At 33.9% G+C, this 120674-nt stretch overlaps 8 protein-coding genes and 1 pseudogene across 18 annotated transcripts in view; 7 read left to right on the top strand and 2 right to left on the bottom strand.

The window, feature by feature from the left end:
• LOC148627839 (uncharacterized) overlaps positions 1-1267 on the top strand; it is a 2029-nt gene extending 762 nt beyond the window's left edge. Inside the window, exon 1 of the mRNA XM_088580141.1 lies at positions 1-1267. This exon is cut by the window's left edge and continues 762 nt beyond it. Within this exon, the coding sequence (XP_088436267.1) occupies positions 1-727 (727 nt within the window). The 3' untranslated portion in view covers positions 728-1267.
• A 14724-nt stretch (positions 1268-15991) lies between these two features.
• Positions 15992-30987, top strand: LOC148627838 (acylglycerol kinase, mitochondrial-like). 2 transcript variants are annotated; one of them, XM_088579951.1, is made up of 15 exons: positions 16007-16221; positions 16963-17025; positions 17904-17943; positions 19459-19541; positions 19737-19812; positions 21823-21921; positions 22294-22326; positions 22911-23005; positions 23483-23552; positions 23963-24042; positions 24457-24671; positions 27841-27953; positions 28690-28757; positions 29441-29537; positions 30087-30240. In XM_088579951.1, the coding sequence occupies exons 1-15, from the start codon at positions 16112-16114 to the stop codon at positions 30201-30203; spliced, it is 1359 nt and encodes a 452-aa protein (XP_088436077.1). In that variant the 5' UTR covers positions 16007-16111; the 3' UTR covers positions 30204-30240. The 2 variants fall into 2 exon arrangements, with proteins under 2 accessions (XP_088436086.1, XP_088436077.1); XM_088579960.1 differs by lacking the exon at positions 16963-17025 and having other exon boundaries at positions 15992-16221; positions 30087-30987.
• Positions 30988-36476: 5489 nt separating this feature from the next.
• LOC148627837 (uncharacterized) lies at positions 36477-49508 on the bottom strand. Of its 3 annotated transcripts, none has more exons than XM_088579910.1 (8): positions 49183-49508; positions 43928-44203; positions 42994-43095; positions 42527-42684; positions 41503-42258; positions 39744-41129; positions 37986-39365; positions 36477-37666 (listed from the first exon to the last, which is right to left on the bottom strand). In XM_088579910.1, the coding sequence occupies exons 2-8, from the start codon at positions 44166-44168 to the stop codon at positions 36542-36544; spliced, it is 5148 nt and encodes a 1715-aa protein (XP_088436036.1). In that variant the 5' UTR covers positions 44169-44203; positions 49183-49508; the 3' UTR covers positions 36477-36541. The 3 variants fall into 3 exon arrangements, with proteins under 3 accessions (XP_088436036.1, XP_088436054.1, XP_088436043.1); XM_088579928.1 differs by lacking the exon at positions 49183-49508 and adding an exon at positions 49002-49019; XM_088579917.1 differs by lacking the exon at positions 49183-49508 and adding an exon at positions 47344-47404.
• A 2534-nt stretch (positions 49509-52042) lies between these two features.
• LOC148627836 (translocon-associated protein subunit delta-like) lies at positions 52043-57909 on the bottom strand. The gene is made up of 6 exons (XM_088579940.1): positions 57818-57909; positions 57182-57300; positions 55781-55855; positions 53673-53762; positions 53108-53173; positions 52043-52195 (listed from the first exon to the last, which is right to left on the bottom strand). Exons 1-6 carry the CDS (start codon positions 57879-57881, stop codon positions 52088-52090), a joined length of 522 nt encoding a protein of 173 aa, XP_088436066.1. The 5' UTR covers positions 57882-57909; the 3' UTR covers positions 52043-52087.
• A 2067-nt stretch (positions 57910-59976) lies between these two features.
• Positions 59977-74617, top strand: LOC148627835 (uncharacterized). Of its 4 annotated transcripts, none has more exons than XM_088579875.1 (2): positions 59977-60833; positions 72453-74617. In XM_088579875.1, the coding sequence occupies exons 1-2, from the start codon at positions 60734-60736 to the stop codon at positions 74546-74548; spliced, it is 2196 nt and encodes a 731-aa protein (XP_088436001.1). In that variant the 5' UTR covers positions 59977-60733; the 3' UTR covers positions 74549-74617. The 4 variants fall into 4 exon arrangements, with proteins under 4 accessions (XP_088436001.1, XP_088436013.1, XP_088435993.1 ...); XM_088579887.1 differs by lacking the exon at positions 59977-60833 and adding an exon at positions 65345-65520; XM_088579867.1 differs by lacking the exon at positions 59977-60833 and adding an exon at positions 69519-70911.
• Positions 74618-78343: 3726 nt separating this feature from the next.
• On the top strand, positions 78344-83266 carry LOC148627834 (neuromedin-U receptor 2-like). 4 transcript variants are annotated; one of them, XM_088579840.1, is made up of 5 exons: positions 78344-78446; positions 78903-78955; positions 79337-79875; positions 80939-81000; positions 81480-83266. In XM_088579840.1, exon 5 carries the CDS (start codon positions 81481-81483, stop codon positions 82525-82527), a length of 1047 nt encoding a protein of 348 aa, XP_088435966.1. In that variant the 5' UTR covers positions 78344-78446; positions 78903-78955; positions 79337-79875; positions 80939-81000; position 81480; the 3' UTR covers positions 82528-83266. The 4 variants fall into 4 exon arrangements, 2 of the variants coding, with proteins under 2 accessions (XP_088435966.1, XP_088435980.1); XR_015921634.1 differs by lacking the exons at positions 78344-78446; positions 78903-78955; positions 79337-79875 and having other exon boundaries at positions 80356-81000; positions 81480-82747; positions 83057-83266; XR_015921633.1 differs by lacking the exons at positions 78344-78446; positions 78903-78955; positions 79337-79875 and having other exon boundaries at positions 80356-81000; positions 81480-82747; positions 82981-83266.
• A 3598-nt stretch (positions 83267-86864) lies between these two features.
• LOC148627833 (uncharacterized) lies at positions 86865-91680 on the top strand (annotated as a pseudogene).
• Positions 91681-94135: 2455 nt separating this feature from the next.
• Positions 94136-98163, top strand: LOC148627832 (neuromedin-U receptor 1-like). 2 transcript variants are annotated; one of them, XM_088579825.1, is made up of 3 exons: positions 94136-94312; positions 94852-95049; positions 97908-98163. In XM_088579825.1, the coding sequence occupies exons 2-3, from the start codon at positions 94853-94855 to the stop codon at positions 97927-97929; spliced, it is 219 nt and encodes a 72-aa protein (XP_088435951.1). In that variant the 5' UTR covers positions 94136-94312; position 94852; the 3' UTR covers positions 97930-98163. The 2 variants fall into 2 exon arrangements, with proteins under 2 accessions (XP_088435951.1, XP_088435945.1); XM_088579819.1 differs by lacking the exon at positions 97908-98163 and having other exon boundaries at positions 94137-94312; positions 94852-97790.
• An 18450-nt stretch (positions 98164-116613) lies between these two features.
• On the top strand, positions 116614-118979 carry LOC148627831 (neuropeptide receptor npr-1-like). Its single transcript, XM_088579741.1, has 2 exons — positions 116614-116680; positions 117603-118979. Coding segments are annotated over exons 1-2 (1125 nt in total). The 5' UTR covers positions 116614-116678; the 3' UTR covers positions 118726-118979.
• Positions 118980-120674: the final 1695 nt, after the last annotated feature.

The following is a 120674-nucleotide window of genomic DNA, read 5'->3' as shown; positions in this document are numbered from 1 at the left end:
TTTAGAAAAGACAATTTCTGAGATGCCATCGATAACATGTGGGGATCAAGTGAGTTTTAATAACTTCCATATAAGGCAGGAGGAAATTCGTGATTTTGAGCATAACGCTAAGGCACATAGCTTAGCATCAGATGATGTTTTCGGCAGCCCAGAAATTTCCTCGAGTGAAAAGGACTTTGTTGTGTTGGGAGTTGGACTACAAAATCTTATGCATAACTATGCTGCTAAGAGCCCTGTTGCTGGTAGCCCCGGAACTGTACAAGAATATCAAATAGAGCTACCATTGAAATCACCTAGCATTACCCATATCAATAAATCACTCATAAATAGGACCCAGTTAACATTAGCATCGAATTCACTATTAACACAAACTAGCTTGCTAAATTCTGTGAAAATGAGGAATATCAAAAATACAACACCTAGAATTAATGTTGGTAAGGAAAAGGCCGAAGAGAAAATTTATCATTGCACGTATGCGGGTTGCAACAAAGTTTATAGCAAGAGTTCGCACCTGAAAGCACATTTACGGCGGCACACTGGTGAAAAACCATTCGAATGCACATGGCCTGGGTGTGGCTGGAGGTTTTCTCGCTCAGATGAGCTTGCACGACACAAACGATCTCATTCAGGAATAAAGCCATACCAGTGCAAAATATGTGAAAAGAAGTTTTCTAGATCCGACCACCTCTCAAAGCATCTGAAAGTTCATCGCAAGCGCGCAAATTAGTTCAGTTAGTTGATGGCCATGGATTGTGCAATAATTATTATTCTTCTGAACATGTAATTGTTTCGTGTTAATGCATTTTTGTGGCAAAGCCGAATGATTATGGAAATGAGTAGTTAGTGTGAACTGCCTAGGGCATTACGTTAGTTGCATATTTACCGCCTTTCTAACATATTCGCGTATTGTGCATAGGCAGCAGAAAGACAAAGTCAATACAACATGAGAAGGACTTCTGTAAGTGACATTCGACTTAAGCATAATTTTGTAACAGGATTGTATGGGCATATTTTAACGGGCCCTGTCTAAAAGCATTCTCGTAATATCTAAGTGACCTTTAAAATATCATATCAAATCTCGTATCTGTCATTGCAGGACGATGGACCACTACGAGGTCAAGGGTCAAACTGTCTCTTCGTAAAGAATTCCAAGATTATATTTTTATACTCAGTGCAAACTGGTGCTTTTACCAAATTTTTTTACACTTGTTTAGTTTTTATAGACAATTTGATGTGAATTTATGAAACAGTAAAATATTGTTAATGACGAGTCGTATTAATTTACATGTATATGCCTGGCAACATAAAACAGAAGTAACGACTATTAGTGTATTACAATGAATTCACATTAGCTTTGTCTCTGTCACTGGCTACATTTTTTCAAGCTTCTGTCACGAGATTTTATTACCTTTAAATGCACGTTTTTATATGCGTTACGGTCGCTGACAAGATAATTTATTAACAGGAAAGCCTATAGTAAAAATATTGTTAACCTTGTAACACGAATAATAGTTATTTACTCTTCTAAAACGGGGGTTTTCAGGTGTAAATTGTTGGTAATATTTATTGCATTGCCTACGCATGACACCTGTTAGAGTACATTATTTTGGCTTAATTAGAGCTGTTGTGTTTGGTTTAACTTAAATTCTCATGTAGTTCGGCATTGACGGCTTCTTTGACTCACTTCTTCCAAACGCTTGATATTGCACCGCTATCTTTGCGCACACATAGTGTTAAATTTTTTTAATATCCAACATGGCAGTACAGAGTAGCTATATTTAGAACAGAACATGGTAGAACAGAATTTTACTTGGTTCACTCCAATATATGAAAATTACCAATGCAATACGTAAGACAAAGTTCTTAAATATGGCATTCTAAACTAAGCATACACAAACATATATATGGTTTATAAGTGAATTTCGTTTAATATTGCTGGAATTTTTAACTTTTGTCAGTTTTTTTCTTTTTCTTTTTTCTTTTTTTTTTTGCTGAAGTTTCAACGCACTGTCTTTTCCCTCATTTTAATAGTTGTTACATGTCGTTTTACAGCATTGTGAAGTTTATAAGTGCCAGAGTTGACAAATTAACGTTTTTTACTTAAAAGTAGACATGCCATTTGTATTTAGTTAATCCATATACCAATTCAACATAATGTGATATGGATGAAGCTGATCATAAAAGGCGACCGTAACCTTCGAATGTAAACAACCGCCAGCTAAACGAGGCAAAATTGTTAAACAAAAATCCATATGCATACTCCAAATACTAACGCCGTATGAGATAACTGTTCATTTGCATTTATATAGACTATTACATAAAACTTTGAGATGCAATTTTACTTCAAAGTATATAGATAGAGCAAAAAAAAAAAACCTATAAGTAGTAGAGTACATTTGCACCAGGATATAAGTTGATGCCAACATAACATCTGTATTAATTTTCCATACCTTTCACTTCAAATCATTTCAATTTCAGTATAGTTAAGGGTTTTGTTATATAATCCAAGTATATGATATCTGAAATATTACCTTCTATTTTCTTCGGTCTATACAATGTGTTTTTCGGACTATATGGTTTGTTTCTCGAGTGTTTGTCTCCCGCGTCGTCTCTGACTGCTTTTTTCTGTGTTTTAAGGTCATCAACCGAATTTAATATACGAGTGTGGTTAATAATATTGATAGTAGACTGTAGCGTAAAATGTTTATGTTCTAGACTATGACCGGGGACAAATTCAAGTACCACACAACATTTACTAGTAGTATATACACGTTACTCATTTATTGGGTTAACCAATATACTAAGTGCAACTTCTCAATTAACGCTTTTGGTAGTTGAAACAAGAGACTGTCGTATGGTTGCGAGATGTCTACGTACACGCCGTACCAAGACAAAAACTATACACATTTTAAACACTTATTATGTTAAGATTTCCGCCAATTAACAGGTCTTCAAAACCTACTACTTGTACTCTTATTTCTGGATAAAATCTCCTACAAGTACTTCCCTTATCTGAACAAGGAGAATTCACCCACAATTATATTGTAAGATGACCATCCGGTCAAGCGATATTTATATCATCAGCTCTATTAAGTCAAAGTTTCTTTGAACATGCACTGTGTCTAGTCATGGCAACGGTTGCCATTGACAGCCTTAAATTTTGATAACCAATAATTATGTTCAAGATAATCTTAGTTTTTTTACAATGTCGCTCACTACTAATTGTTTTTGTATTGGTTTTTCGCTCACTGTTAGTTGTTTTTATCGTGGTTGCTCGCTCACTTTTTGTTGTTTTTGCATTGGTTGTTCACTTATTCTTTGTTGTTTCTATCTTGGTTGCTCGCTCACTATTAGTTTTTTTGTATTGGTTGTTCGCTCACTATTAGTTTTTTGTATTGGTTTTTCGCTCACTATTTGTTGTTTTTATCTTGGTTGCTCGCTCACTATTATTTTTTTGTCTTGGTTGCTCGCTCACTTTTAGTTGTTTTTATCTTTGTTGTTTGCTCACTATTTGTTGTTTTTGTATTGGTTGCTCGTTCATTTTAATTTGGTTTTTTTTGTCTTTGTTGTCACTCACTTTTAGTTGCTTTTTTCCTTGGTTACTGGTTCACTTTTAGTTGTTTTCTTTCTGAGTTTGCGTTACTTCGTCCATGTGTCTTGGGTTATGACTTTTGCATTGACTGTAGTGAGCCTGAGATTAACTTGGCAGAAATGTATTTAAAAGGAGTATGATAAATGAATTATCTGTTTATCAAAATTTAGTGGAAAATCAACGAGTCGACGAGGGAAAAAAGTGAAAAAATATACCAGATAACCAACTGTGCTTATTTTCGGATAATAATTTGTGTCAATTATTCCACTAAATGGAAATAACTTTTTGCGGAGTAATTATAATACAATTTCTTATTTAACCATTTGAATCCTCCATAAAGGACTTACATGTCATTGTAGATTATACACAAGCAATACTAGGAATGATTGACAAGTTGCATTACATATTTTCAGTTTTCGACTAAACCAGGAAGATTTGAAAAGGCAACAATAAAAGTAAAATCTTATATCACTCTTATATCTTAATTGTTTGATCTATTCCGGATTAACCCACTGTCTAATATAGGAAGTAGATGATGGTATTCGTCAAGGGGTGGCTTCACAAAACTTAAATCAGATTTTTTCGATAATATGACTTTTATCGAGTCTGGCTGAAGTTCTACAAATTTTGAACGATCGTCCTACTGAACCACACGAGGCTCTAGTTACTTTTGTTAATTTGTATGTTTATTTTGGGTATGTTATGTTCTTTCTTGTGTTTGTCTGTTTTCCATGTCTGGTCTTTGTCCCTGGATTACATTCTCTTGATTTCCGCTAGAATCTTGGTTCCCTTGATTACTCTCTAGACCAATGTAGACCCTGTTGGTGGTTCTGCACCTGAGTGATAGTTACTTTTTAACGATCATATTTCGCAAATTTTAAAGGATTTTTGATTACCAAAACCTTTTTATTGCAATATTAAAAGTTAAATATTTTACAACAGCCATGTTATAATATCGTCTACTATAATAAAAGCAACGTGAGAAGGGATCTGAAAGGAAGGATATTGAAGTGATAGTAGTCTTACCATGTGTGTCAGTGTCCTTGGGTGACCTACAACGAGAGCTAACGGGTATTATAATTGACCAAATAATAAGTATAATCATGAGATTGTAAAGTATCATGAGATCAAAAGGATTTGTGCCTCTCAGCTGTATGGTCGACGGAAAGGCCACTTCAATTGAGTACAATAATTTTCTCAGATTTTCTATTATTAGTAAGTAGAAACGTATGTATTTTTGTCTATTTTCCCGGTTTTCTGAAAACAAAGTTAAATAAAGGAAATCAGACATTAGAAAATGTGCAAATATCTTAATTTTATCCGGAACTGGCAGCAGGGTCTCAGGATTGGCAGGGTTCGAACATAATTTTATAGATAGACTTCCGTTTGAATTTGACGATGAACAGTCGATCAATCCTAATATTTTATTATTAAAGTAAATAGTTCGACAGTAAATTACTTTACAATTTTTGAAAATAAGTAATGTATCTATCGTCCTAACGTATGCATCAAGCAGCTGTGCATAAGACTACAAACAAATTAAATTTGCATTTATTAGATAATTATGTAAAAAAATGGATTGAAGTAATAATACCCTACCACCTCAACCATCCGGCCCGCCTCTTTTTTCCTTAAAAAAAAAGTCAATAAAAACTAAATCGGTATGGTATTGCTTATTAGCAGCTTACCGAAAATAAACAATGTTGGGTATTTGAAAAAAAAAAAATAAATAAATAAAAACACACAATTCATCCAATAATACTGCTGAGTTATAGTTCATAATTCTCAGTTTTGGTACTAAAACATGTAGGTAAAAATCATGTGAAAAAAAAGCTTTAATGTTTACATTCAACAAGAACAGAATTCGCGAATTAATAATATTCTATCTATTTTGACTGTATGAATAAAATGCGGCCAAATATAAAAAAAAATGGCCAAGTTGAATTTTCATGACTTTTTTTGTCATAAAATATTTTTCTGAAGATCATCAATAATGAATACGATAAGACAGATAAGCTTAATGTCACTAACATATACTTATTTCAGTGACGTTTAAAATAAAATGTCCCAGTTATGTTGCAATTTGTCCTTGTTTTTTTTATCATAATTCTCATTACACATACGTTAGTGATGTTTTTTGATACATTATAATGATAAGCATAGTTAATAATTGATGAATTAATAATTTCTTTACCATTATTTTACAATTAAAAAAACAAAGTAATGTATCTATCGTCCTAACGTGGGCATCAAACAGCTGTGGATAAGACTACAAAAAAATTAAATTTGCATTTCTTGGATAATTATGTAAGAAAATGGACAGAAGCAATCATTAGCCGAGCAGTAAATAAATCGACAATAAATAACTTTACAATTTTTGAAGAAAAAAAAAGTAATGTATCTATCGTCCTAACATATGCATCAAGCAGCTGTGCATAAGACTACAAAAAAATGAAATTTGCATTTCTTGGATACTTATGTAAGAAAATGGACAGAGGTAATAATACCCTACTACCTCAACCATCCGGCCCACCCCTTTTTTTTTCTTAAAAAAGTAAATAAAAACTAAGTCGGTATGGTATTACTTATTAGCAGCGTACCGAAAGTAAACAATGTTTGGTATTTGAAAAAAAAAAAAAAAAAAAACACACACACACACACACAATGCAGCCAATAATGCTGCACAGTTCTGGTTCATAATTCTCAGTTTTGGTACTATAACATGTAGGTAAAAATTATGAGAATAAAAAAAGCTTTAATTACAAAATAAGATTTTCTCTTTTGCGTTCAAGATCATACGTACATGCACTTCAATTCAAAGGAGACTTAGTTTTAACATAGTACTTAAATATACTACAATAGGGTATGAAATACGCATATTTTTTCTTGTTTTTAAACACAGCTATCATGTACAGCCGGAGTGGGTACGACTGTCCTTTAATGATTAGCTTTCCACTGATGATTTATTCTGTTGTTAACCAGTGGTCAAAGTTTAATAAACGATGACGTATGCTTTTATTCTTTGGAAACTTCAAAAAGATAAACGATAAAAAACGGGATGGGATTTGAATGTTTACATTCAACAAGAACAGAATTCGCGAATTAATAATATTCTATCTATTTTGACTGTATGAATAAAATGCGGCCAAATATAAAAAAAAAAACTGGCCAAGTTGAATTTTCATGACTTTTTTTGTCATAAAATATTTTTCTGAAGATCATCAATAATGAATACGATAAGACAGATAAGCTTAATGTCACTAACATATACTTATTTCAGTGACGTTTAAAATAAAATGTCCCAGTTATGTTGCAATTTGTCCTTGTTTTTTTTATCATAATTCTCATTACACAGACGTGAGTGATGTTTTTTGATACATTATAATGATAAGCATAGTTAATAATTGATGAATTGATAATTTCTTTACCAGACTTACATATCAAATTGAATACTTAAATGAATCAAAGGACAGGGCTACAGGGTTATGATTTTAGGTGGGAACAATGCAGTGTTACGTTGTAGTCTTTACGTGTCTTTATGGTGAAAAATATATTACAACTTCATAATTTAAATCGATTTCAGTTATGAATGAATTCGTTTTCTGAAATATACTTCGCTTTTCGTTGAAGTATTAATAAACCATTACACTGCAAAACTCAAAGTGATTTGCAATACAGATGGTAATAGACCATCCATGTAGCAATGATAAACATATTTGTTTGTATTGTCATTTTTCCCAGAAAAAAAAACTCTAAGTGACCTTGCGGCGTATTTGAGTTGAAATATACCAGAAATAATGAACCGTAATGGAAGCGGGATGCCGATATAAGTTGAAAAAAGTCAAGGAAATAATGAACCAAAACAAAAGGTGGAGGTTTAGCGCGCTAACCTACCTTTCATTTTGAAATGCTTGTATCAAGTCAAAACCATTGCGATGGTTTCCAACTTTCCGGTTTTTGCCCTGATATTGCCATTTGTTATCCGGACTTTCCTTTTGACTTCCGCCTAGATTTTATCAGTTCGGCAATTATTGCACTTACAGTCCTAATAATGACTGTCGGGTACGGCTTTCAGAGGACCATGAACTGTAACCGCATAATCACCCCACAGTCGGAATTTATAAATAATAATCTCGTAGTAAGATGTTACAGAAAAAAAAAAACAACGTCACGGCATGAATTGAAAGAAACGGACCTACTTGATAAACCATTCAAAACAGAATTGAACAAATTAGGTTTTTTTTTTCAAATGAAGCGTGATTGCATAAAATGCTATCGTTTTAAAGAAACTGAGCCGACTACATACAAACATGTAAAAATCGTAGGCTCGCTCCCTAAACACTAACTGTCTCGCTTCCAAGTACAATATACTGTGTGATTACTGTAATCTTCTCAGACAATCGAGTTTAAGATTTAATCGTTAGGGAATATTTCTTACCCAAGGGTGTCGGTGATTTGGCAATGTTGCATGTGAAAAACGAGTGTTTGGTTCTTTTTCTCACTTCAGTTAGTTTGGAATTGTAACAGCTGATCGTGACGTACAAGTCCAGTAATTAACTGTAATTTACCTGTAATGTAGAGAAAAAAAAATATCGGCGCAAGTGGAAAAAAATGGCGTAAGTGACAGATAAAAAATGGAGTAATTGAAAGAGAAAATCGGCGCAAAGTTGACTGTCGATTATGCGTAATGCTTTCCAGTAAAACACGACCCGGATGCTGGAAAAGGTATATATACAAAATTGTTTATTATCAAAACACACACTGTTCACGTTGACGTACTCCCAAACAGTTAGAGTGGGGAAACGCTCTCGGACCCACGTGGGGTCTGGGAGTAGGCCAGAACGTCAACAGAGCAGCCCAACCGCTAGTAGGACATACTCTGACTGAGTTCTTCGGCCGGGTATCCCGAATGCTGGGCTTCGCTACCTCCCATTACTAACAGACATTTACTAACAGAATCCCCGTAAGGGGCGGTCGTGCGAGATCCGTAAGGATAGTCAAGACCGTAAAAATCATCATTATCAAAACACGACAATTTCAAAGATGCGGACTTTACCGGAATTAATAAATGTCACTCAGACCACAAGTCATGACAATTCACTACAAATAGATAGAGATAAGATAAACAACTTCCTACACAAGAAGAAAGGTCCAGCCAAACGACCCACATTGATAAAGTTAACAAACCATCTGATATACGCAAAGGTCAAATTACATGTAGATCAAATAATGAATAAATATGCTGATAATATAATTTTAAATATCTATTCTAGGTGGATTAGTGGACGTGTTGTGAATTTTGATTATATTTTCGTTCTTATACGTGCAATTTAGTGTATGGCACCGACGATGGTAATTAAGAATTTGACGTTAAGTTAACGTTTTGGCATAATAAGAAGATCCATGCGGCGAATATTCACCCTTATTATTTCATATCATATCTCCTTGACTCCACCGTGACCCAGCTCAACCACCTTGCAATTATAACTAATCCAGTGGAAATACGTGTAGTAGGGATACACTAGACTCGAGGTAGCATGCTTATCCCGAAGGTCGAGGGTTTGATCCCCGGCTGAGTCTAGTAAAAGATTTTAAAAATTTGTAGTCACTGCTTCTGTAAAACCAAGATTGAACCTACCATTTCGTTTGAAATGCCTGTTCAAGTCAGGACCACTGCGGTACCAGCTGCTCCGGTGTTGTAATATCGGTAATTTTGTTGTTACCCTCATTTTCCTTTAGTCATATAGACTTGGAGACTTTAGACGACATGCATTCACAATAATTCAGCTCAGCATGTCGGGCTAGTATAAAGCAGTCCGGATCTGTCTGATTTTGTACGAACGTTCTCTTCCTGAAATGCATGAAATACCCGTCAAATCATCAATCAAAGAAGCAGGGGTTCTAAAATTGTCCTCTACAGGTCACGTGATTCGTTGTATCTATTTCTCCTTTGTAGTTTCCTGTTAAGTTGTTCCTGGTCATACCACTATTTGTTTAAACTATTCTTTAATGAATTTAAGTTCTCCGGTAGAGTTTCACGATTTCAGTCATGTCATTATTCTCAAAATCTTGGTGTCATCTGCAAATAGATAAGTGCCTGATTCTACATACTCTTGATGAATCATTTTTGTACAAAAAATACAAATCTCATGCTGTACGCGTACTCTCACCAGCAGTATTACAACCAAATACATAGGAAGGTATAAATCTAAAAACAAATTGTATAAAATAAATACTCAACAACAACAAAAATGAAGCAGGAAGCCAAATCCAGCTCCGAGAAGTTCTACCGCAAATAATACAAGTTGAGGAGTTTTGAATTCCGTGATGCAGCAAATTTCGGTAAAGGAATAACGAATAGCAGAAATTGTGGTATACCTGATATCACATTCACATCTGTCCGTTTTGAAGCTTCTCCATTAATCATGATTATCTGTTTAACAAGTTAGGTGTTTTCCCATTTATTTCATAACTTACATTTTTTTACAAATAGGTATATCAGCTACAAGTATCCGTGTCGCACCCCTAAAAGTCATAGAGAAACTTTGATTCCCACTGACATTGGTGGAACGAGAAGTCGGCTAAGTACAGATGTATTTTAAACTTAACGGAGTTAGCAAACGGAACTATTTTCTTGTGGCGATATAAGAGATAATCGCAGGCATTAAACTACAAAAAGTAAACTATACTCGAATATAGGATTTTTTTTTAATAACTACTTTAAATATCCTCGAAGTAAATACACATCATATACTTAACCAGAAACATAAATGTCTCTTTCGTTACTAAACACTGGTGCCGACTAGACTATCAGCCCCTGATTCGGTAAAACATTGTTTATTTCTGAGGTGGTATGAAAAAAAAATACAAAAACAAAAATAAAAACAAAACTATGCTTCCCTTAAAAAAAATCACTAATTCTCACTCACTGCTCTCGGTCATTCACAATAAACTAAAACAATATTTTATTTAATTGTGCAACTATTTTTTAGTCAGAATAAAGTAGCATTAAAACCTATGGTTTTTCGATTGTTTATACTTCTATTCCCCATACTCAGTGAAAATCCCCACTCAAAAACACTATACATCGTTGTTATTCTTAAAAAGACGGCACAACTAGATACAAATATTTAGTTCTTGGTAAATATTCCTCATACTTTGTTTAAAAAAACAATTCCAAATCAACTTCCAAATATACCGAAGAAGTTGTTTTCAAAATGCTGGAATTTTTTATCGACAACATATTTGTCCAGTGTGGTGGAAGGTCTGCATTCCAATGGGAACAAATTGTACTCCTCTACTTGTTGACCTATTCCCTCACTCTTATGAGGCTGAATTTATAGTTGATCTGATCCAAAATTAGGAACATCGTTTAGGCAGATCCTTTAATCTCAATTTCCGCTATATAGATGACGGATTACCGTTAAACAAACCTAATCTACCCCAAAGAACTTGAGATAAAGGATACTACAGACACTGTGAAGTCAGCCTCATATATTGACCTACACTTAAAGATCGATGGTAAAGGAAAAATATTGACCAAACTATACGAGAAAAGAGATTACTTTTCATTTCGTATTGTCAACTTTCATTTCATCTGTGGCAACTTCCCTTCAGCACCTGTATATGGAGTTTTCATATCACACCTCACACGTTATGCCAGAGCTTGCCGTTACTACGTAGACTTTCTGTATCGCGCTAGACTTCTCAAGTTACAATTAGGCTGGAACTGGGTTATGTTGCTGCACGATGTGTACTCAAAATAAATCATTAGGATATCGCCCACCTCGGAGAGGTGGCATTACCACCGGGGGTCTGTGGCCGATTACCATTTTCTGACACTTATATTGCTGTTAGAAAAAATACATTTCATGAGACTCGTTTGAATTTTGACTGATATATGAGTATATTAAGGCTCTTACTGAACTAAATGTTGTCTTGTCGAGATGTACAATTTCAATAACCTTGACCACCTTTACCACCAGGCTCCGATGAGCTTTTTAAATTTTTCATAGATCCCTCTTTTCACCTATGGATAGCCTATAGCTGCGAACAACCAGGGCGAAAAATATTAATCCACGGCAAGAAACGTAACGTGTCTTTAATGAACGGCGGCTCTGCCAAGGAAAGCCTCATGACAAAGGATAACATTGCACGCATGCCTAGCGAAATACATGTACTAGTACATGCATTCCAGACTATATTAGCGACATGGAAGAAGACTATAGTAGAAAAAAAAGACTAACAGGGGAGTCTGACAATCCTGACTCAGGACAGGCGTAAAAAGGTAAATGCAACAGGCAGACGGACATACGCCAGCGAAACCGAGAACGTGACTCGAAGATCCTACGAAACAAACATACATCTTTCATGTAATAAATATCTTTATCTCATACCTACAAGATTGAAGTCATCACTACAGAAGTTTGATGGTCGTCACCATGAACTTAAAACCGTTCGATTTGTCGCTATTTTTGGGGAAATAGTCACAACAGAAAATAAGAGTGTTAAAATGAATATTATGAAACACAATGAAAACATATTGCACGTAAAAACCATAGGGTTATAAACTCGTGTATCCTAACGGTTTATCTCTCTGCGTCATGGAAACTGATTTGTTCAACGTGTCATAGTTTTACTTTCCTCTTTCGTCTGCCCCGGACTTGCCTTTTTATGAGGAACTCGGCGAGTGCTTCTAGGAAAGCAGAGGACGTTTACCCTACCAGTGCACCTGGTCCATGCTCCCAGTTTTTAGTGGAGTCCGGGTTGCTCATTTATTTTTGTTACTTTGTATGTATTATAGTGTTTGTCTGTTTTACATGTCTAGTCTATGTCCCTGGATTACATTCTTTCGATTTCCGCTAGAATCTTGGTTCCCTTGATAATTCTTTTACTTCTGTATTGGACAATGATCCATTTGTTACATTTCTCCGTCTCATGAAATTATGAATTAATGGAATGGTGTTAACAATACATTTCATTTTTATTAGGTCGATCCATATATAGTAGGTTAATTATAATGGTGAACTGTTCAACACTTTTCTGTCATTACACTGTACTTTTCACCGTCACTCAGACTCATATATGTTTGGATAATGTAGAGAAAAACCTTCTTTTTTCTTTTTTTTGCCATTTTGAACTTTGTGCAATATGTAACTTAAGGAAAGTAAATCAAGAAACGTACGCGGATTGAAAGCCGTAATTCCGGTTTTGGTACTCCAGCAATGCTAGAGGTAGTCTGGCAAGCTATTTTCTGACTTGGTGCCATCTTTGGGGTATGGAGGAACGGAATTCCAACCTTTTACATTGTAGGAGTAGGTTTTTGGATGAAATTACATATGAAAATATTACAGGAATGGAAATACTTGGCATAGAAGAAAAGCTATCATTATGTCAAAGAAAGAACAACCCAACCTAGATGGATTAGTATTTAAAACCAAAAGGTACCACCTTTGACTGGTATTCTTCAACATACGACATTCTTTTTATTTTTTGGTGCATGATATTTTTTTATCTGTACGCAGGTGCGTTTTTGCGTATAGGGAGCTACTCCCCTGACCACAGAAATTTTTGGTCGTCATCATGAACTCTTTGCAGTGTATCCGTCTGCACTCTGGAAACTGATTTGTTCAACGTGCATATCATAGTTCCCCTTTCCTCTTTCGTCTTCACTGTACTTGACTTTTTATGAGCAACTCGGCGGGTGTTTCTAGAAAACCAGAGGACGCTTACCATGCCGGTACACCTGGTCCATGCTCCCAGTTTTAGTGGAGTCTGAGTAGCTCATTTACTTATGTAACTTTGTATGTGTTATTTTACATTATTTTATGTTCTTTGGTGTGTGTTTAGCCTGTCTGGTCTTCGTTCTTGGACTACATTTTTTTCATTTCCGTAAGAATGTTGGTTCCCTCGATTACTTTTTTACTGGGCAGCTTTGCATTTATCTCGATCGATGAAGAACTAAACAAGCCATAACAAGGCTATTATTTAATTTTTTATCCCAAGTTTAACACAGGTGTACGGGAAAAAAATCATGCGATTTTCGATGTGCATTTGACAGTTAATTCTTCATTTGGTCATTTGTCTGTTTTATTCGACTGAGAATACAGCTATATTTAAACACAAGAAAGTACACCGAGGAAAAAAAATCATAGAGGGATGGGCAACCCATGATACCAAGATGGCGGATCCACTAAGTAGGTATAGAATTGCGAGGTAAAAGTGTGAATTTTCTTAACTCCATACATATATCAGGTTCATTTTGGTAATGGAAATTAATATTTGCCTACAAATTTTGACTATTTATTTTTTATAGCTGTACAATGAAGCATATTACCGAAATCAACAGTTGAAAATTTGGTTATAATGGAGAGTAACGCAGAGTTCCAACGACAAATTTTGTCGGAAAAGAAATTTAGGAATAACATTGAATATCTTCGTATAATTTCACTTTTGTGGCAATATCTATGGCTTCTTAACTGTATAGATATGTGTTGCTACTTAATTTGGTCGTTTTAAAACCATCAGTAAAGATCAATGTATTTTGTGTTTGTTTACAAATCCCCCCTTTTGTTTGTGTGGCAATTAATGCCTTCAGCTCTGACAGTTGTCTGTCTTAATGGTCGTGAATGAATTACTTTGAACAGTTAATGTAAAAATCATAATGTTGTAGTATATTATTTACATTTATATGGACAATATATATTTTTTATTTTCAGTAAAGTATTTTAATTGTCAAATCATGTAGTACTACTGATAATTTTGCATATCAAAATGTTGCATAATACCATTTGATATGTTCACATTGAATTTAAAGGTTTTGTTAATAAATCCAGTTAGACGACCATGCAGGATTACTACACCATAAATAACTGTGAAACTGATTATATCTGTTGGACTTTTTCCCTTGATGTATACTGATTCATTCTGACCTGTCTGAACGTAGATATGTATGATAGAATCATTTGATACTCTTTATTGATTAAACTAATTTTCTGTGTTTCAGGTCTTATGTGAAGGAAGATAAACTTTGGAATTAATTCGCCATACCGAGGACATATTTGTGATAAAGTTTTATATCTGAATAAATATAGAAGTTAAATATATATTTATGAATGAATTTTAGCCTGGTCACATGACAAGTATTAATTGACAGACCCTGTGATATAAATCTTGGTGTTATCATGAGACTTATTTTAAAGCAAACATAAAAAAATCTTTTTAAAAACTACAATACTTTATTTTAAAAGGAAAATAATCAAGTCGACTTAATGTTTTATTTTAAAAATCTCCAGTTGTTAAAGTACATTTAGGAAAACCACTGACACTAATCGAAGTCCATACATACAATTTCATGAGACAATAACACGTTCATGTTATGCAATGCCTTAGAAAGTGTAATTTACTCCTGAGTTCGGGCACCTAATAAAACTTATGTATATACTATGTATATGCATGTATATGCATCATTTAACCCGTGTACTCTTCATTTTTTTTTCATGTTGACTTTAGTTTCTATTTGATTGTTTAAGGTATTGGCATTATATCTTTATGAGGAAATAAAGACACAAATGAATAACAAACGAAAAGAGCCTGTTTATACTACATAAACTGAAAGAAAAACAAAATGTGCTCACAAAAAAATTGAAAAGTCTAGTAGTCTTCAAGATGTACACCTAAAACTGTTATCATATCCTTCACAACTTCTCAATAAAGATGTCATTGATTTTTACCCATATTGGTCCCGTTTAAGCCGAAATACCTCAATCATGGACTCCGTGCATTTCAGAGGTTGGATATAGTTTATTCCGAGACTACATATTACTTACTATTAGGAATATAAAGTCCATGTCTCATTGGGATAAATATGCAACTGAGTTCCAAAATTAGTGTAAAAGTTGCATGATCAAATTATTACTTAAAAAAAAACGATGCTGAATTAATTGGATGTTTATATGAACAAAATGAATGAAATGTATTGTGATGCAGGGGCGTTTCAGAACCCCTGCATCCAAAACAATTCCTTTCATTTAGTTTACGTATCTAATCACCCAATTTTTAATTCAATGCCAGACTGTAACAACTGAAAGAACATGTCCACTTTGCGAAGTATATACAAAAAATCAAATATTTGAACGACCAGGCATGAAAAATAGGAATATTGACAACTATCTTTTAGAAACATTTGTCAAACGTATTGATTAAAATAAAATCCTTATTCATGTAAAGAAGCATGAAATGTATATTTATAACCAGTCTATGTCACAGGCTATTAGAACGGCGAATTTTTTTGTCTATGCTACCCGTCAGATAATAATGATAAAGTACTTTAGTCAGTCGAGTAAAAAGGTCCGTTTCAGAAATGGTACAACTAAATACCCAAAAAATCTTCCACACCTTTTGTAATGGGTTTCTCTCCCCTATACTATAATACCCCTGAATCATAGCCATAGACATATGCATTCATGTGGTCACAAATTGATAAAATGTAGCAGAAACTTATATGGCTAAGAACATTTAATGGCATTCATTGTAAAGTCAGCAACTACCATTCGCAACAATTGGAAAAAGTCAGTTGCGGCTGTAGTTGCGGCATATTATGGTGGACAATTCGCCCAAAGAAAATACAAGTGAGTTGACGCTTTTATAAATAATTATGTGATTTCTAAAGCTCGTTTTATATTTTGCAAACCTTTCTAAAAATACTTATTTATCCATAAATATGGTTTAAGGTTTTAATCTGTGTTTTAAAGAATGTAGAGTCAGCGCAAGGCAAATACATGTGTATCTGTTGCTTGCATGTCGTGATTATACTGCTGTACCCTCTTTCTGGTGTATACCTAGTTCCGTTGTATTATTAATATCCCTTTTTGTATGGAACTGATTGCACGTGCTTGGGTCAGAGGTTGTCGATACTGAACCTGGCCTGTTTCATGAAAACAACAAGAAAGATCAGATTGCCGGTATTCCAGGTAATTTTCAAGTTTTAAGCTCAACATAGGGTATTTCCAACTTTCCCGAAACCCCTGTATGCCATATTACTTAATCCCTTTTAGAAATGTAGAAAATAGGCATGAAACCAATCAATCGATATTGATTTATCGTCTGCTATTTACAAAGCTTCCCGAACAACAATCATGTGACCAAAATACGTCATATGTCATACGAATTAACTATGGAAAGCTAGATTGACAATAAATGAACATTTTCTGAGGATTTGACAGATTAAAATATCAAGCATATTTTCCCTTATCTTAAAAACATTCTGCTTAGAAAAATTCAATGGAATTAATAGTTAAGCAGTATTTAACACTAGAAAATTTTCATCATTAACAAATTTAAGCTAATTTGAGATATTTTTTTACTTACAGATATATAAAAAAAGGAAGAAAAAACAGTATCACCTTGATGCTTAGAAATCTGCCTTCAATGCAGTATGGAATGGATATTTTTTGTTTTAGTTTTTTTTTTTGAGATTTATTAAAGTTGTTCAAATGTATAAATGATTAAATTTTTGAAGTAAGAATTATCAAATGAAAAATAAGTCAAACAAAAATGGTATATGAAATACTTATATAAGAATATTTAGATATTTATCAATTGAAAATTAGCAAGTTTCAATAATCTAATGATTGAGATCACCTAGTATATCAGTTTCAAGTAATCTAAAATATTCTAAATGATTTCAATTCTAATCAATTTCAATCAAATGATTATTTGAATAGGAATTGAAATAAGATAAACATTATTTTGAAATAATTTGATTTAAATAATGAAGTGTTTGAATTCTCACATATGAATATTTCTCTTTAAATAGACTGAAAAAAATATTCGATAGTTATTTTTGTCCAGTACTATATTTTTTTTCAATAAATCCAATACTAGCGTATTTCTATTTATTTAGTGGAAATGTATTTTATCCCATATGGCTCCCCATACTTGATTAATCTCTGAACCGGAAATGCACAGTTTTGGGGTACGACAACAATAATGGCGGATGATTGACATTCGACAGTCACTGGTGTAATAATTAAATAAAGACATGCACATAACATAATTTACAGAAGTGGAAAGTAGAATGTCTGAATTTTATTTTTATGAATAATATTAGAGTCGTCTGGTCAAATCTGTAACTCGATCGGAAGAATATTATTTTGACCAACGGAATGGGGGTACCCCAGTATATGTAATTGTACATATTATTGGTTTATGTGATGATGGCATGTATACATGTATGTTTATGATAACTTAAAAAAATTTGATTAAAAAATATATCTGTCAAAGTTTTTTTTTAAATTGTTTTATCTTTCAGTGATGATTTATTAAGAAAAGAATTCTGCAAAGAGGCTCAGGTAAGTTTATATGAAGTCTATGAGTCTATGATACTTTTAAATTAGTGATGCAGCGTTCACACTTCAGGGTGATTCGGGCGAATTAGTTGCCCTGGGGTGGCTCACTTTGCCCTCAGACGACACCAAAAACAAAGTGAAGTCGCTCTTTCATTTTCAAACATTGCCCTTGATCGGGACTGTACTTCATCTTTAAGTGGTGTTTTTACCAGAGTTATCTCTCTTCAATAACATTTCAAACAAAAATGGCGCCTGTTTGAGAAAAAATTTTTTTAAAAATCTTCGAAATCTATCGAATATTAGGTTACAAGAAAGTATTTTAATCAGCTTAACGTTTCAAACGTTTAAGGCAGGATATGGAATGAACATTCTTCACTCCAGCTTACAATAATTCATGTTCTATTGATTATATTAGGTTGCAAAACATGCAAATTTGATCTGCGGTTTGTTGGGACTTGGATTAAATTCATCTCAATTGATAATTCGGTAGAAAACCCAAAGCATTTCTTTTGATCTTCATGTTTCATGACTGAACAGTAAAATCTCCATAAAGTTCATACTGACTGCTACAATTTATGTGTGTCAATAAAGTTCCAGTCCTGATTTGTCAGTAATAAATAATTTTCTAACATGATTATTGATATTCTTGATCAACTTACATCAAGAGACTGGATATTTTGAACAAGAAATCATTATGGATTAAGTGGGACCAGGGAAAAAATTTCAACAGAATGTCACTGTTTTCTATTTCTATTCCAGAGCTGCTAAAAAGACAAAATCAATAGGACAATGCATTACATGAAGCCTTGCTTTACTCAATCATATATTAATTTTACTGTAATAAATTTGATAAAGGGTAAAGGTACAGAAATTCAATTTCATTAATATATACGATACAATCAATCTTTCAGTCAGCAGGCTGATTTTATTTTGTCCAAAGTATTTAGTTACTTACATATGTAGCTTAAAGAAAAAGTAACATTTATCTCAATAAAAGAAAATAAACATATAAAATGCCTGCTTATATTGTGTCATGTAAGTAACATACATATATTACACATATTTAAAAAAAAAAGCGTTTGTGAATGATGCGCGTACATGTTCACTTTTCCCTGACCACTCCCCACTTCTCCCTAGTCTCTCTCTGAAAGAGCAGTCACTTCTCCCTGTTTTTCTCAAGTAGCTTGAGCCCTGGTGATGGGTAGGGATACTATCATAATGATAGCACTTAAGAGATTTGATATTAACTCAACATTCAATATATACCACATTTTTTTTTCAAAAATACTTTGTTGATCCATGCAAAATTATCTTGGCATTTAAAGCAAAAACACAAAAAACAAAAACAAACAAAAAAGTACATACTTAGCTACAGCATTTATTGTCTTATATACTATTTCAAGTTACATGTATTTTTTCTATTGATTTTTGTGTTGTTTTAAGTCATATTGCAATGCACATCTACAGGTACCAGACTACCAGTTAGTTTAATACTATGTTATTTTTGTTTAATTTTAGAAATATGGGAAAGTGAAAGTTGGAGGAGTCACAGATAAGCCTAGAAGGGTGATAGTTTTTCTGAATCCAGCTTCGTCTTCTGGGTAATAAGATGTTAATTTTACAGTAAGATGACATTTTTGTTGCTAAAACCTTAAAGACATAATGAAAGAAAATGTCTAACTGAAGTATGAAATATTTTTCAAAAGATTCATCAAGACTGCGTATGCATGTAACTTATATTTTTTGGGAGGGAAAACTTATATAAATTTTATCATTTCTTTTTTATTATTTTGCAGGGGTGCCGTAAAAACTTTTAACAAGAATGCTGCACCAGTTTTACATTTAGCTGGTCTAGAGGTGAACGTTGTCAAGGTAAAAAAAACAAAAACTGTCTCTTACAATGCAATCTAAAACAAGAGATTTGGTTGATAGAATAAAAGTAGCAGCAAAAGTTTTAGAGTTTTCATAATTCAGGAATATCATGTGAAAAGGACAGGAAATGACAAAAAATGTTTCTCCACACTCAGTTAACTTGAATTAACTTCAGAATCTAGGATGTTTCCCCAAAGCAAACTTATCTAAAAATCATACAATATTGACAAAAATCACTGTTTGCCTTTGCTTTTTTGACTCCCAATTGCTTTTTACCTCACCTGGACAAAGGCCATGTGAGCTATTGCCATCACTTGGCGTCTGACATCGTCAACGTTTGTCGTCCTTGTTAACATTTTTTCAAAACTCTTTTCCTCTTACACTACTTGACCAATTGGAACCAAACTTGGTATGAATGTGCCTAGGGGTATCCTGCATATAGCTGAAGTGGGGATTTTTGATCTGTCAAAAAAACATGGCAGCCGTTACAAAAAAATATATCAGAGGGGTCAGACAGTAGTTTTTCACATATATCTCCAAAACGTTGGGTTAAGCCAAATTTTTATATGGGTAAAAGTATTCAACATGATGAGATCAATCTGCGGTCAAATTTTCATTTTAATCTGTTAAGCCATGATGGAGTTATTGCCCTTTTCTGACATTTTTTTGCTATTTTTAATGTTATTTCTTTCAAAATTCTTTTTCTCTGAAACTACTCGATCAATTGGAATTAAACTTGGTATGAATGTTCCTTGGGTATCATGCATAGAACTGAAGTGGGGATTTTTAATCTGTCGAAAATCATGGCAGCTGTTACTAAAATAGAACATAGGGGTCAGGTGGTAATTTTTTGGATATATCTCCAAAACTGTTAGGTTTAGCCAAACACTTTCCATTGCTGAAATGATTTTTATGATAAGTCCTATCAAAGGCTTCTTGGGTCAAAATTGTTGGACAACTCCTTGTTAAATTTATTTCCCTTGAAAGAAAAACTTAACAAGGTGAGCGATTCAGGCTCCTGGAAGCTTGTAGTTTTTTTTGCAGTTATCAGCTAATATCTTGAAAACTATGATGGATTAAAAGAAACTTTCGATTGTTGAAATGATCCTTATGATAAGTCCTACCAAAGACTTCTTGAATTAAAATTGTTGGACAACTTCTTGTTCAATGAATTGCCTTTGAAAGGCAAAATTGAACCAGGTGAGGGATTCAGGCTCCTGGGAGCCTCTTGTTTTCCTATTGTTAATGTTATTTCTTCAAAAATCTTCTCCTCTTAAATTACTTGACCAATTGAAACTAAACTTGGTATGAATGTTCCTTGGGATATCCTGCAAAGAACTAATGTGGGGATTTATGATCTGTCAAGAAATATGGCTGCCATTTCTAAAAATAGAACATAGGGGTCAGACAGTAGTTTTTTGCTTATTATATCTCCAAAACCATTAGTGATAGCCGTATTCTTTCAATTGCTGAAATAATCCTTATTATAAGGCCTGCAAAGGTGTCCAGGGATCAAAGTTGTCAGACAACATATTGTAAGAGTTATTGCCCTTGAAAAATGACTTTTTTTGCAGTTTTCAGCCAATATCTTGAAAGCTATAACAGATAGAAAGAAACTTACAATTGCTGAAATGATCCTTATGATAAGTCCTACCAAGTCTTATGAGTCCAAATTTTTTTTTGGACAACTTGTTAAATTTATTGCCTTTGAAAGACAAAATTTAACCAAGTGAGTGATTCATGCTTCTGGGAGCCTCTTGTTTTTTCTCTTCCCAAACTGGACAGGCACACTTTTGAAAAAGTGTAACAAAATCACTGACACTGTTACAAATGTACATGCATTTTAAACAGGAAATGTCTTCTAAATGGATTGTTAAAAAGTTACTGTGATTTGAACTTTGTTAACCGCACTTGATTGAAGTTGGAATTATTATTTTACTCAAGAAATAAATTGTTTATTTTATGCTGACAAGGCACAAATTTCTTCTGATTCTTATTATGATTTTTTAGACTGAATATGAAGGACAAGTTAAGAAATTTTTATCAGCAATTGAACTTGGGGAAACTGATGCCATAGTGGTTGCAGGGGGTGATGGCACACTTTTAGAGGTAAATTATGGAAGAAGATTTGAGACATTATTTGTCATTGCAAAAACCTTACATGTGTGACAGGAGAGCATGATTGGCCTCACAAAATCATACCTTCCACAATGAGGATCAAACCGTAGAGCCAGGCCAGTGACTGATAACCCATTTAGTTTAATCCTTAAACCAAGTCAATAAATTGGCTATTGAAATCTACTACTTGCTATGATAAGGTAACCCACCTTGCCACACATGTATACTCTTGTTTTTAGGATAAATGGTATTCAAACATTTAACAAGTCAAAAAATTTTTATATCATTTAGTAAAAGCATGTTTTACCCGGAATGAAAGTTTAATATTTTCAAATACTGATGATGATATCATTTCCTTTCCAGGCAGTAACTGGTTTCATGAGGAAAGATGATAAGGTATCTTGTACTTCCTTATATTATCTATTACCTTTAAGAATAATAAAACCTCCTGAGGGTTGTTGCATGTTAGTGCAAGGTAATTTTGCTTTTCCTTTCTTATCACTTAATTAAAATTGATTTTTTTTTACGTATATTACAGGATAATGACAAAAATCCCTATTAATAATATTCATTTAATACATTGTCAATGTATTCTAGAATAGTTTCGTAATGAAAAAAATTGTAAAATTAAATTGTTATACAGGTATTACATCGAAATAACCATTTTCTTTTTGTTTTGCATCTGTTTTGATATGTCTGTCTTCTAAAGGATAATTATAGTACAATGTTGGATGTCTGTCTGTCTGCATGCTCATTTCATGCTTATTAAAGAAAATGCTTTTAGGACTCTCATATTTTTGTACTATACTGGTTATCATTATAGGAAGCTCTTTTTCGTTTTTTATAACAATTCGATTTTTTATTTCAGAATTACGGGACTTGAAACACTGAAAAAGATGAGGGATAGGTGTATCAAGTTCTGTAGCACAGCTGTTTATTCTCTTTCGTTGATAGTTTATTCTTACTGGTATTGTTTTTAGTCTTTCAGACAGAAGATTCCAATAGGTGTGATACCACTTGGTTCTGTGAATAGGTTTGCCAAGCTTATCTTTGGGACAGATAAGGATGAGGTCAGGTATGTATATGTACATGTATCCTATTTTGTCCACCTTGCCAAAGTTGCATGCCAAATACCAGGTCTTGTGGTTATGTGACTGAGTTAAATTAGCAATAATTTTGTCAAAACTCCCATTGTATAATTTTTAGAACTATAGATACAAGACTATTCTCAAAATCTCAAAAATTAAAAACACCTTTGGCAAAACTTACAAAATTGTGGTAATTAAAACATGTACATGCAATAATTCCTGAATTTACAGTATTTTCCTTGGCAAACATATAAATGGTTCATTATACATAGTTGTTAGGATTGTATTAGTATTAAATGATACATCTATAAATTCAGAATACACTACCAGGTTTTGAAAATACTCAAGTATATTGTAGTGAAAACAGGCTCTGTTAATCCTGATACTTAAAATCATATATTGCAGGTGGATTCATGTATTAGCTATACACCTTGAATGACTGATTCTCTTTTCTTGCTTTTCAGACTGTTATTGGAATCAGCAATGGCAGTAGTTAAAGGATTCACAAAGAAAATGGATGTTTTAGGGATTCAGGTAAATGCATATACTTAGGTATGTCCTAGCTAAACACAAAATTAAAAATGTTGAAAATTGTACACCCATTTGGTTAACTTTTGATGCATATTTCTTAATTTTCTTTTCAAGAACATTTTAAGCAAAAAATAGCTGCCAGTTTTAGTATTCAAACAAAACACAATGTTCATATCATATTGTCCCATGATGTGATATTGCAAAATATATAGCCATTCAAGAAGTAGATAAAACGACCAAATCATGGAGAATCTTTATTAACTTTAAACTGATAGTGGTTTACCATTGCAAATAGAAAATAAGTATTCATGATAATACAGCACAGCAAAATACTAGTGTCTTTAAGGGTAGATAATTTAAAAAAATGTGTACTCTAGCTAGTTAATGAATTAATAATGATTTTTTGACAACAGAGTGAAGATGGAAGGACGTCATTTGCTCTGTCTGGTCTACAGACTGGTGTTTATAGAGATGCTGAAGCTAGAAAATCAAAGTCAGTTGTTAAAAAAATGCCAGAATATTTGACTTTTAAGATTTTTTTCTTTTACTGACTATTTATCAACAGTTGTAGTTGTGCTATGAATTGAATATGTTTTTTCAATACCTACAGAACTTAACTACAGACTTTTTCATTTTTTGAATCATTAGTAATACTGTAATCATCATCTTTGTGTTAGTATATTTAAAAGCAAAGCTAAATCATTTCCCTCTTGTGCAAATTCTATAAAAATGCCTAATTTTCAGTAATATTCCATTTTGAAAAACAATTTTTGTTATCATTAGCTGATTTTCACAAAAAATTTAAATATGTAAGTGAAAAATATCAATGAGTCCCATAACCCACATTTCATCTCAACATTACTGCAGCAGTTTGTTTAATTGATTTTATGATACATGTTAATTACAGGTACTGGTATTTTGGGCCATTGAAATCAAGATGGACTCACATTAGAACTGCTATGAAAGAATGGCCCCCTACTTTCAAAGCTAAGATAAGTTATGTCTTAGCAACTGAGGAGAACACCAGACCAGTATTGAATACTAAGGTGGTAGAAAAACAACAGGAAGTTAAATCTAAAAGCTGGTTTAGTTTTCTATATAAAACCAAACCTATTGTATATGGTAAGTAAGATGAATTAAGGTATTTCATGGAGAATACTGGATGTATTATCGAGTGAATTTTATGGAGGGTTCATTTGGTTTTTTTTCCAGTTAATTTTGGACTTTATATTAGATGGGGATGGTTATGGCATTAATATGGAGTACGCATTGCCTATTAGTGAGCACAGTATTTCTATTTGACCAGTTTAAGATTCACTGTAAATGGAAAATAGTTGAAGGAACATGTACGAGCAGTACTTCGCAGATAATGTTGACTATTCATATTTATTTTTAATAAAATTTTCATAGAAATATATGAATTATTATCAAAATATAAAAATACATACAACTGTTTTGAAATGCATATGCAGTTGTAAATTTACCAAAAATTCGGGCATTTTATTATTGTTTGTCTTCTTTTGAATTGAGTTTTGGACGAAAGTAAAAGGGACAACATTGATTTCTATGTGATGTTCTCATAATAAAAATGTTTTCTGTACTTCCAATTCATTTTTGCTGTTTAAATTAGATTTTTAGACATTCAAGAAATTGTTTTAGTTTTTAAAAGATTTTGAGGACACTTATTGTTATTTTACATTCCCTCTATGACATATCTCTTCTGGACAATGAATTTTTGTTCTCATCATTCTGCATGCATATTGCTGTAGAGCTCTCTGCTCTGGCTACAGCTTTTTGCGGCTTGATCTGCACTCACTTTATAACTAGTGTTACCCCACTGCAGGTTTTATGCACCTGTCCATAGTCAGAAAAATATCTTTGTTTCATTAGATATGTTTTAGTTTGATGATTTTGAAGAAGTTATTGTTCTGTTTTCTGTGGGTTTATTTTGTTGTAAAGGCCTTTCAGGACTTACTGAGAAGCATGTGTTTACACTTAATGAAGGCCTTTTGATGTTCTCTGGATGTTCTCTGAAAGTATTGTCTATTTTTGTTTTAAGGTCATATGCTGGTGCATATGTTGTTTTTCATCATATCCCTTCTTTTTATCCATAAATATGTATTGAAAGGTTAAGGTATAGAATAATGTTTTTTATCCTGGTGTAAAAAGATTTGGGTTGTCCACACTGTATTCTGCTCTATAGTATACAAAGCTACAGATAAGAATTGGTCAAATGAGTGAAATCATCCTTTTCTTACTTATATTGGGTGAAAACATGTAATTTTCTTCAGCAAATTATCAATTCCTTGTTATGATATGAATTGAGTAATTGATCAGAATGCAATTCATACCACTAAGTTTTTCATGTTCAGACTTATGAAGCACATTAAAATGCTATGAAATGATCAGTTTTAACATACATACCAACCTTTTTGGAAACAAAAGTGGTAGGGGGAGTCTGGGGGGATTTGCCCCCCCCCCCCCCCGAAAATTTTTTTATCCTGGAAGCAAAATGCTGCATCTTGGGCACATTTTGGAGGATACAAGACACCTGGTAAAGGGCGTGAAAACTTACCATTTTGTTCATAATATTTGCCCATCTCCCAGATTTTTTTATTACAATGAAGAAAAATGCTGTATCCAGCTGGGCATATTTTTGGAAGAAAAAAGGACAAAATATAAGAACTATTCAACAGTAGAAATTTACTTTTTTTCTTGTTTATATTTGTTCCCCGAATTTTATTTCAACAGAGCAATTAGCTGCAAAGGAACAAAGAATAAGAAGAGTGAAGAAAATTTAATATCAAACATTAACTTTAGAACAATCAAACTCTATCATGAAATACTGATTAATGATTAAGTCCCTGGTTCATAGCGGACTTTCTCTTCTTAAGGAGTTCTGCCGAAGGCTTCCAGTCAAAGCAATTGGTATCTTTGAAAATATTGCTTGTCAAAATACTTATTTAAATAGCCAATGAAAAGGTGGGGGTATATACTATGTCGGACATGCGTTTCACTCCCCTTAATTGAACTCCCCCAGTAATGGCAAAGTCATCACATTATGGACTCGATCATAACGTAGAGTTGAATTAAATAAAGATGAAAAAAAATTGGTAATCATTTTTGAAATCGGTAGAAAAAAGTTACTGAAGTCGTTAGGTGGTAGAAACACCAGAAAATTGGTAGACTACCGCCTAAAGCGGTAGGGTTGGCATGTATGCTTTAAGGAAGAAAAACAGAATGTGTAGAGCCCCAACCAAATAATTATTGTTACTCAGTTACTTCCCTTATCTGGAGTTTTGTAGTATATGCTGTCATCACAGAGGAAATATAGATTAACAAATGAGTTATTAGATTTCTACAATTGTAAAATGGTATTTTCAGAACAAGCTATATCTAGTGCTTGAAAAAATGTCATTTATCAAGATAAGAGTGGTTTTATAATTAATGCATTATAACTTAAATACTCTAATCTCTTAAAACAACAAAACTTACAGTTGAAGTTCAGATTCTCCCAACGTTTATTTGTAATATTACAAAAAATAAAACAACCAGTTTTGACAAGAAAACAATGGAATTCTTACCAATTATCTGCCGAGGAATGAAAGACTGTAATGTGAGTATTCACATAACAGGTCAAGAACTGGTTAAATTTGCTGGGAGTTAGAAAATTTGTCAAAAACAAAATACCTAGCAACATGAAATTTATGCTGAATAAGACCAGTAATTTAAATAACGAAGTTGAAAAGTCATGACAGTATCAACTTTGGGCAGATTATATGCAGGGTTACTGAGGTTTCATTGTAAATGTTGACACTATTATCATCTATTACCAGATAACCTTTAAATAACACTAAAGACATATATAAAGTAATTGACTTATTTATACAAACTTTAGTGTTTTAATCAGATTTAACTTTAAAATATATCTAAAAGTTCTGGTATTCAGTGGTCAATTTCATTAAAAGTTTTCAGTGCCAAATTAGTCAAAATATATAACCTCACAATACTATTTTCTACTATGACATCATAACTAAGACTAATTTTACTGTAAAAAGAATTGTCAATTTGTCCACTCATTTTAAGTCCATTATTAAGGTATTACAGTGGCTTGTTTTTTTTTTCATCTGTTTTAAATTTTAAATAAAACAACAATACATTACAAACAATTGGATGAAAAAATATGAAAGTAAAAGTGAGTTGTATTTTCATGAAATGATCTAATGGAGAACTTTATATGATGTACAGACATTGATTACAGGATCTTTCATCATTAAAACTTGTGTTTTAGATCCTAAGCTAAATGAAGAAGAAATGGATGACACTTGTGATCAAGAAATAACAGAAGAAATCTCTACCATTGAGCTTAGTATCAATTCCTCAAATCTCAATGACCCTACTCAGGTAAAACCTATTGTAAAGATCAGGTAAAACCTATAGTAAAGATCAGGTAAAACCTATTGTAAAGATCAGGTAAAACTTATTGGAAAGTTCCATAAAATAAGTTTTTCTGCAACTCCTCTATTACCATATAATCTAAAATTTTAGCCAATGAAATTGCTTGATATAGAAGATTTGAGAAAATTCTGAACTTGGGATCTTTTATCTGTAACTGAAATCTGAATTGTAAATGCTAATCGTTTTTTTAATACTGTAAACTGCAAAATTTTTGTGTCATCTTTTTTTGTGGTTCATGTAATTAATATACTTTCTGGTAGTTTAAAATTTGCAGTTGTTCATAGAATTATTTTTCAAGATTTCTAACCTTGTGAAATCTGTCTAAATCTGTCTGTTCAACATTTTCATGGGTACTTACTTTAATGATTTAAAAAAATGTTTCATAGTCTCTTACCCTATTTTGTGAGTACTTCAGGTATTTTTCATGCTTGTTTGTCTATAAAGAAACATGAAATTATTTACATGTGTGTAGTATTCAGTTATATATACAGTAAAACCTGGATAAACTGAACCCTGAAGAAGCTGATGACCTGTCCAAACCACATTTCCTCTGAAGTCCCTTCATATCAATTTCTATATATTTTGAACCTGTATAAAACAAACAACTCCCTTAATCAAACAAAGTTTTAACTCTCAAAGAGGTTTGTTGAAGACAGCACTGTGTATTATATTTGTGTTTTAGAACCATCATGGATTTGAATGTAAAATTGGACCAACGGAACCACTGAAGTCAGAAGTCATCACAGAGGGGTCAGTTTCAACTTTATTTTTGACATTATTATTCATTTTTAACCTCCTGTAAATCTAAACTTTGTCATTTCATTATTGCCTCAATAGTTTAAATTTTATACCCAGATATTAATACACTTTATTATTTTATCTTTGTTTTACTGCATTATTCAGATTACTGCTTTAAGAGTAAAAAAAATATTGGAGATTGCACATGACCGTTTGAACATCATTTAGCAAACAGTTCATGATGCTGAGGGTCATTTGACAATATATGGACCAGTTGTCACCCTTAAACAGTTATATTGAATTTTTGAACTGGTCCATATATTGCATTTTGACCCACAGTAACTTGAACTATGTGCTATATTACTTGATGCTATTTATAACTATATAGTTTACTTTGGATCATTTGTGTAGAAGAAAATAGAAAACATCTTGCATAGTGATGTCACATCCTTAATTTGATTATGAGGCGGCCATATATGACGTTATATGAACTAGCATCTGAATCAAAGAAAGTAACCAATTAAAGATCTTAAAAGTATCATATATTTACTGAAGATTTACAATCAGGCTTGCTGAAAATTGGTGATAATTTTCCTTTTGACATTAAAAAGTGTTATACTGTGAAAATAAGTATCTGAGAAAGAACACACAGGAAGCCGGCTGCTTTGTTTTAAACCAGTTTTATTTAATTGTAGTTGGAGGAGAATTAATGACCCAAGTTTACAGCTAGGATCTCCATCAGATAGATCACTTATTGTGAAGAAAATTAAAATATCACCAGAAATAGAGAAAGTAAGTCGTCATTGCTAATTAAAAACTCTGAAGAAGAACAGATAAACTTTCCTTGATACTATGAAAATAGATTTAAAAGCATTGGTAAGAAGAATCATTTTTTGTAGTTCCTGTTTTTAATTGGCCAGGCTTTAGATTCAAATTCTAGCTAAATGGGATTATTTAGTAAATTAACAATATAAAAAAATCAAGTTTTAAGACTGCAGAATCAACTATTTTCTGCCAAGCCCTCTCCATTTAAGTTTTTCTGACATAAAATCTGTTAAGGTAATCCTTAGTAAATTAAGCGTTTCGATTCTTTTTTCTTTGATGAGCAGAATTCAAGTTTAACATACAAATACAGAAAAGGAATTTCACTTTTCATTCCTGGAGCCATCTCATATGTCTAAACATGTTAATGATAATATAAATGGACAAAATGTAGTTCAAAAAAAAAAAAAAATGATGTAATGCTACTCAGTGTATGTTTTTTTTTAGTTAGTTCATAATGTATTGGGGATATAACATATTTTGATATCTTAAATATTACTATTTTGTTTTCTTTGATAGGAGGAGTCATCTTGGTATGACATTGATGGAGAAAACTATGAAGCTATGCCAATTGAAATTCAACTTTTAAAAAATAGACTGAATGTATTTTATGATGGAAACTTACAACCTAGCTGATATTTATATATTTTAGTAAAATTTACAGGAAACATAATTTGATTTATCTACGGGGGTTCATACACTCCTTGAGACATTCACGTTTCCCAATTTAGCGTTCATGCATCGTTTATCGTGCGTTTACATATTGTTTTTTGTTTAAACACACGATAGAAGCGTCCATTTAAACGCACGATAGAAGCCTTCGTTTATTTTTTTACTTTGATTATTTCCTTGATTTAACTGTTATTTTTATATTTTATAATTAATTTATATAATTGCATTAATTTTATTTTCTATTTTTTCTGTCTTCATTATATGTCAATATTATTATTTTTCGTTGTTTGTTTATTGTGCATTTAAACGCACAATATTAAACGCACGATATTAATGTTAGTTTATGTTGTGTTTAAATGCACGCGAGGAGCGTTTGTTTATTTTGCATTTAAAACGCATGCTGGGAGCATTCGTTCATCGTGCGTTTTAACACACGAAAGGAGTGTTTGTTTCAACGCACGATAGAAGCATTCGTTTATCATGCATTTGGTGAGCGTTTAGTGCGCGTTTGGTATCGTGCATGTGGGAAACCTAAATGTCTCGAGGAGTGTATTAGTTTATATCACCATCTTTAATTAAATTTCATGAATGTACAACAGAAAGAAGTCAGTATGTTTAATGTTAAGAAATTGATGGAAAAGTATAGAATCTCCTTTATTATATACCAGTAGATAGCAGTGATTTTCAATATGTTCCTTGTGTAAAAATTTACGATAATTCACACTGTGAAATAAATTCAGTAATTTCACTCTAGGACTTTCTCCCTGCCAAAATGTCACAACACAAACATTTTAATCTGCTGATTACAAAATTTTTATATATCTATTGAAAATAGCCAAAAAGTTATGGAGAGAATCTACAGAATAAAGAGGATGATTAATTGGCTATCCTGAAAAACCAAAATATAATTACTTTTATCAAGAAACCTTTGAAGATTTAAGATGTCTAGGCATTCTTGGGCTCTCATGATCATACTTGGGTTATTCACTCATACTTATTTGGGGGGTTCCAGTTTTTACATTATTATAATACATGTAGTTGAAATAGTTAACTGTTTGTTGATTGTCCCTCTGCTTTCCATTCATCCATCAGTGGATAAATGGTGTAATCTTTGAAGTCCTTAGTTTTCACAAGATTGGTACACATAGCTTATGTCTCAAGTCACAGAATAAAATTGAAAGATTTATTGATATTAAAAAATGTATTTATCATTGAAGTTGCTATTCAGTATGTATTTCAACACTTCTTCCCACAAAAATACTGGAACTAGGAACATGGGGAAGCAGGGTGTGTTCACGAAGATTAGAAAAGGGCAAGTTTAAGTGTAAATTCATCCATGGACACAAACACTACAAAATGCTCCTGTATATCATATGCACTAAAAGTTGAAAGTCTCACAACTCCCACAACATTTTTTGAACCAAAATGGTGGTGAAGTATGATCAAGTTCATATGGTGTTAATTGTTTCTGAGGAGTTGTGTCCATATGTTGTTATGTGTGGCTGACAAATGCAGACCATTATTACGTCCCTCTGTTGTGTTGTGACTAGGGACAAAAATGCAAATTAAATGTTCATCAAAGTACTTGATTCGATTCAAATACCCATATTGAATAAAAAAAACTTAGTTACCCAAAATCAGTGGGTGGTTACTTTACTCCTAAATGGTATACTAGTAAAGGTGCACAAGCAATTACAAATGTTATGCTCTGAAAACTAATTTATTAAAAAAAAATTGTGTTTCTGTAATGGAATGTTACCTTAAACTTTGCCCTACTAATTCCAAAACCGACAGGCCCTTTGTTGACTGCTATACGTTTTGCGAAGTTGTGTCTTGGAAAGGATTTTGGACGAAGTTATGGAATAAAGTAGTCCTACAACGTGAGAGGTTGGAGTTCCGTTCCTCCATACCTCAACATGCACCACGTCAGAAAATAGCTTGCCAGACAACCTCTAACATTGCTGGAGTAGGAATTAAGATGGGACGGCCAAATCTGTAGTCCCGTACCGCATTACAGTGAAGAGCAATAATCTAAGTGTTTTAATTTTGATCATTGTTTTATGAATTTACTCCATATATGACCCCCGGATTTATATAAAAGTGAAACATTTGGATGGTGTCTCAAAGTATGGTGGTACATTTTGGTAACAATACAATTAACAATGACGTTAAATTTTTATTAGAATCCATGTGTAGGTTATGATCTTGTAAATGTTAAATTTGTCACACCTACAATTTATATCTTAATTTTATATTATAGGTATACATACACGGTACACGATTTCATGTTCGTGTCAAAGAAGTGAATCGAAAAACACTGAAATATCAAACAAACCTGGTATATCGAAAAGGTGATCGACTTTATGAAATACAAAAAATATCTATCATATAGTAAATTTCACAATAAAAACGATCACAAAAGAAACACAAAGCCAACTTAGGCGTAAATAAGTTCCCCATATTGGTTCTTTCTAAAGGCTATCCCATCAATAAATGTATGGAAGGATTGGAAGGCAGTTTTTTGTAACCCAACCACCCATAAATATTTTTAAGGATTAATGCACCTCCTGAACTCCCCTCATACAACTCGAAATGTGAAAAAATACTTTTATAGTAAAAAGCTCAATAAAAAATTAAATAATTCAAAAATAAAAGAAAGAATCATCACCAAAAAGTGTACTGACCTTCAGATTAACGTTACTAACACGCGTGTAAAGTTCTATGCAATAATCATGAATAGTTTTTGAGATACGGCGCGACATAAACACCCCAATTTTAGTCACTAAGTCATGTTTCTCTAAAAGTTTAAATATCTGATTTTCACTAAAAAGTATACAGACCGTTTGACCATCATTAGAAACAATATTTTAAGTTTCAAGAAATTTGAATAGGTTGTTCTCAAGTTACGGTGCGACATGTGAAAAAAAAAACATGTCGCTTTTTACAAAAAAACAGTATTACTAACTTGAAAATAAAACATTGAATCATCACCAAAATGTATGCAGATCTTCAGATTAATATAACTAACAAGTGTGTATAGTTAATGCAATAGCATAATTTTTATGAGATACGGCACGACATGGGAAAATAACCCCCTATTTTATTTACAAAGTCCTGTAACTCGAAAAGTTTTAATCTGATTTTCACCAAAAAGTATATGGACTGTTTTACCATCATAACAAACAACCATCTTAAGTTTCAAGAAATTGTTGACGGGCGAATAAAGACCACAAGCTCTAAGCTATTGTGTTATCACACAACAACAGGGTCGTGTAGTGCGAAGATTCAATCTTACACCAGGGGCCAGAGACGACTCATCTGAGATAAGATATTTTGGTGTGACGAAAGATGAATAACGACAAATGAAAGCAGCTTTATTATGAATTCGAAATCGTCTGGATAAAATTCTTATAAGGAGGTTCAGGGAGAAATATAGGACCACTTTACAATCAGGTATAGTATTGGAAAGACCTTAGCCAGTAGGGAGATACATGTAAATAATAATAATGTTGCCAAATAGAAAAGGACAGAAAATCAAAAAGTTGAGAACAGAACCTACAGTTCTGAGTAAAATATACAGGCAGAGTATTAAAAACTCTCATGCTTTTGCCAAAGAATTGAGAAAAACGATTAGGCAGACTCGGGCTTTACTGGCAACATAAATTGAAAATTTCGGGAATAGCCCAGGATACAGTAGAATTCCATTTTATGGTACTAGAAAAATGCCATAACCTGATGAGGAAATTATGGCAGAAGTGACGAGATATAACATCTCTTTAAAGAGGTACATTCTGATGCAGAGAAAGAGACATGCTTGTCCGAAAATTGAGAAAATATCAACATTCTAAAGATTCAACCATAGTAAATGGATGGATCGGAAGTGAAGTTTTGAAAATGCAACCTTACATTATAATCCCTTTCGGGTTTCGGCGCTGGGAATATGTTTTGTTTTGACCACCACCGACAAAACAAAAAAATATCTCCAGCGCCGAATCCCTAAAGGGATTAGCATACAATAATCCCAGGAAACTGATAAGATTACAAAAACAGGACAAAGTACTTTAATTGGGTGAGATGGAGAAAAGGAACCACCCCATGAGACTAGAAAAAAAGCAGAAGTCGGCTTTGTTAGAAAGAAAAAAAATATAAAAGGATTTAAATGTTTAGAGCAAAATAATTCCCGAATTCGGAAGGAAAAGACGGCTCTTCTCGGCACTGACAAGTACATGTACATGGTAGAGGATGATGATCTGGACATATCAATGCATATATGAGGGACACCAGTTTCCCATGGTATATAGAGCATAAAGTGTGATCATTCAATTGGTTGGTGGCGCAATATGTTGCAAGAACAACTTGACGGAGATGGTGTTACCAGACCAGTGCCTATGGATTCATACCACAAAAACTGGAGGCAATGCACCCTTAATACATTCTTGACTACACCCAAACTATAAGAATTAGATGCATTGGTGGAATTCAATTGAAGTTTACAGGTAACACACTCACAACAAAAGGAGCAGTAAAAGGCGTATTCATCTCTCTCATACTATTTATAATGTATACAAACATAACCATGAAAACAACAGAAAGATTATCAAGATGACGAAAGACCGAGACAGTATTTTATCAACCAGCCACTAGGTGTTTTTTTTATTGGTAGGATCTGATAACTCAACATTAGCCATAGAAGAAGTTTTAAGGGCCAGGACGAAGTCCAAAGAATTCGAAAGTCCGATAAGATAACTGTGGACAGATATCCAACAAGTTCAAATTAATTATCCAAGATGAGACGTACATTGTATGCAATGCAATAAATTCCTTTGCAAATGTCTTTTCTATGACAGTCTGCAACAATGTAAAGAAACATTTAGGAGAACTGTCAGAAAGAAACAGTGAAATCTAGGGTCAGTCTTAGGCAGATGTATCTAGGATTGCACAGGAAAGGTCAGAATGGAGATGACTTGTTCATGGCCTCATTTCCACAATGGGACAGGTAAGTTTGTCAAGTAAGTAAAGAACAATGTAAACTCAAGATTGTCAAATGCCGAATAAAACAGACAACAGTAGAGTGCCAGGAAGGTTTGAAGCTTTGATCTATCTGCATGCAGTGCTTACTAATTTTGCTTTTGAAAATTTATGAAATGGCAGTGTCAACAAGTCTGTCGATTGAAAGAATCATCAACAGACATCATACTGTATATTTGCTCAGCACGATTGTCACTTTCACGATCATCAGCAGTTGACAAATTACTAGTTTTGAAACGGCACACCTGATTTGTACTAAAACTCAGTCATATTTTTTTCAGTATGTTACCATGGCTACTGGATTTTTATAACAATAATCACTAAATTATTTATAAATTACTTGAACCTGCACACATCAAGGCTTAGAAAAATATATACTTTTGTATGACAAAATACTTGAAATTTCTGTACGGACTGCCTCAAAATAGCTTTATTTCAACAAAATGAGACAAAATTTTCAGAATTGACCTAACTGTATGATACCATCGAGATATATATAGATAAATCTCATATCTTGTCCTACACTAAGAGATCAATGGTAAAGGAAAAATGATCAAACTATATGACAAACATAGTGACTTTTCATTCCGTATCGTCAATTTTCCTATCATCTGTGGTAACATCCCTTCAGCACCTGCGTATGGAGTTTTCACGCATGCATTATGCCAGAGCCAATTAGATTTCTGGAACAGGGTTTCAGAAGCTACACAATTGAAGTCATCACTATAGTAGTATTATGGTCGTTATCATGAACTCGTGGATCGTTACAGTGTATCCATCTGCACCATGAAAACTGATTTGTTCAATGTGTCATAGTTTTCCTTTCCTCGTTATGATTAGTCTAACCTTGACTTGACTTTTTTTATAAGAAACTCGATGGGTGTTTCTAGAAAAGCAGAGGACGCTTACCATACCGGTGCACCTGGTCCATGCTTCCAGTTTTTAGTGGAGTCCGAGTTGCTCATTTGCTTTTGTTACTTTGTATTTGTGATTTTAGTTACTTTATGTTCTTCGTTGTGTATGTCTGTTTTCCATGTCTGGTCTTTGTCCCTGGATTACATTCTTTTGATTTCCGCTAGAACCTTGGTTCCCTTGATTACTCTTTGTTAATATTTTAAAGCATATTACAATCTTGTTACTCCATAACGACATGTAACAACTCCTTTTGAGTATTTGACACGATGCTACGTATAGATAAGTCTAGACAAGTTACAATAAAAAAATAGTTTAATATTTATTCAATCCCTAATAAAAATAAAACAAATAAAACGTCACTAATAACTTAAACCCGAGTCAAATGCAGAAATACTTTTAGGGTTTGTTCTCGTTGGTGACATGTTGTACGAATTTTTAAAACCACCAGGTAACGTATGTGGTCTCTCAAACATAAAGTCTGTGTCTATTTTATATCCACCATTTTGTACACCCGATTTTTTCACATCGTATTTTAATTTAGAAATTTTATGAAGTTTTGGTACAAATACGGTTGCCGTTATGACAGTGGCACATGCAAGAATGCCAACACAAATTGTCAATTCTACAAATTCTCTACTAATTATCATCATAACTGCCACCCAGGCAATCCAAAGTGCAATGTTTATCCAGCTGCAAATAAGGATGAAAATGGCTTCACCCATATTTTTCTTTTCTTTTCTAACAGTCAATGCATATAATGAACAAACTATGATAAGGAACATGTCATAGACAAGATAAACCACAAATTCTTCGCGCTCAAATTTACAAGAGTACGTCTCTTCCGATTCTATAATGTGTCTCTCAAGAAAAGATCCTTTTATTGACACATATTGCACCGAAATAGCAATCTGAACACCACTTATGAAAGTTACGGATAGAAACTGATTAAGATTTGAAAGTTCTCCACCCAAACCAATTAGTTTGTAAGCTCTTAAAGACATAAGTTTACTTAAACATGTTGCATAGACAATTGAATACGTAATGCTAGGTAAAAGATGTCTTGCAGTACATCCAACTTCACTTGGTGTGAATACATATGGGAGTACAGATAGATACAATGCCATTAACGATAATAATAGGAGTATTCCGAGTCCAATATACCGCTTGTTAAGAAGGCCTACGCATGTCTTATATATGACGTAAACAAAGAACAGCAAACAAGCAGCAACTCCTCCACAAGCAACTGCTAACACAACTATTAACCATAGTTTGTTCTCAAACGCACCAGAAGAATTAAAATATAACTTTTCTGCATCTTTGACGAATTCTACTGTAGGTTCTTCAACACTACTATTTATATTGATGCAAACGCAGGTACCGATGCATTTTGACAGTGGAAGGTTACTTAACCGTGTTCCACTGCTACTATAAACTCGAATCTGTTCCTTTGACAATACGAGTGCATTCTCACTCCAGTTACCTACCTAAAAGACAAAAGAAATCATGACTTGCACGCATTAAACCAAAGTGACATATCAGGTATTAGGGAAAGTTGCAGGAAATAAAAACCAGTAATAGTTCAGCTTTTGTATGGGAAACCTTAAGCATGCATGTTTTTTTCGTAGCTCAATAATGACTATTAAACAATATAACTGGTTAATAGCACTAAAATGCAAGGAATAGATTTCCCTGATATGAATCATGCCGGAGAAGTACCACAAAAAACAACTTTGGAAAATCAAAATTATTATTTATAACAATATAACTCGTTTGAAACCTAACTCAACTATATTCATATCCTACCTTCATGATTGCATTGTTTTGAAAATTGCTGATCTGGAAAGCACCATTCCCAGCATTTTCAGTCGACAGATTTATCCTATCCTCAGAAGTGCCAAAAGTGATATTCATGAAGTCGTTTTCCAGTAGAGCAAGGCCATCACTCTCCATCTTTTTACAAAGACCTCCGTTTTGTCCACATGCTCTAGAAATCATATTGTGGAGAGCATGCAGAACTATGTCCATCTCAGTAACTATTCTACTTGTCTGGATCATGAGGTCATGAGGAAGGTTGCATATTTTGCCCACTGGACAGTTCTCCCGCTCCGTTATAAACTTTGTTAGCCAAGGATTGCCATACATACTCACCTTGGACGATTTCACGTTGTCAAGATATACCTTAAGTTCATTGTTTACTTTTCCTATTCTATCAATAATGATAGAACCTAATGGTATTCGAACGTCTGCAGTAGTTTCTTCCCATATAATATCAGTGTTACCAATAACGTGAACCTTTGGAACAATAACAGAGTCGAAAAACAGTCGAATGTCCTCCACTGACAGAAATAGTACAATGACGCTTACAGTGTTTAATTGTAACCTTTGTTTGGTTCTTGAGATTGATCCACTAGTTGCTAATGTGTGTACCGAAGCGATGCATATTTTCCGTTCTTTTGCAAATTCTTTAAAGAGTTCTACTTTTGATGTGTATTCCAGAGAGGAAGATACCACGACAGACACATAAGTCCATTTCATCCGAGATAGGAAGTCTGTTACTGCTAAGGTCTCTGAACGTGAATATGAATACTCTAGCTTCCCAATCATAGAATTACTATCTTTGAAATCAGTAAAATGAGAAATTGCATATTTTCCACGTCTAATGACAGATGACTTCAAATCATCAGATAGTGAATCTTGAAAATACAAGAAATAACTTGGCACTGATTCCGGAGACGCCATCTTGCCACTTAAAGACGAGAAAGAAGCAAAACAGGTCTCAAAATTCGACACAATTTGTAATGATTTGTCTACATTAGAACAAGTATCGGCAACAAGCGAGCCAATCGATACTTCTGGCAAAAGGTACGGAAACCTTATCTTTGCAGTATTTAAGGCATAAAGGAACGCTTCGATTAGGATGTCCGATCCCTTAACAAGATCAGCGATATCACATGCATCTGTTTGTTGTTGCTTTGTATGTACTGGGAACATACCCAAAATATCAATGTCAGCAGGATTGTAATAATAATCAGTGTTCTGTTTGTTACTTGTTTGACACTGCATACAAGATGGACACCATCCTGAGCACTCGTGTTTTATAACTGTCGATATATTAGTTGAATCGTACGCAAGAAACTGTTCCTGGCCATTTCGAGCAACACGACCGGAGTCGATTGTATATACCTAAAAGAAAAACAAGGATAAAATTATTCGGAAATCTGAAGAAAAGAAACACTGAAAAATACAAGTTATTTATTTATTTCTTAAAAATAAAATAGTATTGCCTATTGTTTAGGAATTTTTCAATCAATGTCCGAGTACATACATCGTATACAAGGAAAATGATTATACAGTTTACAAAATATATTTCTGATTACAGATTTACCATAATCTTATTCTTTAAATGAGTAAATAGAAACATTTTTGCTACTGAAAAGTGTCTACATTGTGAAGTATATATGAAGTGAGTTGTAAGATTTATTCAATCTGATTATTTACAAGCATAAGGACATGACCAGTAAAATTTGCTGAAAGATTTTTTTTTGGTATAAATAAGCTTACCAACACTTTTGAAGAGAGCAGTGTATTTGTAGCACTAAACTTCATATCCATGGTACCATAGGATGAAAACTTGAGTTCTGCTGGACCATATACATAGTTTGGGACCGTTTCCTCAATATAGTGACCAAAGTCGTTATAAGACATGAACGCTTTGCACGCACCTGTAGCAGGCAAACATTTTGTTTTGTGTAGACTATCAAGGATGGACACTACAGTGTCAACATAACTAACAATAAGAGATGATACGTGGATGCGTCGGTCGACATCGTTACTCGAGAAAGTAGCTTCCTTCGTGCACAGATATGGGTATAGCGTGCTCCTGTCAACAGATATATGGCATTTATGGCTATTTTCGTGATATTTTACCCACCAATAATTGGACATTTCAGTCACAGGACCTTTGTAATAACCATTATCTAATATCGACAGTTTTTTTAGTTCGTTTTTCAAAGTTTGTTTAGGTAAGGGAGACGGTGTTATGGTAATGGAACCTTTAGGTGCGTTATGAAGGGTATTCCAGGCGAAGAATACAAAGTTTGTTGAGTGATAGTTGAATTGTCTCAATGATAGATGTTTCATCAACTGAAGTGTGTCTTCCTTATTTGTAAGAAGTATTACTGCACCCGTCTTAACAGTGACATTTTCAACCCTTGAGGTTGCATAGTTTATCGTACTTGAACCTATATTTATTTCCTCGGATATACAAATGCCACTTTTCCTCATTTGCGACATTTTGTTCTTTACTGTTTCGAGTTTACCAGATTCTTCCGAATAAACAACAGCAACATAAGTCCAACTCTGCGATTTTAGGAGAGTCATTAAAGCATCCAAGTAAACGTCGTAAAAGTTCGACGATAAAGACAGTCCAAAAGGGGATAAATTGAAACTTTTATCCATAGCTAAGTTTTTCTCGTTGATGGGCGACTCAACATATCGGACATCGGATACAATTTTTCCTGAAATGGTCATATTATCTTTGCCATTATAGAAAACAGGGTTACATTTTGAGTTTCGGTTCAACTGTGCCATGTCGAGAGTTTTCCCGCCACAAGTGTCATATACCAAACCTCCAACGGAGACACCAGCAAGAAGATTTTCGGATGGATACATACTTTTTACGGTATCAACGGCGTATAAAAAAGACTGAGCCATAATAACACTATCTTTTGACAATTCAGAACATTTATCCCCATTGATAGAATCCTTGTATATAGGGAACCCAGCTGTCAGAATAACATCACCATTACTTCCAATGACAACAGGTCGAGAATTTTCTCCACTTAAGAAACATTCACCACACTTTCCACAAGAATCCCGACACTCAGAATGCTGGTAGGATTCCAGATTTCCAGCGAATGAAACACTCTTGTCTGTTATATTGGCCACCTGAAGATGTAAAGGAAAGTTTTAGCACATAGTGAAATTTATATATAACTAAAGTTCTTCATCTTAATTGGTAGGGAAATGTTGAAGGCTATATTGTATCTACCTTAGTTCGTTCTTGTAATACAAATGTATGTACACTGAACATACATTCAACGAACAAGTCATGCAGATGTGTGTGCAAATCAATTTCATGGTTAATGCAGTCATCAAACTTAAGAGATGCATTCTCTTTTCTGCAACAACTTAAGGTTGTATAATGACCTTTATATTAAAAAAAATAAGAGCCCATTCTTGAAAACTTATTTTTTTTGTAAAAAAGACATCTTCATGTAAGTTCCTTTAAATCTTTTGGTACAGATATTATAATCATTACCTTGTCGGACCCAGATAATCCACGACCCAATACGACTTGAAATCTTTCTTCTATAGAATATCCTTTAAATACGCCTCTTGTCTTAAATGGAAATCCAGAAAGACTTATATCCACAGATACAAACTTCACAGCATCCATACATTTCGAGAAATCAAAACCTGTGCATCCATATTCACCCTTGTTTGAAATTATCCTAAATAAATTGTAATATGCTGATAGAATATTCGAATATACTCTATCCTTCAGTCTCGCTTGCCAGTACTTGGTTATACCGCTGTTACATATCGAGTGGTTGAACTGGTGGTCCACTTCGCAATAAGGCAAGGTTTTTACGAATTTAGATATAACCGAGGTGTCGCTTTCGTTCACAATTGTAAATTTATTTTCAAGATACTTCAATAGATCTCTAAGTACAGGTCCTGTCTCTTGCAAAAACAGTGTTTTATTTGATGGCATCACGGATGTTAGTTCGACATTTGAATCACTCACAATAAGAAACATCTTTTCATTCTCTGAACTCGTAATAGAGATGAGGTCGTCGAGTTTTGCATAATTTGGAGCAAATATGAGAACAACGTTTGATGAAGTGTTCCGGAGAGCTGTCGTAAGGTTTGATTCTGAAAGAACATGAGCACATATTTCATTTGGGGCAATCATTTTCAGGAATGCATCGCGTTCAGCCTGAGCAAGAGGTTTGTTGATGAAGAAAACATTCACATAGTTCCACTTGAATTGTTCCAATACTGACAAAGCTGCCTGAAAAAGAAAAAAAATGAGATTGCAAAAAATAACACGAGCTTTCTTGATACGTGCAGAGTCTGATTCTTTTCTCATGTGTCGCAGTATAAAATCTTCACCTAAAGATTTCGAAATGAGTGTTTATGTATTTGGATATTTAGTTTCTAGATAATTAGATGCGACAGTAATGAAATAAACTTGTTACAAAAAATATGCAAATCTTATTTTTGCCTGGGATTACGCAATTACTTTGAAGAGCAACATAAAATTAAAGTAGTCGTAATACCTGTGTTTTCCATAAGGACACTCCAGCGACTGACAAAGACAGACCAGAACCAGAAGTGATGTAATATTTTGGGGACACACCCGCGTGGATTATACCAAAAGGACGAAGCACATCTACTATGGTTTTCTGAACTTCATTACTTACAAAGGTAATCACACCTAAAACAAAGCAACGACATTCAATAACAAAGGTTCTTCACCAACACCAGAACAACATCCAGTCTGATAGAGGGATGCTTGTAACAAGCAACTATACCCGGTTTTTTTATATAACAATTTTGATTTAAAGTTGGTTGACTTGTCAAGATGCAATACTAAATAATCACATCACAGGTCTTAACACTTCCTGGAGAACTCATTTAAAACGTGTAAATAGTGAACACTGCATTTTTTAAAATTTAAAAAAGTTCAATTGATCAATGATTCCACAGTAGACAATGTACATGTGTGTTACATTTAACTTAGTACCTGCTATTTTTGAAATATTTTGACAGCCACCAGAGTTGATGTACTCCCCAACCACTGCCATAGCCAATCTCTTGGAACCACATGCGTCATACACAAGCAATCCTGATAAAAAAGGAATATAAATGATTTCAAATCCCACAAATAAAAAAATGATTGTTTGATTTTGCTAAAATGTCTTTTTTAATGGATTCTGGCTAAATTCAATAGTTAAATGACTTAAAACAAGTTTTTGTTTTAGCGTTTTGTTTTTTTTCTTGTTTTTTATTTATTTTTTTTTTGTAAAACCACAACATAGATGCATTGTATTACACTGTACGTCAATGCACCTGCAATCATTTATTATGTCACAATTTAGACACTAAAGTACATGTAGCATTAATTACCATCGCTTGTAATTTTGGCGGAAGCTAGAAATGACACATTCCTCTCAATGAGTACTCCGAGGATGCACTAGGAATGTCAGGAAAAACCCGGTCTATAGAACTAGACAAAGAGGATACATGATTGGTTTGTACTAGGATTACAGCTTAACTTAATCTTTTTTTGTTTGTTCGAAAACACTTATTATATATTTTGTACATCGTTTTAACGGATGTGAAAAAAATAATATAATACATAAGTAGAAATAACTAAAAAAAACCTGACTAGCGAGACATGCACAGTTGTATGAATCACACACGTTTCAAATGCCTAAAATAACCAGATTTTAAAATTTCATTGTTTTCCCTTTGTTTACAAGGTCCCAAATGAATTTTGAGTCCATCTCAGACCATCCTCTCAATATCAGGTTCCTTATGTCAAGGGACGTAATAAAATGAACATAGGATCCCTCCACGTTGAAAAGATGCTGTCAGACGAACTTCTGAATTTATCCCATGCACTAACATGTACTATTTGAGTAGGTGTACAGTTTTCCAAGTAGTGTGACTCTTACCTAAGTCTGTTTGATTATTCTTATTTAAGAATTCATTTGACCACTGCAAAGCCATCAGAGCGTCAATCCCTTTGGCAGACAAGTTGATACAGTTCCCATCATCATCAGTTTCTTTATGCAGATCAAATATTGCCAGAAAGTAAGTATCTCCTTTGATTGTTACTTCAGGCGGAACTTCTAACGAGGCAGACAATGATATTGTAAAGATTAACACTATCAGAGAGACTGCAGGAATTGTCATTTTCTCTTGTCAGCGTCTCTCATCAGTTATGTTGTCTGAAATCAAAATAAAGAGAGGTCAAGAGTGACATCGAAAAATCGAAAGCCATGGGACAGATACATTGGTAATCAAAACATTAAGCATATAAGTAGAAGTAACAAAATAACAGATACAAGTAAGAACAAAGAGCAGACTAAGAACATTAAAAAGTGAGATTATGGACAAAGTGCCCCTGATATGTCAAGCGATCTCTGCTTTTCGGTGAATACAATATTAATCCCGTCTTTTTTTTTTACAATATAGTATGATACGTTTTGGAAAATCGAGTTCGGCACGATTAGTATAAGTTTAAAAAAAATGACTAAGCTTTAATGCAGAGAGGATTAATTTTGAACCTGCAGTTCCAATATGGAACGATTTTTCTTTACCGAATTGTTCTTTTATATTCTTTCTTTGAAGTAATTTTTTACAACAGTTACACGGTTTCTCAATAGGTACATTTGTACTTATACGTGTACAGTATTAGTTACAAATGCAGGCCCTGAGAACAACAAGTATTTTTTCTGTATCTTTTTACCACCTTATCTTATGACATTAATGTCTATGTGTAAATTGCATTTCATGGTAGTTTAATGTCATAAAAAACACTTACCTATACAAAACATGAATAATACATGTCAATTTAACGCAAGGACATCGTTACAGAAAATGCATTTAAGGAATTTGACGAAAAGTCACATTCTGTGGTCTACTGGTTTTGGTTCGGTTTATGTAGTAAAATTAACTCCCTATTATGGTGACATTATAGAGTAGAGAATATGAAATTTAAGGTGTATAATTTACAATTGTGGTTCATTATAAATATATTTGACGAGCACTCCCACTTTTTGTGACTCAACGTAATGAGAGCTGTGCCAAAGGACCAATATGAGTACTGTTCTGCCATACCACCCGATACCCCAATACAACACGAAGTACTTCACTTAACAGCAAAACTGGCCGTAGTTCATAAAAAAATCGTGCATGTTCAGAATCTACTGTTTTTGAATACAAAACTTTGATATAACAGGATACTTATATACATTGCTTCAATAGTTTCCCATTTCGTAGATTAATTTTGCAAATTTTGTACAGAATTTTGGCAACAATAATCAATTACATATTGTATCAAATGATTCCCTGAACCCCTTTTTCATAAATTTCTGAGTCGGACGCACCCTTATGAATTCTTGTATGTGTCCCTGTGTCTTATCGTTACCTATGTCTCTAGATGTAGAAACTGTAAAGTTATACGGACGCATCACATCAGTATCCAAGCCTAAAGCCATCTATTATCAGTCTCAAGTTATATCTCACTTAAGGCTAATTTAATGCTGTTTAGTTTAATGTCAAACATAAAATTTGAATAAAAGCTCAAACCGACTTTAATAAAGACTTGGTATCGGTATGGATAATCTCATCGCTTTAAGTCTACCAACAATATATACCGTTTGAAGGGCAAATGTGTGAACCAACAACATTGTGTTATATCTTTTTCTTCATAAAAATCTAAATTTTCAAGGCCTTTACTGTAACTGAAATGAACGAAATAATATGGAATTGTATACATAGTTATTTTTTTTCATTGTGTCTTTTTGTGGAGCTTCTAAGTAAAAAACTTCTTTAGACAGATCGAGTCAAAAATTAGTGGTAGAGAATTGTTTTGCGCAAGAGTCGTCTTTTTTTTAATCCCTTATATATACGAATATTGAACCAGAAACTGGTGAGAAAAAAATTCCTCAATAGCTCTCTCTTTTTAAATTCTCTCATACAACTTTTATGGGTCTTCAAAACTGTATATTAAAACCCGACAACACCTCAAACTTTTAATGATTGGAACTATGCACCTTCATACGTTGAAAAAATACTTGCCAGTCTACCTGTGGCATTACTGAATTATATACTGAAAAGGTAATAAACGAACGAAGTGAAAATGATAAAGAAAAAAACTAAATGGTTTATCGGACATAAAAGTCTTAAATTAACGCCCATATTTCATTTTTGAATTACGATATGTCTAAAAATGTGTAATATTTCAATTACGAAAAAACTCATACCAGCATCCCTGAGGCGGAATATTGTAAACATCTATACATCCACTGTACTTAATCATTTGCTTTAAGCTTTTATCACTTACTTTTGTTTTGCATGCTTATAGGCTTAAAATACAAAACAAAATGATATGAGAGATCACCTTAATTTGTTTGTTTGTTTGTTGGGGTTTAACGTCCGAGCAGCAATATTTCAGCTATATTCAGACGATGAACATGAAATGGATGATAAAATGAACATGAAATGATGATGAAATGAAAAAAGGGATGGGACACACGGATAATAGGGTCGACAAATTTTGATTGCCACTGGAAATAGGGAGAGGTGGGTAGGGTCAGGGAATTTAGCCTCCTGTGGCGGAGCCCTATGGTTCCTACTCCGGGAGAATACCACAGTAGGGTTCTTTAACGTACGAGGAACGTGGCATCTTTCCCAACACGGTGCACCACTATGGTTTGCGGTCAGGTTTTCCGTATTATAGCCTGACAACCCCAGCATGTAACACACCAGGGGTACCCCATTCCACCACCTGGGGCACACAACCCAGTTGCTCTGTGGGCAGAGCGCCCTAGCCCCCGGCTAAGGTTATGAGCACTATTTAGTCGCCTTTTACGACAAGCTTAGCGCTGCTGCATGCTTATTCTTTTGACACCCGGACCTTCACGGGGCTAAAACCTTGAGTCAAGGTCATTGGTCATTTGGTATTGTCTATAGAGCTATCTCTCTCCCTTCTAAAGAAACTTAGCAGAACTATACATTGTAGCGATGAGCACAACTTGGACTATACTTTAGGGAACATCTAGATACAGGCTATAGCATTAAGGCATTACATATAGCAGGTGAACATGGACAAGAACATAATGATTTAGTGATATTCTACGAATATAAAAAAAAACTGGTCCAAATAGTCCGTGGCAAATTCGGTGGAAATAAAGTAGAATTTGTCGCTGAAAGATTGCACTTTGACATAAAGGGAATATAGTCAGATCTTAGGATAAGTTCCTTTAATACAAATTACATTTTAAATCTAAAGAGGCACTGTGAACTTATATTGGACTAATCTTCAACCACGACAAATCTTTTGATGTGCAATTGTGTGACTTACCTTAGCTTTGGAAGAGCAAGTGATGTAAAAATTACATGATCAAATTCATAAATCCGTACGACTATACACTTGAACATATCGTAACTAAATGTGATATTTATACATATAATTTATCCCAATTGCTAGTGTCATTCGGATGACGAATTAGTTGAGTGTACCTACCATAAAGTGTATGGTCACCTGCCGAAATTTATTTCATTGTCATTTTATGTTAATTCACTGTGAAAACAATAGAGAATACGACTTAAAAAAAAACAAAAATCATTACGGACAGTGACTTCAACAAACAAAAGGGAATACGACATCAACAAGCAACAGGGAATACGGCTTAGTTTAGTAAAGAATAAAACAAAGACCGAAGACAAATGCATCCTATGAGAATTTATGGTTCGTAATTAGCAAAAAATAATTCATTTGAAAGCACCCTATGTTGGTTCCTAAACAAACCATCAGCTTAGAGAAAGGACTTGTTGAGGTTGAGTTAATAGCATGCAAATAAAGAGAGTGGATTAAAACCTTCAGTCTATAGGAACAACCTGACACTTCCCATCACAATACTTCTATAAAACGAACCGCCTCGGTAGTCTGAGAGTAGCTTGTTCGCCTCTAGTGCGAGAGGTCTCGGATTCGATCGCCGGCCGAGTTACTACAGACTAAAATTGGTAGTCAATGCTTCTCCGCCAAGCACGCGATATTTAGGGGGGAAAAGTGGCGACTGGTTGGCTCGTTGTCGGAATAATTTGTCCGGTTGGGTGGCATGCCTACCTGCAGGTTGCTGCTACTGTGAGGTAGCTTAGTAAAGATTTGACTCGGCGTGTCGATCTAGTACACAGCAGGGTCTGTTCGATTGGTAAATCGTTCTCGTCCCAAATGCATGAAATATCGGCCATGCTATGACCAATCAATCGCATTTCAACATTTATAATTATTTTTGTGTTAGCAAATAGGCATTTTAAACTGTTTTCAGGAGATAAACTCGCATTTTGTTCACAATTAAGTTCTTAAACAATTAAAACCAGAGCTCACATAAAGGAAAACCTTCTGATACAAGAATTCCGTAAAACCATACAATTCTATCGATTTTACAGTATGTTGTTATATTGGTGTTGACACTACCTTTTAAACTTAAAATAGTCACTAAATTAACTTGAAGTATGATGCAAGTAGTTCCAAAAACGTCTGTCACGGGCAAATAAGATATCAATTATGACTCCATAGTTCATGTATTTCATTTTTCATATTCAAAATCGCACCTGTATAATGAGAGAAATGCTACCACTAACTAGTGATAACTCGAGTAGATTTCTGTCCACTTCATGACAATGCACCGGCACTCCAATGGTGCTTTAGAGCCACCATTCCTCGTAACAAAACGTCCATGGTTAAAAATTCTTTACGAAATAATACAACATCTAAATTATTTTAATTTTTGGGGGATAACCATAATTAGCGACCCCTTTTATGAAACTTAAAGCCCTGCCGCTGCAGTCTAGGGCTATATGTCTACTTTCAATCATAAACGACACATGGTCCACTACCAACAGCATTGTCGGAACATGCATTAAAATCTACAAAAATCGATTGAATGTACACTGTTTAAATAACTTGAAACTATTGTCATTTCTATAAAGAACATGAAGTAACTTATAAAAACATACCATTTACAATGAATAGAATCCTATAAATATTTGTTTAAAATTCGATCAATGAATTCAAGTTCTATTTGATAGTATCAGCTGTGTTTATTCGTATTATAAAATTATCTTTTCGAGCCCTGACCGATTACTAATGAAGTAAATTCTCATGACTGGATGACTGAACATGAAAACATTTCCTTACCTCACATAGGTAAATACATATACAACCCTTAATGTTTCCTTCCTCTATTCCACACCCTGGATGGTATCTGCAATCCGGTTCTTCAAGAGTTCATATTCCCGTTCAGGTTCAGTGCTTTAAATACTACGTTTCCATATCCCATTCATAGGGCACCGTGACTGTACGATCTTATTGAAAAGAAAGATTTAATAAAGCTTTACTACTTGTTTGACGACTCTATCCCTGTATAAATAAACCACTTGTTACAACAGATATTGCTGGTCTGACAAGCTCATCAACTCGGGAGTTTTGGCACTAGTTGAGAGGTAGAGAAACTCTATAAGTCTGGACTGCCAAAAATAGCTCATTACAGTCTAATCAATCATGACGCAACTATTGCTCTGCGTTTGTTTACAACGACAAAATATGCGTCTTACCGCATAATTTTTAAATGTCAACTTATCTTTTCAAGTGAAAAGAGATCACTTTTACGATAAGACCAGAAGAGACAGTTAATCTGGTTAGTTCGTTATAGTTCACCGCCATATCATCACTTTCCCTGAAGACAATCTGTCGATGTGGTTATCTGTTTCTAATGATTCTCGAAATTTGAGTTGCTTCTGTCAAAACTTTTAGAAACCTTTTTGATCGCCACAGGGATTTGATTCGCTATAGTGTTATCGAGGGATAATTAGATTAAATGACTTTCCTTTCTACTTATGGATTCTGTTTCATCTATCATTCGACTCATCTTATTAGAAGAAGAATAAGTAATTGAAATCCTTTTGTGTGACAGTATTCCCGGTTATTTTATACGGTATCATAACTTCATGATTAAATTGTCACGCTTTTGTTATTAGTTGTTCGATATTTCCAGACATCTTTGTGGGCAATCTCGATGGAACCATTGGTGGAAATTATCGGTAGTGTTTTAAGCATTTGTTTAAGCGGCTTAAGGTTGTTACGCAATGCCGATAAAATACCCAAACACGGCGTGAATAACGGGGATTCAAACTGACAATGTCTATTGGAAAGACAGATAATATACATTGTCTGTAATCGGGAATTTGAAACTCACATAGCAAGCTTATAGATATTAATGCCCAAAGAATCTTCTGAAATTTAATACATCTCAATCACTATAAACAGCTTTAATTTGAGGACTGATTTTGTTCTTTTAAAAAAAAAAAAAAAAAAAAACAGCCCCATACACAATCTAATTAAAAGTCAGTCTCCCATTGCTCCCGGTTTTCTACACCAGCGACATACCGTTAACAGAAAACCGGTAGGAATGATCGGCTTTCAAATAGTACCCTACATATCTTTTTCGGGAGGGTGTGCGATAGTTTCTGGAAATAGAGAAGCTTTGAGCTATGTGCTAAAAGTACTTAGAATAGCTTATTGGATACATTTTTTAGCTTAAGGTAATACCTCTATACAGTTGTGAAAATCGTATCAGCTTTTGGGGAAACAAGTAAATTTTTTTTTACAAATTGGAAAACAGCTTAATTTCGGCAGTAACTAAGGGCAAACAATATCTGAAGGAGGACAATGTCAAAAGACGTTACACACGTTTGTACATTTGACAGAAAGACAAGACAGTTTATCCAATTTTTCAATACATACATAAATTTCATTATCACAGTGACATATACATACATAGGTGTTAAAAATTCGTAGTTATAATGTTTCTTGTTTTCTTGTAGTCTCCTGTGCAGTTGATTTGCTTATATTCGTCATACGCTCAATTAGTCTATATCTAACCAGTCGGTCATACCGATCGTGGGTTTTCTAGCTTCCTTTTATTTTAAAACAATAAACTGAAGTAAGGTTGGGAGTTTTGGTGGTAAAAAACCCTCCATACATGTAGCAGCAAGCAGATACACTGTACAGCTCTATTATTAATACAAGATTTAAATACCAATATCTGTTATTGGTTTAGTCAGAATAAAAATCCTGGTGCAAGAGACATAACTCTGTTTAAAACAGATACATCAGTTTCAACAGCACGAGGGTGTCTACAATACTATTTTTTCTTGAATGACTGTTACACTTACTCCTTAGAATTAGAGATTCGTTTACCTTAACTTCTATCATTCTACAATTTTTAAATTTTGACTTCAATGTTTTATTCTGCCCATAATAATCTCGAAGTCAAGTAACTATTTCCACCCTCCAGATGTTGACAAATTTCAAACAACCTGTCAAGATTTTACATTCCATACAAAACTCAGACACTGGCAGAGGTAAAGATGATACAAGGTCCAAAAAAAAAAACAAACAAAACAAAACAAAACAAACCACCTAACGAACAATGCTTTTTCAGTCCAAATTTTTAGGCATCTACAGTCCTTTTTATATAAGCAGATCTGTGTTTTAGAGAAGGCTATACATTTATCTCCCTCTTTCACCAACCAAATCAAAAACCAAAAAAAAATCAAAAAACTTTTGAAAGCCCCAATCTCATATACAATCTGCCAGTATATAGTTATCATATTACACCTTTTAGAGTTATTGAATGGAAAGTATAACAAGCTCACATGTGGACTTGATAAGAACTTAATACCCAGTATCGAAAGTTCATTCATAATAAGGACATTGGCTTCCATCCAAGCTAAAAAGACCTCCCCGGAAGATACAAAATAAAAAGATATTTTTTATAAAAATTTATTAGACTTCCACAATCATACATACACACATCTACACAGATTTGTCTCTACCTTTTCTTTTAAGTTTAACTGGTGGCGAAATATTCATTAAGCAGTGTTTAAATAAGTAAAGAAACCATGTGCATTGAAAAAGCAGAAAATTGTCATGATTTTACACCATTGGATTAATTTTAAAAAAGAAACGGAAATAAAGCAATTTCCTGAATCATTCATAAAAGAACTGATGGAATGAATCTAGATGAGGTGACTGTTGATATCTAATTAGACTGGAGTTTTGTCTTTGCAGTGTAAGCCAGGTACCAAACTAGAATAGCTACTAGTGATGCTACAAATTCACTCTGTAGAAGTGGTCCTTTCCATACTCCCTGAATTAAAAACATGTTTTATTGTAATATGTTTGTATCAGTAAATTAAAATGACAATGCTCTATAAATAAAACCAAAAAGAAGTCTGGGAGAAGACTTAATAAGTTTGTCTAACTTGTGTCTAATCCCTTTTGCATGATTACGCAAATAAAATATGTTTAAACTAAAACAAAGAATACATTAAATTAGATTTGGTTGCATTTCTTTACTACATATGGGAAAAATTCCCAAATCATAACTGTACTCAGAAAAAGATACAGTCAAAAGCCAGTTATGGATTGAATAGCCTTTTGTTACTAGCACTTTGACATCATTAAATTTATTAACATGGTTGAGAGTCTTTTTTTTCACAATTCAATGGTAACTCATCATTGTCAAGTGCTTTAATGGAAACATAGCTTACAGCAAAATTTATAAGGGGTTTTTAAATTAGCTTACAACACATTAATTCATCTTTAAGGCTCTTTTCAGCCAGTTATTGCACCTCTCTTTTTGCAGACAGCCTCTTTTATGTATCATAATTGTGAGCATATTTCACAATAATTTAATTTCAGAAGTAACAGATTCTGATTTGAGTGATTGGATAAAAAAATTTGTCAATCATCTCATAAACCAAAATTTGTAATGACTGTGACATCATCAAACATTTTTTAATGATTTACTCGTTGAAATTTGATACTTGAATTAAAATTAAAAGGAATGACTGTTATATTTTTTTCAGTCTATTTCAAATAACTTCAATGCTTGTGGTGCACACTTGAAAATAACCTGCTATGTAAGTTATTAAGTGTGCACCACCTGATTGAGGTTTTTTTTTCATAGACCAAAAAAATGGAACAGTCATTCCTTAATAAAACTACTTTAGGCATCCATAGATAGTTCACTTCATGTCTTATCCACTCCATTACTTACAGGATGATTTACTTTAAAAATGTAAACTGGTTTAATCTGGTTATCTGTTTCACCACTTCTCTGAGCCTAATTAAATACAAACAAAATGTTGTACATTTTAACAAGTATATACAAACAATGCAAACAAAGGAGAAAAGCAAAGTTTGCTAACTTAAAAGTATTAGTATAGTAAATTTTATGCATTAAGGATACATGCTGATTCTGCTCTTCTAAGCCAATCAAGCCTATGTGAAATATAATGTAGCATGTGGGGTTTCATTTTTCATGAAATTTTTTGGGAAGAAATTCTTGTAAAATTAAGTTGCTATTTTTAACAGTCCAGGTAAATTGTTCTACATATGTTATTACAGCTTGAACATGACTGGACCAAATTTCCAAAAATTTTCATCTTAAGAATGTCTTCCAAAGTTAATAAGAGTTAACAGGATCTAATTTTGCTTACAGGACATAAACATGCCGTCCAGTACTCACTATCATGATGGCATAATGTAAAAAGAGGAACTGTTTGTATACCATAACATATCAAGATCACTGTATCAATTATCATTATATAAATTTTACTTACTTTTTTCAATGCTGAGAAACCTTCATCATCAAATAATCTGACTTCATATGATCCAGATGGTAAATTCTTATGTTCATCAGATAAACTTATCTGAAAGATTTAAAAAAAATTATTAATTAACCAATTTGTTCCAGTTCTTAGTGGCCAGTAACAGAAAATGTATTTAACTAGCCAAATGTGCATACATGACATTATCTGCTCTCCACATGAATTATGGAATCCAGAATAAACAAATCACCATTAGGAGGTAATAGAAAATTTTGAATTAAAAATCTTGTATGAAGCTGTCTTATAAAACTCTTCAATACAAAAAATGACATAATGCAAACCAAATGCTTAGTTTTCAGAGTAGTAGAAAGATCATCAAGGACAAAACTGTAATGTGCATGTACTTTAACTGAAAAAGGAAGTGCATGACTTTATCACTGCACTGCTACACGTATTTAGTGTATACATGTACATTTACAAATGTTTTATATTTATAACTGAAGTTCCAGGCTTTGAAAGGTGAAATATTATTAGAAAGGAAACCCAATCACTTCATACAATCAAAAATAAGGAAGAAAAAATAACACAAGTATTTCTAAACTGAAATATGTGCTAAGAACAATTCAGGGGCAGATAACTAAATTAAACAGCACAATTCTCTAACATAACAGCATTCTATTCAAACATTTACTAATTTCTCAAATGTTGTAGAGATTTTTGGAGGTAAGGCCACAGTTTTTTAATTTGTTGGTTTACAGATTTTTGACTGGATGAAATTGGGTTGGATGGTCAATTGGGAAAATATAAAAAAAATAAAAATGGGAACCAGAAATACATATTTTCTATTTATATTAAAAAAAAAATTCTTTTATTTTTGTCTAAGATTACTTTATCTAACCTTATATATTTTAGAAGTTGGATTCTATTCTACTGTATGTACCTACACATTATTTATAAATACAAATTCTCATTCTATTTGTTCAAGTATCCAATAAATTTAATGTGCAATACTTCAACAATGTTAATTTCCTCTATTTTTTGTATTATAGCCTACCTTACAGTATGATATAGTTAGGTTAAAATGAAGATGGTAAAAAGTGACTAAAGAGTTATGTTAAATCAAAGGGAAATTGAAATTTTAAAACAGGGTTACTCAAAAACATGTACTGTTTAATTTATAATTGAACATTGTTTGGGTGTAAAAAAGTTGTGTTACAGAAAGGCTTAGTGAAAAGTTAATATATATATATATATATATAAAAAAAAACTACTACATGTAAGCACAGGAAGAATTCAGGGACCGAAAATTGAGTATACAGACGGATTTCATAAAAAAAACAAACAAAAACAACTTTTTTTTACATTTTTCTTCTATTTTCATACAACAATTACACTGAGAGACAATATAACCTTTTTAAAACTTTTAACAAAAGTAAATTGACTAACAGATTCTAAATCTAAAAAAATACATTAAAAACTAGTAATTTGTCATTCATTGGAAGACAATAACTATGATTTCCCTTTAAAATTATACTGTGATTACAAAAAGGGTTAACAAAATTTCAATATCAATGGGGGTGAAATGGTCTTCAGAAAAATAGAAGACAACAAATTATGTTTTAACTGAATGTTTTCAATTGTTTTATTAGCCCTCTTGCCTTTTTCCACACAAACTTCATAGCTTTCGACTTTCCTGCCAATTATCTTCCTTTTGTTTATCAACTTCGTGTTGTGAATAAAAACAAAGCCACAAGATTTTTAAACTCTTAAATCATTTACAGGAAATTTTTACATTCTTTTCAATTAAAGGTTTTTTGATTTATCATCTCTAGCAAGTGTTACAAATGTAAGGTGTTACAATTTTGCTCTTGCCATTTTTTTGTAGTCGTGGCAGTAAAAACAATAATTGGTAAACTGAAATTCCAATTTGATTTTTTTCCCTCCTTGCTGGAAATATTGGGGCGGCGGACCCATAAACAAACAAATTAAAAAACTATGGCCTAATTATAAAAAAAGGAAGGTCTGTCAAAGTGATTGCAACCTCCAACATGACTACAGGTTGATATTTGAATTCCAGAAAAAGAGCATATATTGTTGTAGGATGAGATTACAGTACAAACCTGATAATTATCTGCTTTGCTTGATTTTGTTGCTGGAATAGTTCTTCCATTTACTTCTGCATACAAGTTCAAATTCTGTAAGTTAAAATCATATTTGATCAAACATTAAGTCTACACCAAGTGCTTGAAAATGTAGCATTGAGGAGAACAGCTTTGTTATTGCTTGGAGGGGGTGACAGAGATGTAACTAAATGCTTTATGTATTATTTAACATCTATTCAAATATCTCGAGCTTTTCAAAGCATACTGGCACTATACATTGTATGTGAAAAAGAAAAGTAGCACTGTACTTCATGGATGAGGCTGTAATAACATGTAGTTTTTGCATGCTTTCTTTTCATTGAAGACCAAAGGGTGGCCATCAACTGACAATTTTCATCCTGGTGAGGTTTTGTCTCTTTGTCATATTCATCATATCCATTCTCATTATATTCTATACACAAAAGTATTTATAACGAGCACCTCAAGCAGTGTAAGCTCTACCGTTATTACATGTACTTTCTAAATTTGCCTTAAGGTTCCCCAATATACTAACAAAAAAAAATTATGTCCCGGAAGTAACAAAAAGTGACTGTCCCTACTGAGAAAATTCATCATTTCCTTCAATCGAACAAATAAAAAAAATGTAGGTTAAGATTACATTTCAGTAAAAATAATTTCATCTTTTCTGATATTTTTCAAGTCCTTTTCTAATCTGTTTTACTTATTTAAAGAAGTGAATGTCATGTTTTATAAAAACTTCGGGAAACACGTGGATGTATGTACGTGTATCTCCGCTGTTGCTCTTGTCAAGAACCTAACCTGCCTCGGAAAAAAATATAACTCCGATTACATTATTAAAATCGAAGCATAGCTTTTCTAAGATAGGTAAGGCAATCATTTTCTTGTTTAGAATTTGCAGCTGTTGTCTGAATTTCAGGTGTAAAATATTCCCACCATCCGTGGAGAACTGTAATAATTCCGGTATCTGTACAGATTGATCTGACAGGCCAAAACTGAAATGGATGTTACTAGAGATGCCCTTAAGGGATAAAAAATGTTAAGTATTGCGAAGTGCTGTAAAATTATTGACCATTTTGACAGCAAGAGGAAAGGGGGTATGGGGTAGGAATTTTTGGGGGCAATGTTCAAGTTATTCATTCAATAAAATAAAACTCTCCCTTAAATTAACAAGACAGATTTTCAAATAGAAATATTGATTGTGCTTGCTGCTTAAACATAAATAAAAATATTGCACATGGGAAGCAAAAATTTTCATCCGGGTCGACATATGACCCCCCACTTTGTAATGACCTTTATTATTTTTATGAGTCTCGCACAGATGGTTATTGTATGGTAAAGCTCATGGTGCTTGATGATTTAGGCAATGCCTACCCCATATAAGAAAATTTATATTTGTACCTCAACTCTTTGTTTGCATTTTAATGAAAATTCTACAACAAAAACTGTGTCCATGGATGCCATGCCATCTGTAGTTGTATATGTTTTAGTCTGCACATCTGGTGAGACACATGTGCTTCCTGGAAATAAGAAAATATGATAAGAACAGTTATACATGTACTGTAAGTGTACATTTTGTATGCTTAATGTCCATATTTCTTCTCTGCAATTTTCACTTTCAACAATGAAATTTAAAAACATGTAATTGAACTGATATAATCATGTCTAAGGATCTAGCATTGTTGTTATGGGGTCGTCGAAGAAGTACAGTAGTAAGTCACCCCCTTTTCAAATAAAATTATTATACAGACAACCAACATTTCTTTTAAGTTTATTTCGTTAAAAAGAAGTTTTATCCAGAAGCAGTCCAGCATCTTTATAAAAATGAAAAAAGGTACCTAAAACAAGAAATAACTATTTGAACACACATTCGAAGACCGGTATAAGGCCAGGCTCTGCCAGTGCCACGTCGACGGGTTTGCATCGAACATATTAAAAATTCGTATAGCAAGGTAATAAGATAAAGCTTTACCTTTTTGAATAGGTAAAATAGAATACAGCTTATCAGAATTTTACCTAAAATAAGACACCGCTTACCTAAAACAATGAGAGGTAGAACAATTATACTCAGACAGGTGAGAATCGTGCCGGTGGAAGCCATTGTTGTTGATATACGAGATCGAGACCGGACGGTGCGCTGTGATTTTTATACTTGTGAAAATTTGGCCCAGGGCAATATTATTGGTGCATGTATTTGACACCGCTATATTAATTTTAGAACTTATTTTTGCGGTTTTCAATAGTCAAAAATACTTTGTAATCAAAATTAAAATCAAAATAGGTATAACGTGGAAGATCTGTATAAGTCAGAAAAATAATAGTCCGACCTATTACAAATTACAAAAAATACAGATAGTATCCAGTGTTAACATTCAATGTTCTAATTTATTTTAAATGCAACTATATATTTCACCACATTAATAGATGTAATTTCTTAGTAAATATATAGACCTGTACAGTCTATGATAAAAGCAATGCGATTGATGGAGTATTTTTTTTCAGTTTGAATAGACCGGGTCAACAATTAAACAGGATGCATGTTGCGTTACGCTCCCCTACACTGTAGTGCAGTACTCTGTTACATGTTATATTATAAAAACTTATTTGGATTTCTTTGTCGGTGAAAAATGTTCTTTTATAGGTCTCTGGTCCAACCAAGTTCGTCTACTGTAAAAACTAAATTCAGTCGGTGCTCAAATTTTCGAAATTATCAAAATTTTTGCGTAAAACTTACGGTTTTTTCCCCTTACAACGATCACGTTTAGATCGTTATTTTAAGTCGAGTTAATTTTAACCGGAATAATAACAGTCGTTAAATTCCGCTTGCTCCATTATAGAGAAATTTACTAATAGATGGAGCTAAATTATTCGAGTTAGGTTTATTCGACAGAAAATAAAACGTTCGCAATCTAGCCATAAGGGACCTCTTAGTTTTCACAAGGATTTTTACAGTAGATATTTGTATCCTTGGTTTTTAGGTGAGGTGTCAATCGACTTACTACATATTTTGTCAAAAAGTCGACTTTTCATGGTAAAATAGGAAAAATGTCGGCGTTTGTAACCAATGTTTCAATCATAAAAAATATGCAACGAAATACAGTGTTTTTTTTTCTCTTGCCAATTTGTCGATTTACACATTTCCGCTTCATATCACATTTCCATTTCCGTGTTTTGCATGTATGGTCAGAAAAAAAAATTGTTAGCAAAGTTTAAGGAAATGGATCTGCTTTTCAGGACCTAGTTAACCGAACTTACCCTTAAACTTAGAAACCACTAACGTAAAAGTTTATTAATTTAAAAAACGATTGCAATATTTCAAGCAAATAGTAAATTAGAAAATTATATCGAAGCGAGATATCATGTTGGCGGAAAAGGGGGGGGGGTTAAATAGAATAAAGGACCGAGTGAATTGGTGCAAGATCATTTTCGGGGTAGAAATTTAAAAAAATAATAATAATACTAGTAGTAATGGGTCAGCCCCTTAGAAACCACGCATGTGGAGGAAAAAGAAAATTCCTTTCCGAGATGTAATTCATTAAAAAAATTTCAGTTCACCTTGGGATGTATTAACCTTTATAGATAAGCTATAAATACTATAGCAGTATTTTCAAATTTGAAAAGGCGAAAAAGGGGGGTGGGTGGGTGGGTGGTGTGGCACGTCACATTACTTTCGGTCGTCCGGCACACGGTGCGAAAGTCCGGAAAAGTGCCGTTTTCTGTTTGTGTTTTTCGTTGTTGTTTGTTTTGATTTGTGCCTCAGAGAAAGCTGAAAATGAGACACAGACAGCAGCACGATCTCTAAGGAAAGTGTCAAAATTTTGTGAATGAAGTGTGTAGTTCGAAGTATTAAGAAATTGAAACCATATAGCATATAAATTTGTAAACTTCCAACGCTAAATAAAATAGACATCTTCATCGACCCACAATGGAGTTTTGTTTCAAAACTGAATTTGTACAGATTTTCTATATCATCCTAATACCACAAGGGACATTTTTGAAATGTATGTTTGAACTTCTAGTTTAAGTCCGTTCTATTATTTGCTTTTGAAACAATGTTTACCTTATCAGATATAGAAATATAGATATAATTTGACGGCTGTACGACTTTCTGTCTACAAGAAAATGTATCACGTTAGGTTCGTTGTACTTTTCTTTACAAATCCGTATAATTGACAAATATGAAATTTCATATCAATATCCGGATCATGGTTGATCGTGTCCAGGTAAAAAAGACAAGTGTGTTGTCAGAAAATAAACATCTCTGTTCAAGGTATCACACATCAGATATTGATACCGTAAATTAGGTTTATTATCAGATCACTGACGCTGCGAAATGGGATTAATAGTGACCAGTTCGATAATAAAAGCAAACTCAAAGTGGTAAAGTTACACGTTTGAATCTTAGCCAAATTCGGGTGTTTAATACTATGAATGAAGGAAAATAAATAATCGCATGGTCATGTAACTTTAAAACATGCAATCGATCAAATGCTACCTACATAACGGGCCAAGGATCACTGCTTGAAATGGAGATTTGGATTACAAAACCATCACTGAACTGAATAAGGACAGATTTGTACCAATTACTGAGAGAAAAATCCGCCTTCTCAATTAGGGAAATGTTTTAGTACAATAGGAAGAGCTTTAATGACGGGTTGTGACGATTGAGTGATTAACTGTAACTTGGATGTGTATTGCCTGTGTTGGTTTATTGACAATCTCAGGTGACTTTGCATCCATTAGTTAATCAGAAAAAGCAGACATGTGCAGGGACATGCAGGTAAGCGCATGTTTCTGCTTCTAAGTAAATGATAATATATTACATCATCTAGGATAACATGTACAAGTGAATTAAGAAATATTTGTGGACATTTGTAGACTTTCATTACATATAATAGGTATTGAACGTGGACTCTGCATATATTTACAAGCCATGAAGGACTCTGTCATGTAATGGGTGGGCAATTTAGTTGTGCCAGCAATCGGTATGCAGAAAGGGATGCAGACAATCAACCCTATTCAAAGGAGCCACTGCCGGTTAGGAATGGTCCAGGTGAGTCTTATTTACGCTTTTAGAAAATTAAGAGGGGTCAGATTTGAAAAGGTCTACCTAAACTTTGGTACTAATAAGTTTTTACCGAGGTTTTGTATTATAATTTACTACTATATACCACTTGTTTTGACAGTTCTGAACACCAAATATACCGTTCGTAACTGTTGTACAAAATCTCCCTTTCTTAGTACAAATAAATATAAAAATATATATTTGTTTGCATTCCCAAAGACCAACTTTGTCGTTCAGATTATGAGAAGACACAATTCATCAGGTCAACACTTACCTTAATCCCTTCGAACTTATAAGTTAGACAAGTACACACAGATACATGGTGATATATTATTGTAGGACATGTTTACATAGCTTATTGTAATGTTTTATTATATCGTATTTTATGTACTTTCACGTATATCACATTTTTTTTTCATGTCTTCTAAATATAATTGCATGTACCAAGTGATACCGAAGGCACCATATTTCATTACAAAAATATTTATAAGCTTGTATATATAAATAAGAAAACGAAGCCATGAATATTCTCTGAAGAATACTTAAACGATATGAAGTGACGTAATATACTGTACAATGTAGGTATTTGTGAAAACGTGGTTCCAATACAGGTATTATTAAAGATGATATAATGTTTATTTATGATGAAGGAAATCGATATCGCATTTATCGCACATTAAGCGCTACTTTCGATGCAAAAGTGACATGTTAACTATCTAGAATCGAAATCTATGAATTAAATACAGAAACGCTCTATTTATATAACGATTATACAGATTATTACCATTTCATTTTACCAAAATATGAAATCGCCCAAAAGGGTTTCAAGTTATCGTTCGTCAAAGGGACGGACGGACGGACGGATCGATAGTTGCATACCATAACATGTTCGCAATAGCCAGGCATACATGCATGAAGTGGATGCCTGTTCTTTTTTTTCGCCATATAGAATTTTTCAAATTTCATTTTAGCTGAATTTTCAGCTCTCATTTTCTGCAACAGTACTATTAACTTCATTGAAATTTGGAAGTTGAAGTGTACAAATATTTCCGCCAGTTATTTGATTCAAAAACAAATCTCTTACTTTGAAAATAAACCAAACAGAGGGTTGTGCATTAACTAAAACTATCCATTTATCCAGTAGTAAGTGTGGCTTAACAACTAGTTTAAAGTTTAGATTAACTTTGTGGCGATTCATTTTTTTTTTTTTGGAAATTCGCCCGGGCAAACAAGAACTTTGTACTATGTAAATGCATAATATAACAAATGCTTTTTTATCTGGGCCATTGTTTGGTATGAGCAATTTATGTAAGTCAACTAGTCTAAAAAAATTGAAAATATTGTTACAATGGCAAAAACAAACATATCTTTCAAATCAATTCATGTAACTGGTTACTTTGAAGGAATGAAAGAAAACAAGATACTCCGGGACACTTGCATGGTTGTTTTCAAAATATAGAACATTATTTTCGAGAAAAAAATATAACGTAGCAAAAATAGATAATTATACTCCAAAAAAAATATGTTTCACAAACAGCTGCAAATCCTTCATATAATTTAGGTCTGTTTCCAGTACATAGCAATTTAATTTGAAATTTAATAACGAAATTGAAAGTTATTTGTTATGCTAAATTATATCATGCAAGCTTTAGGAGGGGATGTGAGCAGTGAACCTGTACTTTTCAAGGTCAAACTTAAATGTCATAAAATTCATGTAATTCGATGAATAACAAGTTAAATCTGGCTGTAACTATAATTTCATCATGCCTTTCAAATTCTTTAGAAAAATAATTGGGTTTTAAAAAATTCATTACTTCCTGTAGCCCAAGAAGCATCACAATGTCCATGGGTCTAACAGTGTCCAAAAATAATAAAACGTTTTTTATTTGCGTTTTTTTTTCTTGATACAATGTCAACACAATTAATGCTAAGTTGAACATGTTTTCGTTTATTGATACTCGCTTTCCATGTTTACAATAAAAGCATACCAATTTATCAATATAAACCAGTGGTCCCGAGAACTGTTACCTCCCTCTTACTGGGAAACCGGTTAATTAGGAGCAAATTTTGAACACATATGAGCAAAGGACAGCATGAAACACCTTAAATGATTTTTTGTGTCGAAACCCCTGTTAATAAATTTCTGGACCGGCCCTTGTGGGCCTGTCGTATCATTGACAAACAGGTAAAAAAGCATTTCACAGGACAATACGCGTTCACATTACAAGTGAACACAATGTCTACCACTGACCATCACCGGGTCATCAACATGTTATTGTGGCAGTGATACGTTTTTTTCTCTGTTGCTTAAACACCTCGTATACCAGTTATTAAATCAGCAGGTGAAAATGAAGATCTAATCTATAAAATTATACTATACCTATATTTAAGCAGATGTCGGTATAAGGTTGTTATCTGACGTTTTACGTCTTAACAGCATATATTTAGACTACATTATCATTTTTTTTTATTTTTAGGAAGTAAATTTTGTTATGTATTGAAAGTGAAAGTCACACTGTCAAGCGAGAAAAATGATCGTGAGCAGATCGGTGTTATATGTCAAGTAATGCAGCTTGATCGTGAACGGAACAATTAAGGACCGTGAACAAAAAAATGTTGCATTTTCGACAAAACCGTAACTTTATCAAACAAACCAAATATGCCTGTGAGAACTGTAAAGATATTTAAACGAACATGAATATGCTTCTTTCCTACCAAACCATCCATGTTTGATACTTACATCTACTGTAGCTCGTCCTTTGACGTTCATTTGTGAATAATAAAGTAACTAGTCATTGTGACACACGAAATTATCTTAATTGATTTTTATAACTTAATATTTATTCCTATACAAATCATGCAAATCAAAGAAAGAGCTGTATATCGGATTTTTAATTAATTTCTCAACTGTCTTAATAACCTTAAATCTCTCAGCAAGTCATATTTATTTCTAAAGCAATCCAATAAGAGGTGTAGCTAAAATTAACAAAGATAATTAAAAACAGCCCAGGTCAATTGTATGTAAATTTAGACAAGTTTTTGTCACTAATCAAATATTTTTTCAACTTTCAAAATGCATTTTTCTCCTTCATTACTTAATTAGCACTCAAATCGCGAATATGACATGCGGGTGCATTTACACTATCAGGATATTTGACAAATAAAATATGGTCTTATCACATAGAAGCTGCATATATCGTAGATGGACGTGTATACTTAACATTTCTACCTCAATGACAAATCTGTAAAATGATCTCCCTTGGGATCTCTTGTTGAAATATCCATCACTCTACATTCCCAAAAGGAAACTTGTCTCGTTTATCTTGTCTGCCAACTATCTATATCACACAGGCTTATTTCATTCCACATTGGAACATGCAAACACCAAGAAAGTTATTTTTTACATTTTCTTGTATTCGTCATTTAATTTCAATTTGTACACTGAAATAGTATCTGTTATTTGCTATTTCAGTGTACAAACTTAATACTTTTTTCTTTATATTTTGCCGTAGTGAGTCCGGTGGTGAAATTATGCGAAACGGAGATAGATTATAGAGCAAACTCGAGCAAAAGTTGACCAAAAATATGAGCAAATTAATGATAAATTGAAACCCCCATCCCCTTTATATAAATCTCTTGATATGCTCCAGCTTTGTGAATTTCACTTAAATTGTTACGTTAAACGCTAGTAGGTTGGGGTAATCAATCATCTAGTAGACATTCTGAGAACTGATATCTGTAATCAGCTTCATCTTCATCATTGTTTTCTCACCTGTGCAGGTGCAAAAATCGATACCATACTTTGCTAATATAGATGTTTTTACCCAATTACTCACATGTACATATGGTATGCCATATGCATACTACATGTACTATACAAATCTTTGCATAATGACTACACATTTTGTGAAGTAATGGAACTCTCCTTTCTTTTCTGATCGCTTAAGCTTTCGATCATTATTTTTTTATTTGTTTGCTGTCCATCAATGAGCTAGGATACATTTCAAATAGGTATTTCATTGCGCTGGGTTGACATCATGACAGTGATGCATATACACAGTACTATATACGTATAGACACTATATACTCTTTTTGAGGTTAAACTATTTGTTCCTTGATTTTTTTTACATTTCCCACTTTTCATTTAATTTTTAAATGACGTAAACGTACCAAATTTTAGTTTCGAGGAGCTCTGATTTTAGTCAACATTTTTCAAAAAGTTCATTAGTCTAATCTGAATAGGTTTAGGGTTAATTAAAATTACACTTGATATGTAATATCTGAAGTTTTCATTGAGGGCCTCTTGGCTTGTGTTCTCGGCTTGTATTAAGCACTTACATGAATTGAAATAATTAATTTGAGAAATATTTCATTCTTGCTTATGCTTGGAAAATATCGCCAGATTGCCTGGAGAACTACTTAGTATATTGTATTTTCACAGCATTTTCTACTGTTTTATTTCCTTGACAAAGCTTTCTTGGCAATCACTAGAGTTGCTCTTTGTTCTAAGATATGACAGTTGATTCGTCTGATCATTGGTTATCACGGAAATTGATACTGTGATTAGTCAGGTCATACAAATGGACAGATGGGTACCAAGTGTTAATGAGTTTTAGATATCAAGAGCATGGTCAGAACCGTTATTTTGTGAAGGATGTAATGGATCGAAGGATAGGTAAGGGGCTGTGTTTTACACTTTCTTGTTTTCTTTTATTTAGTCGGAGTTGCTTATTACTCTATTTCTTTCTTCCCGCTTTCTATTTATGTTTTAGTCTCTGTGTTCTATTTATACATCAGATTTGCTCCTTGAAATCAAGTAAGGATATGATATGACTTCCCTTTACTCTCATGATATGATTATAGCTTTAATTGTTTTTCCTTAAATTTGGCTCTATAATCTCCTCTTTTCTCGTTACAAGATATATATCGTTATTTATATTTCGCTTTTCCTATCTAAATGACTTTTGGTTTTTGTGTATGGTTTCGTGTCACAATGACTGCGCAATTCATATGTAATCATCCGAATCACAAGCAAAATAAGACTCGATTTATATACATGTATCGTGTAGGTGTCATATAGGGGTTAAAACTCGTTATTAGAAAAAAGGACAAAACAGACATTCGATAGCTAAAATGTGAAAATGGAATCTTGCTTGTTAGACCAAAGAAGCTTTAGTGTCCCTATATTTAGTACTAGTTTATGCCAACAAAGATCAGATTTTATGCGACAAGGTGGAATGCAATGATAACAGTAAAACTGTCCATTAAACAAATGTTTCATACGACGACTAATCTCTTTGATAACCCTAAGCATACCATTTTATTGAGGTCTATCCATCCAATCAGCTTCTATTGGATCAATAACTACAAGTAATCATTGGGCAAATATCACGTTTCGATACCAATGTAATTCCAATTTGTAATTTAATTATACTTAATTTACTGTCTTGTCCCATCCATCAGATGGTCATTTCCCCTAGGACACATATCAGTAACAACCATCTACATTAAGTTAATTCTATTTCCATGAGTTGATGACTGTGTTATCGGCTTGTGTGTACGTGCGGTCTCTGTTGCGTTCCTTTCTTTATCTTCCGACAGTGTTCTTTGGCATTCAGATCAGATCTGTCCTGCTTACTGAAAATGCTGAGTATAGTCTTTGTAAACTTTTCATCGATTCCTAATTGATAGCTTTTGCCCTTTTTCAACCGCATTCGGCTTTACTAAGGTGTATGTTCTTTTGCAATACAAACATTTCAAGAACATTGCTGCAATATTTTTAAAGGTTTTCCACCAACAGCATTATATTATCATGTCAAACGAATTACCAAAACAATAAATTGAAAAAACAAACAAACAAACAAACAAACAAAAGGGCGGGGTGAAAATGTTACATTGTTTAATTTCTGAGTCCATACTACACAAAATCATGCCAAACATGAAAAAAAAATGTTCAAAAAGGAGAGAGTACAGCAAAAGAATGAGAAAACAGAATGGAAGACCAAACAATAAACAATATCAATGCAAATGATAGCTCATGCATTGGTACAAGCATACTCAATGGAAATGATGGGGCAAATAAGGCTTATTAACATTAAAACATGCACTCATGTTACCCTAATAATCGAAATAGAGAAGAGAAAAAAAACTCTAAGTCATGTACATGTAAGTCAGTTGTATTGAATTTCATACGAAACAAATCTGTCAATTCTGTCGCTTGCTCTGCTTAACAGACCTAATAATGCACATTGATCTAGACCCTTTAAAGTAAGACAACAATTTTTTTACATGACATTTCAAATAAATAATTGTCAATCTTATTGACAAAATAGATCTATTACATGTCAAATTTAGATTTCCGGATAAACTAGACACAAAAAACGATCCATGTTAATTTATTGTAAATTGTACTGCTTGTCATGTTATAACCCAGCAAGGCCTAAGTTGCATTGTTTGGTCCCTAACCACGCTTTGATCCTTTTTACAAGAGGACATCGCGAACAAAACTCCAATCTGATCGTTTAAATCTGTTTTATGAAATTATCGATCATTTGAAAGACTCTTTTCATAAATTACAAATCAGTTCAATACTGAAGCTATAAATTGAATACATACGGTCATAAATCAGATGTAATGCCGTGCTTAACATTTCTCAAGTTTTGATTTAAATTTCACACACATTTGAATGCGTAGAAGCGCGGATTCATAGAGGCCCCGGAGCGGACCCGGCATACGCCCTCCCCTATATTTGGGATATTGTTTTTTGTGCATGAAGTCTTGATTTTTCACAAATTCTACCTTCAAAAGTTTTCTTTATTCTATTAACAACCCCTAACCTACCTGCAATCTCTGACCCTTGAAGTCGGGTAGATGTGAGATTAATCTGTCTCCATTCCTCCTTTTTATTGACTGATATTTGTCAAATGACGAGGCATGTGTAGTCTCAGGAATGCATAATTCACAAGTGAAACTCATAAGTGTAAGTAAAGAACTATCTGTTGCATCCATTAAGATTGTTTCTCATGTACGAAGATCCTCATTGTTACGATACCATCACCTATCTATGTTGATGGCTTCAGCACACATACACTACTGTCATCGCTCGTCTAAGACCTATTTTTCGAAAACGATTGGTGTATATTTTACCCCTTTTGAGCAATACTTTTCGATCTAGGAAGCAACCATTTAAATTGGGGGGGGGGGGCACCTTGTTTCTTACGTAAAAAAATAAACTCACGCATATGACACTGATGACGACAATAGACAACGTGTATCACCCCCAGGGCACCCAATCCCCTCTGCAGACCTATCACTGCTTCATGATATACAATGTATCCATGAATCAGCTAACTTATAGGTTCTACTATACAGGATGTGAACAGAAATCATAATGCACCAGCACAGTACTCATTACAAATCTGCGAAGCTGTATCCGGTGTACTACACTGATTTGCATAAAAAGCGCTGAGCACTGAGTCAAGCATTGAAATATCGAATATACTATCTGTGCAGGAGATGCGGGGTACCAGCATCTTTATGACAGTGACTAAGAACTGCTAGAGTGTATATGGACGGAGCATCAGCGAGGTCCTATATATGTGGAATGTAAGACCAGAACTATGAATGGCTAAAAAAATATTCAGACGGAAGTGACTAAATTGTTGACACGGAAGTAGACGATTGCACAAGTGCGGACGCACTGTTTTTTTCTTTTAATATGTCGATGGATATTTATTTATTGAATCATTATTTGGAAATTATTGGCTGTGTAGAAAATTTAATGTATCAAGCTTTCCCAGAAGAGTCTCACACATGAGACAACTTGGCGGTGCACTGTAAACAAAGAATGATCGAGCTCCGTCCATCAAAGGCATAATTTAAAATCATTTTAATGAATATAGCAGTTGTAATATTTTGGTTAAGAACTTTTACTGACTGACCAGTCAGTAAAATGAACTTAGGAAATATCATGATAACACTTAAAGCCTGGTTTTATCCCTGACTTCTCTGCCATGATGGCTTAGTTCTATTATTACATCATATCAAATATAAATCCTCTTGGCTTTAATTCCAAACTAACTATTAAAAAAGAAAGATGATATATATGCCGTAAACAATACCGCCTATATCGCTTTTATTGTAGTAATAAGTTACTCAAATATGGTAGAACACTTCTTTGTAATTTGGAGTCTTGACAAAATACCATGTTTATTACTCCTTTTAACTTAAAAAGAAGCATTTCATATTCATCCTTTCGGTTTTCTTTTGACGTTTTGTTGTTAAATCGAGAAAATATCATATGATCACAAGCAAAATAAAATGTGAGCAATTTTCCCTCAATCACGAGGAAATCTTTATTGTATTAATTAGCATCGTATTGGTGCAACTACTTTCATCTACGTTTAACTTCAAGTGAAAAAAAAATGAGAATTTACTCATGTTGCTTCGATAAAACATTTCTGTCCACATTTCTGGCAAAAATTCACACAACTTAAAAACATCCCTACCTACAAAGGCAAAAATAACGTCCACAATTTCATATACCAAGACAAATTTCCTTTTGCTGATTTTTATTTTTGATTAATTCAAAAGGTTCCCCGGGAAATAAGTTAAAATGTACCTGCGGGATATATTAAGTTAAAATGTATATGCTCGTCCGGAAAAATAATTGGTGATGTACAACAGACCTCTGCAAAAGGTCGTGCTCGATTTAGGATTTAAACGGCTGTAAACCCCAACCAGCCCCAAAAGAAATAAAAGTAAACAAGAGAATGTGTTTTCGGAATTTTGATTTCTGTTAAATCTTGAACTTTATCGCACCAAGAAAATTCGGGTTGTCGTCATTGTGACAGCCAAGTTTTGATTCTAAAGTAAATATTTTCTCTATCAATTTTGACTGTCAGAATGGTTCTAATTAGAGAAATAATTTTCCTACAAGACATATCACCACTTATTTTGTGTTACTATGTGATGCAACCCGGTTTTCATTAATGTAGAATTCACTAAGAATCTGGAATTTTGACAAAGATGTGTTGTTGAATGCATCTTATATATAATTGCACTTCAATGTTATCTCTGTTTTTTCTACATCAGCTATTTTCACTCTGTTTCTCTCTTTTTGTAACCATTCACAACGGAACTTGACGGCTCACTATGGTTTTTCATTTCTTGGGATGGAATAATAATACATATGTGTTTTGTTTGATCTTTGCTACTTGACCTTCTTTGAAACGATCAAACATATTCCGGCATAAAAACTGACGTCTGCACTATCAATCTTTTCTGGTCTTCTGGCATATATTTATATATATATTTAGTATCAATTTCCTTGGAAATAAATCTCACACCGGACACCTGGAGGTGGAATATCATAATTAATCATCGTCCTTTTTCATCTTAGATGCAACAAATATTATTTAATAAACTTCTGTGATTGTCTAGTGTAAAATTCATAGATACATTTGTTCATAGTTAAACAGACAAGAGAGCATCGTCAGCAGATGCTTGGAAATAATTGAAAACTTAATTTCCTAGAGTTATCTTATAACGATAAGTTTATTACAAAATAATGAAACTAATTCACACCTTGGATCTTTGTCAGTTTTTAGCGATGCAATCTGTTGAAAACATAATTTTGAACACTCATCTTATAATTTTCACTTAGTTAAACGCCTTGGTCTTTGACACCGGATATTAGATCTTACTATATAATACTGTGGATAACGACGACTATGCAGTCCAGAAAATATATTCATGGAAATTCTATTTCGAGAAATTCGATGTTGAAGCAATCTTTTCAACGACCTTGCATTTTCCTGAATAATAACCGTCAATTTCATGGAAGTAATGGTTCTTAATTGTTGTATTATTGTTAGTGACTCATCCAAACCTCGCATAATATGATGAGAAATTAAAATATTCTCTGGTAACTTTATTCACTGTTAAGAGGCCGTAATGAATTTTTGTTCTGTCTGGGTAAATGTGAAACATTCACTTTTTGGTGGATCTTCGTATAATTGTCGGAGACAGGAGGCAGCTTGGTCCGGAAATTGGGAAAGCGATGAAGGTTTGAAAATATTTTTTTTGCTTGCTATTCTAAAACCTATTTCAATCGTTGTATTGTTATTTAAATTTGCTTACCATGTTTCAGATTTCTTTTGACATTTTCGACTTTGTACCATTTGAAGTTGGTATATTGACCAATTTTTCGTATAAGGGTAATTGAGCAGTCAAGTTTCATATATTCAACACTGCATATTGATCCCAAAGATCACTTTGGTCTAGGACTGTGTATAATCAGCGTCTCGTCAATGACATCAGTCAATATTAATGTTTTTCGAATCGATTTTAATCTCTGTTTCTGTAACTTGGATTTTTATACCGTGTCTATTCATTTTTTCATTGTCGAGGTTTGTATATTTTACTTTGAGTTATGTTAGAGTTAAAGTTGTTGTTTTAATGAAATTGTATTATAATGCACTGGATCACGCACAAACCATAATAGTGACAATAACATGGTAAGTGTAACTGTCGCTGCAAAGTAAACTGATATAATGAGCTTGCTGCTATGCAACAACTAGCATTATAGGGCATGCTAAGTGATGTTATGTTTTATAACATAAATATGACTTTTGTAATTTTAAAATCAGCCATAAAATAAAACGGATTTAGTTATTTTGGTATGAGTCGATCCTTGTCTTTCATTTTTGAGATGGTTAATTTTTTGCACCGTTTTGACGTGCCTCTCCCATATATCAATTCCATGCATGCAACAATTAAATTAAGTACCATACTGTCATTACATCATGACTCAGCTACTGCATAAATTATAGCATCATCTTTTGTGTGTTGCTTTCATGTAGTCATAAAATGGTTTCAATTGATAAGTGAAGAACAGATATTAAATGAATACAGTAAAGCGTGGATATACTGGAGATATCCTTACATAGTCCTTACATATAAAGTCAATGCGTTTTGAAGTTAAAACCGAAAAATCAGCATAAACCGAACAAATAATTCAGTCCAAAAGAGGTTCTGTTCTTGTCTTCACTGGCAAAGCCAACCAATCAAAGCGAGGTAAAAAAAGTAAAATAGTGCATTATAGTACCATATTTCAGAAAACCAATCTTTCAAAACTTTCTTCTTTGAAACCACACCGTTTTGTCTCTATTTTATCATTCTTAGCAAATATACAATAATTGATTTTACTGGGAAATTTTAGTTTAAGGTATTTATTTTTAACTGACATGACACACATTTTCACAGGCGCATTAATTTACTCCATTTTTCAACGCCATTCATTCATATAGTTTTAGTAATTTTAAACGAAAGAAATAGTTTCTTGTACTCGTGAATAGTGAAGATCTGGGATATCTTCCATTCGAGTGAGAAAATCTACGTCTTTTCTCGAGTGGAACGTAGCGGAATTTCTCACACTCGTGGAAGATATGACAGATCTTCGAAGACTACGCACTCGTTTAAAAACCTAATAATCTTTACGTATGTGTTTATATTACCCTCCATCTAAACTGCTGGCTGTGATATGTATTATCTTTGTGTTATTCTGATTACGTTTTTGTTATTTTTTCCTCTGATTTTTTTTTGTAGATTCCGACGACGAGAACGGACACCCCTGGAGATTCTGGAGAAGATTTTCTCTTCGTCGGGGCGATAAGGGCAAAAGGGACCTGCTCCACAGAGAGGAATTAGCAAAATATGAAGCTAGTCGAAAGCTTTTCCCTGACGAAGCATGTAAGAGGACGAATAGTTTAAAACCTCCGCCTAAACCACCTCGACTTTTTTTATTCCGTTCATCATCCATCAGTACACCCCGTTCGTCAGTTGTAGGACAGTCCGAGCGAAATTCCCTTGCCATGTCCCAAGCATATCCGATTTCACGTCCACGTGATAGTAATGTTCCAACTGCACACGTGGTGCCGGTGCAGAAAGAATGTAGCACTATCAACTCAAACATTAGAGAAAACAATAATATTGAAACGTCAAAACTTAAGCAGAATGATGACGCAAATCTTTCATCAGAGTTGGATTCGTCTTTAGTACTAGGGTCATCCTACAATTCCACAAAAATTAAAATCGTCACCCCTGATTTGAATCCGAGACGAACAATCGGTAGGTCAAGAAAGATGTCTGTTGACATCACATCATCTGAAAGCCATCGACTAGTTCTTCAGAACTCCTCAGAACTACTTTGCCAAACCATTGATCCTACACTAATACTTGATGAATTGTCACAAAATAAAGTTATCTCTGGGATTGACTACCAAGCTTTTAAAGGACACCCTGATAGACGTCTGGTATGTGAAAGCTTAATGCAAACTTTAATTGAGGGAACAAGTGAACAATTCACGGATTTCTGTGATATTCTTAAATCGAAACAAACAAACAAAGATGTGGTTGTGATACTTGATGTCATGAAGGATATTTATGGCGTTATATTTAACATTCCAATCTCAAGTAATAGTTCATCATGTATTCCCGATGACGACAAAAGCATTACATTCGAAGTTGGTTACTACAACAGTCACCTAGGTAAACTTAGACCTTTGGTACAACTGGAAAGAGCCAGGGACTATAAGCGCTACTCCAGGGATTCAATGTTGCTGAAAAGGTCATCAAGGATATCTTACATGTCAAATGCTAGTGACAGTACTTTAATCGACGAAGTAGCTGGTCATGATCAGGGGCTTCCTATGATAAATATTAACATTTCTGGTTACTCATTACGCGGAGAAAGGGCAAAAGCACTTGCTACAATTCTTGAAAAATACAAATGTATATTAGAACTTCATATTGGTAAAACGCAGATGTTAGGAACTGATATTGGATCGCTATCAACCGCCTTGCCAAAATCAACGATATCTGTTCTAGACTTGCGTTTAAATTCAGTTGGGAATGAAGGGGCCATACTGCTTTCTTGTTTCTTGCAGAAAAATGCTACAATTAAACTCCTAAATTTGTCGTCCACTGGCATAGAAAGTGAAGGATGCAAAAGTATTTGTGATGCTTTGAAAAGTAGCATAAGTATAAATGAGCTAGATTTTAGTTTTCTTGAAGTTTCTGATAGTGGATGTATTGCGATCGGGAATATGCTTAAGATGAACAAGTCCTTGACAAAATTACGCATTCGCAGTGCCAATATAACTTGGATTGGTTGTGGAATTCTTTTTGAAGGTGTCCAGCAAAGTAAATCATTGCTAGAACTAGATATGAGTAGAAACTTTATTGGTGATGATGGCATGGAAATGATGTGCAGACATTTAAATGACAAGACGTCTCTTTTGGAACTAAATCTTGAAAACTGTGGAATTACAGCATCTGGCTGTGCTTTACTAGCAGATGTTATTCTAAGCAACAAAACCATTCTGAATTTAGATCTTAGTTCAAATTTCATAGCCGATGCAGGTATATCAAAACTTGCCGCATCACTAGAAAGGAACAAGGCAATTAAAACATTAGGTTTAAACATGTGTGGGATCACAAATGACGGTTTTTCTAAGCTTCTTGATGTTCTCGAATGTAATCCGACTATAACATTGATGAAATTGTGCTATAACCGACTGGGTCGGGAATATACAAATCCTGCTGCAGGTTCCGATGATTTGAGATATCGTGTACGCATTGTAACTTCCTCAAACCCTAAGCTTAAATTGTTGTTGTGGGGAAACGCCTTTGATGATGCGTAACTTTCAGTAATATGCAATTTTGTTGTACCATTACAAGTATTAATTTATTTAAATCAAATAATATCCATATTTTAGTTTTATGAATTGGTCAGGCGGACTAACCACAGCAAGACACGAATAGATCATGACGGACAATGTTCTTTTACATGATTTGCACTGCATGTTCATGAAACCTACGACCAATAGCAAAAAATATATTCCATAGAAACACCCTAAAAATCATCAAATAGAGGCATTGTCACATTAAGAATTAGATAACGAAATTGTCTTAGAAACTATTAACTACAGACTGACACATAAAATGCAGGACCCAAACACCTTAGCAAAAACTATAGGACCACAATTCAAACATGAGTTATAATTTTTCATGGGTAAGCAATTTACCAAATATTTTAAATTGTATATCTACAATAATGACTGCAATAATGTAGAAAACTGAGTTTTTGCACTAATTTTCCAAATCCAAGGACCATAATTTAACAAAAAACCAACGGACCAGAATACAATTCAAACACGATCTGTATTTTTTTATGGTTAAGAAATAAACCAAATATTTAAAAATGTACATCTCCTCTGCAATAGTAACACCCCAAATAAACACGGGAAAACTATGTTATTTTATAAACTTCGAAAGTCCAAGGGTCGTAACTCAGGAAAAAATCAACGGAGCGGAGCAAAATTCGAAGTTGATCATGTTATAGCAATGTACCAAACATCAATGGTATATCTGCAAGCATGATGAAAAAAAGTGTTGTAAAATGATTTGCCAGACGGACGGATGGATAGAGTGCAAACAAACCTAAATTCGTCGGTAAGGGAATTATAATCAAAACAAGAACAATTTGTAATGGGAATGGGAATCACGGGAAAGGGAAAGTTTGTCTGAATCTAAAAAAAAAAAAAAAAAAAAAAAGAACTGCAACATGAAGGGACAGCATATTTTGCCTGTCTAAAGAACCCTCAATATATTTGAAGTCTTTAACATATGTAAGAGCAATCAAGGGAACCAAGGTTATAGCGGTAATCAAAAGAATATAATCCAGGGAGAAAGACCAGACATGGAAAACAGACACATACAACAAAGAACATAAAGTAACTAAAATCATACATACAAAGCAACAAAAGCAAATGAGCAACTCGGACTCCACTAGAAACTGGGATCATGGACCAGGTGCACCGGTAGGGTAAGCGTCCTTTGCTTTTCTAGAAACACTTTTCTAAAAGTGGCGTTTTTTCCACACACGTTTGTCTACTATTTCTTGCGGTCGGGTTGTCGTCTTAAGGCCTGACAACCCCAAAGCGAGGGCTATCCCATCTAGAGGAACTCACTTGGAGACTGTGAACATCAGACCCCAGACATGAAAAAAAAAACAAACAAACAAAAAACAAAAAAAAGCAAAAAAAAACGAAGATGTAGAAAACGATAGGAAATCAGTAGAGACTAAGCCGGGAATGTGTATATAAAACAATAGACCAAGAAAATGTCGCACAAACCTGAACGGAACTACATACAAGAAATGAGCAGCACATATCAACTACAACATAATTAAAGTGCTCCGAAGTGGGTAGTTTCTGGTTAGAGACACCCATCACAATCTACCTGTCATGTTAGATTAGATGGAAGTTGCACAAAATCTATGACAGATTGAGTTCAATAATCACTTTTATTTTCTTATTTACATAAATAATACGTGGGTAAGACGGATAAATACACCTTCTTATCTTCTTAAAGACAAGACCGATGATATGACCTTTTTAGTTACCTGGTCATGTGAGCTATTGCCATCACTTGGCGAACGTCGTTGTCGTCCGTTAACAATTTTCAAAAATCTTCTCATCTGAAACTACTGAGCGGAATTATTTGAAACTGTGCACAGCTGTTCATTAGAGTATCTTGCACAAAAGTTGTGATTAGAATTTTGATCCATTAAAAACATGGCCGCCGTTACTAAAAATAGAACAAAGGGGTCAGAGTAGTTTTTCGCATATATCTCCAAAACCGTCAGGTTTAGTCTAATTATGACGTAGCTAAAAGTGTTTAGCATGATGAGATCTATCTGTGGTCAAATTGTCAGGTTAATCTGTGAAGCCACGTTGGAGTTACTGCTCTTTTTCGATATTTGTTTTTGCTATTTCTATTGTTATTTCGTTAAAAATATCTCCTCTGGCACTACTTGACCAATTTGGACCAATGTTTCTTGGGATAGATCGCACAAAATTTATGTTTAGATTTTTGATCCGTCAAAAACATGGCTGCCGTTACTAAAAATAGAACAAAGGGGTCAGACACTATTTTTTTGCAAATTATATCAAAACTGTTTGGTTTAGCCAAATTCTTTCAATTGCTGAAATGATCCCAGTCATAGGCCTACAAAAGTCTCCAGGGATCAAAGTTGTTAGACGACAGTTTTTAAGAGTTATTGCCCTTGAAAGATGAAAAAATGACTTTTTTTAACAGTTCTCAGCCAATATCTTCAAAACTCTAATAGATAGACAAAAACTTTCTATTGCTGAAATGATCCTTATGATAAGTCCTACAAAAGTCTTCTTAGCCAAAACTGTTGGACAACCTCTTGTTAAATTTATTGCCATTAAAAGACAAAATTTAACCAGGTGAGCGGTTCAGGCTCCTAGGAGCCTCTTGTCAGCACAAAAATAACTTCAGTATAAGTATAAACACTACTAGTGGGTTACATATTATCTAAAGTATGTACTTTTGATAACATATACTTTTGAAAAAAGTTAATAAGTTCAACGGTTCATATAACATTAGTTAATTTTTGTCTAATTTGTCAATAGAAAGGTGCTCCTTTCTTGATATTATATATTGGTTTCAGATTACACAAAGTAGGTACCGTTCACAACATAAAGAGACAAAAAATGGTAACTTCAACAATCTAATAGTGCAGTAAAAAGTCAAGTTTTTTCCACGATAAGGTAGGCATAGCTTCAATGTGTACAGAACATAAACACTATATAAAGTTTGAATAGTATAGGTTCAAAACGTCTTGAGTCAGATTACACAGTGTAGGTACTGTTCATCGGGAAGTGACAATAAATTCTAATACCTAAGTTCAACATGCTGAAAATGGAGCAAAACATGTCAAAATATCCATGATAGGAGATGCACATTTTCCAATATGTATTTATAAACACACTGGAAAATTTAAGTAGTACACATTAGCGTGACGGGTGAACAGAGTCGAGCGGCTACTAGACCTGCTTTCGCCATTGGTGACGCAGGTTAAACAACCTACATGTAATCATTCAGTATGACCGTTGCAGACTAGAAACAAACAAACTGGATGAACGTGCACGTGACAATGTAGTAAATTCCCGGCAACCGTTGCTTGAAATTCGTTGTGACGTATATATAAAGCGTTCGATCTTTATTCTTCGTCGATAATGAGTAGTTATGCTTTTTCCTTACCCTGTCCTTTTTGTAAAGAATCTAACAATTAGGCTTCTGGAAAAGGGTTATGTTGTTACAAGACTGAAGTCATCACTACAGAAGTTTTATGGTTATCATCATGAACGTGTGGATCGTTACGGTTTATTCAGCTGTACCATGAGAACCATTTCGTCTACCCCGGACTTGACTTTTTTTATGAGAATCTCGGCGGGTGTTTCTAGAAAAGCAGAGGTTACTTACCTTACCGCTCATTTACTTTTGTTGCTCTGTACATATTATTTTTGCTATTTTATGTTCTTTCTTGTATGTGTGTGTGTTTTCAATGTCTGGTCTCTGTCCCAGGATTATATTTTTTTGATTTTCGCTATAATCTTGGTTCCCACAGGTTGAGACAGAACGTGTGCGCTTTCCAGGCACAGAATCACAGGGGCGGACACGGAGTTCGTCCCCTCTAAATAGGAAAATATGCATTTTTTGCATGATAAGGTGAGTTCTTGCCTAATACATCCCAATTTTTTTTTCGTAAGATGTAATAGTTCTCTAACGCAACGAAGCCTCGTTATAGAACAATAGCCTTTCTATTGATTATTCGATATGGCTAAAAATAGAATATCGATTGCGCATGTTCATCCGCCATATTGATTTTCGGACAAACAATTCGGCAAACCCATTACTGGCATACCATGATTTTTGTAAAATACTCCGATAAATAGCTGTTTTTGTTAAAAATGGTAACAACTAAGCATTGTTGCTACGGAGTATGTGCAAGCGACTCATGATATCCTCAACCTGGCACGTGGTTTATCGGATTTTGGAATGGCTTTCCTAAACCGACCAAGGACAGAGAAAAGTGTTTACGTTGGGTAAACAATTGTGGACGACGAGATTTCTCCATAAATAATGTGAACAAAGACACATACATTTGTAGCCTGTATTTTGTAGGTGGAAATGGACCAACAGACCAAAATCCCGATCCGATCAAACTCGAAATAGTGGTAGGTTTCAAAAAGTGGTTGAGTGATGCTTAGGTTCAACCCAGTGCTTGTTTTAATTGAAATGTCAGCTTTTACTAGAAAAAATAACTGAAATAACCCCGTTTCAAGAGAGTAATAGTTCAATTTACTGTAGTGTTTTGTCAACACTCTTGTAGAAGCCTTAGCTGGTGCATACACTGTCATTTCATACTAAAACTTTATTTATACATGTAATATAATAAAAAAAATCATATAAATAATAAACTGAAAAATTGACCTGTGTACCTGTAACTTTTATCTACATACATGTATACACATCATCTGCTGTCAATTTGTAAGCATGATCTATTCCGCCCGCAATGCATGTTCAATGCCTTACTATATTTATAATTGGATATTTAGGTTACACGACCAAAGAAAAGAAGAGTTCCTGTTGAGAGAACAAGACCAGTGTTGCAAGAAAAAAAATCCCAGAAAAACTGAAGGTGTTAGGGAAGTGGAGTCGGACGATATTGTACAGATTCTGCTTGATTTGTCTGGTCCACTGGAAAATCCTACTGAGACAACATTGGAAACTCCTTCAAGAGTTGATATTCTAAATAGTATGATTAAAACAAATCTTGTTGACAGGAGCACTTAAACTGATGAAAAACCGGTCACGGAAAATGTGTCTTAAAAGTCAGTTAGATTTACATGTACATGTATCAAATGGTAAAAAGAGTAGGAAAGACTTGTTTCCTTATGCTGATGTTGAAAAATCTGAAAACTGTAAATTTAATGAGACTATAAGTGTTGAATTAATGAAAGAGTGTGACAAAAATTTCGATTTTACACTGGCTTGACATACACCATGTTTCTTTCATTGTGGCAGTTTTTAGGTCCTGCCGCTAGTAAGCTGAGTTACTGGAACACTGATGTCTCAGACCCAGAAAAGACTCAAGGTAACGGAGGGGCCCAAAGAGGAAACTTTCACCTCAAAATGAGTTGCTCATGACATTAATGAGGTTGCGCTTGGGGCTACTCCAAACTGATTTGGGATATCGATTCGACATACATAACAATCATGTCTCAAAAATTGTTTAAACATGGATACAATTTTTGCATAAAAGATTCAGTATTCTAAAGTACGAAATGTTTACACCCAGATATAAGCTGAGAAAGCATTTATCTAAGTGTTTCAAAAAATACAAAAACCTGCGTTGTATAATCGATTGTACTGAGGTGCGCGTGCAGCAACCGAGTAATTTTGGAGCTCAGGGTAATGCGTACTCTTCTTATAAAGGACATGCGACATTTAAATTTTTGATAGGTGTGGCACCTAATGGTTCTGTTGTATATCTGTCCGATGCATATGAAGGCAGTATATCTTACACTGGGATTCTGGGATTTCCCTATCTTGCAATCATGCAGGTGTTAGATTCTTAATTTCTCTATACGAGATGATTACATTTAGATTTTCAATATGCGACCTTTAGTATATTAAAATCTAACTTTAGCATAGAGAATGGAGAAATAAAAATAAGAATTGAGGTTTTCATGCAATCTGCAGAAAACTTGGAAAATATAAAATGGCGGGAAACCTGTCGCAGAAGTTAAAACATTGCCTGGTTGTTAAAATTGACAATATCTCCATGATGGGAGATACACATCTTCAAATATTTAATTAAACGCTGGAAAATTTAAATAACTTTGGCTGAATACTTTTTACGTTTCTGATTAAATAAGAAGGTGCCCATCAACTTGAAAAATGTGAAGTGGCGGGAAACCTTTTGTAGAAAGTTAATCATCGCCTAGCAGAAAAATGTTGGAACTGAAAACTTGAAAGATTGAAAAGGGACCAAAGGCACTTAGTAAAGGGAAGGAAATAAAACACACGATGTTTCCGTCACTGGTACATTTAGAACTTTTGTTGATGATTTCAATTACATCTTGAATTGTTTTTCCACATCTAAAACATACATCATTTCCTTGTGCAACAACAAGCTATATACATATTTAATTCAGGGACCTTGATTAAACTGGACTTTTTGGTATTCTGGTACAGTACACAAAGTTTTAAAATTTGAGTAAGTAGTTTTCACTTAAGTAATACAAATAAGAGGATCGTGCATATAGTTTTATTGTAATTTACACTGAAAAATACACTCATTTTGGAACAAAGTTAGTTCGTTTGACATATCACCATTGAACTAATTATAGGTACAAAAAGGTAATGATAATTAGATTTGGATAGAAATTTACCCTCTTAAGATGTCGTCTGTCATACAAATGAAGGGATTTACAAATCAATAACATATAACACAAACTTTATTTAAGTGCATATCAACTGCTCGACAAAAAATACCAACGAAACGAGTCTTCCAGTAATTTGCTGAATGTCAGGTCTGCTAGAAGAAGAAGGAATTATTGGGAACGGAATTAATTTTATGACGACGGTTGTATTATAACTTTTCTGGATTCTATATCCTCAGTACTTCTGTGCGTACTCCGTATAACAAAACTATCTATAACTACTTTATTTGAGTAAATCATTTTACTTTTACAGGATGGATGGCAACAATATGACTTCAACACACATTATAAAAGAGCTGGAATACGAGGCATTCATGAAAAAGGGTGTCTCTGGTGTTGTATTCCTGGCAATTCTGTCCGTAGTTGGAACGTTCGGAAACATTCATACAATCATCGTCTATGGATTTTCACCTGAGATGAAGAAAAGGGCAGTTAGAATATTTATTATTTGGTTAGCGACTGCAGACCTGGTAGTCTCTTTATTCTGTATGCCGTTTGAAATGTTCGATTTAAGATATGACTATACTTTTTCAGCTTCAGCAGTTTGTAGTTTTTTTCGCTATCTGACTCAAGCATCCTCTTTCATATCTGTTGGTTTTCTTACTGTTATTGCCATTGAGAGAGGATATATTACAAGGAAAAGTGTCCAATTTACACAAAAGCCGGCATCTTGGTACTACAAAATATCTATTATAATGGTTTCAATTTTTCTTGTACTGACATCTCCTGCTCTTGTTGTTTATGGGGCTAACCAGAAAGAAATTCCCGGATATACGAACTTGACCGGGAATGATTGTTCAGTTCTCGAGGAGTATAAAAAGGCGTGGATTTTCATAACTTACGGTGTCGTTGTCATTGTGTGGTCGATAGTATGTTTTTTAACAATGACTATCGTTTATGCAAAGATTCTTATAACTTTACTATCCCAAATGAGGAAAGAGACACAGTCACCAAAACCAGAAGAAAACAACTATGATAGAGGCAGAAAAGTAACAATTTCTTTGATGGTCGCATCTTTTGTTTCATTCTTTGGGTATATAGTGTTCATTTCCGTAAACTTAGTGGGTATTGGAAATCCTAAATATTACAAATCGGCCGACGGACTTGTGTATTCTGTACTTTTGCGTTTTTTCTTTCTAAACAACGCAGTTAATCCTGTTGTTTACTGTGCAATAGACGACCATTTCCGATCAGAATGCATTTTAATGTACCGAAGATGTTTGAAAAACAAAAAGAAACAAACTCAGATAGATGATGCTTCTCTTAATACACTGTCAACAAATGATGAATCTAGCATTTAATGATGGGCAGATTTTGATCAAAGTTCTAGTCTGGAGTATTTCGGACAATGAAATGGTCATCCAAAATTAATTTATTTCCCACCAATTATCTTAAATGAAACAAAAAAAAAATAGATGCCAATATTTGACAAAGTATGTATAAATAGAAATGGATTAAAAATGATGACAGTGTATTATGAAAATTTGAGAAAGGAAAAAAATGCCTCTCTTGATGGTTTAAGTAAGTTACTTTAATATAAAAAAATAAATACTGCAATAAATTCTAGAATTATTATCTTCTATTTGTAAATACAGAATAAAAAAATGATAACCAGAATAAGAATAAGTGACAATTAATGATAAAAAGAGACATTTAAAATAAGAGAGGGAAAACATTATGCAATACATGTTATTAAAACTTATTAGATTAATAATAAAAAAATTAATAATTAATAATTCTATTTTTCCCTACAGCTGAACAAGACAGATTTTCTATTAAAATCTTAATTTGGATTGCTGCTGAAATAAAAAGGAAAATTTGTGCTTGCAGGAAAAAATCTTAACCGACACCAAATCCCCCCTCCCAGGATGAAAATGGTCGGTGCCTTATACTTTTACTCGTTCACTTAGGAGACTCTTGCCTGTCTGGACCATCGCTGTGTTTGATCCAGGACATTCGCTTCCGTATAAAGACACCGTTTTTTTCTATTAACAATCATTGTAAATATTCATTGGCGTTTATTAAATGTTTTGTAAATTGTTTTTTTTAAGTCAACCCCTAGTCTTTACTATTTTATTCACAGTAATTCTAGTCAGCATTTGTATATTAAGTATAAGTTTCTGTAAGAATCAGGCACTGGGTGAAATATGGTATAGAAAAATCCGCCATTTTGAAAGTTTAATTTTTCTTTTTGCATCATCAGAATCAAGGAAAAAGAGATAATTATTCATATCATTTTGGTAAATTGAGTAATAGTTTCTTTGAATTGCACAGAAAATAAACATTTCGTGGTCGATAGCGATGTCAAAAACCTCATTTTTCTAAGATTCTATTGAGAAAATTCAGAGCAAATCCAGTGATGCAGATATCAAATAGAGGTCTTTTTAAATACAGAAATCAACCTTGACCGATAATGAATTGTCAGATTTGTGAGTTTAGTTTTTGACACGAGTGTTTATATTTTTTCACATTTTGCCTGATTCTTACAAAGACATACACTTAAGGTAGATCAAAATACAGAAGTATGTATTTACCGATAATGACGCAATAGCATGCAAATGCTATTTATATCCACCGGTATATTCACGCTGCAATGGAAGAGGAAGGTTTAGTTCGCTGTAAAACCTAGATTTAACCCACCATTTCGTTTAAAATGCCTGTACCAAGTCAGGACCATTGCGGTATCAGCTGCTCCGGTGGTGTAATATCTATGTTGCCAGATTTGTTTTGGACTTTACTTGATTATGGATCGTATTAGTGTTCGGTAATTTAATTGTTACCCTCATTTAATATCAGTAAACATTTAGAGAAAACAGTTTCAATGTAAACTATTTATACAGCCATGGGTTAGAAAGAAATTAACATTTTGAGTTTTTGCAAACTTTTATGGGATCTACACTGGTCAGATTAATCTTTCTTTCTATTTTTATTTCGTAGCATGTTTCCTTTATGGTTTGTCAATTTATCTACAGACCAACTCATTATGGAATATGCGGAATACCTGTTTCGAAGCAAAAGTGGAAAAGAAAGTTTATTTGGATGATATTTTTTTCGAATACGTGAGCATCTTACAAGAGACAGTCGTACTGATGGCGGAAGTGACATCATTTGTTTTTAATCAAGCCATCCTCCCAGTTGTAACATTTACCTCAGATTCCCTCTTTCGTCTTATTTCAGTTCCAACAGATGTAAGATTATCATATTCGAATTTCGAAAATGTTTTGCTATGCTTTTTATGATACCAAATTTAATTTTCTCTTCTTTCTGGACATCAAGAACCTCATCTGTTTGTTTTTTTTCAGACACCTCTTTTTTCCTTTTTTCTAAGTTTTTAATATTTTTTTCCTATCTTCTTCTCGTTTTTCTGATGTTTTAACTACTTCGACTTTTTTAATATTTTTTTCCTTTTCACTTGCCTTGTCTTTCTCCTGAATTTCTTCTTCACCATCATTCTGTATACTATCAATGCTTTCTTTCTCCATCCCTATCTTTACTTTCTCTTTTTCTATAATACTTTATGCTTACTCCAGTAAAATTCAGATGGTGTGAACCATAGTGCCAGTTTGTCTCTTACTTGGATAAAACAATCCATTAGAACAACCAGAAAGCCGAAAAAGGGTACTAATTTCTTTTTTTTCACGAACCTATTTGGTTTGAAAAGGTTTCCGTCATAAAAATTATCAAATCAAATATAGATGCAAAAGTGTAACTAATTATGACTATAATGAAAATCCAGATTTGGAATTGCCACATATAGTTCATTCTACGGAGTAAACGTTACTTAAATACTGTGTAAACCGTGAAATTTTTGGGGCAGTTTATTTTCGCCCCAAGATCCGTAGCGCAAAAATTAAACTGCCTCAAATATTTTCTTTGAGGAACATTATAATACAATTTGATGATAGATCTAATATTTAAAAGTGCGCGAAAGCAGATTGACAACAGAACCCCCCCAAAAACGACACGGTTTACAGTATATTTTTCTTTCTTCTTAAGAGTTGACAATAATAAAATTTTTCTCTATCGCAAAATAGCATAATTTTTCCATGTGCATATTCTTTATTGTGCGAACTGCAATAAACAAAATATGCACATGGAAAATTTATGTTATTTTTCAATAGACAACATTTTTATCATAGCCAATTTTTATAAATTTATCTTAAAGCATATTTTTATCTTTAAACATGAGAAAAGTAACTCTGAATGTAAATGAATAGGGGCGTGTTAATATTTTTTTCCCATTGAGATATAACAAAACTATTTATACCAATCAGATTACAGTATGTATCTCAAATTAATTTATAATTAATTATCAGAATAAACATCCAGAGCAAAGTTACGATGTTAATGTATATATTATAGAACATACAGTGTAGGAAAAAAGTAAGTATTTAATGAATGTATGAATACATTAATGAAGGAGTAAATGTTTCACCAACAGAAAAATAAAATCCTGTCTAAACTATACACAAATTTAAAAATAGAAATTCGTGTTGTTTATAAATAAACAAATGTAACTCACGTTTTATCCTTGACATAGGAGTTAAGAATGTACGAATTCTGTACGAAGCATGTACAGTGACAATAGGACATGGCAAGGCCAGATATGGAAAGTGAACATTCGTTGCAGAACAGGAAAAAGCAAATGAATATCAAAACACATATGAAATGAGTACTCGTATGGAAAAGTACATACATGTACAGTTCTTCCCTGCTTATTTATTGTCGTTTAATCAGAGTTCTGGGTCGTCATGTTGGTATGTATACATAGGTCATTTGTTTTGAGCGAAAAATATTTTAATTTCAGGAAAACGATAGGAAGTAAAGATTTATTATAATCATGTTTTGGTATAGTTTTGACTTGTAGATTGCCGGTTATAAGGTCTATAAAAATCAAAAGACAAAGAAGTCAGGCTAATTATATCATCGATTGCATGTGAGGCCACTATATTTTACGTCCCCATCCTCAGGTCGCAATGGATAATTCGATGTGTGTCAGAACAAATCTACTGATTATTATTCTAAAAACGAATTTCTGTTTTTTTTTATTTTTTTTTTTATAGATGTTGAGGATGCAAAAGTCAAAAGTAAAATTGAAGCCCTCAAAGAAAACATTAAAGAGAGGAAAAATCGCCCTAATATACGCTTTGATGAACTTGCCTACTGCAAACCTGTCCTGTCCAATAGAACTCTTTGCTGTAGTTGGAGACTTCAGCTGACAGTAGTTGAAAGAGTAGAGGCAGCCAAAGCAGAAAAACCAAATTAGACTTGACGTCGACCGATTCAGCTATGAGGGCAGCGAGGCTAAAAAAGATCAATAGGCAATGCAGATGAACTCCGCTCAGAATCGACATCTGCTTACTCCATTGAAAGGTTGAAGCTTTAAGAACTTAATTTTAGCTTAATCTTGAAATGGGCCGATGAAAAGACGGAACAAGATAATGATGCAAACGATTCCCGATTAAGCATGAGAGAGAAGGTTTATACAACAGAAGCAAAATAGTTTGAAATGGGAGAAACTTACACCAAGAACAGCTACCTTGGTAACAATGATAAGACCGAATAGAACATAAATGCTAAAGGTGATAATGGAGATGGACAATTAAGTTGGGCCAAACAAGTGGAGCTTGCGGAGCAAATGGAGACAAAGATCTCAGACGAAAGCGCTTTCGAAGAAAGTCTTGTAGATTTTGTGCTTATTTTGTTGCTATCAGATAGGCAGACCAAGTGGGGGCTTGAACAGGTAGAGGAAGCAGAGAGACTTGGTCAGTTATAAATGAAAAGTTAACAATTTATATCCGTGACTCTTTAGAGTTCAATTATAAGTCATAACCATACTAATTTTCTCATCCTATTTCAATTCGCAATTCTCGTTTGTTTTTAAAAAATAATTTATATATATATATATATATATTTTAAAGATATTTTACAATGTGTTATTTCTTTTCAAGCTAAAGTATTTTTTTTTCAATATTTGTATCTACAAAATTTTATAAATCTATTGTAGTGTTCCTATAGATTCCACATTTTCATATGTCTAATAACTACAAATGTACTTTGATTTATTATGTTTTGCCGCCATTACTTATATCTTTTCACCATTAAATTATACTTCTATAGGGTTAATTCAACCAATGGCAACATTAAAAAAAATAAGGTATGAAAAGTTAGGGAATTTTGTTGGCATTCCTTGACATTGAGTAAGCAATTCCAAATTAAATGGATTAGTTATAATAACAAAAGCAAATAAATTTCACATTTACCTATTATTTCAAAGTTACAGTAATATTCAACGATCCTTCGCGTACCGAGTCGGACATCGATATTAAGATAACATCAATAACAAAGTATAACAGTAGAAACTTATCTAATGACTGGCTTACTGATGCTCATTCGCGATGGTGAATGATATATAATGATGGATACTACTTTGGTTTTACTACAAAGCTCGTATGTAAAATGTTCATTTTCAAGAAGTGCAAATATCAAAAGCTGTTTATGTTGGTTAGATGCATTATACAAACAGCTATATACTCGCAGTTTTTTTTATCTTTCTTTCTTAAAACAAGTTATTGGAATTGATATTTTACAGCCTATCTTTAACTTAAATGACAAAAAAAAAGTTGTTGAGAACAAGTTGCTGGAAAACAACTCGATAACGTGGCCTACGAGAGTTATACAACATATTGTATTTGAGAACCTATAAAGTGTGAACATTTTCATTCAAAATTGTCAACATTTCATTCATCTGTAGTAACAACCTTTCAGCACCTGCGTATGGAGTGTTCATGTCACAACTCATACGTTATGCCAGAGCTTGCCGAGACTACGCAGACTTTCTGTATCGCGCTAGAATTCTAACAAATAGACGTCTGGAGAGGGTTATGTTGCTACAAGATTGAAGTCACTACAAAGTTTTATGGTCGTCACAATGAACTCGTGGATCGTGACGGTGTATCCAATGAAAACTGATTTGTTCAATGTGTCATAGTTTTCCTTTCCTCTTGCGTCTACCCCGGACTTGATTTTTTATGAGCAACTCGGCGGGTGTTTCTAGAAAAGCAGAGGACGCTTACCCTACCGGTGCACCTGGTCCATGCTCCCAGTTTTTAGTGGAGTCCGAGTTGTTACTTAGTATGTATGATTTTAGTTATTTTATGTTCTTTGTTGTGTATGTCTGTTTTTCATGTCTGGTCTTTGTCCCTGGATTACATTCTTTAGATTACCGCGATAACCTGGGTTCCCTTGATTACTCTTTTCCGTGTACGCCGATCTCTACTTATCACCCCTCCCAAATTATTTATTTTATTTTACTTATTTGAAAACAATTATCAGTAAAATTGGGTCGGAAATATATCTCCAGGAAGATACTTTGTCCTTCATACGCAGACCTTAAGTGTGTATGGCAATTTCCTGGCCTAACAACATAAAAATATATTAACAGAATTATTGGCGTGCTCGTTTACTTCTGACCGACCCGTTTACGAAACATAGACTTTTAGTTGCTGCAAAGTAAACTGATATATTACTTTTGCTGCCATGCGACAACTAGCATTATAGGGCATGCTAAATTTTATAACATGAATAAACAAAAGTAACATGTAGTTTTTCATATAACCCATGCTCTTAGGAGATATAAATTTAATAGAATGCACTGTAGATTTCAAAATTAAGGGAGATAACTCTGTAAATGACGCTCAAATACAACAGAATCTATTGGACTTTCAATGTTGATTATCTCCTAAGAGCAGGCAGATTTGAATGAATAATTACACATTTCATAGTGTAGACCCATAAAACAACTTAATTATAAAAATAAAAAATATGTAGCCTTTTTTAGGGTGTATCACATTTTTCAGATATTGCATGATTCTTACAAAGACAGCTACTTAACTACTGGAAATATTATAGAATTTTCTTTTGTGTGCCATTTCAATGCAATCACAAAATGTTTCAACGGGATTAATAATTTACTAAATACTACAGTGAAACATGTCTAAATATAACCTGGATATACTGGAAACCTGCATACACCAGACATCTTACTGTGTTCTTATGTATAATTTTCTATACGTTTAAAATCTGTTTCAATGCATTTGAACCCGTTTAACAAATAAGTGGTTCTGTTAAGACTGGTTTAGCTTGATAAGTAGTATTTTCGACAGGCTTGGAAGCAATTATCTTTACGCATGTGTTTATTTTAATCTCTATCTTAACTGCTGGGTGTGATAAATATAATTTCAATATTATTCTGATTATTTTTTGTTATCTTTTCTTTGGCAACTTGTATCAGCAATTTTTTTTAGATGTCGAGGACGAAAACGCACACGCTTGGAAATTTTGAAGAAGATTTTCTCTTCGTCAAGGCGACAAGGGTGACAGTGACGTGCTTCATAGAGAGGAATTAGCAAATATGAAGCTTGTTGAAAGGAAAGCTTGTCTATGACAAAGCTTGTAAGAAGACGAATAATTTGAAACCCCCATCTTAAGCACATCAACTTTTTTATTCCGTTCATCACCAATCAGTGCACCCAGTTCATCAGTTGTAGTACAGTCCGCACGAAATTCGCTTGCGATGTCCCGAGCATATCCGATTTCACGTCCCCGTGATTGTAATGTTTCAACTGCACATGTGATGCAGGTGCAAACAGAAAGTGGAACTATCAACACAAACATTAGAGAAAACAACAATATTGAAACGTCAAAACTTAAGCAGAATGATGATGCAAATCTTTCATCAGAGTTGGATACGTCTTGAGTGCTAGGGTCATCCTACAAATCCACAAAAATCAAAATCGTCACCCTTGATTTGAATCCGAGACGAACAATCGGTCAGTCAAGAAAGATGTCCGCTGACATCAGATCATCTTAAAGCCATCGACTAGTTCTTCAGAACTCCTCAAAACTACCTTGCCAAACCATTGACCCTACACTAATACTTGACGAATTTTTCACAAAAAAACTACTAAGCTTTTAAACTTTGATTGAGAGAACAAGTGAACAATTCACGGATTTCTGTGGTGTTCTTAAATGAAAACAAACAAACAAAGATGTAGTTGTGATTCTTGATGTAATGAAGGATATTTATGGTGTTATTTTGAACATTCCAATCTCATGTAATAGTTCATCATGTATTCCCGACGAGGACAAAAGCATTACATTCGAAGTTGGTTACTACAACAGTCACCTAGGTAAACTTAGACCTTTATACAACTGGGAAGAGCCAGGGACTATAAGCGCTACTCCAGGGATTCAATGTTGTTGAAAAGGTCATCAAGGATATCTTACATGTCAAATGTTAGTGACAGTACTTTAATCGACGAAGTAGCTGGACATGATCAGGGGCTTCCTATGATAAATATTAACATTTCAGATTACTCATTATGCTACAGTTCTTGAAAAATACTAATGTATATTAGAACTTGGTCAAACAAGATGATAGGAACTGACATTGGATCGCTTTCAACCGCCTTGTCAAAATCAACGGTATCTGTTCTAGATTTGCGTTTAAATTCAGTTGGGAATGAAGGGGCTATACTGCTTTCTTGTTTCTTGTAGAAAAATGCTACAATTAAACTCCTTAATCTGTCATCCACTAGCAGAGAAAGTTAAGGATGCAAAAGTATTTGTGATGTTCTGAAAAGTAGCATAAGTATAAACGTGCTAGATATTAGTCTTCTTGAAGTTTCTGATAGTGGATGTATTGCGATCGGGAATATGTTTAAGATAAACAAATCCTTGACACGATTACGCATTCGCAGTGCCAATATATCTTGGATTGATTCTGGAATTCTTTTCGAAAGTGTTCAACGAAGTAAATCAATGCTAAAACTAGATATGAGTAGAAACTTTATTGGTGATGATGGCATGGAAATGGTGCGCACACATTTGAATGACAAGATATCTCTTTTGGAACTCAATCTTAAAAACTTCCAAAATTCTAGCTTGATCTACAACTTGTCTATGTGAACAATGTATCATGTACATTAAGATATGATTCACAACATTCTTATAAAACTTCATCAAAATCCCTTAAGCGGTTAAGGAGGAGTTGTGCTTACAAGAAATGTGGACAAACGAATTGCCTTAAAAATTATTAACTACAGACTGACACATAAAATGCTGGACCCAAGAGCTCATACTCTGCTCCAACTTGTCTGTTGGTAGAACCACCATAGTCAAGATAGTCTTCACTAAGTTGGTTGCAATGAATATAAGCAAAAGATAACAAATGTGCTTGATGAATAGTCAAAAAGATCATTTGTTCGAAAGCATGTTTTCCACTTTCTTGTTCTGTAGATGATATATTGATTGTTGATCATATAACGTACAGCTGCTCACAACAACTCAGGTAAGGTTCAACAAACCAGACCAAAATTCTAGCTTGATCTGTAACATATCAATGTAAACAATGTACCAAATATCAAACGTATATCTACGATCATGACGTAAACCTCCAGAATACGTAAAAAAAAACCACTGGAAAACTGTTATTGTTTCGTAAAAAATTAATTGACCGGAACAAAATTCGAACCATCAACAGACGCGCTTTCTACACACGTTTGTCCACTACTTCCGTTTGAAGGCCTGACAACCCCAAAGCGAGTCCTATCCCATCTAGCTGCTAGAGATACTCACCTGTAAAATATGGGCTGAACAGGTGCCTTGTAGACAAAACCGGGAACTACCCTCTCTTCCGAATCGCTTTGTTTAACTCTCGTTGTAGTTGGTCTGTGCTGCTCATTTCTATGAGTGTAATTCCGTCGAGGTTTGTGCGACATTTTATTTGTCTTTTGTTGTTTTTATAAGTTTATTCCCGGCTTCGTTGTCTCTACGGATTTTCTATCGTTTTCTACCTTCTGTTTGGTTTTTAGCTTGTCTGATGCACACCTACACATTTGTATTAAACTGGAAAATTTAAATTTGGATCAGTACTTTTTTTGCGTTTCAGATTACTTAGCTAGTACAATAAGTAGGTGTCCATAAGCGTGACATATGAACGGTGTCGAGCCGCTACTAGACCTGCTTTCGCCATTGGCGACGCTAGTGAGCAATGTCGCTAAAAAAAAAAATAAAATAAAAAAAAAATAAAATAAAAAAAACTTTATCATGAGAAGTCTGACGGCATACACTCGACAAAAAAGCTACTGAAAAAAAAAGATTCTTCTTGGCTAATGAAAGGTTATATTATATCTCCACACGAGAGGATAACATTTAGATTTTTACAATCGACTTTTAGTGAGCATATCAAAATCTAAATTAAAGTGTGTTCGTCTACAAAAACATATATCTCCCCCGTCCTGCAAACTGGATCCACTTGCAATATCCATGACGCCCACAGAACAGCTTCATTAACTTCTGTTGAGATACTGCAGAGACGTTGCGCTAACCAGTTCAGTAGGGCACGCAAATTTCTAAATTTAAAGGGGTACTCCAACAACAATTGGGGTAACAAAATTTCCTGGTAAAATGCACAACGACATATGATGTTCTTGCTACAAACCAAGTTTCGTAAATTCGATTCAGTAGTTTCTGAGGAGTTGCGCTGACAAGGTAATTTATGAGGAGTTTTGGCAAATTTCTAAGTTCAAATGGGCATTATTCCTACAAAAATTAGGGGATCAAAATTTGTTCCTGGTAATATGTTCAACTACATATGATGTTCTCGCTACATACCACACTTCGTTAAATTCGGTTCTGTAGTTTCAGAGGAGTTGCACTGACAAGACAATTTATGAGGATTTATGGCATATTTCTAAGTTCAAATGGGAATTACTTCTACAAAAATTGGGGTATCAAAAGTTCCTGGTAATATGCACAACTCCATATGATGTTCTGCTACATGTCAAAATTTCGTAAAATTCGATAAAGTAGTTTCAGAGGAGTTGCGCTGATATACTTTGTAACGGATACACCGACGGTCAGACAGACAGATGGACAGGCGGACAGACGGATAATCAAAAAACAATACGTCTCCCCACCAAAGTGGGGGAGACATAATTCTACCACAAAAAGCGGAGAAATAGTTCAAACCAAAAATAGGCTAAAAATCAGGACTTTCCATGAAATATGTAGAAAACGTGAAAAATGTAAAGTGGCGGGAAACACCAAGCAGGAGTTTAATCATTTCCTGGTGGCTTCTCCATGATAGGGAATGCACATCTTCAATTATGTACTTACATACGGGAAAATTTCAATAACTTTGGTTCAATACTTCTTGAGTTTCAGATTGTACCAATGAACGTGACGGATGAACAGAGTCAGTTGGATACTTGACCTGCTAGTCACAAAAAATATTAAAAAAAACGTATTGGTAAATATATAGATTCTCCTTTGCTAATGACTAAATGAAATTACATGGAATTACCAATAGCTTTTCAACAGACCCTTAGTGAGTGTCAAAATCTAAATTTTACCTTAGAGAGCAAAACAAATTCTTCAAATAAAAAATTGGCCTGTAGAAAACTTTGAAAAGGTAAAGTGACGGGAAACCTCTCGCCGAAGTTTAATCATTACGTGGTTGTTTGAAAATGGCAATTTCTCAATAGTAGAATATGCACATTTTCAAATATGAACTTACATACTTGAAAATTCAAATAACTTTGGTACAAAACTTCTTGAGTTTCAGGTCACATTAAGAAGGTACTCATAAGCGCAAAATGTACAGTGGCGGGAAACATCGCGTGGAAGTTAAAACATTGCATTAATTATGGCAGTAAAAATACTGGAACAAAAAATGTCAACAGACATAAATGTTGAAAAGAGACCAAAGCAATATTAAACGAAAACAATACTAATAAAACCAAAAGGCCGCGCGCATTTAAAAGTGTAGCGTAAATCCGAACATATTTATTTTTAATTCTAGGAAAGAATTTTTCCTAAGTGAAGGGAAGGAAATAAAACACTTATACATCCGTCACTGGTAGGAGCTTTGTAGGTGATTTCAATTACATCTTCAATTATCTTCCCACTGCTGAAACATACATCATTTCCAAATGCTACAACATAGCTATATACATTTTTATTTTGGAAACCTTGATAATAGTGGATTTGTGTTATTCTGGTACATACAGTTTTAAACTTTGAGTAAGTAATTTACACTTAAGTAATACTCACATGAAGATTATGCCTGTACTTTTATTGTAATTTACTCATTTTGGAACATATTTCTTTGACATTTCACGATTGATTTATTTGTACAAAAAGTTAATGGTGATTAAATTTAAAAACTCTGCCCCTTTAAGAAGTCATTTGTCATAATAAAGAAATGGTCTACAAAAACTGTACCATATAAAACAAAATTTATTTAAGCGCATATCAATATTATGGAACAAAAATGGCGGGAAACCCGGACAAACACGATAAGTAAGTCCCATAATACAAAGAAACTACATAGTACAAGAAGAACTAGTCGTCTCTGTTTCTTAAAATGTTGGCAGAACGTCGGGTCCGCTGAAAGCGGAAGTAGGAAGGGTTGTTGTCTTCTTTAAACGGAATTCATATCATGACGACGATCATTAAACTTTTATGGATTTTTAAATCCCCAGTACCACTATGGGTACTCTATATTTATAACGTAACTTCCGATAACTACTTTATTTGAGTAAATAATTTTACTTTTACAGGATGGATAGCAACAGTACGACTACAATACACATGACAAAAGAGCTGGAATACGAGGCATTCATGAAAAAGGGTGTCTCTGGTGTTGTATTCCTGACAATTCTGTCCGTAGTTGGAACGATCGGAAACATTCATACAATCATCGTCTATGGATTGTCACCTGAGATGAAGAAAAGAGCAGTTAGAATATTTATTATTGGGTTAGCAACTGCAGACCTGGTAGTCTCTTTATTCTGTATGCCGTTTGAAATGTTTGATTTAAGATATGACTATACTTTTTCAGCTTCAGCAGTTTGTAGTTTTTTTCGCTATCTGACTCAAGCATCCTCCTTCATTTCTGTTTGCTTACTTACTGCTATTGCCATTGAGAGAGGATATATTACAAGGAAAAGTGCCCGATTTACACAAAAGAAGGCATCATGGTACTACAAAATATCCGCTATAATAGTTGCAGTTTTTCTTGTACTGACATCTCCTGCTCTTGTCGTTTATGGGGCTAACCAGAAAGAAATTCCCGGATATACGAACTTGACCGGGAATGATTGTTCAGTTCTTGAAGAGTATAAAAAGGCGTGGATCTTCATAACTTACGGTGCTGTTGTCATTCTGTCTTTGGTAATATGCTTTTTAACAATGACTATCGTTTATGCAAAGATTCTTATCACTATTCTATCCCAAAGAAGGAAGGAGATGGGAAGGAAACAGTCATCAAAACCAGAAGACAACAACTATGATAGAGGCAGAAAACTAACAATTTCTTTGATGGTCGCATCTTTTGTTTCATTCTTTGGGTATATAGTGTTCATTTCCGTAAACTTAGTTGGGATTGCAAATCCTGAATATTACAAATCGGCCGACGGACTTGTGTATTCTGTTCTTTTGCGTTTTTTCTTTCTAAACAACGCAGTTAATCCTGTTGTTTACTGTGCTATGGACGACCATTTCCGGTCAGAATGCATTTTGATGTACCGAAGATGTATGAAAAAAAGAAAAGAACAACCTCAGACAGAAGATTCTTCCCTTAATACACTTTCAACGAATGATGAATCCAGCGTTTAATGATGGGCCAATTTTGATACAAATTCTAGTCTGGAGTATGTCGGACAATAAATGGTCACCCAAAATTAGTTTAACTTAACTTAGCTTTTCCAACCAAATATTTTAAATGAAACAAAAAATAGTTGTCAATACTTGACAATAAAATATACATAAATAGAGATTGATGAAAAAAAATGATGAAAGAGTATTATGAAAATTTGAAAAATAAAAAAAAACAGGACTCTATTGATGAATGAAGAAAATTACTTTATATAAAAATATAAATACAACAATAAATTTTAGAATTATTATAATCTATTTGTAAATACGGAATTAAAAAAAATATAATAAAAATAAGAATAAGAGACCATGAATTAATAATAAAAGAGGAGGAGACATTTAAACACAAGTCAGGGAAAATAGTAAGCAATGCATGCAACTTATTAGATGACAAAATCAAAAAGTAATAAAAATTAATAATTCTATATGTTCCCTATTAATTAACACTTAGTTAAGACTGTTTAAAAATGTTTATTTTAGTTACTGCTGAAATAAAAATAAAAATTTTGTTCTTGTGGGAAAAAATTCTTAACTGACATCATGAACTCGTGGATCGTTATGGTGTATCCATCTGCACCATGAAAACTGATTTATTCAATGTGTCATAGTTTTCCTGTCCTCGTTTGTCTATCCCGGACTTGACCTTTTATGAGCAACTCCGCGGGTGTTTCTAGAAAAGCAGAGGACGCTTACCCTACCGGTGCACCTGATCCATGCTCCCAGTTTTTAGTGGAGTCCGATTTGCTCATTTGCTTTTGTTACTTTGAATGTATGATTTTAGTTACTTTATGTTCTTTATTGTATATGTCTGGTCTTTGTCCCTGGATTACATTCTTTTGAATACCGATATAACTTTGGTTCCCTTGATTACTCTTTCAATCCTATGTCTTAACTATTTCATTCATAATAATTCTTGTCATCATATGTATATTACGTATCGGGCAGTGGATGAAATATGGTATAAAAATCCACCATTTCGAAAGTGTAATTTGACCTTTCACACCATCATAATCCAGAGAAAAAAACATGATTATCCATACTCTTTTAGGAAATTGAGTTATTTCTTTGAAATGCACACAAAATGAATATTTCAATGGCAGATAACTCTGTCGAAAACATCATTTTTCTCACATTCTATTGAAAAACAATTTCTGACCAAATCCAGTCATCAAATATCAAAAAGTGTCTTTTTTCAAATAGAGAAATCATCCTTGACTGAAATTATATTGTCAGATTTGTAAGTTTTTGACATGCATGTTTACGTTTCTCACCATTTTGTCCGATTCTTACAAAGACATACAATTAAGGTAGATCAAACCTTTTTCACGGAGTATTCTTTTCTGTCAATGAGCAAAACGAACGTGTTTGAAAAGATATTTAGGCTCAATTATCTCGAAATTTAATTCGGTAACCAATTGTTTTTTTTTAAATTTTACACTTTGTTCGTTTATAGCCATCTTCGAGAAAAATTAGGAAAATCTATCTAATAAAAGTCTTAGGTATGATCTACCTTCAGTGATTTTTGTGCAATTTTTACAATTGCGAGACCGAGCATACAAATAAAAAATATATTCAATGTCATTGAAATGTGATTATACTATACTCCACGGAATTTGTCAAATTGTTTTCCAATAAGTTTAGATAGGTTTGCCTATAATGGCGTAGCTAGGCTAAGTTTATAAAGCATCTTTCATCACAACAGGCAGCGTTTCTAGAACAAACTAAATCTTGAGATATTTGGTGTATAACGTGCAGGCGTGTAGGAATTTCAACAAATAAGTTTGTTCCTTCTTTTAATAAGTGTTTATAATGTGTTTTCATATTAAATTAAATACTTTGTTCATATGTTTTTGTTGTTTTTTTAAAGGGAGCGATTCGTTTATTTTTCATGATTTGTTGTAGGTTTACCTGAATTTCTCAAACTTGTGCATTTTGTTACGGTAGTCTCCTTTTATTTTAGCCTCAAGGACGACTTATTCTGATATACAGTCATGCTTGAAATTGATCGATATCTGTACTGGAGATTGACGTTTTGGATAAGACATGGAAAACGCTAGACGAATTATAAAAGAAATGACAAAGTTTTTATACCTCCTGGAAAACTTACAAGCTACACCATAAAGAGAAATGCGTTAATCTTATGAACATGGTAGCTAATTACTGCCATACAAAACAGTTTAATATAATATTTTTTTTGTCTTTTCTTATCTAGTTTGATTAAACATCATTACAATATTATATTATCGAGAATTATTGGCTTCATGGGTTTTATGATTACACTGTCACACTGTCAATAGAGATAAATTATCATTTAACAGATCGAATTCCATATCCTCTGCAAATGGTTATCAATATGGCAGATATCCATGATTTATTTGTTGAACTTGCAGTTTAGAAAAAAGTAACGAAAATTGCTGTTCGCGATCTTAACATCCCTTGGTCACGTTCGAGCTTTAAAATTTGGCGTTATAGATCTGTTAACGATCGTTTCTCTACTTTACAGTTTGACAGGGGTTGTTACAGATATGATGGTGTAAATTGAGCAATATTATAATCTGTATTTTAAGAAAATCAGTTAACATATAGACAAAAAAATTCAATGTACACTTTTTGTATAGCCATGAACAAGAACGAAATTAGTTTTTTGAATATTTGCAAAATTTAATAGGATCTACACTTGTCCTTTATTAAGTAGCATACTACATTTACGATTAGCCGATTTTCATTATACAATTAACTAAATGCCAGTTCCGAACAAAAGTGGAAAGAAGAGTTAATATGAATGAGAATTTTGTAGAAAACGTGAGTAACTACGTGTTAAACATCTTTCAGTATACAGCTGCACTGATGGCGGAAGTGACGCCATCCTCAAGTTGTGAAATCTACCTTAGATCCCCCCTTTCATGCAATATCAGTTTCAACAGATGTAAAAATATCAAAATTGAATTATAAAAAAATTAATCATACTTTTCATCATACCGAATTTACTTTCCTCTTCTTTTCTGAACACCTAGAACATTGTTAGTTTTTTTTCAGACACCTACTTTTTTCTTTTCTTAGTTTTCATTAGTTTTTCGCTTTATGTCTTCTTTTTTCTGACGTTTTAAGTACCAGTCCATATAAAATTCAGACTGTTCATAATAAAGTGATTCATGGTGAAGAACAACCCATCAAACAAAAAAAGTTTTTTCAATCTAGATATGCCATTTTTTTACGTAATAGTTGTATTTTCCATATTCATATATGTACTCTTGAGAAATTCCATGTACAATCAAATATAAATTTTATCTCAATAGCGCAACACCCAAATGAAAAACTAAGACTAGTTATGTGATCCGTAACTGTTTCTGAACAAGAAATAAAAGTGAATTTGGTGGGTTTTTGACATGCATAAGTCACATACTGTCCGAATTTTATAAAGACTGCTACTTAACTATTTTGATCTTTTTTTTTACATTTTTTTCTTTTCAGTAGCCTTACCTGTTCTTTCTTTTTAATTCAGTCTACGTTTTTCCTCTTCACTATCAATTATGATTATGCACTATCAAAGCTTTCTTTCTCTTTTTCTTCTTCACTATCTTTCCCTTTTCTGTTTCTCTAACAGTTTCTTGCTGACTTAAGTAAAATACAGACGATGTGCATCATGGTTATATCCTGTCTACGAACTCAGTTTCCGTCGTAAACATTATCACATCAAATATAAATGCAAAAGTGGTAACTAATTGTGACTATAAGAAAAAGCCAGATTTAAAACTGCCACATACACATCGTTCATTCTACTCTTCAATTAAATGTCAGGATGAATTACGCGGAGCAAAGTTACGATGTACATGTATGTAGAACATATAGCGTAAGAAAAAAGTCAATATTCAATGAATGTATGAATGAATGAATGAATGAATGTTTATCCTGCACAAACAAATGAAAACCTTGTCTAAACTGTGCCAAAATTTATAAATTGAAATTTGTGCAGTTTATAAATAAAAAAAATGTAAGTCTTTTTTTGAACTTTACTTAGTATATATTTTAAAAGTAAATATCATTATTTTCTCTTCAGGGCTAAAGGTGTCAAAAGTAAAACTGAATCCATCACAGAAAGCTTTAAAGAGAGGAAATATCAATCTAATTAATGCTTTGATGAACTCGTCTGTAGGTTCTTCAATAGAACTCTTTCGTGGAGACTTCAGCTTTACAGTAGAACTAGAGGCAACCGAGGCTGGTGAATCAAGCTTGGACTTATATCAGCCAATAATGCTAAGGGGTTGAGCTGCGCTGAAAAAGTAGACGCAGCCAAACCACAAGAACACGGGTTAACGACGTCAACTGATTCCGCTTAAGAGGGCAGCAAGGCTAATATAGATAAAACAGGCAAAGCAGATGAACTCACCTGCTAACTCCACTGAAAGGTTGAGTTTGGCAGAAAGGGCTGAAGCAGGTTATATAGAGGAACTTGATTTTGGCATAATCTTGAAATTAGCAGAGGGAAAAGAGGCGGAAGAGGAAAACGGTGCGCCTGATTCCCGATTAAGCATGGTAGAGGACGTTTATACAGCATAAGCAATGGAGTGGGAAACGGGCAAAACACACAGGGAACAGCTGCCATGGTAGCAATGATTAGTCTAAACTGAACTTCCATGCTCAATTTAAGGTGGTAATAGAGATGCAAAATTAAGTAGGGCCGAGCAAGTCGAGCTTGCAAAGCAAATAGAGACAGAGATGGCAGACGAAGGCGCTCTCGAAGATGGTCTTGTAGATTTTGTGCCTACTGTGTTAGTATCAGTTGGGCAAACCAAGTGGAGGCCGTTTATCCACCAGAAGATACGTGTGATCAAATGAGCAGCTTACGCTGGTCTGAACAGGTGGAGGAAGCAGAAAGATATGGCCAGTTATAAATAAAAAGTAAACAATTTATATCTGTGACTCTATTTATTCAATTATAAGTCTTATCCATACTTTATCAATTCGCTATTCTCGTTTGCTTTCAATTCATAATCTGATTTCTTCTTTTTAAAAAAAATATATTTTTCAATGTCATTTCTTTTCAAGTTAAAGTATTTTTTTAACATTAGTTTCTACAAATTTCCATTAATTCATTGTCGCGTTCCTATCAATTCCATACTTTCTTATGTCTTATAACTACAAATGTACTTTGACTTCATATCAAGTAAAGTTCGGAGATGGATATTGAAATATTTGAAGTTAAGGATATCTAATACTAAACAAAATATTAATACTTAACTTTCTTCAAAGACATTTACGCAGTGTACACTTACATAACCTCATGGAAAATTGTTTTAAAATATTCCTATAGACATCGAGGGATGGTACCACGGGATATCACTCTTTCTTTTAAAGAAAAATGCTGACAAATGTTATGGAAATAATATAGATGTATAAAATTAAAACTTGCCGACTACTTTTAAAGCCAATTACTCGATATTAAAAACGATGTCAACTACAAGGTATTGAAACGCAAATAAAAGTTTGGAGTACCGACATTTCATTTACATTTTAAATAGTGCTACTGTGATCATTGATATAATATATAAATATCTCGCTTCCCAAACTACACACATGATTAATATTTAAACGAAGTCGCATAACTACTGAAATAACACGACATAAATAACTTCGAACTGCGTTAATATATTCATTTAATTTGCGCATGATCAGGAGCGATAGATTGAATTGGTACGTCGTCTTAATTTGATTGGCTGTTGTACGAACTGCGAAAATATTTCAGTGGGTTTCATTGAAAAATTTCCATTCAAGCCATATTTTGTTCATGCGCGAGAGCGGGAGATCAGTTAGGTACTATAACCAACAGGATTTCGGCACAAAACTAACAATAGTCGATGAAAACATGCTTGCGCGTGTTTTTTTTTTTAACATGCAAGTCAGTTTGAAAGTCTCAATACAATTTCCACTAATAAAGCTTAGTTAGTTTTGAGTGACTATCTCAACAAAATTACATCAACTTGATAAAATATAAAATGATAATTCCTAATATTTATACATTGTCAGATGGAAAAACAACATAAGAAACAATCAAAACTAAAATGATGGAACCTGTCTGCAACAAAAATTTACCACTACCACCATAGAGAATTGAAAGCATGATCAAAGCTCATTGATAATGTAAACAACAGAATTTCATAAAGAAGTACATATCTACCCTATACGTTGCTGGAGATATCTGTTTCGTGATATCAATGATGCAAATGTAATGCAGAGGGAAAAGTTCAAAATTTCAGGTTTCCTTTTACTTCACCCACAATGAAATCAACCTTAACTGAAATTATATTGTCAGATTTGTGAATTTTTAACATGCATGTTTTTGTTTTTTTCCCATTTTGCCTGATTTTTACAAAGACATACACTTAAGGTGGACAAACCGTTTCCACGGAGTATTCTTTTCTGTCATCTTGCAAAGTCGTACATAAAATTATGGTAAAATAATAAACGTAAACTTTATAAACCCTCTTTTTAAAGAGAGATAATTGGCGGGAAAATGCTCTAAAGAATTTTTTTTTTAAATCTACAAGAAAAAAGTTCAGTGACCCAAAATTTTCTTTTTGAACTATTAAATAAGCGTTCTTTATACAAATTTTGAAGAATTTTATCTATTAGTTTTTAAAAAATAAGCGAAACTGCGAACATTCTCTACATAACTATACAAAATGTATATTTAGGCTCAATTATCTCGAAATGAGGTTCGGTGACCTATGTTTTTCGCACTTAAAATTTTGCAGTTTGTTCGTTCATGGTTTTCTTCGAGAAAAATTGAGAAAATCTATCTAATTTTAAAAAATATTAGGTATGATCTACCTTCAGTGATTTTTATGCAATTTTCACAATTGCGAGAACAAGCATACAAACATAAAACATATTCAATGTCACTGAAATGTGTTTATTCCAGGGAATTTGCCGAACTGTTTCCCGATTAGTTAGGACAGGCTTGTCTATCGTGGCGTCGCTAGGCTCAAATATCAACGTCGAAAGTCTATAGAACATCTTCAATCACAACAGGTAGCGTTTCTAGCAGAGAAAACCAATCTTAAGATACTTGGCGTAGAACTTGCAGGTGTATAGGAATTTCAACAAGTAAGTTTGTTCCTTCTTTTAATCAGTGTTTATGGTCTGTTTTCATATTAAACTAATTCTAATTCAACTTTTTGTTCAACTTTTTTTTTTTTAAAGAAAGTGTTTCGTTTATTTTTCATGATTTGTTGTAGGTCTACTTGAATTCCCAAATTAATGCATTCTGTTTAGGGTGGTCTCCCTTAATTTTACCATCTCAATACAGTCACGCTTGAAATTGTTCGATATCTGTATCGAAAATTTACGTTTGGGATAAGTCTTGGAAAACACTAGACGAATTGTAGAAAGGAAACAAAATCTCCAGAAAAAATGTACAAGCTACATCATAAGGAGAAATGCGTTTAACTCATGAATATTGCTAATGTTTGTCAAAGTTTCAGTGAATATTTTCGTCTTTTCTTATCTTATTTGCTTAAACATCAATACAATGTAAATATATGTATATTATCGAGAATTATTGGTTTCATTGCTTTTATGATCACACTGTCACATTGTCAATAGAGATAAATTATCGTTAACAGATCGAATTCCATATCCTCTGCAAACGGTTATATTTTGTCACTAAGATTTATGATAAAAAAAGACTTTAATTTTAATATTATAAATTTTCCGTACCTATGCAGCAATGTACCTTCATCTCCTGCATACGGTGCTTATTTTTCAAATTGATTCTCTACGCTAGAGCAAGTACTAACTACTCTGATTTCTTTGAACGTCATGTATATCTGCGTAACCGACTCCTGAATCGGGGGTATGAAGAAATGTGTCTCAAAAGGTCTCTTTATCAAATTCATTTTAAGATATCAGTCCTTGGTTGAAAAATACGGTTTCTTCTAAAATAATGAGTAATGATGTTTTTTTGAAAAAAATATTCTTTTGTGCTATGTGATCGCTGATTTACCGATAATGACGCAATAGCATGCAAATGCGATTTAATCTCCACGGTACAATTCACGCCGCAATAAAAGAGGGAGGTTTAGTGGGCTGGAAAACCTAGATTTAACCCGCAATTTCGTTTGAAATACCTGTACCAAGTCAGGACCATTGCGGTACCAGCTGCTCCAGTTGTGTAATATCTATTTTGCCTTATTTGTTATAGACTTTACCAGATTATGGATCGGATACGTGTTCGATAATTTTGTTGTTACGCTCATTTAAGAATATCAGTAAACATTTAGAGAAAAAAAGGTTTCAATGTACACCATATAGCCATGGGTTAGAACGAAATTAGTATTTTGAGTATTTGCAAACTTTTATAGGATATGCACTGGTCAGATTAACCTTTCTTTTTTATCTTTTTTTTTGCAGCATGTTTCCGTTACGATTAGTCGATTTATCTTCACACCAACTCATAATGGAATATACGGAATATCTGTTCCAAACAAAAGTGGAAAAGAGAGTTTTATTTGGATGAGAATTTCGTGGATTACGCGAGCTTCTTACAAGAGACAGCTGCTGTGATGGCTGAATTGACGTCATTTGCTTTTAGTCAAGCCATTCTCCCAGTTTTAACATTTACCTCAGATTCCCTCTTTCATGTAATTTTTGTTTCAACAGATGTAAGATTGTCATATTCGAATTTCGAAATTTTTTTTATACTTTTCATGATACTTTTTTCTTTCTTTCCAGGACATCTAAAACATTATCTATTTTTTTATATAGACATCTCTTCTTCTTTTCTTTATCTTAGTTTTCAATAGTTGTTCGCTGAATTTCTTCTCGTTTTTTTTCCACTAGCCTTATTCATTCTTTCTCTTAAATTCTGTCTACGTTTTTCTTCTTCACCATCATTCTATTTACAATCAAAGCTTTTTTTCTCTTTTCTCCTTCACTATTCATCCTTTCTCTGTTTCTCTAACAGATTCTTGCCGACTTCAGTAAAATTCAGATGGCGTGAATCATGGTGGTAGCTTGTCTCTTACTTGGATCAAACAAACCATTAAAACCATCAGAAAGACAAAGAAGGGTACCAAATTCAGTTTTTCACTGACCTATTTGGTTAGAAAAGGTTTCCGTCATATAAAATTATCAAATCAAATATAGATGCAAAAGTGGTAACTAATTGTGACTATATGGAAATTCTATTAAATGTCAGAAGGAAAGGTACGATGTACATGTATATATTATAGAACGTACAACGTTAAAAAAATCAATATTCAATGAATGTATGAATAAATGAATGAATGATTGAATGTTTTACCTGAACAAAAATTAAAACCCTGTCTAAACTGTACACAACTTGAAAAATGGAAATTCTTGCAGTTTAGAAATAGACAAATACAACTAACTTTTTGTACTTAATTTAGTACATATTAAACAAATATATAATTATTTTCTCTTCAGAGCTGAAGATGTACGAATCTATTATGAAGCATACACAAAGGCAATACGACATGACAAGGCCAGGAGGTGAACATTCTTAGCATAACTGGAAAAAGCAAATGAACATACCTACATATTTCAAAACACATATGAAATTAATACTTGTAGGAAAAAGTACATACATGTATAGTCCTTCTTTGCTTATATTTTGTGGTTTGATCAAAGATTTAGGTCGTCAGGTTGGCATATATACATGGGTCCTTTGATTTCGAGTGAATTTTTTTAAAATTTCATGAGAACTGTATGCTATTATGCATTTAACCAAAAAAAAAAAAAAAACGAACATTATTTATTATAAGAAGTAAAATAAAAGGATTATTCAACATGTTTTTAAATAGTTTTGACTTATAGATTGCCGCTTATAAGGTCTATAAAAAACCAAAAGGCAAAGAAGTCAGGCTAATAATATCGAGTGGGGCCACTGTATTTTACGTCCACATTCACAGGTCGCAGTGGAGAATTCGTAGTGTGTCAGAGCAAATCTACTGATTCTGCATTATACAACGAATTTCTGTTTTATTTGTAGATGTTGAGATTGCAAAAGTCAAAAGTAAGATAGAACCCATCAAAGAAAACATTAAAGAGAGGAAAAATCACCCTAATTTATGCTTTGATGAACTTGCCTACTGCAACCCTGATGGTTCCCCATAGAACTCTTTAAAGTAGCTGGAGATTTCAGCTGTACAGAAGAACTCGAAGCAACAGAGGCTGGTGAATCAAGTTTGGACTGCTGACTCCTGCCCGAAATTGTATGTAACGTTAGTACGGACATACGCGGAATTTATGTAACGTTACACTACGTTGACATCCTACCATGGCTTCTTGAAAATACGATTGAAACGATCAGACGTTCTTACTACTCGCCTTAGCCCAAAACGCCAATTTACGAGATTGGTGCCGTGACCAGGATTAAAACGCAATGGATCCTTAGTTGAAAGCCGTCCGGGCAGGACACTGAGGGATACTGACGATAACTTTCAAACGATTCGAGGACATTCGAAAGAACGGAGAAGTGACATTGAGAGAACTTTCAATAACGGTTGACTGTGAACAAGAAGAAGGAAATTCTCGAGGAACTTAATGGACAAATTCTGGATTTGACATTGGAGGACGACGCAGCGCAGGAACTCGAAGACGCAGGTGAGTATGCCTATGAGTTAGAGTTTAAGTGACGAGAGATTACCGATTTGCTTGAAACGTACAAGAACGCTAATCGCCCAACACCAACGGAAACTCAAACACTCAACTCAGAAGCTACTAGCTTTAAACCAGATGATCAATGTCAAAATACTACGAACAATCCATCTACAAGTACATGCATGCATGTCCTGTTTGATCAACACAACCCGTCCGCAAGTACATGTATGAATCACGCACCCACAAATCCAGTCACCAACATGTCATGCCCGCCCACAGTATGCACGCCCGTTCTACAAGCAGTACATTACGTAGTACATATAGCGAGTACCACAAATTGCCGAAATTGAATTTGCCTACCTTCGCTGGCTGGAGATATTTTGAATTGGGCAGCCTTCTGGGACTCTTACGACACCGCAGTCCACTCAAACCCTACTCTAAATGAAGTCCAAAAGTTCAAAAATTTGAAGTCACTTTTACAAGATGAGGCAGACGCACAATCACAGGACTCGCATTAACGAATGCAAACTATGACAAGGCAATTTCACTTCTACATGAAAGGTACGGACAAAACTACAAGATGGTACAAACATACATGCAAGCGTTACTCAAAATTCCCGCTCCTATGTATTCCTTATCAAGCCTACGCAACTTCTACGATCAAACAGCGACATATGTCCGAGGACTTGAATCGCTAGGCCAAACCAATAAGTCATAAGGATCACTACTTGTCCCCGTAATTTTGGATAAACTGCCGACAGAAGTTTGTCAAAGCCTAGCAAGAATACGCAAATCCACAAATTGGACTCTGAATGATTTCCGCCATGCAATTTACGACGAGATAAATGTGTTAGAGGCAGGACAGAAACTTGAGAAACTTCGCAATGAAGACCGGTTAGCGACCGCTACTTTCCTCACTCACACGAAACCGAGGCCGAAGCCCGAGGGAAAGAAAACCCGATCATAGCAGAAATGACTCAAAGAGAAGCCCAAAGCTATGTACGTTCTGTGAAGACCCAGAACATTTTGCTATCAACTGTACGAAATTCACAAGTGCTGAATTACACATGGATATTGTCGAGAAAAAGAAACTTTGCTTTAATTGCCTTGGCAACCACAAAAACAGCGAATGCAGGTCAAACATAAAATGCCGAAAGTGTGATAAACGTCATCATACCAGTCTATGTACGAAAAATGAGACCACTTAACCGAAACCACAGGAGCAGGAGAATACCGTTCTTCACTCATCATTCGCCCAACAGAGAACATCGACCGTAATGTTGGAAACCGCCGTAGCTGCAGTGAAGTCAGGTGCATATTCCGCCGACGCAAAAATCTTACTAGACGAGGGTGCAAATCAGAGGATTTTGCAAGTAAACTTAAGTTACAAAGCACAGGAACCGAAGTGATACAACAAAGCGGACAAGTCTGACACTTGAAGAAAGCCAACGTTGACTTACAAACCAGTGATGGCGGGAAAATTCCGATAAGCGTGTGCCGTCCCAATCCAAACGCACATCAAATCCGTCGTAAACATGAAACACCTTAGAGCAACATCAACTTCTTAATTGGAGCTGACTACTATTGGCAAATCGCTGGAAACAAAATCATACGAAGTAACGGACCTACCGCAGTTGAATCCAAAATAGGCTTTTTGCTATCAGGACTTATTACGGACGCTACAAAATCAACAAACAGCTCAGTTTTTCAACGTATTGATTTCACACAAACTAGAAGAATGCAATCTTGAGAGATTCCGGGAATTGGAATCCTTAGGAGTTAAAGAACGAGACCGGAAATGAGAAAACAAAACGAGATGTATATCAAGACGAATACGACAAGACTAGCAGAACCTACGACGAGAACAAACATGTCGTTAAACTTCCATGGAAGTCAGACCACCCTGCACTACCCACAAACAAGATTATCGCTTAGCGAAGAACAGAAAACGTAATCCGACGTTTAAGTAAAGAACCGAAATTGTTACAAAAGTATGGAGAGATCATCCAAGAACAGCTCAACCGTGGATTCATTGAAAGAGTAGATGAAAACAACGAAGATCAACCTACAATGCTACACTACATTTCCCATCACCCCGTCAAAAGGACTCTACAATTACGCCCATGAGGATAGTGTATGACTGTAACTGCAAACAAATTCCGAATTCCGCTAGCCTAAATGAATGTCTGCAAGATGTCCCACCAAAACTAAACGATACATCAATTATTTTTAGATTCAGGATGCACAAGTACGGTGCATCAACAGACATCAAGAAAGCCTTTTTGAATGTTGGACTGGACAAAGAAGACCGCAATGTCACACGATTTTTCTGGTTAGAGAATCCAACTGATCCAAACAGTCAACTATCAACATACCGTTTCAGAGCTGTGTTATTCGGGGCAACGTACCCCCCCCGCCCCCCACTTCGTACTGGACGCAGTTTTGTCCAAACATCTGAAGGAAAACCGTTCCAGTATTACAGACCGTATTTTCGACGATTTATACGAGGACAATATCATATCAAGCTTTGATACAGAAAATGAACTGTCGAGTTATGTCAACGAAACATGAAATCTTTTCGCAAATGGTGGATTTAATCTACGATCGTGGGAATCAAACAGTGAAGAATTGATGAAACTTGCTAATGCTCAGAAAGTTCAGGACAAAAGTACAACCATCAAAACACTTGGCTTGTTATGGGACACACGAGACGATACTCTAGGATTTATGCCATTCATAAGTAACTCAGATGAAAATCCAACAAAACGAGAAGTATTAAGCGAATCATCGAAAAGTTACGACCCACTCGGCATAATCAGCCCAGTTACAGCACGAAGCAAGATATTTCTTCAGGCTCTATGGGAGAAGAAACTAGAATTGAACGCGCCATTACCTGACAACATGAGTAAAGAGTGAATAGGAATCAAACACGACATCCAAGAGGCATCAAAGGTCAAAGTTCAGCGATACTTCTTTAAGACCGAGAGAAACACAGATGGAACTGTACACTTATTCGTTGATGCAAGCACAAAAGCATATGGAGCATTCGCTTACATAGTTACAATATAAGTTGTTTCATGATGGCACGCAACCGAGTGGCCCCACTGAAAACACAGACTATACCACGATTGGAGCTCATGGCAGCCGTACTAGAGAGTAGACCGTAAATACTCTAGGCATGAAAAACCTGTGCTATGGAGCTACAGCCAAATCGTACTAAGCTGGTTAAATTCAACGAAAACGCTAAAACCTTCATTGTCAATCGAGTAACGGAGATAAAACACCTTACTGAAGAATGGAAATGGAGATATTGCCCGACTGAATCAAACCCGGCCGATTTGTTGACAAGTGGATTATCCGCGGACAAGCTGAATGATAACGCATTATGGAACACTTGCCGAACCGACTGGCCAATATGGAATGAAACTTTGATTGAGGAAGCCAAAATACTGTCAACAATTTTCTATGTTGAAATACAAGTGGATGTTCACAAGGTCATAAAGTACGATGAAACGAATTTTGGAGTACATAGGATCATTGATGTCAGCTGATTTAGCTCATTCAAGAAACTTCTACGTGTTACAGCATATGTACAAATTTTCATTAATGTCTGCAAAACAGGCAGAAGGACGAACGTCAGTCTTACTACAGAGAGTTTACGACATGCTGCTTCAACATGGATACGAGACACACAAATGAGATGCTTCCCGGACACCTTAGAGACAATCAAAACAGAATTAAAACGTAACTGTTTACTCCGGCAGCTCAAACTTTACTTGGATGGTGAAAATTTGATACGTTGTGAAGGCTGCATACACAATGCACCAATAGAGCTTACCGCAAAGTTTCCGTTACTACTACCGAAAAAGGACAAAATCACAGAATTAATAGTAATGCACATTAGCAACATTGTCACGCAGAATTGTCAGACACCGTCACACAATTGCGCCAACACTACTGGATACCGTCTATCCGTCAAGTCGTTAAAGGAATTCTACACAAGTGGGTAACTTATAGAAAACTGACTGGACACTCGTACAAAACTGGAGATCCACCACCGTTGCCTTGCAATAGACTCAATGAATCACCCCCTTTTCAGTCACAGGGGTAGATTTTACAGGTGCACTGAATGTGAGATCAACCGACAGAGATATCAAAAAGGTCTATATATGTCTTCTTACATGCGCTAGTACCCGTGCAGTGCATCCCGAGGTACAAAAAAAAATGTAGTTACCGCTCTGACCGAGGAATCATTTATGTTGGCGTTCCGCAGATTTGCCAGCAGGAGATCAATGCCGGAAACGATTATGTCTGACAACGCTTGTGGCTGCACCGCAACAGATGAAAGGACTTTCCGCAATTCAGGAAAAACTAAGTAACTTTGCAAACGTGTGGAAATTCATCCCGAAAAGAGCCCCGTGGTTTGGAGGATACTGGGAGAGTATGATAGGATTAACTAAGAACTGTATCAAAAAGATCTTTGGACGCTCGTTAATCAGCCTCGAAAAACTTCAAACAATAGTTATCGAAGTGGAAACCATCCTAAACGACCGTCCGCTTACGTGTGTATCATCGGACCCACTAGACGACCCGTTAACTCCGTCGAAATTGTTGTATGGAAGACGCATTTCTTCCCTTCCATACCCCGGAGATGATAGAGACTTCAATATAGAGACTTTAAACTACGAAACGTTAAATGATGTTTGTTCGCAAGATATTATTATTGAAACATTTTTGGAACAAATGGAAGCACGACTACCTCACTTCACTTTGAGAATACCAGCGTAATGCCGGGAGAAGCATCACCACGATACGTAAAGGTGATGTTGTGCAAGTGCAAGACGATTCCCCGAGAAATAAATGGACACTAGCTATCGTTGAGGAACTAAACTTTGGAGGAGACGATGTCGGAAGATCAGCCGTCATTCGAACGAGAACGGGATTCACGACGAGACCCACCAGCAGACCGTACCCGTTGCAGATCAACGTTAACGATAATTTAACGAACATTTCTTTGCCCGACAACGGACGGCAAAGTACAGGAACGTCAAACTGGGATGAGCGATCTTCATATGAACACGGAAGGCGCAATCTACCACGGAAGACGAAATGTGATGCCATTCAGAAGACAAAAGTATGGACCAATGGTAAAAGAAAGTGAGATTCAAGTTTTATTATTTCATGGACGTTGAAGTTTTCTTTATTTCTATTGTATAATTGTGAATATTAAATGATAATTTACTTTGCGCGGCCCAGAGAATGTCCGAAGTTGTATGTAACGTTAGTAGATTTACGCGGAATTTATGTAACGTCACACTATGTTGACGTCCTACCATGGCTTCTTGAATATACGATTGAAACGATCAGACGTTCTTACTAATCGCCTTAAATCCCCTAATTTATGTTTTGATGAACTTGTCTACTACAACCCTGATGGTTCTCCATTGAAAGGTTGAGTTGGACAGAAAGGGCTAATGCAGCTTATACTGAGGAACTTGATAGCATAATCTTGAAATGGGCCGATGAAAAAGAGGCGTAAGGAGGAAAACGGTACACTCGATACCCGATTAAGCATGACAGAAAAGTTTTGTACAGAAGCAATGGAGTTGGAAACGGGCAAAACTAATACCGAGAACGGCAGCCTTGGTAGCAACGATGAGTCTGAATTGAACAACTTAAATGCTCAAGGTAATAATGGAGATGCAACATTTAGTTGGGCAGACCAAGTCGAGCGTGCAGAGCAAACAGAGAAAGAAGGCGCTCTCGAAAAAGGTCTTGCAGATGTTGGTGCTTACTCTGTTGGTATCAGTTGGGCAGACCAAGTGGAGGCCGTTTATCCACTAGAAGATATGTATGATCAAATGAGCAGCACAAGCTGGACTGACCAGTTGGAGGAAACAGAGAAAATTGGCCAGTTATAAATGAAAAAGTTATTAATTTATATCTGCGAGCCTTTATCGTTCAATTTTGAGTCATAACAATACTAATGTTTTCATTCTATTTCACTTCGCTATTCTCGTTTGCTTTCAAATTATTATCTATTTTCATTTTTTTCTAAGATATTTTACGATGTGTTATTTCTTTTCAAGTTTAATTATGTTTACATAATTTGTATCTACAAAATTTTATAAATCTATTGTCGTGTTCCTATGAATTCCATATTTTCTTATGTCATAGAACTACATGTTCTTCGATTTCATATATTTTGCAGCCATTACTTATATCTTTTTTTAAATTAAGTAATACATGTAGGTATAACAGTCGTATTTTCCTTGTTATTGAGTAAAGTTCGGAGATGGATACTGGATTTATAGAAGTTAAGGATGTCTAATAAACTTACATAACCGCCTGTACAGCACTGTTTTAAACTACATGTGTATTCCTATTGATATACATGATTTGTTTTTTTTCAACTAAGTGGACTTAGCTATTGAAATTCAAAAAAATCAACATGGAACTTATATTCACCACCTTATGACCCGCTTATAGTACGAACTCGTTAAATCTGCGCATGAGCACAAGCGACAGATTGATTTGGTACGTCAAGTCTTAATCTGATTGGCTGTTGTACGAACTGTGTAAATATTTCTGTGGGTTTCATTGAAAAATTGCCATATGCAGCAATATTGTGTACATACGCATGAGTAGAACAGTTAGGTGCTATAACCAACAGGCTTTCGTTGCATAGCTAACAGTCGTCAACGTTTGCACGAAAAAAAAAAACAAAAACAAAAACCCACACTGGAAGGCAATTATAAAAAAGTCATGAGGGGCGGATTCAAGGCTTGGGCGTGGCACGCGTGTGCATTTAAAATTTGCAAAAGGTATCATTAAAACTTGTGCTACCCTCCTAAATTTCGCTTAGCTTGGTCAATGAATGTCTAATAAGAATATCTAATAATGAGTGTGTATTTTGGTTTTTTTTTCACTTGCATGGAACATGCAAGTCTGTTTGAAGGTCTTAATGTCATTTCCACTAATAAAGCAATAAGAGATGAAAAAAGCAACAAGTTGCGCCAAAAATGATTTTCATGACTTGTGGCAATTAAACAAAGTTTTAGAAAATGTCAGTAATGAGTGCTTATCCCAACAAAAATACATCAAGTTAACAATGATAATCCCTAATATTTATAAATTTTAAGATGGAAAAACAACAAACTTGAAAGATGGAACTTGCCTCCAATAACTTAAATATTACCACTACCTACATAGAATTGAAATCATGATCAAAGATCATTGATATTATCATTCATATTATTAAAATGAACACCAGAATTTCATAATGAAGAACAAATCTACCCAATACGTTGCTGTGATATCAATGATGCAGAGGTAATATAGAGGGAAACTGTTTAAAAATTCCAGAATTTCTTTCACTATACCAACAATTTATTTTCCAAACATTTGTTTCGCCCGATACTAAATACCAAGTCCATGCTAATGCAATAAACACAAATCAGGTAAAAATAATAACTCTCCTCATCAAAACTGTAATGTCTTATCAAATAAATTTGAATTTAGTTTTTGTGCAAGTATTAGCTCTTATTATAGTCCTAGAACTCACAAATGTCTTAAACTAGAGGCTCTAAATAGCCTGAATTGCTCGCCTGGAGATTTATTACTCAGAGAGGTACTTTACTTACCTCATTCATGTTAGGCACAGAGCCGCAAAAAAAAAAGTAAAGAAAACATTAGTAGAATATTTTGAGGTCAACAATATCAAGTTCATAAACATTTGCTTTCAGAAGAGGAGATCCGTGAAAATTTGCCAATCAGAAGCTTAGAAAGCCTTTGGCGGCCATCTTGTTTATTAAAGCCGAACCAAAACATTATCACGTGTAGAAGTAACCCTCTTTATAACTATTTCTATTTCCTTATAAGGTTTCGATGGAAACTTTAAGTTGCTGAGCCATCAGAACAACACAAAATATGAATTACTTGTAGAAATATTTGAGGTCAACAATCCTATAAAATTGTAAAACATTGGCATATTTGGTTTTAAAGAAGTTGATCTTTAAAAATAAAAATAGTAAAATAGCTAAAAGGCAATAAATCCAACGTAGGTCAACAGATATTCACAGTAATATCTGCAAGGTTCGACTACACCATGCTTAACACTTTGACCTCGGTCAGAATGTGTCTACACCCAACGTCTTTTTATTGTCGCTGTTGTTTTTGCAGATATTTGCAAAAAAAAAAAAAAAATACAAATATCAGTTAGGAAATTATATACTATTAAAGCGGCTTCAGACGAGAAGATTTTTTAAACATTAAGTTGCACGAGTTGTCGTGCCAATCTACAAATCCATCCATTGGAAGCCGACATTTGAAATCGAAAATTTTCTCAATCATTCTTCATTATAGTGAAAAGGGTAAAGTCCAACAAAACAGACAAAATAATCTTTCTTTTAATAAAATTTAATCGCATACAATTGAGTGGTTAAGAAAAGTTGTGTTGTTTCAACAGATATTGGCAGACGAATGAACGGACAGATGTTCCTCTACACCCAAATTTGCAGAAGTATTTAAAAAGATATAAAATGTGAACAGGATGAAATAAAAAAAGGAAAGCAAAAAACTAAACACACACACTTTTGTGAGAGTAAGGCCATACCAATGCAAGTCTGTAAAATGCGAAAAAAAGACAATATATAATTCGGGAAGAAGCTTGCCTTGAAATATGCAAGCAACGTGACGGAAATATATATGTAGGCTGATGTTATTTGAATGCGTGTCACCCGTCAAGAGTGAGTTGAGAACTTGCTTTACCCGCATACAAGATATAGAAGCAGTATGATTTAATGCCAACGGCGGTTTCTTGGAATATTTACCTTGCTTATAGTTGGCGGATTATGCATCAGGCAACTGATTCAACTCCACAAGCACTTCAACCAAGAAAAGTAACTTACAAATAAAAAATTTAAAAAACTGTTCAGTTGGAGATATTTCAGGCCAATATTGGGCCAAAAAGATGGAAGTAAACAATGATTCTTCAATTTCAACGATTGCTTGCGTTACTTGCTGATCATACCACCAAAGTGCTTTAATGACTTAATAAATTTGCATTTAAATTTACAGTTTTCTTCAAAGTTGTTCAAGCATGTGGGTGGTCAGACAAGTAACTTTTTTAATAATCGTAGCAAATAACTGTCAATATTCAAGTTATTTTTAAAAATTTTTAGTAGAAGGGAAGGAACTTATAAGTGTACAATATAAAAATGGATACAAAACATCCGCCGGTCTTAAGTAGTTTTCGGAGAATCGTATCACTTCAATCTCCAATGATTTATCCGATACGGAAAAAGTCTTATAAATTCCCAATACTAACTACAAGAGCCAATGTCAAACTGAATATCTAACTGAAAAACATAAGTGTATTAAAAACAAATCCTACTATTTAGATCTACCAAAAATATCTTCTTGATATTTTGTAGATATACTGAATTAAATATTTTCAGTAAATTTCAGTGACCAAAACTATCGAACAACACTACCCAAGCAGAGAAGCACAAAATCAATGAGAACAGGTATCCGAACGAGCACGAATTCATCATCTTTCGACTGAATTTAGTTTAACTGTTTTGCAGTCGTCGACTATTTCCCCTAAAAATAGCTTGATGATACCCCGTACATTAACATTTTTACGAAATTTTTAACTTAGTTTGCGCCAAAAATTTATAAAAATATAATTTACGATATCAATTATTTTCTTAATTTCAACAGTTCTAATGTAAAGAGTGAAAATATATTTACTTTTTGAAAACAGCAAACGTGGAACTCTGGAGAAAAGTCACTTTTGAAAGAGGAATCTAGAAAAGGCTTGCACAACCTTTCTCTCCTAAAGTTTCTTTGCTGAGCAAAAAGGGACAGGGAATTGCTTTAGCGGGAATTATTTGTATGTTGCTGATAAGATTGAAATTTAATTCATAGAAAAGATTTTAATCAGCCAAATTCAGCAACATAGTTTCGTTTCCTCGTATTGCATTATCTCATCGCATATATATATATATGTAAAAATAGTCATCGATATGATGTTATTATCAATCATTCAATCAGTTAAAATTGCGATTTCTCCTTTTACATTATTCAGTCATCGTCAGACACCAGTTGAATGTAAGTTCATTCTTAAATCTTGTTTTCTTCTCCATCAAATAATGAAAAACACATCCTAGTAAAAACATGTGTCTACTATTCAAACTAAAGAGAAAAAAATAATGTGCCAAAAAAAAAAAAAACAAACAAACAAAAAAAACAAACAAAAAACAAACAAACAAATATGAATCAATACATGGCATGGGCGCAAAGAACGAGATATATAATTTCACATACATGCAAACTTTTGCACCTGGTAATTTCCGAATAAAAACGGCGTCAATTGACTGAAACTTAAATGTATAAATGCTTAAAAGGGACACTTACTGTAACAGTAACCAACAAAAACAAACAAAAACAATTCAAAATACTACTCAACATTTCTTTTTCCATCAAGAAAACCCCTCTATTTAAATCTTTAATTATAATGAAAGAACTTACGTTTAATAAAGCACGCTCACAATACCTACGATCCTATGAATTAAACAACTTGAATATCCTATAAAAGCAAGTGACCAAAAAAGGGGATTTCATGGCACATTAGAAACCAGATTTCGAAGACTCAGGTCGGCGAAAAAAAATCTTTCATTAAAAAATAGATACAATACAAGAGGAAAATATTCACGCAAACTTCAATTCTTATATAACCAATAAAATCAACTGTTTCAGTGCTACTACTTGTGTAAAGAGCGGTTGAATGCAGTCATGTGTATTTCAGCAATAAAGTGTCCTTAGAAAGAGGTCACTTAAAGTTAATTTCTAAGAACTTACATGTATGTCATTTTTCAAGAAGACAAATTAGGGAGGGAGGCACTTATTTTCACCTTTTCACTGCCTCCCAGGAGTAATTATGACGCTTTTAACATTGCTTAAAAAGGTGGTCCTGAGAACCAAGTAATTTAATTAAATTATTCCTTCCTGGTCAGAACTATGTTTTTTACAGGATGGGGTATATCAGCTGTACGTCCTTTGGTGACAATACTACTGTCTTGGAACGTCTAGAAGATCTCGAATACGAGAAATTTAGAGCAACGGGTATTCCTGTGGTTATATTTTTGACAATTTTGTCTGCAGTAGGCACCTTAGGAAATATACATACACTCATTATTTATGGCTTTTCTCCAGAAATGAAGAAAATAGCTGTACGTGTATTTATACTATGGCTTTCTGCTGTAGACCTTTCCGCGTGTGTTTTTTGCATTCCATTTGAAATTTTTGATATAAGATATGATTATACGTTTTCGTCAACAGCATCATGTAAACTTTTCAGATACATAGGCCAAGCGGGCTCGTTTACTTCCGCTGGTTTCCTGGCCACAATAGCTGTTGAAAGGAATTATATAACTAGACGAAGTAGTACCAGGTATACCGAAAAATCTTCTGCATGGTTTCACAAGATATCTTTTATCGTATTTGTGGTGTTTTGTGCACTGTCAACTCCGGCTCTAGTCGTTTACGGAGTCAACAAGAAAGCAATTCCAAATCACACTAACCTTACTGCATGCGACTGTGCTGCTCTTGAAGAGTTCAAGACAATACCAGTGTTTGTGGCGTATGAAGCTGTTGTCATTTTGGCCAGTTCAATAGGCTTTATTGCAATGTTTATCACCTATATCAAAATTCTTTTCATTATCTTATCTCAAAAAAGGAAAGAGAAAGAACGACGAAAAAACACACTTCTTCTTGAGAGCTCTTCAACAGCCCTTGAATCTGGTGATTCTCAAATCAAAAGCGAAGTAAATTCGGAATCTGCAGATGAAGCAACTAACACAAAAGAAGATGGTGGTATTTACGACAGAGGCAGACGATTGACTATCACACTGATGGTCGCGACGGGTGTTTCGTACGTTGGGTATTTAGTTTTCATTTCTACGGTAATAGTGCAAGTTACAAACCCAACATTATACAAGACGATAGACGGATCAACCACTGCTTTACTTTTAAGGTCTATATTCATCAATAATGCGGCAAATCCCGTCGTTTTCAGTTTTATGGACGCACGTTTCCGATCTGAATGCATTTCCATTTATCAAAGGTGTATAAAGCGCATTCAAGACGAGCATTAACTTATTCTTTAGTTATCACGCATCACAATAAAATACCATAATGATGATAAGGCTACATACTATTAATGTCACTTCTATGGGCTCTCGGATGCTATCTCAAAGACTATGTATGACTAATAGCTCTGAAAATATAGGTGGTTTACTACCTTGTAATGTGATATCGGTTCATCAATAAGCTAAAACATGCGGTACAACATCTTTAGACCTCTCTTTAAACTATTTCTACTCATTAAAGAGAGTTGTATTAATTCAAAGACACGTGAATTATTTGACAAGAAGTGCGATCATTTGAGTGTAGATTTGGCTTACCATTAGTTGGTAACCGTTTTCCGATACTTGCTACGAGAAGTTTTTGATATAACCGAAAAACAGATGTTTTGGAATTTGAAATTGCATTTTTTGTCCGTCCGCTTGTCTTAATATCTTGTAAACAAAAAAAATTCAGAACTGGAACACAATACATAGGTTTGGGGTAATTTGATTGGGAATGAAAATGCAATACTAAGTTGGTATGTCAAAAAAATAGAGAGATATGTAAAAAGGAGACAACTTTTATTCTACTTTTGACAAACTTGACAATTTCTATGAACCCCCGCCTTTTTTGTTGAATTCGTTCAAAAAGGAGCCTGAATCTGTCCTATTAAAATCTATGGATCCGCTACTGAGAGCTCACAAATTAGGGCAGATCATACATAATATTTTTCTAATACCTTAAATGAACCAATTGTAAAATTTTTATATGAAAAACATAGGCCACCAAACTTGATATCAAGATAATTGGACCATATTATAGGCAATTTTTACACCATTTTCTATACGTTCTTGTAGAGAATTTCACCTGTTTCTAATTTTACCATTCATAGTTTTTAAATTGCGTGATTTTAAAGCAAAATGATATACGAAAAAAGTTTCTGCATGTTCGTATTTTTGGTGGATGATAAGTGGTGCACTAAGTACCTAGGCCCAGAATAAATATTTTGCAGAATTAATTTTGGCATTTTAGATAGACCACTAAAATATGCAAACCAATAACCTGCAATTCAGTAATTTTAAGATAATTTTTACATTATTCCTTACACTATTTGCTCTTTGAAAATACATACTTTCGTATGAAGTTACAAGATGACAGAAAAAAAATGCTCTGTGTAAATAGGTATGATAGAAGGGTAATTCTTGCAAAGTGCCAATTTTATACACAATCAATATGAATTTTATCATTTCAATGCAACAACACAATGACAAACTAAGACAGGTTAAGTGGTCTATAACTGTTTCTAAATTAGAAATTAAGGCGATCTTTGTGGAGTTTTAACATGATTGGATCATCTCCTGTCTGAATTTAAAAAGTCTGCTACTTAAATAAATAGTGCCAATGATTTTATTCTATACTGTGGATATATATAAAAACGCAATGGCAATATTTAGTGATGTTTTGCCAGGGAGTTGAGGTCATAGTGAGAAAGACTCATTACATTGAAAATAGTAAGAAACTGAGAGTTATACTTTCAACCAAGAAGTGAACTTCATCATTGTAAAATATAGATTATATTTAAAATACAGTGAAACCTGTTGAAACCATCCCCTGAATATACTGACATGTCAAAACCAGACCCTGAATAAACTGACCTGTCTATACCTTACACTGAATAAACTGACACCCTGTCTAAACCTTATCCTGAATAAACTGACAACCTGTTTAAACCATACCCTAAATAAACTGATCTGTCTAAACCATACCCTGAATAAACTGACACCCTGTCTATACCAGAAATTTTTGAAGTCCTTTCATATCAATTTAAATGTATATGAAGCTGAGTTAACCAAACACCGTTCTATACCAAACTACAATCAACAGAGGTTTAGTATAAACATGTTCCACTATACATGTAAAAGAACAATATTTACAACTCCAAAAATGATTAGAAAAAAACAAATAACACCAGAGAATG

The sequence above is a fragment of the Perna viridis genome, chromosome 1 (genome assembly GCF_037379345.1).
Source record: "Perna viridis isolate PV_CMFRI_1.1 ecotype Kerala chromosome 1, ASM3737934v1, whole genome shotgun sequence".
Lineage (NCBI taxonomy): Eukaryota > Metazoa > Mollusca > Bivalvia > Mytilida > Mytilidae > Perna > Perna viridis.
Note: the sequence above shows the minus strand (reverse complement) of the source record. Positions and strands in the feature narration are given on the sequence as shown.

Bases quoted from the DNA above. Each gene is read 5' to 3' on its own strand.
- LOC148627835 (XM_088579867.1), top strand. From the start codon at position 70,800: ATGAATTTTTGTTCTGTCTGGGTAAATGTGAAACATTCACTTTTTGGT. The intron at 70,912-72,452 runs GTTTGAAAATAT...TTTTTTTTGTAG, and splicing joins AAATTGGGAAAGCGATGAAG to ATTCCGACGACGAGAACGGA.
- LOC148627836 (XM_088579940.1), bottom strand. From the start codon at position 57,881: ATGGCTTCCACCGGCACGATTCTCACCTGTCTGAGTATAATTGTTCTA. The intron at 55,856-57,181 runs GTACAAATATAA...TTTAACTTACAG, and splicing joins AATGCAAACAAAGAGTTGAG to AATTTGAACTTGTATGCAGA. The intron at 53,174-53,672 runs GTAAGTAAAATT...GTATTTAATTAG, and splicing joins GTTTCTCAGCATTGAAAAAA to GCTCAGAGAAGTGGTGAAAC.
- LOC148627832 (XM_088579819.1), top strand. From the start codon at position 94,853: ATGGATAGCAACAGTACGACTACAATACACATGACAAAAGAGCTGGAA.
- LOC148627837 (XM_088579910.1), bottom strand. From the start codon at position 44,168: ATGACAATTCCTGCAGTCTCTCTGATAGTGTTAATCTTTACAATATCA. The intron at 42,685-42,993 runs GTACTAAGTTAA...GCTTTGTTTTAG, and splicing joins AAATATTTCAAAAATAGCAG to GTGTGATTACCTTTGTAAGT. The intron at 39,366-39,743 runs GTAAGCTTATTT...TTTTTCTTTTAG, and splicing joins TGCTCTCTTCAAAAGTGTTG to GTATATACAATCGACTCCGG.
- LOC148627838 (XM_088579951.1), top strand. From the start codon at position 16,112: ATGGCATTCATTGTAAAGTCAGCAACTACCATTCGCAACAATTGGAAA. The intron at 17,944-19,458 runs GTAAGTTTATAT...GTTTAATTTTAG, and splicing joins AATTCTGCAAAGAGGCTCAG to AAATATGGGAAAGTGAAAGT. The intron at 28,758-29,440 runs GTCAGTTTCAAC...ATTTAATTGTAG, and splicing joins TCAGAAGTCATCACAGAGGG to TTGGAGGAGAATTAATGACC.
- LOC148627834 (XM_088579840.1), top strand. From the start codon at position 81,481: ATGGATGGCAACAATATGACTTCAACACACATTATAAAAGAGCTGGAA.